This window comes from Palaemon carinicauda, chromosome 13 (genome assembly GCF_036898095.1).
Source record: "Palaemon carinicauda isolate YSFRI2023 chromosome 13, ASM3689809v2, whole genome shotgun sequence".
NCBI classification, from domain to species: Eukaryota; Metazoa; Arthropoda; class Malacostraca; order Decapoda; family Palaemonidae; genus Palaemon; species Palaemon carinicauda.
Genome location: NC_090737.1, coordinates 30,727,518 through 30,871,696, shown reverse-complemented (window position 1 = coordinate 30,871,696; position 144,179 = coordinate 30,727,518). Strand labels below are relative to the sequence as shown.

Genomic DNA, 144,179 nt, shown 5'->3' with positions numbered 1-144,179 from the left:
TTATGATTGACATTATTTCTTATATCAGAGCAAACCTGTCTACATCACCTATGACAAAAATATAACCAACTCCATCACTTCTCTTGCATGGTCAGCAAAATATGAACAGTTTGATATTCAGTAATAAAACATGGCCGAAATTCATCATAGGATTGAAATCAACTGAAATACTTAACTTATACGGCAGCGAAATTTAATCCTAAACTAGTCTCTAGTTACTTTGTATGCGTTTTGTAGGCCTAACCTAACAACGTTTCTAGTCGTTTCGTTTATCCGGACCCGGCAAAGCCAGACAGTCCGAGATCGATCGTAGAGCCCCGAACGGATGAGTCACTCTTTGGCTGATGAGTCGGTCTTCTCGTGGTTTGGCAAAATTTCCTCTGAAGTCAATGAATGGCATAACTTATTGGCCTAATGACTTTCAAATCTCGAACTTGTTAGCCTAATGACTTTCAATTCTCAACTTATACTCTTTCATAAATCGTACTTGTTCATTACTAATCATATAATTTATTTATTTCCTTCTTTTCTTTCCAAGCTGGGTTATTTTTCCCTGCTTTTCCAACTAGGGTTGTAGCTTACCTTGTAGTAGTAGTAGTAGTAGTAGTGAGAGAGAGAGAGAGAGAGAGAGAGAGAGAGAGAGAGAGAGAGAGAGAGAGGGGTGGGGAGGATAGTATGAGCGTCTAGTGATACAATGTCCTTCAAATGAATAAAATCTAAATCTAATAATAAAATATTTGGTGAAGAATCCCTATATGCGACTAGTTATATCATCGAAAATATCCTTTATCACAAATACCTTTCTTAATATTCTGAAGAGATCATAATAGTCTAGACGACTATACAGTAAGTACTGTAGATTCAGTATAATCTATTCAAGAATTGCTAATAATGTGTTTTACTTATTCCGGTCTTATCCTGTTAAATATATGATTTAATCACTGTAAGAGTTATGATAGTGTCGGTAATATTCAACACTTCTCAGACGGGGGTGCCTAAGAAAAAGTCTAGGGGCATTTCACTAATATTTTCGCTGCCTAGTATTATTGTATCTAAATTCTAAAGTACTTTTATTATTGTTATTTATCAATAATGTTATATTAACAGTAATTATTTTTATGAACTAAACTTAATGATAACTTACGAAGTAAGCTTTGAAAGAAAGTGGCTGTAATGGTAAGGGTAAAAGAGACTCTAGCTATGGTAAGCAGCTCTTCTAGGAGAAGGACACTTCAAAATCAGACCATTGTTCTCTAGTGTTGGGTAGTGCCATAGCCTCTAACCTAAGACAGTGGAAGACCATGGTAAAGAGTTTTCTTGCATGAGGGTATACTCGGGTACACTATTTTCTTCCTCTTGTTTTGTTTTTAAGATATTTTATTTTCCATTGTTTCCTTTCCTCACTGGGCTATTTTCCCTGTTGGGGCCCCTGGGCTTATAGCATCCTGCTTTTCCAACTAGGGTTGTGGCTTAGCAAGTAGTAGTAATAATAATAAAAATAATAATAATAATAATTATAAAGAACATTCCAAATAAACCAATGGCAATCCTAAATTAACTTTGCCATATGAAATATATTATTTCAAAAAATAATCACCGATTATAGTGTCACTTTCATGAAACCCTACTACAGCACTGAAGCGGCAGTCCGACAATGTGTTACCCTGACGGAATCTGGTTGTTACCGCTCCAGCAAAGTGCTGAAGTGCGGTTCTAAAGATGCTCGCAAAAGTATTCTATCCGTCCCAGATTAATTTTTCCTTCTAGCTGTCCAGTTTTCCAATAATGCTCTACAGTGATGAATGATCTCCAAGACGGAGCACTAGATCACATATTCCAAAATCTTAAAAATTCTTAAACTGAAGTTGTCTAAATCAAAATATCTCGATGATGTTTGAAATCTGTGACCATGAAAAAGGATGTTACCTTTTTTTTCGAGTTAGATCCAGATACAGATGATAGATAACATTAAACTAAAGATATCAGTAGTGATACAGATTTGAATTGCAGGGTGATAACAAAAGAAGTAAACTATACCAGCTGTTTGACAGGTTAAATGGGTGTACTATCGTTAAACTACACAATTCTATGATTAACAACCAGAGTAGGCCTATAGTCTCTTATGTAAACACATTGCAGAATCTCTCTCTCTCTCTCTCTCTCTCTCTCTCTCTCTCTCTCTCAGGATGTGCTTACGCTTCCTGTGTTTACTTAAGAGTCGAGATTTCAAAAGAATTACTCAACTGTTGCTAGTTTCCGCCAGTTCTCGGGCACACTATTCTATGTAATTTCTCTCTTTCTTGTTTTGTTAGCTTAGCTAGTAATAATAATAATAAGTGTTCACACTTGAATTTTGTTACTATTAATTCTAATACATTACGACTAATGCGTGAATAACGAAATGTATTGTTCCGTCTGTATTCTTATTGTGATTTTAGAATTTTACGTTATGTTAGTTGAGCCTAAACGGGTATATTTAAGATTATCTACTGTATTTAGAAAATTTGCTCGTGTAATATACGTTACGCGTGAGCAGTATGAAATGCTACACATACTTTTTATTATAATCGTTGTTGTTGTTGTTATTACTTGCTAAGCTACAACCCTAGTTGAACAAAATAAAGGAATAAGAATTTTCAGTGTATAAGTTCAGTCCTCAAATGAAAGACTCCGTCGATAGTTAATGAATGAAATTCTTGCATCGTTTCTAAAGGGCGGACAGCATATCAAGTTCAGAGCTGGGAAACGTTTTACCTGCTGCGCTCTCTCTCTCTCTCTCTCTCTCTCTCTCTCTCTCTCTCTCTCTCTCTCTCTCTCTCTCTCTCTCTCTCTCTCTCTCTCTCATACAATTTGTAATATATATATATATATATATATATATATATATATATATATATATATATATATATATATATATATATATATATATATATACACTCACTTATATCTTCATATGTACAATACTATATACGTAGTCACAAGTCTAAAATATCAAGGAAGACTGCACAGTATTATCATAATACACAACTATATGATATTTGCCTATAGATAATGATTCAGGAGCAGAGTGCCTTGGGGTAAGCACCTGCAGTCTGGACTGAGCAGTGAGTAGGCAAAGGGAGTTCAGTGACCTCGCACACCTGCAACATCCGGATCTTTGCGCGCACACGAGTGCAATTTTGCACATTTTTTTTCTTATGATTATAATGAATGTGTATTTTTTCCCCCAATGATTGACTTGAAATTTAAAATATTCGACATTTTGAATTATAGTTCTGTGTGGTGGCAGTTTGACGACTTTCACTCTTCTGCGGTTATAAGTAACAGCATTATGTATTCATGTAACTTTCTTCTCTATACTGTAGGTAATACGGAGTGTCCTATTGCCCTTTATTGTTTTCGCTTGACATGATCGTAGTTTTTAGCTTTCTACTTTAAATACTTTCCCAATCTATTTTAAAATTTATTTCAGTGTTTTTCCAGTTCTTTCGTAACCACACACACACACATTATATATATATATATATATATATATATATATATATATATATATATATATATATATATATATATAATAACAACATATGCAGAAGTTTCTAGTCCACGGCAGGCCAGTTTTCATCACCATGCTGGCCAATGCAAATTGGTGATGGTGAGAAGAATTTGTCTTATTCTCTCACAGCAAACCAACATAGTATCGTTGGCCCTGACTAGTACAGCGTTATTGATCATGGCGATACAGAAACCGTTTCACCATGTTAAGGTATCCCATCTTCTGTTCTATCGACACTTCATTTTCATGGATTTAAAATACAGATTTTTTTAAAACTTGAGTTCGAACTTCCAAATATTACTGTTATGGAAAGTGAGAGATGCGGTTGCCATCCTGGTGGGTTTCCTTTTTCGCCTAATAATATTAACATGTAGAAGGAACGAAGCCGTAGTAGTAGTGGTGGTAGTATGATTGTGGGAGGGGGGGGGGGGGGGTTGGTCATGTGATCCCATTTATAGTATCCCTCTCCCCCCCATCCGCAAAACCGTTGGCTAGATTGCTTCGAGATGTCTTACTCCTTGTCTGACTTGTCAGTAAATTTTGTACCCGGTTATTTGAGATATTTTTCGGATATGATGATACGAAGATGCAAAAGATTAACAACTTGGCGTTTGCGCATCTATCATCATCATCATCTCCGACGCCTATTGACGCAAAGGGCCTCGGTTGGATTTCGCCAATCGTCTCTTTGAGCTTTTAAATCAATACTTCTCCATTCATCATCTCCTACTTCACGTTTCCTGGGTCTTCCAACTCTTCTAGTACATTTGTGGAGCCTAGTTGAAAGTTTGCTCATCTATAGATAGTTATATATTTTGATTTATCGGGCGCCTTTGGTTTCTTGACTCTACCAGTTTCTACTATTCTAAACTTCGTTACTCTGTATTTTATAGAGCAGTGACCCCACTCAAATCATCGACAAACCCAAGTCTCACGTTTATCAAGTACTGTCAACACCCTTGATATCTAGTCACTTTTACGGTTATTTTAGTCTTGCCTTATTATTATTATTATTATTATTATTATTATTATTATTATTATTATTATTATTATTATTATTATTATTATTATTTACTTGCTAAGCTACAACCCTAGTTGGAAGAGCAGGATGCTTAAGCCTAAGGGCTCCAATAGGGAAACTGGCAAAATCTTTTACGTAATCAATAGACACAAGAATGGTAACCTAGTGTATAGCGAATTTTGTTATGCTTTTATTTAGATTTCCGTCATCACATCGGAAAAGAAGTTTAAGAATATTGTTTTTACATTAACTTCGTGTCTTGTAAACCTCTGTACGCCATGGTCTTCCACCGTCATGCGTTAGAGTTCTCTTGCTTGAGGGTACACTCGGGCACACTAATTATCTAATTTCCCTTCTTGTTTTGTTGAAGTTTTTATAGTTTATATATATGAAATATTTATTTTAATGTTGTTACTGTTCTTGAAATATTTTAATTTTCCCTGTTTCCTTTCCTCACTGGGCTATTTTCCCTGTTGGGGCCACTGGGCTTATAGCATCATGCTTTTCCAACTAGAGTTGCAGCTTAGCAAGTAATAATAATAATAATAATAATAATAATAATAATAATAATAATAATAATGGATTAAAAACTTTGATCGTGAATGTGTTTGTTACGGCAGCCTTATTCCCAGAAGCTCCTTAATACGTAGAACAGCTAGCGATATTTTATCAAATGATTAAGTGGCTTGGAAGGCCATATAAAACCTAAAAATCTGTTTAATGACGTCAGGGAACTTTATGATTAATACTCCAATAAGATAGCACTTGAGTAATTAGGTGAAATATAAAGGTGACAGTGAGTAGGTGATGGCTAACTGAAAATTTTTCAAGAGAAAATTATTGAACTACGGATTACTAGTCGCCTAGTTTGTTTGTCGCTGTGGTAGACTAGTTTTAGTTTTCTATTCTTTGGTGACCAGAGCACGCTAGTAACAGACTCATAAATTCAGTTCACGTCCTTTTTTGACATCATTTAACGTCCTTGACTTGTTGGGATCACGGCGTGTGAAGGTAAGCCGAAAGGAAGGTTAGTGCAGTGGCTTTTATTGCGGTTATCATAGTTGGAAATTGTAAGCAATAGTCATAGCAAAATGGGATATGCACAACACGTTACTTGGATTTTAATTTTCGTAATCCTATTTCTTCTGAAAATCGGAAATAAGTGATTTTCCAGCCGTGTTTCTAGTTTTCAATAAGGTCAGTCTTCTAAAAGATTAAAAATTCTCTCTAGCCCAAAAGCTCCACACAGTTTAGTACCATGGGTGAACTTCACGTGGTGTACTGTTGGCATTACGTATTGATTGTTACAGCGTTCTTTCGGCACCTAGCTGCAATTTTATTATATCTTTATACTGAGGTTATATCTCTGTCCAGTCTTTTCTAACTTTTACCTAATTGTATAACAGATATACTCGTATTTGGCGCCATAAAGTGTAAGGTTAAAGTTATTTTGAACCTTTAAACCTTACCAAGATAAAAAATATTTTTAGTTTGTGCACACAGTCACTGATATACGTTACAATTATTGCAGATACAAAGATCTTGATTGTCTTACGGTAAAATTACTGCATTTTTTAATTTTTCCGTTTATTGGTGTCATGCCTAACTCCATAAAAAATAAAGTAAAATAATTATCGTTATTTACAGAACCATTATACATAATTATATGTTATGCAATGTTGTTGTAATTAAAAACATCCATTAACTCGCGTTTAGCATTCGACACCGTCGTCTTAAATGTTAGGTCGTTTACAAGACAGTAATGCTTAGGATAGTAATTAAAGCTCTTCGTGAAGTGGCATACTGTAATGCAGTTGAAATCAAACACGCACGCGCGCTCGAACACACACACACACACACACACACACATACTTTCCTTTTAGGTGATTTAAGTAAAGAGTGCAAAGTACTGGCAAACGTCCACTGGTCAAACAATGCCAAGCTTGGCTCGACGCCAGAGGGCACACGGAGTGGAAAAATGGGAGGGAAGCTCTCTCTCTCTCTCTCTCTCTCTCTCTCTCTCTCTCTCTCTCTCTCTCTCTCTCTCTCTCTCAACATTTAAGGTAGAATAAACTTTGGAGATTCAACTCTGGTCGGTAGAATACTGAAGCTTGTTCCGTTCGCTGCCTTTCGACTGTAGTTACACAAGTCTTGTCTCCCCGGCAACCAACGAGTTCCGCTCTACGCCCCTCTGTAGTTTGGATAACTCTCCTTTAAGGTTATGGGACCCTAACACACTTTCTTTGGGAAAGCTACAACCTTACCCATTCTCTCTCTCTCTCTCTCTCTCTCTCTCTCTCTCTCTCTCTCTCTCTCTCTCTCTCTCTCTCTCTCTCTCTCGTGGTTAGTGTTATGTATTTCCTTACAAAGGAAAATAGTACGAGGATTTTGCCTGTTTCAACTTTTAATTAACTGTCCAGAAAGAAAGATTATATATTATATATATATATATATAATATATATATATATATATATATATATATATATATATAAAATATCTAATTTTTTCTACTGACTTAAAATTGAAGTAGGGTATGATTAAATTAATTTTGTGGTCGTGGTATATATTCCTGATACTGTGTAACACTCCCGTGCATGTCATTTTAGTTTTATATATTAAATTAATTTATAATCTTTTAAATTCTTCAATTTTTTATATTGTAAAATTGCTTCTGTTCCGATTCTGTTCCGAGATTTGATTAGTTCTTAAGCTTCTCGTTCATTGCTAATTGCCTGCTACTACTGTTTGTCTTCTGGCCTTTTTTTTTTTTTTTATTATAGTGGCAAGCTATTCACTCACAGCTAATTTGTCACCTTTGTTCTCCTTGTCTTGTGCTCAATCTCATTGACCGGGAAATAGTAGTACCAAAAAGTACTATTGCTATCGATTGGGAATTACATGGTAAACACCGTCATGCTGTTGTCAAGTTGCCATGGATTTGTTTAGTTAGCTACTGCTAACAGACTATTATCGTGGGTTGGAATAATTTCTGATTGTCGTTTCCTTGTTTATAGTTATAATGATGGAGATGGTTTGGCCATGCTCTTCGCACTTCCCGGGAAAGATTAGTTCACCAAACAAACGTTCAGTGGGCTCCACAAGGCACTAGAGGCCTACATGGATGAGGACTATGAAGCGCGAAGTAGATGTATTATTATTATTATTACTTGCTAAGCTACAACCCTAGTTGGAAAAGCAGGATGTTATAAGCCCAGGGGCCCCAACAGGGAAAATAGCCCAGTGAGGAAAGGAAACTAAGGAAAAATAAAATATTTTAAGAACAGTAACATTAAAAGATATCTATATAAACTATAAAAACACTTAAAAACATGAAGATAAATTAGATAGAATAGTGTGACCGAATGTACCCTCAAGCAAGAGAACTATAACCCAAGATAGTGGAAGGCCATGGTACAGAGGCTATGGCACTACCCAAGATTAGAGAACAATGGTTTGATTATGGAAAAGTATTTAATTGAAAGCTCAAAATAAAGAAGACTGGCGAAATCTGACAGAAGCCCTTTGCGTCAATAGGCGTAGATGATGATGATAATGATGATTTAAGTCATTGATATTTTTTTTATTAAAGAAAGTTTAAGGAAATACTGTTATGAATAACAAAGAATGGTAGGGAAAACCAAAGGACAAAATAGTTTTAACTGCAGAAGGGAAATTAGAGGCAACTTTAAGTGATCTAATTACTTTTAATAGTAAAACTTTTCCATGAAATTTGTGGCCTTTGCTTTCCTCCCAGGAGAATGAATGATTTTTATTATCCTCCAAGGTGCAACGCTAATTGGCAAAATAAGTTTAACAATGAAAACAACACAGTGCGGAAAAGGGAATAAATTGTAAGCCCCAATGAAAGAATATAAACATATTTGGATGGAAAATTATGTAAAGTTTGGACACGAATAACAGCTATTATCGTACATAACACCTTTAAATGTACACCCCGATAGATTAATGGTATTTCAGTTTAAAAACCGTTTTGCCTCATCAGTTCAATTAAAAGTAAGAGGGTTTTTTTTTCAGAAAAAGAGAACATGGCCAATTGTATGGTGAGATTGAGATGCACTTTAAGTTTGGCATAATGCCAACAGGAATGGAATATAATTTATAAACCATTGTTACCCAATATTAGAAGACCCGCTTTCTTCTGAGTCTTGATCACAAGGTAGAATTTTCTGACCATTTATAGGAGGAATTTAATCATGCACGCGCTTGAGAATTAGATTATTTTTACAACCTCTACTCCCTAGCTTACTGAAAGCAGCAAGCTGTTATGCCACCTTACATTACTTCAGTCTGTAATGTAGGAAGTCTTGCTTAACAAGCAGCTCTTAAAGCTTCCGCATCGGCCATTTCTTGTTCTCTAGTTTGAAGGAAGCCATTGTGTCCAGTAAACACTGGATACTTGACACATTTGTTGACTTCGTTAGCAGTGGAGCTGGTTTGTCAGGTGCATAGCAAGCTATTCAAGGAGGTGTTGAGCTGCAGAGCTTTTATTCAATTGTAAAACTGTCATTTACTTATTGCATTCAGGAAACAAAGTGAGCCGACCAACACATTTTAATTTGTAGTGTGGTAGTAACCAGTGTTCATATTTAATCCTGCTTTAGCAATTTTATTTAAAATCTTCATCGCCATTATAAGAACCAGACTATTTTACAAGAATCTTTTTTCAAGTTTAAGGTTCATTCATGCATATTGTTTAGATTTAGATAGGTTTTCAAAGATAAGTATGAGCGGAGTTTGGACTACGGAAAAAAATGAATAAGAGGCTTATTTGCAAAGGAAGAAATAGACTATACTTGGCTCTTAAAAAAAAAAAAAAAAAAAAAAAAAAAAAAAAAAACACGCCTGCGCCCGCCTGAGAAGCCCCTTCGTGAAATGTTGTTCGATAAGTTTGTGCCGTTGTGATAGCACGCATCGCGCGACACTTGCAATAAAATGTTCTTGATAAGAACCAGCAAAAGAAGAAACTGATTGGCAAGCAATTAAGCAAAGAAAGTACCCTATTCAAACCACACCTTTCTGTTGTAATGTCTGCCTGTGTGTGGTTGGGGAGAAATGTGGTACGCAGTGATTTTTTTTTTTTTTAATGCGTTTACTTTTTTCCACTTGACGAAATAACTGAACCCCCTAATGCTTCTGATGTTAATTATTGACACTTCCTCTTTAAATGTGACCCAATTAGCTAGGACCTAAAGGGTATAGACCCATCAACGTCTTGAGAGTTGTGAGGGCATTTTTTTCCGGGTAGTAGTATAAAGTGGGTTTGAAAAGTATTTACATGGAGAATTTTCAAAAGGATTTAAGCCGTTGCGAGCTTAAAAACCCAACAAGGATTGTAGCTTGCTTATAATATTATTAATAATAAAACTAATTGGAATCACAACCAGCTTATTTTAGACATTTTGTCTTATTATTGGTCTAGCTGTACCCCGTTCTTCCAGGACCTAAAGAATTTTGGAAATTTGTTCATAGTAGTCCATGCAACTTTACACCTTAATTGACTAACTTAAAGGACTTGCTGATGGCGTAAGTTTCCATTTCTGGAAATTATATAGTCTCGGGAAATTCACAATCTAAAAATTATTGGCTTAAAAGTGATAATGTTATTAATTGGGCTATGTAATTTATATAATATAAATGGACGATCGATCTGTTGATTAAAAGCGATGTGACGTAATCACCTCAGGTGGGCTTGCAACGACCCGCGAAGATAGGTCTAGAAACCCGTAGGCAGAAAATTTAACATTATATGAATTATATTAAACTAATAAAATACATTGAATATCCTTCATGAAATGAATAAAATCCTTGAATAACCATCACAGAATAAAGATAAGTGTTAAAATGCCTCTATCAAAGTATGGATTAAAGTTCTAGAAGCAGTGCGGATGGAGTCTTGGAGATGTAAACACGGTTACCATGGTAACGGACGCTACTGAATGAACACAAGGACATGCTATGTAGTAGTTAATATAGTGTGCCACGTGATCATAAATGTTTAAGATACGACGTGATCATAAATGTTTAAGATACGACGTGATCATAAATGTTTAAGATACGACGTGATCATAAATGTTTAAGATACGACGTGATCATAAATGTTTAAGATACGACGTGATCATAAATGTTTAAGATACGACGTGATCATAAATGTTTAAGATACGACGTGATCATAAATGTTTAAGATACGACGTGATCATAAATGTTTAAGATACGTAATGTAAAGGTCAACTTTTTAGAGTTTCCTCATTAGTCAAAGAGTTTGTTGAATTTATAAAATAATCTTGAATTATCACTAACAATTTTTTTCTACCTCCTCCACAGGCAAAATGGTTACCGAAGGCAAAATAACCAGTTTGGTCATAGAAGACAACGCTAGTGTCCTACACCAGCGGTTGGGACAGTTGAACCAGCTTCGTAAAAGCCGCCATTTCTGCGATGTTGTTCTGCAGGTATTTGCCACTTCTATTTTTTGTTTAATTTAACTGTGAGATTTTGAGAAAACTTTGCAAATGTATTTTATTGAAACCGTGGCTTTTATATTTCGTAGTGTTCTTTTAAGCATCAAAATGACCTGACTAAATAATTTTCAACCCCCCCCTTTTTTTTTATTAATTTTCTTGCCAAACATACTTTTACTCCTTTTCATCGTAAATTATTTTATATTGAAACGTTCGCTCGATATCTTTTCGTACTGGCAACCTACCTTTCCTTTTGTAAGCCTTTGTCAGCGACAACTTAGATCTTGTTTGTTCTACTAACGAGTTGCGGTTTCCTTCTTGTTTTTCTATCTTTAATTTGGCTACTCAGTCTACCATAAAGTTTCTTTGTTAGTAATTTGAAAGATTCTCTCTCTCTCTCTCTCTCTCTCTCTCTCTCTCTCTCTCTCTCTCTCTCTCTCTCTCTCTCTCCCGTGTGAAATTAATTTATAATTTAAAGCTAAAGTATTAAAAGTTACTTTATAGTTATATGATTTAACGATATCACTTGATTAAGACTAATAGAGATTCTTGGTCTATACTTCGTCTGAAATGACTTAATTTAATTCGCTTCCTATTTTAAGTTTTCTAATTACTGAACTTCGTTTTTAAAACAATGGGTTAGTATCATTGTGCTAAAGAACATGTAATACATTTTTTTTTCTTTTTGTAGACACATTTTGGGGTGTCCGATTGCTTACCACATTAGGCTATAGTAAGATTTTTTTGTGAACTTCAACTCACAGTAATAATTAATTTTATTAGAAATGCCAGATCTTCATAAATACACATCTGAAAGATCAGGTTACGTAGGTGAGGCTAATAGCAATTACTTTAATTACAGCTCACGGTAAGATAATTGCACGAAATTACAAAGTTAAACCAGTTTAACTTAGCAAGCGTTTCTCCTCGTACGTCATTTTCATCCTACCTAATCGAAGATTGCAACGTCAGAAATTATCTTTAAGTCTCTTCAAGTCTTATCACTATAACAAAGGTCACTTCAAGGTGAAATTGGATCTTTTCGGTTTGAGTGCCTATCGAATTTAAATGTTTTTTTTTTATTCCAAAGTAGGTATTTTGATGTGGAAAACCCTAAAATGATAACCATTTTGTGGAGAAATTATTTATTAACACTTAAATTGGCTTATATCAATCAATATCTTACTGAAATGCTGCGATTTCTCTGTGCGCTTTCTTGATTTTCAGGGCACTACTGAACCTAAGAAAACCCACCTAACCTAGCATAGGGGCCCTGTATCCCTACCTAGGCCTACCAGGGGGGGGGGCCTCCGCCCCCCCTGCGACCCCCCCTTAAGGCCACAGTGATTTTCGGGACACTTCCGAACCTAATACAACCACCTAACCTAGGGCTCTGTACCCCTACCTAGGCCTAGCCCCTGCGACCCCCCCCCCCTTACAGCCACTACCTATCACATCCATCAATAAATAATTTCTCCACAAAATGGTTATAATTTTGGGGTTTTCCACATCAAAATACATACATTGGAATAAAAAAAAACATTAAAATTCGATAGGCACTCAAACCGAAAAGACCCGTGAAATTAGGCAGATATTGAAACACTAAATCCTCGAAAATACTGAAAGTAATAATACTAACATATTGAAAAACTGAATACAACTTGATTCTGTCAAGAGCTGCATGACGCAGTTTTCTCTCCGGAGAATAAGGCTTAAATGAATCCCGGAATTATTTGCTTGTGGCATTTCAATGACATTTTCATATTCGCTGCTGAGCATAGGGATGAAAAGGGCTAATCTTAAACAGAATTAGGAAAGCGGATCACAATCTGGTCTTTTAACCTAATCTAAACTCGCCGTTGTATTTTTTTTTTTTACTACAATCAGCAACTAGGCCTAATAGTTTTAAATAAGGGATTTTGACGTAGGAAAATATTTTTGGGTGAGATAGCCATGCTAGGCCTAGTAGGTTTAAATATTCCTTTATAATCGGTCTAATACGAAATGTGTAGCTCCTATTAAATTACAAATTCAATTAAATTTATTATTCCTTGATACTCTGCCTAACGTTAACAACATATGTACGTGTTTTTACTTGCGTAACCAGCAACTTTGCCTAGCAGTTAAGTATTCCTTTATAAACGCCCTATTGCTTACATCATATGAAGCTCCCATTAAATTACAAATTCAATAAAGTTAGATATTCGTTTATAATAGGCTTAATATAAATATGTAGCATCTGTTAATTTACAAATACAATTAAATATTCCTTTATAATCGGCATAATGTTTACAACAATGGACCTGTTTTTTTCCTAGCGTAACCATAAACTTGGCCTAGCAGTTTAAATATTCCTTTATAATCGCCCTATTGCTCACATCATATGGAGCTATTAAATTACAAACAATTAAAAGCTACTCTTACAGGAGTACTTACTTTGATTTCTGCTTCGTTTAGCGTCATCCGGCTACAGGTAGTGAACCACCAACTCGTAACAACCATCCACTAGCACACCTAATCACAAACTAAAGTCTTTTCGACGAAACAGAAGTTTAAGAACATCAGCAAACAAAACATAAACAAACTATGCATTCGAGTTTCAAATTATGGCAACGAAGATGTTACAGTATTATTATTATTATTATTATTATTATTATTATTATTATTATTATTATTATTATTATTATCACCTGCTGAGCCACAACCCTAGTTGGAAAAACAGAATGCTATAAGCCCAGGGGCTCCGATAGGGAAAATAGCCCAGTGAGGAAAGAAAATACGGAAATTTGAAATATTTTACGAAGAGTTACAACATTAAAATAAATCTCTCCTATATAAACTATATAAACTTAAACAAAAACAAAAGATAAATTAGATAGGACAGTGTGCTCGAGCAAGCAAGAGAACTCTAACCCAAGACAGGGGAAGACCATGGCACAGAGGATATGACACTACACAAGACTAGAGAACAGTGGTTTGATTTTGGAGTGTCCTTCTCCTAGAAGAGCTGCTTGCCATAGCTAGAGTCTCTTCTATCCTTAGTAAGAGGAAAGTGCCCACTGAACCATTACAGTGCAGTAACCGCTTGGGTGAAGAAGATAATGTTGTGAGGTGTAAGAGGACATAGGAGAATATTTAAAGAATAGGCCAGACTATTCGGTTTATATGTAGGCAAAAGGAAAATGAACCGTGATCAGAGAGGAGGAGCCAATGTAGTACTGACTGGCCAGTCAAAAGACGCCATAACACTCTACTGGTAGTATCTCAACGGTTGGCTGGTGCCCCGGCCATCCTACTACCTATAACATTCAAACAATATATTTACATAACAATAGGTTTGAATTTTATACACAGTTTTAGTAAATTACGATAGACAGTCTGTGACTAAAATGATAAAAATTCACAAAATTCTGGCAGACACAAAGGTAACTTTATCTCGAAAACTATAAACAATGGGTAAAGGATAACCAATTTTAGTACGTGAACGTTAAACATTACTACGTTAAGATCATTAATGATTTTGGTATTACTCCTTTGATACTGAAGATTTAAAATATTCATCGCTACGAAGTCATAGATGGGAAAATTTTTTTTAATGTTCTAAATGTGAAAATTGATGGTCCGTAAAACTATAATAATACTATTACTCAAAGAAAGAGAATCTAATATTTCAAGAGCGTGATATTTAAAAGTAGCTTGGTTTATGTTAGTTACATAACTAGAGAGAGAGAGAGAGAGAGAGAGAGAGAGAGAGAGAGAGAGAGAGAGAGAGAGAGAGAGAGAGAGAGAGAGAGAGAGCAATTTCAAGGGATATGCTCATTGAGATTGACACGTGCAGTTTTTAAATTTTACCTCTTGTTTTTTTTTTTTTATTTCTGTGTCCTTTGCGCTGGTAAATGTCTCGTTTGTTATTTATATATTTCAAGCACACTTTTCGGTCAGACTCCCAAAAAACAATTCATACCACCCTTGTCCAAATGTCAATTCTAATAGTGGTGACGTCAGGAGCGAATTTGCTTTCATCACCAAAAGTCTTGAATCTCTTTCATCTGACTTTTATATCCATGTCCTACACTGAACACACACACACGTAGGAGAGAGAGAGAGAGAGAGAGAGAGAGAGAGAGAGAGAGAGAGAGAGAGAGAGAGAGAGAGAGAGAGAGAGAGAGAGAGAGAGAGAGCTGGTAATTTTGTTAGTTGAAAATATCTGGAACCTCCTTCCCATGACGTCATTGTTTAATACTTCGGGCGTCAGCGAGTTGGCGATTCTTATCCCTCGCTCTATTATGCTTTTGTAATAGTAAATAAAATGGTTGAATACTAACTTACATGTTATATAATTTGTTCGTCACCATAGTATACTTTCTTATGTCAAATTGTATGATGTTGAAATGCCAATACTTTCGAATCCACAAAGAAGCCTTTTAGTGTCACTGAAGAAGTTTACATTTACATCCCCTTTTCCCTATTTGGTCTGACAAGTTGAACTCGTGTCTGTGAAAATAGGATTGTTGAAGTGGGGAGAATTCACCCTTCCCCAAAGAAACTCTAGGTTCTGAGACTGTGTGGATCTGGAAAATTATATCCAGATTATGAATAAATTTCTTAATCTACATGCCCCTTGTATTTACAGTTGTAGATGGGACTGAGCGTTAATCACGGTAAAATAAATTAAGATTTATCAATAAACATAACTTATGATTAATGATGATAAACATGATGTGATAGACCTCTCTAAGCCTGGATCAGCATCACTCCTCAATATAAGTTTACATGTTGGCACCTCGCACTAATTCATGACTACAGAAAGGCTGAAAGACAGAAAGACACTATTAACCAATTAAAATTAGATAATTTACTAATACGCGACTTTTACTTTCCACCCACTGCACATTTAATACATTTTAAGCAAAATGTTTTCCACCGGTTTCAGTTACTGTCAATGTATTCTTTCTATATATTCGTCGAATTCGAATTTTACTTCCTTGGTGATGGAACGTCCTTGAATCTTTAAGTATCGATCCGTGAGCAAACATTATTCCACGCGAAAAGGTTAAATGTCACTGGAGCAGATGCTTAGGAAGCCAACATAGTGCAGGAACACACACACACACACACACACACACACACACACACACACACACACACACACACACACACACTATCCTCGAGGAATTTACATGTTCCACCAGAATATTTTTTTTCCAATGTTTGCCTTTTCACGTTATGCATTTAAATTTTATAACCTAGATGAGTTTGACAAATTTAAATTTTATAACCTAGATGAGTTTGACAAATTTAAATTTTATAACCTAGATGAGTTTGACAAATTTAAATTTTATAACCTAGATGAGTTTGACAAATTTAAATTTTATAACCTAGATGAGTTTGACAAATTTAAATTTTATAACCTAGATGAGTTTGAGAAACATTGCATTTCAAATCTTCAGGAATTCTATATAATAACTTTATTCTTCAAATCTAAAGAAATTCCATAAAATATTTCCTTTATCCTAAAAATCTAAAACTATCCTCCTCGTTAATTGTGAAACATGTTCGCCTTGCATTTGCATGACAACAGATTGATCCCAGTCTAGAATCTGAATTTCAATTATTTACCAGGGATTACTGCCTGTGGTGGTCACTACAGGTGGTGTTTCTTGGCTGAAGTTCTGGCACTGAATCCAGACTTCTTTTGATTTTTGGCCTCATATTTGCAGCAGAATATTTTTTGACGTAAAATAGTTTGCGTAAATATTTAGATGGATGCCTCCTGATGCACTTTGGCACCCAATTGCCTCCCAATACTTCAAAATTCAATGTAATCAAACTAATATAGCTTAGTAACTTCATGATCCTTACTCAGATGTATTTTGTGTAATTTGGTATTTTTTCAAAACCAATGTAAAGAGTTTTTGCTTGAAAGTTTTGATTATAAGTGCACCTCCTCTCTTTTCGTTTCAGGTTGGAAGTTCAGAAATCCATGCGCATCGATCAGTGCTTGCTTGCGCATCACCTTACTTCTTTGAGCTATTCACAGCGGAAGATGACCGGAAAACTGCTAGGGAAGGAAGGGTATGTGTAGCTTTCTCATTGAAAGTCATCTTAATGGTATATTTATCTGAAAGTTTTTCCCCATTTCTAAGGTAATCTTATTATTGTAAAAAAAATGGTTTTATGGGATTACATGATCATTTTTATTGTAGAAGTACAAAAACGTATTATTAAAAATTGGAATTGGTCATTCTATTTTCAGTTGTTGTACAAGCTGAATGGTGGTTTTGAACGGGACTCTGTTGAATGTCTCGTTCACTACGCATACACGGGATGTCTTGATGTGCCAGATCATTTGGTGAAATCCGTTTTTATAGCTGCTAACAGATTGAAGGTAAATATTCTATACTAAAACTGTTTTGTCCTTAAATCTTTATAATGTTGATTCATGTAAAAATATTCCTAAAATCTTGAATATTTCCAAAACTATCTTTTAAATTTAATGTTTTGGCTGGTCATCTGTCCTTAACTTTACAGAGCCTCAATAATGCACTGTATTAATCTATATTTGCTTTGGAATTAATATTTATATTTGTTTTGATCTCGGCCACTGAAAATTCACTATTATGTAAGACTAATTGAAAATTTTAATTGTTTAATTTGCAGATGGAAACTGTCTCTATCTCCTGTGGCGAGTACCTGGTAGCCCATATGACACCCGAGACTTGTTTAGGCATTAGGGCCATCAAAGGCATTGCCTCAAATGCTAAGCTAGCAGAACGCATTGATGAATTCATCCAACGTCAGGTAAGTGCTCTCTTTTGCGACGGTTTGATCCAGCTATGAATCTTTCATAGCAGAACTGATAAATAGGAAATTTGGCATATGAAGCGATTGTAAGTCAGTATTGTATTTCTCATGAATAAAACCAATGGCGTAGAGTCCCTTGCATAAGACAGAGATGCGTCCCAGGCGTGGGTTTTTGAGTTGAAAAGTTCTTTGGTCTTAAAATTTCATAAGTTATCCAGCTACTGTAGTTACCCTTTACACCCCCTACATAAAAGTATTTAAAGAAGTTTGTAGATTTTAATGTTTTTCACTTATTTCAGAATGTTTTTTAAATTATTGCATACTTTTTCTTATCTAGGAGTCTTATTTACAGTACTGTACTGTACTGTACTTTGGATGATTTGCAAGATTTTTAATTTCAATTTATAATTACTGCAGTAGCAGTTATGTCTTGTGAAGAAGATTTCCTCTTAATTTTTTTTTTCATCTATTTTCTCTTATCCAGAGTGACTTGGTACTGGTTACCAGAGATGCCTTGGGTGTACCAAAGCTGCAGGTATCTGTCATCCACATGACCCAGGACGAGGCTAGCATTACAGGGCGGGCTCTTTGCAACCTTGTTCTTGAGTGGCTCAAGAAACAGGTTATTGAGGAGGACTTTCAGCTGGAATTATTGAAAGAGAAGGTAACACTAAAAGGATGTTTTATTAAAAGATTTTGTTTTTTTGTTTTTTTTAATTTGCATATGTTGCTGGATGAATTGTTGAGAATGATTTTGGAGAATATCTCTTTAGTACAGCATCTAGCCAGTAATACTATAGCATCATGTTAGCCTTTTATTAGAAGGGAAACATATCACTGCTTTCGTAATCATTGAGAATACCTCTGTTCAAGTGAGCAGTAAATTATGTACTTGGTTGTTTGCTGATAGCTGTGGGTTGCAGATAGGGAGGAGAGAGGATAAGATAGCGAGAAGTAAAAACTGATGTGTTAGTCATAACACTTATAGACAGTACCATCAAAAGTAGAGGGCCACAACAAGGTAACCTTTTTTACATGTGGATGAAACCCTTCAAAAGATTTTCTTTCACCTTTATATGTATTTATTTAACAACAGAAGCACATGCTGTACCTGAACATGGACAACTCACTCCATGATTGCACAGATATTCAGTCTGGTGACCTCAACGATTCCGATATGGTTCAAGACTACAAAAAGATGTCTAGAAAACTCTCTCAAACAAACATTAAAGTAAGTTGCATGTTCATGTAGTAGCGATATGAATATAACATTTATTTGGTGAATATATTTTCTGTGTCAAATATATGAACAACTATTACAATTAAAAAGCAAACATTTATGTACAGTTTGTATGAAATATAGTATTCAACTGTTCCTCTAAATATCGAGAGAGAAACTTATAAAAATGCCTTTGGTTTTGCACAGGTACGTAGGAAGTCTACCACACCACAGCCAGTGAAACCTCGATTGATGTTATATTCTCGAAGCATATCTGACAAAGATGATGCAGAGCAAGATACAGAATGGAAACTTATTGCATATTCTCAAGTATCAGGTAAGAAATCATTGAAATATTCTTATTTAATTAACATTTTCCACAAGTAAAAAAAACTTATAACTGTTAGAAGAATTATTGTAGAATCTTAATCCTTGAAAGATTAATTTTTTTTCGGTTATGTAATGAGCTACTTATTAGGATATGCATTAAATACACACAATAAGCAGCCCTGAAATTCGGTGAAAGTAAAAAAGAAAACTTATGATATAGATAATAATTTTTGGTTACAAATAGCTAGAACTTTTTAGTTCACAAGTTATAAATATAAATAAGACATTAAGCAGATGTTAGTTCATTCACAACGATTATTTCACTATTGGTCCAGTTATTAATATAATGCTAACATTTCTCGTACCAGATGGTGCTTGGGTGGCTGTTGTTACGCTGAGAGGTTCTGTGGCTGTTTTGTCTGTGCAGCAGAAAATGGGAAACGCATCACCAACATCTACTCCATTGTCTTCTCGCCCAGCTTCGGTTGAGAAAGTGGATTTCTACACTGTCATCCCTCATATGGCCTCCCCTAAATGTGCCACTGGAACTGGGAATCTCAACGGACGGTTGTTGGTTTGTGGGGGTTACGACAGAGGTGAATGCTTACGAACCGTAGAGACTTACTCCCCGGAAACAAATATTTGGACAGCGATGCCTGCGATGCGTCAGGGTCGTGGCCGTTTTGATTTGACTGTCCTTGAGGGCAAGGCATATGCTGTTGGTGGCTGTGATGGATCAAAGGAACTTAGTAATGTAGAAGTCCTTGAGGAAAGTTCCACCAAGTGGGCTAGTGTCGCTCCTCTTCCGCTGGCTCGTTCTAACACTGGTGAGACTATTGCATGTTTTAAGTTCATTTCTACTGATGTTTCTTCTGCTGTTTTGCAGGAAAACCTGAAAAGGATGCAGGAATCCTAAGGAGATTGCACTAAAGTGCAAAACAGGTCTTGTCTGTACAAAAGGAGTAGTGCTAAAAAGGCAAGTGGCTGTATCCTTGCTGAATCAGTATTAGTACAACAGTAACCTTGTGAGGCTCAGATGCTTTCCTTTCTCATCTAGGCAACCTGGATTGAATGACAGTTTGGCATTAATAGTCCTCTTCCTCTTTCTTTCCAACAGGACAGTCAAGTATCATGGAGTCTCAACTTGCTAAATATGGGCAGGAAACGGGCACAGAATCATTTTTTGTCCTGGCTATGATCATCTGTCATTTGAACAAACTACAGGCAGATTTATTGGCCAATTTTGCAGATGTTCATGTGCCCATTTCTTGACCTATCTCGAAGCAAGTTTAAGGTAGCACTGTTAGTGGGGGACGCAGATCTACACAACACTTGGAGAGTAACCTTTTGGCTCTTTATAATATGATACAGGTAAGTAATCATGATGAGGTGTTGTTTTGCTCACCAAGCACTCATAAAGGGACGTCATTGCATAATCTTGCTAATGCTCTCATATTTCATGATATTCCAATATGTTTTCCAGATAGGAGACATAATTTGTGACGCGCTCACAACTGGATGCCTGGAAGCGAAGCCAGAGGAGTTGGTCTCTTATTTTTCCGTAGTTCCAGTTTTGGGTTAATGCTTGTTGGAATATCCCAGGATTTATTTTCCCATCTCAAACACCAACTCGAGTTAAAGTGTCCAGATTTAAATGGCAGGAGCCCAATTCAGTTTTGGATTTTGTATGTACAGTGGCTTTTCATGTGTACTTTTCTATAGGTGCAGTGTAAGAGTTGGCTTTTGAAGGTGATATGTTTTTACCTGTGATTTCCCCCTTTCTATGGAGTAGGACCCTTTCTCACTTGTCAAATATTAACGCTGCTTTCAGGAATTTCAGTGACATAAGATAAATTCAATGAAGAAACTTTGTTTCAGGGAAAAATCTTTTTTATTGCATTGTTCATTTCTAATGGTATTTTCTTTTCATTAGTTTACACCTTACAGACAGGATTCTGGTAACTGTGTGGATGGGTCCTATTCAAATAAAAGTAGAAATTAGTTTCCGAATACAGTACGGCAATGTCGTTTCAAAGATTCTTAATTTCCTTTTCATGAAAGCACTGATGTATGGTGAATATTCAAAGCATGGGATCAATAGTTTTATCTTTTTGTATATTGCAATAACATCTACATAAATCTTATAATTAACCTTAATACAGCAATATATTTGGAATTAGGATGTGCAATATAGAACAAGATTTAAATCAATATACATAACTGAAATTTAATGAAAAAAAGTAATTTAGTTATGAATGGTAAAGTACTTGACCATGCCAAGAAAATTTATTTATTTTTTCATTTAATTCTCTCTAGATATGATTTGCACTTGCCATATCTGTTAAATATCTCAATTTGGTTATCATGATTTCAAACCAGTAATTTTGACCATTTTTTTTTTCTATAGCGATGAAGTTGTTTTGCATTTAATAAAATGGAAACTACCAGATTGTAATTTCAGAATACAGTAGCTAACTTTTTACTATTGATAATTCCTAAATGTTAATAATTTTTTCTTTTCTAAATAGTAATTTATTATAATTTAACTTTCTTTTTTTTTCTTTTGTTTAGTTATTTGTGCTGTTCCCATGCTTTTAATATCAAAATTTTACATGTTAAAGTTTACTGTATTCGGAATCTTCTTTCATGCCATGAGTGACTTTGGTTAAAACGGATGGACAATCTCTCCGTGGATTGTTTTCATTTAGCAAGTTGCTAATGTATTTGTCATTTTATTTATTTTAGGAGTTTGCAGTGTTGACGGAAAGGTATTCTGCATCGGTGGTTGGAATGGTCAATATGGCATCAAACAGTGTGATGTCTATGACCCAAATCTCAATCAGTGGACTACTATTGCTCCTTTGCATGTTGGTAAGTCTCTTAAATTTGCAACCCACAATGTGTTACATTCCATATCTTTAATGAACAAGATTTATTTTTATTTCATATTTGCATTATTTTTACTTTCAATTCCCCTTTTCAGGTCGCTATCAGGCAGGAGTAGCTTCACTAGCTGGTAAAGTTTATGCGATTGGAGGTTGTGATTCTTGGAACTGTCTCAATTCGGTGGAAGTTTACGACCCAGAAACAGATATGTGGAGATTCGTTGCTCCTATGTCGACACCAAGAAGAGGCTGTGGAGCTGAAGTGTTTAAAGGTATGGAAGCTTGTTTTATTTTGTTACAGTTACCTATCTATCTAGGTGCCATGTATTTTGACATGAGCTGTCAATTTCCTCCACCTCGTCCTGTCTGTAGCTCTGTATAAATTGTCCAGCTGTTACATTCTCATTTAAATCCTCCAGTAAGCTGTCCAGAAAAATTTTTCCTATGCTGGCCTCTTGCTCTTCTCACCTCTTTTCTGTAAGGTGGAAAGGTTTGATCTTTTCTCTTCCCTGTCCAAGAAATTCCATCTATCGCCTCCTTATTACTTTCAGAAATGATCTCTCTTGATTCAATACTTCATTTGTTACACTATGAAATTTATATACAGAACAAGGATTTGAAGTTTTCCCTTGCAATAAGTGGATAGGCTAAATTCTTCGTTGAATTGAGGATTACGGGATGTTTTCAACAGGTAAACTGTATGTAGTTGGAGGATCTGATGGTACCCAGAGTCTGTGCTCTACTGAAATTTATGATCCAGAGACAAATGCTTGGATGCCTGGTCCACCTATGACTACCTGCAGAGCTAATGTTGGAGTTGCTGTTGTCAAAAACAAATTGTATGCTGCAGGTGGCTTCTCAGGTAAGCAACAGATAAGACTTTCATTATTTTTTATCCAATATCCTTTTAATTATAAAGAATGTTTTGTGGTAATTTTCAAATGATGGTGATTATGAATTGAGGCTCTTTGCGTCAATAGGCGTAGATGATGATGATGATGATGACGATGACGATTTATTATAAATAAATGGTATTGTTGCTGATGGGACAAAGTACTGTACAGAACTTGTACTGTGCATACTGCTTGCTGCTGCGTGAGCCAGTGTAAAATAGTAGTGTACCTTCATATCTTTAGAAATGTGCATAGGTATAAATAAAGATTTATTGTTGAAAAACTACAATCATATCACTTACAGTTGCTGAATGCAATTTGATAGCTATTTGTAACCTAAGACTTTAAATGCTTTTGCTCATTTTAGATCATTTAATAAGGGAACCATTTCACTATATTATAAGATGTGACATTTAGTAATATTTGATATATATTACAAAAGTTTGTTACCCATCAACAAGGAAATTGCAGATTACTGTAACAAAAGCTCTTAATGATGATCGTTTAATTCTTTTAGCATGTGTTAAAAGATATACAGTATATGATGATTTTAAAAGTGATAAATTCAGATAGTTTTTAATCTTTATTGGTTACTTTAAAGTGTCAGTTACATAAATTAAGTAAAGTTTGATATATCCTCCTCATAATCATCATAATCTCCCATGCCTATTGACGCAAAGGGGCTCTGTTAGATTTCGCCTGGGTCTTCCATCTCTTCTAGTGCCTTTTGGAGCCCAGTTAAGATAATAAAGACCACAACCCAATGGTGGTAGAGCAGATTGTAATGTTTTAAACATACATTGCAACCAACTCACTTCAGACACCAAAGGAGTACAAAACCACCACCTTGTTCCATATAGGAGTGGTCTTAATTGAGCTGGTTATATCAGCCTATGTGGGTTTTGTAAATAAGGTAGAGAACCATGGTGCAGATAAAGAAGTAGCCTAATTGATAACGTAGTAGCTCGTTGGTTTACCTCAACTCGAGCCAATCTGAAATTCTGGCTGATACAGAGGAATTGGTTTTGGGTGATACTATTCTGCATTCTCTCTTGTGGGGACAAATTTTTTTTTATTAAATATTGAGGAGCACGTGGTCCGTTGCAGGATTAGAATTAAAATTCTTAGAATAAACACAAAGAACTTAATAAATTTACAGTATCTACTCTAGTTTTAAGTATATTTAGTGGACAAATTTCACAATGTTTTGAAGGAGACATGTTAACTGTTACTTGCTTTTTGTACCGTACTAATGTTTCGTGCAATTTTTTTTCCAATGATTCTTACTGTAAAGTTTAATACTGTAATTTTTCTGGCTCTTGCCGTTAAAAATTATTAATTTCACTTATGGTATAGCTAATTGAATGAATTTTAATATATGTAGGGATATTTCTAGATATATTTCAGAATTTGCATGGAAAATATCTATACATTTTCATGTGGAAAGGTCATTTTTTTTATACTTTGCAATTGAAGTTTTAATTTACGCTTTTTAGATTTTATAACGGGGAAATAGGACAAAGGTAACTTCTGTTGCTACCAATTTTGAGAATTCATTTTATATTTTTCAGGTAAAAACTTCTTGAATAGTGCAGAATACTTGGATCCCAACACAGATGAATGGACCAATTTCACCCCTAAACCTGAACTTCTGAAGTCTATCCAAAGTAAAGAAGAAAGTATCGAGGAGAACGAGGTTAACACAAGTAATGGGTTAAATCACTGTGACTCTGAAGATGTGTTTGAGAAAGACGCCATTACCACCCACCTGAAAATGGAGAATGGATGCAATGGAATTGCAAATGGCATTCACACAATAGCTGCTAATGGTCAGAGTTTGTAAAATGTCTTGCCCACATTTTTTGGGGACAGGCACAGGTTTTTTTTTTCCTCTGGTGTTTCCTGAAAAATGGTTGCAAATTTTTTTTTGGCAAAAAATGCAATCAAAGATACTATTTTCTGATTTGTGTAAGGTCTCTTGGCAAAAGAATTATATCTTGCTTTTCGACCATACTGGAAAGCTGCCCTTCCCAGATACATGTGCCTTCTTGTACCTCTTAATCTGAGGCTGACACCCACCCCCCATTTCTTAACAGACCATAAGCTATAGGCTATCTGTTAGCAAAGAAAAATATTTAAATCTTCAAATTTGTTCATCTCGGAGAATGTTATGGGCTAACTCGTAATTTCTGGTAATTTTCTTGACTGTGGTAATGGAGATTCCATTAGACCTATATTTTATATCGCACTAGATTTATTTTTTAATTGTTTTAACTTTCATGGCTGTGGAAAACCTTTGTTAAACAATGTATGGATTGTCTAGAACTTCTGAGATCTTATCTTGTGCCTCTTTTATTATATAGTTAAGATCATTTGGGAGAGAAAATTTAAGACTGACGTTTATGGTATTGTTTCCAAAGTGGTTCATGGGATCAATTAGACACTTAAGCTCTTTGCATATGATCTTTTTTTTAGTTAGCTTTTAATGGCAACTAACTGTACCCAAAATTTAAAGTGCCAAACTGGATTTATGGGTCAATCTTGCATCACTGTCACAATATTTTCAAAGTAGATATTATACTATGAGTAAGTTATACTACTGAGTACTGTACATAGAAATATAAAGAGTTCCAGCAAGTGCTTTAGAGTTTCAATTTTCAAGAGGGATAGTATGTACAGTAGAATAAATACCATTGAAATGAGAAGTGTGGAAAAGCTGTTGCAAGTTTGCTCAACTAATGTAACTACAAAGGACCACAAGATCTGTCTGACAATATGTGATATGTCATAGTTACTACTTGACCTTGTATAGAGTTTATTGCTGCAGTCGGTCAATAACTTTGCTTATTAAAGAGAAACCTAAGAATATCTGAAATTTTGTAAGAGAATGGCTTCAGAGTTATTATCTCTTGACTGAAAGACATATCACAGATTCCTTAATTTTCAACATACCAACGTAAGCCTGTCAATTCCCTTCTCCGTCCAACTATTCCTGCTGTGCTTTTTATAACTTTTTTCTCCATGCAAGTTGCTCATAGATAACTTTTTGTGCACTTCTCACTGTATTTACTTGTGTATAAGAAAAAAGTGTAGCTTTTCTGTATGTCACTGAGGTGTACATACTTACATATAGTATAAAGTACTCTATATGGGACAGTGTTTACTCATATGTGTATGTGCAAATTGGTGTTAATGCATATTTGTAAAATAATACACAAGGAAGCTCCTTTCACATTAAAGGCAGGATTTAATAATAAAAAAAAAGGTCAAAATACAAAACTCATCATACCCAGCGTATAGTCGTAAACTGCAAAGAGAACTTTTTAGTGTTAATTTTATTAAGTAAACAGACTAATTAATGATTGATATCAATGCAAAGGGTAGTGTTTGTTAAGCAAAAGTTTTAATCTTAGTCTGTAGAATTACATGGGAAACTTTAATTTATTAATAGCAATAATTTGTTCTGTCTCTTTATCAAATATGTCAACTGGTTTTTATGCAGTTGTCATTTTTTTTTAATGGCATGACTTTTTCCCACAGCAATGGAAGATGAAGTGGATCTTTTCTAGCCTCAATATTATCAGCCTTTCATTTGGTGCGAATATTTGTCATAGGTTTCTGTCTCTGAAACAGAATCACATGTAGCATCATTGTTGAAGTTTGTCTTATAGGGAAAGTCTTTTAAATTGTTTAAGTAAGGAGATGTACAAGTTTTATTATCCATTGATATATGTCTAAACTTAAGAGACTCCTAATGGGTTAACTGTGGGTAAATCAAATAATCTTGTGACCTTTCAACAGTTATAAGCCTTATAATACATTTTTTTAATGGCTGGAGTATATAGGCAAATGCTTGTCAAACTATCCAATATACTGTACAATCAATTGCTGTTAATTATTCAGTTAATTTTCTTAATTATTGGATCTGCTAAATAAAAACCCAGTTTGTCATAGTTGTAAAACTGGTTTATATACTGTATGGGAGCCTACATGAATAGCTATATTTTCAATTAAATACTGTAGTATTAACTGAGGTACAGTAGTTATGCTCAGCTTAGATGCTCTGGTAATTATTGTATAGGTAAACTTTGTATGTAAAAGAAAATGCCAACTAACCTAATGCTATTACATAAGGTTGCACCCAAGAAGTCACCAATGTTGCAGAATATAACGTGTGATATATAATGTATACTTACAAGTAAGAGCCTCACAAGTTTCGTATAAAGCTTTGTTCTTACTATTAGCTTACAATGTCAGAAAGAGAGAGATTACCAAAGTGTAAATAGTTTATATAGAGGTTTTTAATGGCTACGACATTTAAGTGAAAGAGACTTTTAAGCATCGTAGGGTCAAAGCCTTTTAATTTGCTAAGCACTGTTTTGAGTGCAAAGTTATATCATGGAAGATATAGAATTTTTCCAATAATGTCAAGACACAATTACCTAGCGCTTGCCGGTTGGGTAGCACTTCAGAATAAGCATCGCATTTTAACGGTGGCTTTCTTCATCATATACCTCACTTTTTTAATATTGACGGGAAATAAAGTATAAAATATACCATATGACACTTGAGGCTTAACAGTAAAACAAATGAAAAAGATTAGCAAAAGCTGTGATAGGACAAACTATGAATTAATTTGATGAAAATTATTCTATGTTTAATCCATGAAATGAGGTACGTATTACCTCCAAGTATTAACTATTTGCCCAACCATTTTTTTTTTTGCCGCTTGACTTCCAAACCATATCTGCATAATTCACATCCTAATGCAACAAAATTGCTTTTGTTTAGGCTATTATTGAAGTGCTACAAACTGTTATCTGGTGAAGTTGAAAGTTGTAACACAGGCAGACTACTATATTGTACCTTCTTGTATTATGTAAATTTCAAAGCAAAATTTGTTGCAAGATTAGCTTTTAATTGCTATGAAATTCTGTATTTGACATTCTAATATGCATCAGGAGGTGTATTATGAATTTTTCCTGAAGATCAAGTGGGTTTTTGTATTTTGCATTTGAACTGAACAAGTTACACTTGAAATCAGCATTTACACAAATATACCAATAAATATTTTAAAAAGTTGGGTGAATAACTTTAATTTTTTTTTTTATGGTAAGTGAAGACAAATCGTTGAAATTTGGGAATGCTGGTCACCCAAAAAGATTATTTTTTCTATTAAAACAGCAATATAATCTGTACTGGTTATATTGCTCTATTCTCTCTAACCTAAATGGATGTTTGGTATATCAACCAGTTGTAAATTTGTCTGAATAATACCAGCACACAATAACTTTGTTTTTCTTCCCTTATTACAATTGACCTTTTTAATTATGCTAAATGATTTTGATTTTAAAATCACATGGCCTGGCACTGGGATGGCAAGGTATGCCACCTAGTTTTACTGTTCTAGGCTGGACAGCAAGATGGAAGAAAATGGGAAGCTAAGTAGAAAGCAAAAATGCAGTTGTAGTTAAGGCTTAAAGATCTTGCTAAAGGATAATTGTATTTATAGCACAAATTACATAATTATTGTAAATGGCTATAGAAACTTAAGTCTCTTGCACAACCTACAGCTGATATTTAAACATTTTAAGAAGTACTGTCAAGCAAGTGAACTCTAGGAAACCTATTGGAAGAGCATAAAGAGTTAGACGCTTATGACTGTAACATAGTGCAGTGATAAATCACAAGCTCAAACTTAATACAAATTAAACACCGAATGGCTCTGCTGAGCACCCTAAGCCATAGAAAGGCTATCCATCTATTCTCAACAATATAGTTTTCAACTTAAAATATGGCAGGAAAAGTGTTCACTTTCTGGTTTGTTCAAATATAAATTGCAAGAGGTACTGAAATAAAGCTAAGAGCTTCTGGAATGAACCTGTTTAGAAAAAAAAAAAATCCATCAAACAACCGATTACTCAATTGCACATTACCAAGAAATAACCGGAGATGATACAAAAACTATAGGTAATAGTTTACAACACAACGCTCTCCATTTACTCCAAAATAATGCAATCCTACAGTTCTCATCTTCTTGCACAGTAATTAGGTGGTTATTTAAATTCTGGGAAAGCAATAATTAGCCAGATATGTTGAAGGGGGAAGGGGTTATAAAAAGAAAATAACTGTTTCCTCACTAAACGACTCAGAACTGACATGTCAACAAAGTCAACCAAACAGAATTCATGATGCCAGCGTACATTTGATATACTGTATACTGTATTCAAAATATGCTTAGTTAAAAATGGATTAATTGCTCAAAAGTGTCCATAAAATATGCAATTTACAAATAGCGACACTTTTGAGTAATCACTCAATTTTGGATTAAGTATATTTTGAATATACAGTATAGCAAATGTACGCTGGCATCACGAACTTCTGTTTATGTACGCTGGCATCACGAATCCTGTTTCGTTGACTTTGTTGACATGTCAGTTCCAAGTCGTTTGGTAAGGAAACCGAGCTATTTCTTTTTATAACCCCTTCCCCTTTCCTCAACATATCTTGCTAATTATTGCTTTCCCAGAATTTAAATAACCATCTAATTACTGTGCAAGAAGATGAAAACTGCAGGATTGCATTATTTTGGAGTAAATGAGAGCGTGATTGAGTTGAGTCCCTGGTTAGGCTGGAGGAATGTAGAGAGTAGAGGTCCCCTTTTTTGTTTTGTTTCATTTGTTGATGTCGGCTACCCCCCAAAATTGGGGGAAGTGCCTTTGGTATATGTATGTATGTATGTATCCAGATTCTAACTCCCGGAGCGAATATCCCTTAAAGATTTTTTAAAAAGGGACATCGCATAATATCAGAGGACGTATTCTTGACACGTCGCATAGCTATCTACACCCCTAATAGCATTTTCGCTTCGAGGGGAAAGTGGCAAGAATATAGGAGAGCCGTTATTAAGGCAACGCTCTTACTGTACTGTAAACAGGCGCCACCCCGCCACCGCGTGGCACCATCTAGCCATTCTTTGTAGCTTTGAAGGTGTTACAGATACAGTACATTAGGGAGGGATTCATTATCCTTTTGACAAAAAGAGGGCGGGTCCATCAGGACGACATAGCTACCTCACCCAAAAATAGATTTTCAGTTTTTTGGGCTCAGGCCATGTCGTCCTGATGGAAGTTTACCAGAGCATTAATGTATCTGTGGATTTTCAATAGTGCCGTTCATCTCGAGATAAATTTTCCTTTGGTCTTCTGGACCTAGAGACACTTGATGTTACCGTTATACATCATTCAACTGATCATGGCATATGTCAGTGCTTCCTGCCCCCTACAGGGAAGAGCCTGGGTAGACTTTAGGAAAAAAACCCGAGGATTGTGAGTTCAAGGAATAGACTAGCAAACAGTTTGTATGTTAGTGTCGTCATATACATAAAGCATAGTTTGTACTTAGATGGTATTGATCTGAGTAGGTTACTGAAACCTCCCGAGTCTGGTTGTTAATAGAGACAGACAAGTTTATATACATGTAGGAAACCTTAATTCAGTAAGATAAACAGTTTAGTACAATCAGTCCTTACCTGGTTGCTTGGAACAGTAATAACCTTAGTTCCCAATGTTTTTCTAAATATCAATAGGATCAAAAGACGCTCTGACTTTTATTCATAGTTTAGAATATTTGGGGCGAAATGAGACGCAAAGATTCCTACTATTGTTTATTACAAATAGAAAATAGAAATCATGGTTGTAACAATCAATTACATTTTATGCTGAATGAATCTGCATAAAAGCATAATTAGAAATAACAGAAATACAATAAGCTTCACCTGAAAAGGGAACACAAGCCACTCTATGGGAAATATGTAAAAATTTCACTATGTATTCTGTTGTTACAAAGAACACTATGCATATAAGTATGCATGGCACATGTGTTAGACTATTATGCTTAATGTCACCTGTGTAGTTAGAACAGTCTATAGTGTCGTCACTAGACACATCACTCAACATGATATACCTTAAGAGTCTATCATGTACACCCTTCACTAAAAGTCCCAAATAGTGCACTGTTCTTTGCCGAAGTCAGGCGGCAGGTTTTAGAACACTACCTGCTGCCACCACAATTGCTCCAGTAATTGCTTCGCGTAGTGTTTGAAGAAGACTCTGGATGACTTCCATCCAGTATAAGCGCGAAGGCTTTCAAACGACATACAGGAGTCTGAAAGAAATTTAGAGACGAGGCAACTTTCCTCGGATCATGACCAGCGGGTGTACTGTCTGGATCCGCTCTGCGAATAAAATAGGTGATTTTTGCCCTTATCTGTTTCAAGGATAACAATGAACCTGATGTTTCTCCCCTGAAAAGCTGACCACCCTTAAAGTCTGAAGTTCTACGAAGAAAGACCTTTAGGCATTCCACTGGACAGAGGGATACTTCTTCCTTCAGAGGGCATATTCTTCAGGGACCCCATCTGTTAGTGGGCAACTCGTTCTTGGCGAGAAATGTTGGGTCTGGAAAGAGGTTCAGTTCTCCGCAGTTTGTGAACTGAATGTGGCCATCATCCCTCGAGAGGGCCACTATTTCACTGACTCTGGCTCCCGAGGCTAGTGCAAATAAGAATATCACCTTTTGAGTCAAGTCCTTTAAAGAACAATCTTCATTGTTCAGAGTTGATGCTAAGTGAAGAACCTTGTCTAGAGACCATGAAATGGGCTTTAGAGGGGCTGCGGGCCGAAGTTTAGCGCAGGCTTTTGGAGTCTTGTTGAAGATTTCGTTAGAGAAGTTTACCTGGCAGGCGTAAAGCACTGGTCTGGTTAGGGCAGATTTGCACGTAGTCATCGTATTGGCTGCTAGACCTTGTTCATGGAGATGGATGAAGAAAGACAAACAAAAATCCGTAGCAATCTCCTTAGGTTTCTTTGCCTTGACAAAGGCGACCCATTTTTTTCCAGGAAGACTCATATTGTCTTCTTGTTGACTTTGACTTTTATTCTTCTAAGAAGTCAATACTGTCCCTTGAAATCCCAAACCTTTTCTTAACTGTTAAGGTGAGAAAATCATGAGATGAAGGTTCCGGGACTTCTGTGATGAAGCTGAGACAGTCAATTTCTGCACTTGCTGAGTCAGAACTGGATCCGGCAATAGGATCAGCTTCAGATATAGTTCCGTTACTAGGGGGAACCAAACGCTGTTGGGCTACTTGTGGGCCACTATCGCTGCTGTCCCGTGAAAGGATCTCAGTTTGTCGAGGACTTTCAGCAGAAGGTTGGTTGGAGGGAACAAGTAGATCTTGGACCATCTGTTCCAATCTATAGACATCGCATCCGTCGCTTCCGCTAGAGGATCTTCGTACGGGGCTACATACCGGGGTAGCTTCTTGTTGTCGCTCGTTGCGAAGAGGTCTATCTGCAGTCCTGGGACTTTGCGTAAGATGAAGGAGAATGATCTTGCGTCTAGGGACCATTCTGACTCTACTCGGTTGAACTTGGAAAGAGCGTCCGCCGTCACATTGCGGAATCCTTAAAGGTGGACTGCTGACAAGCCCCATCTCTTCTTCTCCGCTAGTCGGAGGATGGCCAGTATTACTTGATTTAATTGAGGCGATCTCGAGCCCTGTCGATTTAGGCATCTCATTACAACCTCGCTGTCTAGAACCAGTCGGATGTGGATCGAACAGCGAAGTTTCAGTTTCATCAGTGAGAAAAACTGCCATGGCTTCCAGAAAGTTGATGTGGAAGGTTTTGAAGAGGGAAGACCAGGTTCCTTGGACTTTCCGATGATGAGAGTGGCCTCCCCACCCTTCCTTTGGGGCATCCGTGTGAATGGTGGCTGACGGTGGAGGTGGTTGCCAAGGTACCTTCTTCTTTAGGTTCTTGACCTCCGACCATGGCTTGAGTAGGGAAAGCAGATGATTTGGTATAGGTCTCTTTAGATCTCTTCGAGCGTTTGATGCGTATTTTCTCCAAACTCCTGATGCATCTTTTAATTGTGCTCTCAACATTGGGTCTGTCACTGAGGCAAACTGGAGGGACCCCAACACACTCTCCTGCTACCTTCTTGATATCCAGGCAGATTGAAGGAGTCTCTTGACAGATCCCGCTATTTCTTTCCTCTTCTTAGATGGCATGGAAAGGCAGTGTGACTGTAAGTCCCAGTGGACACCCAGCCACTGGAACGTCTGAGCTGGAGAAAGACGAGACTTTTCCAAGTTGATCTTTAATCCTAGGTGTTCTAGGAACTGGATCACTTCCTTGGAGGCTTGCGTACACTCCTCCTTGGATGCTGCCCACACCAGCCAGTCGTCCAGGTAGGCTACCACCTGAATTCCTTTTAGGCGTAATTGATGAATGACTGCATTCGCAAGCTTGGTGAATAACCTTGGAGCTATGTTTAGACCAAAGGGCATGGCTCTGAAGACGTACTGTCTTTTCTGTAGTTAGAACCCTAGGTATGGGGAAACTTGACGGTTGATTGGGACGTGCCAGTACTCATCCGTCATGTCTATGGAGACTGTATATGCCTGTTTGGGCAAAAGGGTCCTTATGTGTTGAAGCGTCAGCATTCTGAACTGGTAGTTCACAATGAACTTGTTGAGTGGTGATAGGTCCAGAATGACTCTTGAGCTTTTCCGAGTCCTTCTTCGGAATACAAAATAGCCTTCCTTGGAATTTGATGGACTTCGCCCTTCTTATAACTCTCTTGTTTAAGAGTTCCTGAACATATTCTTCCAATATGGGGGTTGAGTGTTGGAAGAATTGAGGGAAGTTTGGTGGAGTTGTGTTCCAACTCCACCCTAGTCCATTCTTGACTAGGCTGTGGGTCCAGGGATCAAAGGTCCAGCGATCCCGAAAGAGGAGAAGTCTCCCTCCTACCGGTAGCATCTCACTTTGAGTGCTGGTTGGAGGATTTACCTCCTTGGCCACATCCACCTCTGTTGCGCCAGCTGGAAGGTGGTGGTTGGGTGTGCTACCGTCTGTTGCACCGTGGCCATGGGAAGCTGTTGTTGTTGCCTGGGACGAGAGGGCACTCTTGGTCCTTTCCTCTTCATTTATGGCTGGGGACCCTCTTCAGCGGAAGACTTTCTCTTGGAGGACAAGCCCCACTTGGAGAGGAGATTCCTATTCTCTGTTGCGGCTTTGTCCCCGACCTCTTTGACCACTTCGCTTGGGAAGAGGTCTTTTCCCCAGATGTTGGAGGCTATCAGCTTCCTTGGTTCGTGCCTCACCGCAGCCGAGGCGAACACGAACTCCCTGCAAGACCATTTAATGAAATTGAACAGGTCTTTGGTGACCGTCGCCAAATGAGCCTTGGTGAAGACCATGTACATGTCTGGGGTTTCTGAAATGCTTGCCATTGTCTCTAGCCCCGTCTGCAGAGACATAGAGGCGGCAAGACGTTCTTTTGTCTCCTGCTCCCTGTGCAGGAGAAAGTCCGACAATTTCGGGAGGTCTTCACCGAACTGTCGCCCGGCAATGTCTGCCTTCAGCTTCCCGACTGTGAAGGTGTTGTGAACATCTTTCCAGTCCGCATCATCCGATGGGAAGGCGAGGGAAAATGGGTCTACCCTCCTCGAGTGAAGGACAAGGATTCCCTGCCTCAACCGCCTTTAAAGCTGCCTTAAACCATTTGTCCATAAAGGGAAAGGCACGAGAGAGATCAGCAATAAAGGAAAGGTGCTTTTTGCTTGGAGCTAGTAAAGGCCCTCTCCTTCAAGGTGTTGGTAAATAAGGCCTGGGCCTTGGGGAGGTCAAGAACGATGACCTCTTTCGGCTCTGTTTCCTCTTTGGACGAAGGTTCCGTCCTCAGGCGGACATAGCAATCCGGATAGGCTACATCATCTACTGGGACAGTGCCCAGTTTCTCGGAGAGGAAGATCTTCCCCCCGGACATCGGCATATGCTCCGCATACCTCCAAGGATTGACATCAGAGAAGGCAGGAAGATCCTTGATGTTTAGCTTCTTCGGGGCTAAACGCGTTGCCACGAGCTGGTGCATCTCCGTCCGAAGAGAAGCCTCCTTCTCAGACGATTTCTTTTGTATGTCCTAAAACATGGACAAAAGGGAGTGCAACGTACTCGTGATCGAGTCTAACTGGGGGTAGAAGAAGAAGTCGAAGGCACCGGCTCGGCCACCGTAGCTGAAGACACCAAAATCGTTTCAGCTTTCTCTGTTTCGCCTTCAGGGGGTACGTCATCCTCCTGTTCCAATTCTTATACCAGGAGATTATGTTCAGTCTCCTCTGAGACAACCAACATGTTGTCCTCTAGTTGGATGCCCTTCAAGGCGTCCGATACAACAGATTCTATCGGAATCTGGACGAGGGGAATCTCAGGTTGAGCATGGGGAACGATTGCATCCGAAGATGCCCTAGGGAACAGACAGTCCCTCATCCTCTCATTAAGAAGGTATGGGCCAGAGGTGTTCTTCTGAAAACCCGACCCATTTTTGCAGCGTCTCTCTTGCTGCATCCCTTGACTCTGTAGACTTTTGATCATCAAAAGCCTCCTTTACCAGTTTGTCACAAACGGTACATACCTGTGGGTCCCAATACTTAAGAGATCCCTTCGTGAATGCGCAGCGAGCATAGGCCCTGCACATGTCATGGCTGCAGAAGTTCCTACTGCGGACCCTGCAAAAGTTGTTCCCGCACTCGGGATGCTCCTGTAAAGAAAGTAAAGCATACTATAAGTATTCGGTGTAATTCTCAGATTTCATCATACATATTTTAAATATTATTTAGCTTAGGATAGGGTAAGCTAGAAAGAGGAAAAGACACCTACTTGTGTCTCCTGTCTAGCCCATTGCTATGACCTCCTTCAATATTGAATACTAAATTCTTAACGAATTTATGGGAAGATAATATCCTTGGATATAAAGTGTCTTCTTAACACTGTCTTTTAGATTCAATATTGGGGGTTTGGTAATGGTTGTTAACCATTAAAAAGCAGAGAGAATCGCTCTCTTAAATGTGATGGTCTCACAATAGGCTGCCCATGAAGCACCTTGTAGGTTGGAAAAATGTTATTTTTATTAGTAAAATAAATTTTTGAATATACTTACCCGATAATCATGTAGCTGTCAACTCCGTTGCCCGACAGAATTCTATGGAGGGATACGCCAGCTATCACAATACTAGAAGGGGGTGTACTTACCAGCGCCACCTGTGGCCAGGTACTCAAGTACTTCTTGTTGACACCTCCTCAATTATTCCTCGGTCCACTGGTTCTCTATGGGGAGGAAGGGAGGGTCGATTAAATCATGATTATCGGGTAAGTATATTCAAAAATTTATTTTACTAATAAAAATAAAATTTTTCAATATTAAACTTACCCGATAATCATGTAGCTGATTCACACCCAGGGGGGTGGGTGAAAACCAGTGTACAAGATTAAAGGATAGCTAAGTATCCCGTATTTCATATAATCAGTTATCCACAATAACAATGAAATAATAAGTACCTGGTAAGGAAGTCGACTTGAACCGTTACTCTGCCTTTAATAAGATCGTCTTCCTTACTGAGCGCAGCGTTCCTCTTGGGAGGCTGAATCAACTCAAAGGTGCTAAAATATACAGGGCTGCAACCCATACTAAAGGACCTCATCACAACCTTTAACCTCGGCGCTTCTCAAGAAAGAATTGACCACCCGCCAAATCAACAAGGATGTGGAAGGCTTCTTAGCCGACCGTACAACCCATAAAAAGTATTCAAGAGAAAGGTTAAAAGGTTATGGGATTATGGGAATGTAGTGGCTGAGCCCTCGCCTACTACTGCATTCGTTGCTACGAATGGTCCCAGGGTGTAGCAGTACTCGTAAAGAGACTAGACATCTTTGAGATAGAATGATGCGAACACTGACTTGCTTCTCCAATAGGTTGCATCCATAACACTCTGCAGAGAATGGCTCTGTTTGAAGGCCACTGAAGTAGCCACAGCTCCCACTTCATGTGTCCTTACCTTCAGCAAAGCAAGGTCTTCTTCCTTCAGATGAGAATGTGTTTCTCTAATCAGAAGCCTGAATAGTAAGAAACTGAGTTCTTAGAACTTGGAAAAGAAGGTTTCTTGATAGCACACTATAAGGCTTCTGATTGTCCTTGTAAAGGTTAAGACCTTTTTAGATAGTACCTAAGAGCTCTAACTGGGCAAAGTACTCTCTTCAGATCATTCCCCACCAAGTTGGACAGGCTTGGGATCTCGAACGACTTAGGCCAAGGACGTGAAGGAAGCTCGTTTAGCAAAAACCGAGCTGCAAGGAACATGTAGCCGTTTCAGATGTGAAAACAATGATCCTGCTGAAGGCGTGGATCTCACTTACTCTTTTAGCTGTTGTCAAGCACACGAGGAAAAGAGTTTTTAATGTGAGGTCCTAAAAAGAGGCTGATTGGAGAGGTTCAAATCTTGATGACATAAGGAACCTTAGGACCACGTCTAGATTCCAGCCTGGAGTGGACAACCGACGTTCCTTTGAGGTCTCAAAAGACCTAGGGAGGTCCTGTAGATCTTTGTTGGTGGAAAGATCCAAGCCTCTGTGGCGGAAAACCGCTGCCAACATACTTCTGTAACCCTTGATCGTAGGAGCTGAAAGGGATCTTACTTTCCTTAGATATAACAGGAAGTCAGCAATCTGGGTTACAGTGGTACTGGTTGAGGAAACTGCATTGGTCTTGTACCAGCTACGGAAGACTTCCCCTATAGACTGATAGATTCTGAGAGTGGATGTTCTCCTTGCTTTGGCAATCGCTCTGGCTGCCTCCTTCGAAAAGCCCCTAGCTCTTGAGAGTCTTTCGAAAGTCTGAAGGCAGTCAGACGAAGAGCGTGGAGGATTGGGTGTACCTTCTTTACGTGAGGTAGACTTAGAAGGTTCACTCTTAGAGGAAGAGTCCTGGGAATGTCGACCAGCCATTGCAGTACCTCTAAGAACCATTCTCTCGCGGGCCAGAGCGGAGCCAACCAACGTCAGCCGTGTCCCTTTGTGAGAGGAGAACTTCCGAAGTACCCTGTTGACAATCTTGAACGGCGGGAATGCATACAGGTCGAGATGGAACCAATCCAGCAGAAAAGCATCCACGTGAACTGCTGCTGGGTCTGGAATCGGAGAACAATACAACAGGAGTCTCTAGGTTATCGAGGTAGTGAACAGATCTATGGTTGGCTGACCCCACAGGGCCCAAAGTCTGCTGCAAACATTCTTGAGAAGGGTCCACTCTGTGGGGATGACCTGACCCTTCCGTCTGAGGTGATCTGCCATGACATTCATACCGACCTGAATGAACCTCGTTACCAGTTAGCTTTCGATCTTTAGACCAGATGAGTAGGTCCCTTGCGATCTAGAACAACTTCCACGAAAGAGTCCCACCCTGCTTGAAGATGTAAGCCAGGGCCGTGGTGTTGTCAGAGTCCACCTCCACCACTTTGTTAAGCTGGAGGGACTTGAAGTTTATCAAGGCCAGAATAACCGCCAACAACTCCTTGCAATTGATGTGAAGTGTCCTTTGCTCCTGATTCCATGTTCCCGAGCATTCTTGTCCGTCCAAAGTCGCACCCCAGCCCGTGTCTGATGCGTCCGAGAGGAGACGGCGGTCGTGTTTCTGAACAGCCAAAGGTAGACTTCCTTGAGAAGAAAGCTGTTCTTACACCACGCGAGAGAAGACCTCCTCTCTTCGGAAACAGGAACTGAGACCGTCTCTAGCGTCATGTCCTTTATCCAGTGAGCAGCTAGATGATACTGAAGGGAAGGGAGGTGGAGTCTCCCTAACACGATGAACAGGGCCAGCGATGAAAGTGTCCCTGTTAGACTCATCCACTACCTGACTGAGCATCGGTTCCTTCTCAGCATGCTCTGGATGCATTTTAGGGCTTGGAAGATCCTTGGGGCCGCCGGAAAAGTCCGAAAAGCTCGACTCTGAAGATCCATACCCAAGGAGACAATGGTCTGGGATGGAACGAGCTGAGACTCCTCAAAATTGACCAGGAGGCCCAGTTCCTTGGTCAGATCCATAGTCCATTTGAAAATCTCCAGACAGCGACGACTTGTGGGAGCTCTTAAAAGCCAGTCGTCTGACAGAGCCGGACACAAGATCGTGGTACTGCTGCACAGTCTGTGAACTGTCAATCATGGGCAAGCGAGGAAGTACAGTGACAACCCGAATCTGTCTAGACTGTCTGGGTCGTACAGACAACTCCTTATCGGGTTGCTGAGGTTGCCGCACTGCGTCACAACAAGTCACTTCTGTTGGTTGTTGAACGTCTTCCCCGTGACACATTGACTCCGTAAACAAAAAATCCTCTAACAAGGACTAAGCTTGGACTGCATGTCTTGCAACACAGCTCAAGGTCTATGGGAGAAGGTGTGGTAACAGACGGGATTAGCGACTGAAGTGGAACCATTACCTTCCCTGGAAGCATGTTATGCTTAAATAAAAGTCCATAGGAGGCTATGCAGCTAAAGGCTCCCTCCAAATGACAGAGTCCTCAAGGGAATATCAGAAGGAGGGAGAAAAGAACTTTCTCATCTACAGGGACCATATCCTAGAAAAGCTAAGTTCTCTCAGTGAGGGTTCACTGGTGCAAAAGCAGCAGACTAGAAGGCAACGTTATGAAACTGCTTGACAGTCTAGTGAGTTGGCAACAACCAAAGATGTGTGACTGAGAAGCATGCGGTAAGGTATGCAGAGCATGTTGTATGCAGAGTATGCTGTATGCAGAGCATGCTGTATGTAGAGCATGTTGTATGCAGAGCATGCTGAATGCAGAGCATGCTGTATGCAGAGCATGTTGTATGCAGAGCATGCTGAATGCAGAGCATGCTGTATGCAGAGCATGTTGTATGCAGAGCATGCTGTATGCAGAGCATGCTGTATGTAGAGCATGTTGTATGCAGAGCATGCTGAATGCAGAGCATGCTGTATGCAGAGCATGTAGTATGCAGAGCATGCTGTAAGCAGAGCATGCTGTATGTAGAGCATGCTGTAAGGTAGGCAGAGCGTGTGCATGGCGTTTAACATTTCTCAGAAATTCCATGACCAGTGCTAGAGTGCTTTATGCATGCTTGCATGGGGTTTTAATATCAACATAATATTTACCTTACATTCATAACTCATGATTCATATTTTTGCCATATTTTGCGATATTGTTAAAAATATATTGCAAGGAATACAAATATATTTTCATAAGTAATACAAATAACCTCCATTATCATAAGGTTTGAAAATGGAGGTAAGGTATGCTGAACAGCAGAGTCAGAACGAGCTGGAACAACAATAGTTGTGGTTTCCTCTTCAAGACTCTGTTGAGGGAACACCTGAGGCTCAGTCTGCAAAGGCTGATCAAAGGAAGTAGCAGAAGGTAGGCGCATGGGTGGAGGAGGCTGACTCCTAGCATGAGTGGTTGAACCCAAGGGTTGCGCTTGCTGAGCGGTGGGCGGAAGCGGAGTAGCAAGTTCCTGTTCCTGTGGTGTGAGCGGAGCGCGATGAGGTAGAGGCTGCGCAGAACAAGGTAAATGTCTCGCAAGCTGAGGCTCCTGAGGCGCAAGGCTAAGGTGTAGTGGTGCTTGCCTTGTGGAGGGTTGAGCTCGCTGCAGCGAGAGCTGAGGAGACTGACTCATGGACAGGAGAGGTTGTTGTACCTCAACCGAGAGTTGCATCACTGGTGGAGCAGCAAGTGGAGGCGGAGGAAGAGAGGTATAATCCTCCTGATCCCATTGTAAAGGTTGCCTTAAGGAAGGCGGAGGCTGAACACCACTGGGAACAGCAAACTCAGAACGTGGCTCAACATCGTACGCCTGGCAGGTGGTACTGCGATCAGGCGGAGCGAGCGCAGGCGGAGCAAGCGCAGGCGGAGGGAGTGTAGGCGGAGGCGGAGGTGCAACACTCTCAGCCCGACACTCACGCATCAAGACCGAAAGTTGTGACTGCATGGATTGCAGTAGAGTCAACTTGGGGTCGGCAGACACTAAGGTCTGCTGAGGTAAAGCCTTAACAGCAGAGATCTGTTGCGGCAGAACCTTACTCCTCTTAGGCGGAGTGCATTCAACAGATGACTGAGGAGAGTCAGAGCTAACCCAATGACTGCATCCGGGTTGTTGAACTCTAACTTCGTACGTCTGGCATAGGTCTGGACTTTACGTTTAAGAGGTCTTGAGACCTGAGACCAGCGTTTTCTCCCCTAAATTTCTTCTGCAGACGAGCAAAATAAGGGCTCAATCGTCTGCGGGTGGGAGTGACGGTCTCGGTAAGACACGCCCACAACCACCGAGGATACTTCTGTGCGCCGATCAAGGCCTGCTGAACCCTTTTGTCCTTCGACATTGCTTCTCCCCTGGGCTTGGGAGCTTGCAAGAGGTCCCGGACTGGGAGGACGACTGGCGCGCACAGAAGTACCCTCACGCACAACACTGACACAATTTGCGCTAATCACTTATCACTTTGATTTTCTGTTTGCACTTATTTCACTGAACTCGAAACTTTAAGTGGTTTGTACCTGAAACACGCAATTCTATCCTTTCTCAAAAGTTAGTAATTGCGAAAACAGAATTACAATGTAACAGAAAAATCTAATGAAAGATAGATAATTCAGTGGCTGGAAAGAGACTAAACACTAGATCACTCTAGAAACGTTTACCTTCTTCCCCTAAAGAGACTAGGGAGAAGAGCAAAAACGATAACAACGTTACTCGCTTGAATGAAACGTTTATCCTCCTCTTTCTCCCTCCGTCTCTATCTCTCTCTCTCTCTCTCTCTCTCTCTTGACTTAGAATCTGAGAGAAGAGCCCAATCATATATATCGTTAAAACATATTATTGTTAAAGGAAAAAACTGAAATATTTCCCAAAATGAAAAGTTCCTTTATTAGGATTAAAACCATTAAGTTAAGAAAGAATGAACAAAACGCTAGACACGGTTACTCTTACTGCAACGTGAAACCGTGAAAATTCTTTCTCTATCGTAACGATAGAGCGCAAGTTGAACGTTCTGAACGTCAACAACTGCAGAGACAAAACAAAACGTTAGTTCAACTTTGAAAACAGTACGAGACTATCAAAGAAATTCTTTCAAAGACATTAAAATAGCATAATATGTTAACAGGTAAAACCAAAATGACGGGCTCAATGTTAATTAACTTCGGTACTAAGAAAAGACCGCCTACTATTAGGAAGGTCGAATATAAACAAATATAAAAATTAATTTTAATAAGTTTATAATAAAAGGAAGTTAATCGAAGAGGCCTATAAGAGGCGGAGAGATATAAAATAAATCTATAACTTTTGTTAAGCAAAATTAAGAAAGAGAGTCTATACTCTCTTAGACACCAACACTTCCGTCTAAGGGAAGGGTCGGCCATTTAAAGGTGAAAGAGAGTTCATACTCTCTTCGTCACCATAATTAAAAAATTAATTCCAAAAGCTAACTAAGCTAATATAGAAGTTTCCAGTAAAGCGACAGCCGAAATCAAAGAGAAATACTTTACCAAAGTCGTGAAAATACTCCAAGAACATAAGCGTATCCCCGAACGTCTTGCCGGAAGCACGACAGAGGAATAATTGAGGAGGTGTCAACAAGAAGTACTTGAGTACCTGGCCACAGGTGGCGCTGGTAAGTACACCCCCTTCTAGTATTGTGATAGCTGGCGTATCCCTCCATAGAATTCTGTCGGGCAACGGAGTTGACAGCTACATGATTATCGGGTAAGTTTAATATTGAAAAAATAGTATGGGCTAAAGCACTGACTGCCGGCGGCATGCCGCCAGTACTGTCGTATGTTCTGGGCTATTGAAGGTAAGCACTGCCTTCAGGATGATGGGCGGCAGGTCGCCTGCAGTTGCTCTGCCGTCGGCAGCCAAAGGATCCCTCTATCAAGTAGGACCTGTCAGCAGCCGGCGGCTAAATGTCTAGACTTTGGGTGGCCGGCCGCCAGCAGACAATATAGTTGCCGGCGGCCGGTCAGAGTATGCCTATTGCCGTTGGGTCGTCGATCAGCGGCGCCCATGGCAAGTGGCGGCAGAGCTAACTGCCGGCACACAGGCGTCCAACATGGCTCATAGCTGCCGGCAGTCGGCCCAGGGTGAGGAAAGGTAAAGAAAAAGAAAGGATGGAGGAAGACAAATGCTCAGCCTTGCCGGCCTACATCCGGAATGAGGGTTCAAATGGAAGGGGGAATTATATTCGGGCTTCCATCCAACCATATCCCATCCATATTGGAGCATGGATATGGAAGGCAGTCCAACGGAGGACTGAAGAACACTCTAAGAAAGATGAGGGTTCCTGCCGGCAGCAGGCAGGGAACTTCAGGCCAATTCTTCAGACTACCCATAGGGTCGAATGTAGAATGACGGCCAGGGTGTGTGATGGCTACGCCAACACAAAAGGGACAGCAGGAGAGGGGCAAGGGTCCTATAGGTGAGGTAATACCCGAAGGCACTACCGACCTGAGCGATTCTGATCCCATAGTAGACGACCTCATAGTTGGGGAATTCAATTCCCCAGGTTGGGTTAGTCTAAGCGAGAAGGCGGCACACAGGACGCAATCTCAAAAGGGAACAGAATCTTGTACTAGAGATCTTAGGCAGTGGACAGTGGAAGAAATCAATTCTTCGGCCTAAGATCTACCAGCACAGGCCTGTCTGCTAGGTTATGGGAGGAGGAATTGTCATATAAGACCTCCAGGGTATGGACTAGGGAGGTCTAGTCTCCTGTAAAGGCAACCTAACCTGACTTGGGAAATCATTTCAACAAGACGGGCAGTTGCCAAACACAGACATTCTACTCTGATGTCCCGTTCTAAGCACAAAACTGACTCAGTGGTTAAGAGAAAGAAATGGAACACCCCAGTAAAGATTTGCCAGAACTCAGTTCAGGGCAAAGCTAACCGAGGATAGCCTAGGCTAGTCAGAGGGAAGAGGAATTGCTCTTAAATCCCACCAGGAGATTGGTATAGGCTTAAAAGGTATAGGAGGTGTCAGTCTCTCCTTAAAAGACAATACAAGAGCTATTGGGGACATGTATGAAAGTATACTAAAGCCCCTAGGCTAGTAGCCTAGGTGCAGTGAGAATCGTTCACCGAAACTCTCTCGTATACTATCTTCGAAGAGGAAAATTTTATGCAGTAATATCTTAAATGTATAAAATATTGCCTGAGCTTCAATAAAACTTTACCAAGAAGGTTATATCATGCATGAAGTGTGAAGGTGCCTAGGCTAGGAAGCCTAGCACTCGTGAGGCTCGGTCATAATTAGCCAAATCCACGACAACAAGGGCATAATATAAAAATCCCTAGCTAAATTGCTAAATAGCTAAAGTTAAAAAGCAAGCGATGTCGGGAAAGTCTTTCTGGCTAACTAAATGTACAAGAAAGAACGACCGCATCCATTACGCCATCCGGCTGGCAACAGCTCTTGTTAAGTTAATTACAATCTCAATCGAAGAGTAAAACTGGCAAGAGCTTACATTTACACAATTCAAAGATATTACTTAACTTTCCAGAAGCAGATGAGGCTGGTGAAGACATCATAGCAACGAAATAAGTCCAAAATAGCAAGAGATAACACGGGATAAACACCGGTCAGCAAAGCTACAAGGGAAAGAATGGCTAGATGGCGCCACGCGGTGGCGGAGTGGCTCCTGTTTACAGTACAGTAAGAGCGTTGCCTTAATAACGGCTCTCCTATATTCTTGCCACTTTCCCCTTGAAGTGAAAACGCTATTAGGGGTGTAGATAGCTATGCGATGTGTCAAGAATACGTCCTCTGATATTATGCGATATCCCTTTTTAAAAAATCTTTAAGGGATATTCACTCCAGGAGTTAGAATTCTGGATACCTTTGGTAAATTCTCTGGGATATATCACTGTAGTCAAATATAACCTAGGAAGCTACTAACGAAGGAACTTCCATCAGGACGATATGGCCTGAGCCCAAAAATACATTTTAAATCACCCGGTAGATAAGATTTTCTCAGGCCTAGCCTACTAGTGACTGTTGACATTATGCAACTAGGAAATTTTATGCTCAACACGTCCATTACAAAGAAAACTTGTTTAATGATGATTTTGCTTTACTGATGGAGTTGTTACTCCTTAACCTTGTCGCTAATGGGGGAGTACTTGTATCCGTGTAGGAGCAAGGGAAAATTAAAAATTTTTACGGGTGTCAGTTAAACCGGGCTTCTGGAGAGGAAGCAATATGAACATCATGGGAGGTTCATAGAATAAATCAAAATCTCAAAAAGTCCTACGAATATTTGCAACTCAATGCTAGCATCAAATCACAGGTCAAAAAAATTCTTATCATTTTGATAAAAAAAATATTGTACTTATAACCTAATAAACAATCATGATACTTAAAAACTGCAATGGCAAATTCTTATATTTTCAATAAAAGAAACAAAATACTGTACTAAAATAATATCTGTATTTCACAATTCTCACATGCCTTCTGTTAACTATATGTCTTAAGCTTACATATACTATATTTCCCAATCTATATAAGTACGATGGTCAGCTTACAACCATATTTTCTTATTGAAATTGCTGTTTCCATATGACTAATCTAATCAACTAGGGTAACATCATCATCTTTACTTCTACTAAACAAGCTTAAAACATTTCTTCACTTGTCCAGCACTCTTTTTCAGTTCCCTAGAGCATTATTTCATGGTCATTAACTTTTTACTTTTTAGCACTAGAGAAGTTACCATCTTCTCTAGTCCTTTTCAATCCTTTTCGTTTATTTACTGATATGCTGGATTCTGCAATTGCAAGCAAATCAGCTGATGTACTATTGTCATATGTGACATGCTTACGTAAATCTTCTTTTGTTTTTTTCACAGATTTACCTTTATTTTCTGTTGCACTAAAGACATCTGTTGAAAAATTAAATGCACTAATTTCCCCATCACTTTGCTTTTTTTTTTCTTTTTACTTTCTTTCGATAACAACTCTATCAACTTTTATAGCTCTTTTGGTTGATTTATTAGCTTTCTCTGATATTATAGATTTCACTGCTGCTCCAAAATTGCCCAATTCATTTATACCTCTATCCCCATCTTCAACACTTGAATGTTTTTTCTTTTCCAGCATTAAATCCTTTTTCTTTTCAACATTACAGTTATCATCATAGCTTGCCCATCTTACCACTGTTGCCTTCATGTTTCCAGAAGTATTGAATTCCACTTCCCTCTCTATATTATTTACAGTATTCTTAATAGCCTTTTCATTTAAAGCTGTTGTTTCAGATTGATGTAATAACCTTTTCTTTCTCTTCACAATTTTCACTTTTCCCCCTTCTCCCCCTTCTTTCAACACATTTCTACTTATACAGTTATCAGTATTGTTGACAGATTCTTCACTTACAGCTATAGCCTTTGACTGACCTGAGAGCTTTTTTTTTTCTTCCCCATTTTCCCATCTTTTATGACTTTTCTGACTATACCATTAACAGTATTTTCAACTGGCGTCTGACTTTCAACTATAGTCTCAATCTGATCTAAAACTTTTTTTTTTTCCTTCCCAACTTTATCTTTCTTCCCTTCTTTCAATACAGTTCTACATATATCATTAACAGTACCTTTAGCAGACTCTTCACTTATAGCTATAGCCTTAGGCTGATCTAAATCTTCTTCTTTTTCTTCCCTTCTTTCAATACTATTCCATCTATATCATTAACAGTCCCTTTAGCAGATTCTCCGCTTATAGTAATAGACTGAGTCTGATCTAAAAGCTTTTTCTTTTTCTTCCCTTCTTTCAATACTATTCCATCTATATCATTAACAGTCCCTTCAGCAGATTCTCCGCTTATAGTAATAGACTGAGTCTGATCTAAAAGCTTTTTCTTTTTCTTCCCTTCTTTCAATACTATTCTATCTATATCATTAACAGTCCCTTCAGCAGATTCTCCGCTTATAGTAATAGACTGAGTCTGATCTAAAAGCTTTTTCTTTTTCTTCCCTTCTTTCAATACTATTCCATCTATATCATTAACAGTCCCTTCAGCAGATTCTCCACTTATAGTAATAGACTGAGTCTGATCTAAAAGCTTTTTCTTTTTCTTCCCTTCTTTCAATACTATTCTATCTATATCATTAACAGTCCCTTCAGCAGATTCTCCGCTTATAGTAATAGACTGAGTCTGATCTAAAAGCTTTTTCTTTTTCTTCCTTTCTTTCAATACTATTCCATCTATATCATTAACAGTCCCTTCAGCAGATTCTCCGCTTATAGTAATAGACTGAGTCTGATCTAAAAGCTTTTTCTTTTTCTTCCTTTCTTTCAATACTATTCCATCTATATCATTAACAGTCCCTTCAGCAGATTCTCCGCTTATAGTAATAGACTGAGTCTGATCTAAAAGCTTTTTCTTTTTCTTCCTTTCTTTCAATACTATTCCATCTATATCATTAACAGTCCCTTCAGCAGATTCTCCGTTTATAGTAATAGACTGAGTCTGATCTAAAAGCTTTCTCTTTTTCTTCCCTTCTTTCAATACTATTCCATCTATATCATTAACAGTCCCTTCAGCAGATTCTCCGTTTATAGTAATAGACTGAGTCTGATCTAAAAGCTTTTTCTTTTTCTTCCCTTCTTTCAATACTATTCTATCTATATCATTAACAGTCCCTTCAGCAGATTCTCCGCTTATAGTAATAGACTGAGTCTGATCTAAAAGCTTTTTCTTTTTCTTCCTTTCTTTCAATACTATTCCATCTATATCATTAACAGTCCCTTCAGCAGATTCTCCGCTTGTAGTAATAGACCGAGTCTGATCTAAAAGCTTTTTCTTTTTCTTCCTTTCTTTCAATACTATTCCATCTATATCATTAACAGTCCCTTCAGCAGATTCTCCACTTATAGTAATAGACTGAGTCTGATCTAAAAGCTTTTTCTTTTTCTTCCCTTCTTTCAATACTATTCTATCTATATCATTAACAGTCCCTTCAGCAGATTCTCCGCTTATAATAATAGACTGAGTCTGATCTAAAAGCTTTCTCTTTTTCTTCCCTTCTTTCAATACTATTCCATCTATATCATTAACAGTCCCTTCAGCAGATTCTCCACTTATAGTAATAGACTGAGTCTGATCTAAAAGCTTTTTCCTTTTCTTCCCTTCTTTCAATACTATTCTATCTATATCATTAACAGTCCCTTCAGCAGATTCTCCGCTTATAGTAATAGACTGAGTCTGATCTAAAAGCTTTTTCTTTTTCTTCCTTTCTTTCAATACTATTCCATCTATATCATTAACAGTCCCTTCAGCAGATTCTCCGCTTGTAGTAATAGACTGAGTCTGATCTAAAAGCTTTTTCTTTTTCTTCCCTTCTTTCAATACTATTCCATCTATATCATTAACAGTCCCTTCAGCAGATTCTCCGCTTGTAGTAATAGACTGAGTCTGATCTAAAAGCTTTTTCTTTTTCTTCCCTTCTTTCAATACTATTCTATCTATATCATTAACAGTCCCTTCAGCAGATTCTCCGCTTGTAGTAATAGACTGAGTCTGATCTAAAAGCTTTTTCTTTTTCTTCCCTTCTTTCAATACTATTCTATCTATATCATTAACAGTCCCTTCAGCAGATTCTCCGCTTATAGTAATAGACTGAGTCTGATCTAAAATCTTTCTCTTTTTCTTCCCTTCTTTCAATACTATTCCATCTATATCATTAACAGTCCCTTCAGCAGATTCTCCACTTATAGTAATAGACGGAGTATGATCTATAAGCTTTTTCTTTTTCTTCACAATTTTCCCCTGATTCCCATCTTTCAATATAATTCTACCTATATCACTTACAGCTAAAGTCCCACACTGATCTAAAAGCTTTTTCTTTTTCTTCACAACTTTATCTTTCTTCCCTTCTTTCAACACTCTTCTGTCTATATCATTAGCAGTATTCTCAACTGGCTTTTCATCTATAGCTATAGACTCAGACAGATCTAAAATCTTTTTCTTCTTCCCAATTTTCCTTTTTTTCCCATCTTTCAACTCACTTCTTTCTACATCATTAACAGTATTCTTAGCGGACCCTTCACCTAAAGTTAACGTCTCAGACTGATCCAAAAGTATTTTCTTTTTCTTTACATTTTTCCCTTTTATCCCAACTGCCTTCTTAGAAATTTTGCTTACAATAACCCTTTTCTTCTTTTGCTTAATTTTCTTTACTTTATTTTCAGTTGTCACTGATTCAACAACTTCCCCAAGATCATCCGATTTCATCAAGGAATCAACACCACTTGATATTGAAGACATGTCTATGCCCTTTGTGTTCATATTGGACTTAAAGCTACTTAATATACACTCAGTTGCATCTTTATCTTTAATGTCAGAAAAAATGTCAAGAAGACTTAAAATCTCTTTTTCCTTCTCAAAATCTCTAATTTTTTGCTTTCCTTGAAGTTCAGAACAACTCATACTGTTTTTGGAATTATTAATTTCTGGTACAGATACAGTTTCACTAACAGATAATGATGCCTTGTCCTTCACTATGATAACTGAATCTTGTAATTCATTATTCAAAGAATGATCAAAGTCACCATTTTCAGTCTTAAAATTGAACATGCCAATCATATCTTCTGAATCCTTAAAAATATCCAGTATCCCCAACTCGATCTCTCCTGAAGTGCTGCTTCTGAAAAAATAAAATTTTAATGTTTTAAGTTACCTTTCAATGAAAATAGGGTAGGAAAAGTATATGCCTCTAGATTATAACTTACTTCTGTCAATATAATCAAATTCTATCAAAGCCCTAGAGGCCACAACTTAGTATTCTCTGATTCTTACTAGCATTTGGTAGTTTTAAGATGACAAAATACACAATAAAATATTTCTGCATTTTTAATAATAATCTAAAGTAGAATAAACTTCATACTAGATTAACCCAGTCCAATCACAAGAAATAACATACTAGTAAACAATCCCATGTAATGTTAACACTTTTGAAAGTCAACATACTATCATGAAATGCATGATTTGCCTTGTTAACAACAGAATCAAAGTGACACCAGAGTAAAAAAAATGCTATCAGCATGACCCTTCTTGGTGATAAAATACAAGAATTAAGAGCGGCTAGTTTGAAATCCATAAAGAACTAGCTTTTCTTTGATGCTAAGCTGATGCGAAGCTTTATGCTCAGAAGCATAAGGCAAATAAATATTGGGTAAATATTGAAATAATAATTCTTCATATGAAAAATTCCCTTACTTAAGCTGTTTATTGTACAGTATATCAATTTCATCTTAGTTTACAAAATCCTTGCCTGAGATATTGTCATCAAATGATTGAACCCAGCTTCTAAGTAAAAATTCTCAAGTCTTGTAAGGCTGGTATGAATTATTTGTTTTTATATAATCCCATCAATGCCATTGATATCATGTCATAAAAAATTGCAGAAACATCCCAATGCCTTGTCTAACAATTTGCATCTACCATTTTCAAAGGAAAAACTTATCAACTGAGATGTGCAGCACTGTTTCAGAACAAGTATTGAAAACATATAGCATAGTTACCTCAAATTACTTACACAGGACAAAGAAAGAGAATGGGATGTCTTAACATAAGGGAGACAGAGAAACATCTTCTATTGTCACTTTTACCAAAAAATTAAATTAAGCACTTACAATAAATAAGGGATGATGCCCTATCATTTCATAGTAGCCAAGTGCTGTAACCATTCAATCTGCTTCAATCCTGATACAGTATCATTACACTTTGCTGGGTGCCTGACAGAAAATTATTTCTTGTACTCAACGTGACAATCCGTAGCTCAATCTTGGGTGCCTTGGGGCTAGGTTACAAATTGTGAACCTAACAATAGGTCAATAAGAATGTTGATTTTGTACTTCACCAAGACCTTTAGCATCATTGGGGCTGGCATGTGTTCATGAAAAGAAGCTCAAGAAAAATTTTGCAAGATGCCTCCTAAGCAACTACTACTGTTGCTTCTTCCTTTCAAGGAGTGTTTGATAAAGAGAAAAGGAGGGGAAATGAGGAGTTGGTAGAGGGAAAAAAATGAGAGCAAACTCACTCTTCTCCCTTTGCCAACAGCTCTTCTTGCTACCAGTAGTAGTTCAGCAGTTCCTACTGATCAGGAAAAGTTTGTTAATACGAATACAAGGAAATAACCCCAGTCAAACAGCCTTCGCAGGTATTCATATTTTGCTTGGGCATGAGATCTAACATTTCTCAGATTGTAATAAGAGCAAGGAGTAGTCTCAATCTCATTCTGGAAATGACTCCAAAGAGGTCATTTTAAATGCAGCAGCTTTCAACACTCAGATGGATACTTGTCTGAATACCTGTGAAATGAAGGCCTCCATGCACTACAAATCCCTCAAATGAATGAAGTCTTCCTCTCTGAAGACTGAGTATGGGGTAAAATTTCCAACTGAACGTGGCCTGACAAGTACCAGTTCGACTGAGGAGTAAAGACTTTTGCATCGAGCCTGCAAAAACTTATGAACCAATGGGAGAGGACTGAAGAAGCTTGTACAAGACTTATAGCAGAAAAATTCAGGATTTTTCCAACTCTGTCAAATATCAAGAAATGGAACATAGAAAATAGGTAAGGAATGGATTTGGATGGAAGAGGGAGGAAATGTGTAAGGCAAAGCATCTCCCTTCCATCATCAGGGGGTATATCTCTGCATTACTCCCCACTCTTCCTTCTGACACCCCTCTACAACTAAGCCTAGGAGGTGCAAGAACAGATTGAGTAGTGATGATTGCTGGGATTTGGAGAAGGTCAGGACCTCCCTAAAAATAGAGCCAGTAGTGTGGCTGTGGTCTCCCTCAAAAGACCAGGATTCTTGAGTCCTTTAATCTTAGATAGTGCCATAGCTTCTATACAGTACTGTGGTCTTCAACTATCTTGGGTTAAGATTTCTCAGGCTTAATGGTACACACAAGCATGCTATTCTATAAGCATTCTATTCCTCTTGGTATTTTTAAAGTGTGTTGGGCAGGCTTCATGCCTGGTAGTTTATCATGAGGTTGCATTTTCCTTATCTGTTTCTTTACCTTCCTCATGGTATTCCATTTTCAAAAGTCTTGTTAGGGTCCTTCACTCAGTTGAAGAGGCTATCCTGGAGGGTAATGATCCTTGCTTGGTGTTGACTCTACCATGTTGACCAATTTTATCCTACATTTTGTCTTTTTGTCTATCAGTTGCTATATATAGTTGTGTACATGTTCTTTTCTCATTACTGTATAGGTAATTTTGTTTTTTATGATGAGATTTTATTTTCATTACTTTTTAATTCTTATTCTGTCTGGAGAAAACTCAGGAATGTCCTAGACTTAACTAGTGTTATCAAGTGTATTGCAATATTCATGAAAAATGTTATTTTCATTAGTAAAATAAATTTTTGAATATACTTACCCGATAATCATGTAGCTGTCAACTCTGTTGCCGACAGAAATCTACGGTCGGGATACGCCAGCGATCGCTATCCAGGTGGGGGTGAACACCACAGCGCCATCTGTGGTCAGGTACTCCAGTACTTCTTGTCAACACCACCTCAATTTTTTCCTCGGTCCACTGGTTCTCTATGGGGAGGAAGGGTGGGTCAATTAAATCATGATTATCGGGTAAGTATATTCAAAAATTTATTTTACTAATGAAAATAACATTTTTCAATATTAATCTTACCCGATAATCATGTAGCTGATTCACACCCAGGGTGGTGGGTGGAGACAAGCATACATGTTAACAAAGAAGCTAAGTATCCCGTATTTTATTTTATTAGTTATTCAAAAATAACATAAAATAAATAAGTACCTGGTAAGGAAGACGACTTGAACCATTACTCTGCCTTTATTAAGTACGTCTTCCTTACTGAGCGTAGCGGTCCTCTTAGGATGCTGAACGACTCTTAGGTGCTGAAGTATAAAGGGCTGCAACCCATACTAAAGGACCTCATCACAACCTTTAACCTCGGCGCTTCTCAAGAAAGAATTGACCACCCGCCAAATCAACAAGGATGTGGAAGGCTTCTTAGCCGACCGTACAACCCATAAAAAGTATTCAAGAGAAAGGTTAAAAAGGTTATGGGATTATGGGAATGTAGTGGCTGAGCCCCCGCCTACTACTGCATTCGTTGCTACGAATGGTCCCAGGGTGTAGCAGTTCCCGTAAAGAGACTGGACATCTTTGAGATAGAATGATGCGAACACTGACTTGCTTCTCCAATAGGTTGCATCCATAACACTCTGCAGAGAACGGTTCTGTTTGAGGGCCACTGAAGTAGCCACAGCTCTCACTTCATGTGTCCTTACCTTCAGCAAAGCAAGGTCTTCTTCCTTCAGATGAGAATGTGCTTCCCTAATCAGGAGCCTGAATAGGTAAGAAACCGAGTTCTTAGACCTTGGAAGAGAAGGCTTCTTGATAGCACACCATAAGGCTTCTGATTGTCCTCGTAAAGGTTATGACCTTTTTAGATAGTACCTAAGAGCTCTAACTGGGCAAAGTACTCTCTCCAGTTCGTCCCCCACCAAGTTGGACAGGTTTGGGATCTCGAACGACTTAGGCCAAGGACGTGAAGGAAGCTCGTTTTAGCAAAAAACCGAGCTGCAAGGAACATGTAGCCGTTTCAGATGTGAAAACTATGTTCCTGCTGAAGGCGTGGATCTCACTTACTCTTTTAGCTGTTGTCAAGCACACGAGGAAAAGAGTTTTTAATGTGAGGTCCTTAAAAGAGGCTGATTGGAGAGGTTCAAATCTCGATGACATAAGGAACCTTAGGACCACGTCTAGATTCCAGCCTGGAGTGGACGACCGACGTTCCTTTGAGGTCTCAAAAGACCTAAGGAGGTCCTGTAGATCTTTGTTGGTGGAAAGACCCAAGCCTCTGTGGCGGAAAACCGCTGCCAACATACTTCTGTAACCCTTAATCGTAGGAGCTGAAAGGGATCTTACGTTCCTTAGATGTAACAGGAAGTCAGCAATCTGGGTTACAGTGGTACTGGATGAGGGAACTGCATTGGCCTTGTACCAGCTTCGGAAGACTTCCCCTTAGACTGATAGACTCTGAGAGTGGATGTCCTCCTTGCTCTGGCAATCGCTCTGGCTGCCTCCTTCGAAAAGCCCCTAGCTCTTGAGTCTTTCGAAAGTCTGAAGGCAGTCAGACGAAGAGCGTGGAGGTTTGGATGTACCTTCTTTACGTGAGGTAGACGTAGAAGGTCCACTCCTAGAGGAAGAGTCCTGGGAATGTCGATCAGCCATTGCAGTACCTCTATGAACCATTCTCTCGCGGGCCAGAGCGGAGCCAACCAACGTCAGCCGTGTCCCTTTGCGAGAGGCGAACTTCTGAAGTACCCTGTTGGCAATCTTGAACGGCGGGAATGCATACAGGTCGAGATGGGACCAATCCAGCAGAAAAGCATCCACGTGAACTGCTGCTGGGTCTGGAATCGGAGAACAATACAACGGGAGTCTCTAGGTTATCGAGGTAGCGAACAGATCTATGGTTGGCTGACCCCACAGGGCCCAAAGTCTGCTGCAAACATTCTTGTGAAGGGTCCACTCTGTGGGGATGACCTGACCCTTCCGGCTAAGGCGATCTGCCATGACATTCATATCGCCCTGAATGAACCTCGTTACCAGCGTGAGCTTTCGATCTTTTAACCAGATGAGGAGGTCCCTTGCGATCTAGAACAACTTCCACGAATGAGTCCCTCCCTGCTTGGAGATGTAAGCCAAGGCTGTGGTGTTGTCAGAGTCCACCTCCACCACCTTGTTAAGCTGGAGGGACTTGAAGTTTATCAAGGCCAGATGAACCGCCAACAGCTCCTTGCAATAGATGTGAAGTGTCCTTAGCTCCTGATTCCATGTTCCCAAGCATTCCTGTCCGTCCAAAATCGCACCCCAGCCCGTGTCTGAAGCGTCAGAGAAGAGACGGCGGTCGGGTTTCTGAACAGCCAAAGGTAGACTTCCTTGAGAAGAAAGCTGTTCTTTCACCACGTGAGAGAAGACCTCCTCTCTTCGGAAACAGGAACTGAGATCGTCTCTAGCGTCATGTCCTTTATCCAGTGAGCCGCTAGATGATACTGAAGGGGGCGGAGGTGGCGTCCCCCTAACTCGATGAACAGGGCCAGCGATGAAAGTGTCCCTGTTAGACTCATCCACTACCTGACTGAGCATCGGTTCCTTCTCAGCATGCTCTGGATGCAATCTAGGGCTTAATAGATCCTTGGGGCCGACGGAAAAGCCCGAAAAGCTCGACTCTGAAGATCCATACCCAGGTAGACAATGGTCTGGGATGGGACGAGCTGGGACTCCTCAAAATTGACCAGGAGGCCCAGTTCCTAGGTCAGATCCATAGTCCATCTGAGAATCTCCAGACAGCGACGACTTGTGGGAGCTCTTAAAAGCTAGTCGTCTGACGGAGCCGGACACAAGATCATGGTACTGCTGCACAGTCTGTGAACTGTCAACCATGGGGAAGCGAGGAAGTACCGCGACAACCCGAAGCTGTCTAGACTGTCTGGGTCGTACAGACAACTCCTTATCGGGTTGCTGAGGTTGCCGCACTGCGTCACAACAAGTCACTTCTGCTGGTTGTTGAACGTCTTCCCAGTGACACACTGACTCCGTAAACAAAAAATCCTCTAACAAGGACTAAGCTTGGACTACATGTCTTGCAACAAAGCTCAAGGTCTATGGGAGCAGGTGTGGTAACAGACGGGGTTAGCGACTGAAGTGGAACCATTACCCTCGCTGGAAGCATGTTATGCTTAAATAAAAGTCCATAGGAGGCTAAGCAGCTAAAGGCTCCTCTCCAAATGACAGAGTCCTCAAGGGAATATCAGAAGGAGGGAGAATAGCACTTTCTCATCTACAGGAACCATATCCGAGAAAAGCTAAGTTCTCTCAGTGAGGGTTTCACTGGTGCAAAAGCAGCAGACTAGAAGGCAACATTATGAAACTGCTTGACAGTCTAGTGAGTTGGCAACAACCAAAGATGTGTGACTGAGGAGCATGCGGTAAGGTATGCAGAGCATGCTGTATGTAGAGCATGCTGTAAGGTAAGCAGAGCATGTTGCATGGCGTGCGGCTTATGCTGCATGGGATGAGGCTCATGCTGCATGGTATGAGGCTCATGCTGCATGGGATGAGGCTCATGCTGCAAGGGATGAGGCTCATGCCGCATGCGTTGAGGAGGATGCCGCATAGTATGAGGCTCCTGCCTCATGGGTTGAGGCGGTTGCCGCATAGCATGAGGCTCCTGCCTCATGGTTTGAGGAGGATGCCGCATAGCATGAGGCTCCTCATAGCATGAGACTCCTGCCTCATGGGTTGAGGAGGATGCCGCATAGTATGAGGCTCCTGCCTCATGGGTTGAGGAGGATGCCGCATAGCATGAGGCTCCTGCCTCATGGTTTGAGGAGGATGCCGCATAGCATGAGGCTCCTGTGAGGTTCCTGCCTCAAGAGTTGCGTCTGCCTCAAGGGTTGAGGAGGTAGCTGCGCAGAGAGAGGCTCATGCTGTGAAGAATGCGGTTGCTGCATGCGTTGAGGCAGCTGCCTCATAGCATGAGGTTCCTGCCTCAAGAGTTGCGTCTGCCTCAAGAGTTGAGGCTCTTGCCTCAAGAGTTGAGGTTCTTGCCTCAAGAGTTGAGGTTCTTGCCTCAAGAGTTGAGGCTCTTGCCTCAAGAGTTGAGGTTCTTGCCTCAAGAGTTGAGGTTCTTGCCTCAAGAGTTGAGGCTCTTGCCTCAAGAGTTGAGGTTCTTGCCTCAAGAGTTGAGGCTCTTGCCTCAAGAGTTGAGGTTCTTGCCTCAAGAGTTGAGGTGGCTGCCGCAAGAGTTGAGGTTCTTGCCTCAAGAGTTGAGGTGCTTGCCTCGAGAGTTGAGGTTCTCGCCTCAAGAGTTGAGGTTCTTGCCTCAAGAGTTGAGGTGGCTGCCGCAAGAGTTGAGGTTGCTGCCTCAAGGATGGTGGATGCAAAGCATAAGGCTCCTGCCTCAAGTGTTGAGGAGGTTGCCGCATAGCAAGAGGCTCCTGCCTCAAGGAAAGTGGAGGTTGCTGCACAGCGCTGGTATCTGGCAACTCCCAAAGCGGCAGCTCACGCATGGAGGCAGGTTGAGGAACCTCAACATCATACGTCTGGCAGGGTGGACTGCGCAGAGGTGGAGGAGCGCTCGCAGGAGGAGGTGTGCTAACCTTCTCTGCCTGAAACTCCTGCATCAACACCGCAAGCTGAGACTGCATTGTCTGCAGCATAGACCACTAGAGTTAAAGAAAGACAACAACAAACGGAGCTACTGTCCGTTGAGACTGAGGGTCTAAAACAGCTGGTGCGGCAACAGACAGAGTTACTGCCTGTTGCGATACCACCTTGCCTCTCTGGGAGGTGTGTAGTTGTCGTACTGCAGCAAGTCCGAACTGACCCAGTGCTAATGGCACCACCTAGGAGTTGGACTTGCGCGGAAGGGACCGACTTGCACTTAAAATCTGCAAGATTTGGTCCATGGTTTCTGCGAGAAACCTCTTCCGCAGACGAGGAATAAAAGGGCTCTCTCGTCTTTGTGTGGGTGGGGTGATCACGTCGGCAACGTGTGTAGATACACCCGAAACCACGGAGGGAAACGTCTGTTCGTCGATCAAGGCCTGCTGAACCCATAAGTCCTTCGACATTACTTCTCCCCTGGGCTTGGGAGCTTGTAAGAGGTCCCAGACTAGGCGAACAACTGGCACGAACAGACGAACCCTCGAACGCAACACTGTAACACTTTGCGCTTATCACTTTATCACTTTTGATTTTCTGTTTGCACTTATTTCACTGAACTCGAAACTTTAAGTGGTTTGTACCTGAAACACGCAATTCTATCCTTCATTAAAAGTTAGTAATTGCGAAAACAGTATTACAATGTAACAGAAAAACATAATGAAAGATAAATAATTCAGTGGCTGGAAAAGAGACTAAACACTAGATCAAATAAACTACGTTTAAAATCTCTCACCGCATAAAGCTTGAGAACAAGAATAAAACTCTAGAAACGTTTACCTTCTTCCCCTAAAGAGACTAGGGAGAAGAGCAAAAACGATAACAACGTTACCCGCTTGAACGAAACGTTTATCCTCCTCTCTCTCCCTCCGTCTCTATCTCTCTCTCTCTCTCTCTCTCTTGACTTAGAACCTGAGAGAAGAGCCCAATTATATATATCGTTAAAACATATTATTGTTAAAGGAAAAAAACTGAAAGATTTCCCAAATAAAAAGTTCCTTTATTAGAATTAAAACCATTTAAGCTAAGAAAGAATGAACAAAACGCTAGAATCGGTTTACTCTTACTGCAACGTGACACCGTGAATGCTCTCTCTCTATCGTAACGATAGAGCGCAAGTTGAACGTTCTGAACGTCAACAACTGCAGAGACAAAACAAAACGTTAGTTCAACTTTGAAAACAGTACGAGACTATCAAAGAAATTCTTTCAAAAACATTAAAATAGCATAATATGTTAACAGGTAAAAACAAAATGACGGGCTCAATGTAAATTAACTTCGGTTCCAAGAAAAGACCGCCTACTATTAGGAAAGGTCGAATATAAACAAATATAAAAATTAATTTTAATAAGTTTATAATAAAAGGAAGTTAATCGAAGAGGCCTATAAAAGGCGGAGAGATATAAAATAAATCTATAACTTTTGTTAAGCAAAATTAAGAAAGAGAGTCTATACTCTCTTCGACACCAACACTTCCGTCTAAGGGAAGGGTCGGCCATTTAAAAGTGAAAGAGAGTTCATACTCTCTTCGTCACCATAAATAATCAAATTAATTCCAAAAGCTAGTTAAGCTAATGATAAAACTTCCTGAATAGCGAAAGCTAAACTCTAGAGCAAATACATCACCAAATCGTGAGCCATAACTCCAGAATCAACAGCGTATCCATGTAGGTCTAGCCGGAGGCACGACAGAGGAAAAATTGAGATGGTGTTGACAAGAAGTACTGGAGTACCTGACCACAGATGGCGCTGTGGTGTTCACCCCCACCTGTATAGCAATCGCTGGCGTATCCCGACCGTAGATTTCTGTCGGCAACAGAGTTGACAGCTACATGATTATCGGGTAAGATTAATATTGAAAAACATAGCAATAATAGAAATCTTACAGATGCCTCAAGATAGTACTATATTCTATTACTAGTATTGAAAAGGTATTTGTGGAATAAATTATGAAATCTTACCTACTAGAAGTTGATCATAGCCAATAACAACATTGGACGAAAGTAATAATGCTTCTATAAATAATACTAAAGGGCGAAATCAATAACAACATTTGATGAAACAAATAATGCATCTATAAATAATATTTAAGGGAAAATGGCTTGATATAAATCTTGTTTAATAAAGAAACAAATATCACCTGGTACCTAATACCTGCAGTACTGAGTGCTATGATACTATTAATACAAGAAGTTTGGACACTGCATTTTGGCATAAACAATTGTCACCAAGTTTCTAGGCTCTCGATTCCAAAAGTGCTATTCAACATATTAGATATACTATATTTAGAATATCGCGCATAATTACGTACCTTGTTTTATCAACTTCCTTTTCATATCTAAAGAGATTTTTCAACTCTTGCACTAAAGATGTATTTTCACTCAAAGCAAATCTTGCAGTACCTTTCAAGCACTGGACAACTGGCATAACTTCTTCATAAAATAATGCTAGCTTTTGAGCAAAGATAAGAGTGAGCACCCTGTAAAAACAAGGAATAGAATTGTACAATACATAAAAGAAAAAGAAAAATAGACATTATATCTCAAACTACTGCAATTAACCCTTGTATCATAAAAAAATTTAATGGTGGTAATGAAACATAAACCTAAAATCTAACTGATACCTAATACTGTTATTCATTATACATTGGGGCAGCTAAAAATTGTAAAATAGGCAAAATCAACTCATAAGAACCCCAATGCTTTGAATTATTTTTTTTATAACATTTAAATCACAACCTTAAAAGCAAATGAGTTAGTAAAAGAAAAAAAGTCATAAATCCAAAGAATAAAAAGAACAAATGCTCATTGGATTGGGCATTATATATATTTCAACTTTATGCTAAATATGTTATACGCTCTACCATAAATTACTCGCCAAACATGTGTCAAAATATTTTTGCCCTACAATTACCTTGGCAAACTGGGCTAACACTTTCACCTGAAATTTCCTTTTGCAGTGCCGTGCATATACTTTTGTTTCTACTCAATGCATTGGCAACCTGAGACAATTAAATTCTTAATATTCACTTACCTTATTCGAGCTGCAGCTGCTAAAATTGGCATGGCGATCCAGTAGTCATGACCTGTCCTGATTTTTCCAATAAGAATTTTTCCTATTTCTTTGCACAGTTTTTCAACTGTGAGCAACAGCTTGAACACCCCAAGTATTTTGATCAACAAATATTCAAACAACTGGCGTGTAGGTAAACGAACAGCACTGTTGAAATCAAAGTAAAAGGATTAAAAATCAAAGAAAAAGGATTAAAGTGACAGACAAAGAGATTATAGACTATGCATGGATAAAATCATCTATCCTTCTTTGTTTATAGATTTTCAAGGCAATTCAAAATACCAACTGCTAGATCAATGTTTTATAGTTTTGTCCACTGTACTACAGTAACAATTACTTTGGCATCACAAGACATACAAAACCTTTACAAGAAATACAGTATGTGCTATGCAGTTCACATGTAAACTGCAAAGAACCACTGTGTTTACTAAATAAACATTTCTGGTACAGCTGCATTCTTGATATGCAACTCTCAAATAGCACAGGTAGTATAGGTAGTAGGTTGGCCAAGGCACCAGCCACTCCTTGCGATACTACCGCTAGAGTTATTGGGTTCTTTGACTGGCCAGATAGATTTACACTGGATCCCTTTACAGTTACGCCTCATTTTTTCTTTGCTACTTCATTGGTTATATATGACAGATCTATTTTAAAGTTGTTACTGTACTGATCTTAAGACATTTTATATTGTTATTCAATACTTCTTATAGTCTATTTAGTTTATTTATTTCCTTATTTCTTTTCCTCATTGGGCTATTTTGCCCTTGGAGTCTCGGCCTTATAGCACCCTGCTTTTCCACCTAGGGTTATAGCTTAGCATGTAATACTAATGATAATAAACTGGAAAATTACGACAACGCCAAACATTCTTATATTTATTTCCATCGCCAATAAACAACAATGTTTCAAACATCTGTGTTCATAGTTATGTTTCTAGGTAAAAGAAAGTACAAAAATATAGAGCAAGCTGTACATAAATATTGTAAACAAGTAAAACTGAGAATGGGAAAAGACATGTTCAGGCAATTTTCAACGGGAAACTTGAAATTTCTTGGTTAGGTTGTGGCTTTTTAGATTTTATAAAAATTGACTCAGATATTCTTATTTCATTTTCATATGAGCCTCTGTAAAATATTGAGAAGTTATCCAATGAGAACGAACACTTACAATCCATGTCACAAGGATCTCGTATGCTGGACTGAAAAGGTTTGACAAGGCTCTGCCTGTTCGGCTGCTAATTCCCTTGTGATCTTGGTAGCGTTCTAGAAAAAATGCATTTTTTCGTGGAGCCAATATAAGCTAATTGGCAATCTGGACAGTTAAACAAGTATACTACAATAGACTCAAAGGTCTTTTAAATCTTTTCTTTATGATTAGCAAAACTTTTTATTTTAAAATGATTATAGAATATTATATTCGGCCAATATTGTGGAAGATATTTGCTTGGGATTTCATTTATTTTGGTTTTAAAATATTTGCTTGTTTCATCATTAAAATATGGTATTTTGACAAAGAGTTCAAGTTTTTTTGGACCAAACTGTTTAGGCCGAGAACAAATTATATTGTTAAAAAATTTTCTAAGATTGCAATAAAAGGATTTTGACGAAGGAAAAATCTATTTCTGGGGAGAGACCTGTGATGCCCGGTGAAAAGTCCTTCTTTGTACTTTTTCTGATATAAATCTTCCAAATATACCAGAGAAAATTAAAAGCATGGAATGCAGAGGTTACAACCCTCGCGCGAGCACCTTGTTGGTGTCGTATATCTAACAAGGGCGTTTGTAAAACACTATTCACAGGCTGTCTTCCATTTAGATAATCCCTTCATCAAAGGGGGAGGGCCGTGACAGGCCCTAGAGAATACAGTTGGGTTACCCTACCGACACCTACCACTCGCGCTCACCAGGTCATCCTTCTGATTTGGAACTTGCAAACAAGTTGAGTTTTTTGGGCACAGTGTTTTTTCGAAGAGTTTCTCGTTATTTCAACATGACTGACGTTAAAAGATATTTCTTTATGAAAATCAAAGATATCCCAATAAGTGAAAAAAACTATATTGTAAGTGTGGACATACCTTCTTTATATACAAATGTACCAGATCAAGAAGCTATTAATATAATCCCGAATGTCATATATGAATATAACAAAAACTTCAGAGGTTTGAATAAAAATTATTTAAAAATGCTTTTAGATTTAACCGTTAATAACACCTAGTTTGTATTTAATGAAAATTACTAAATACAGAAGGAGGGTTTAGCAATGGGCTCACCTTTATCTGCAATCTAGCAAATATATTTCTCTGCTATCATGAAGGAAAACAGTTAAATAATTGCCCTTCTGATTTTAAACCAATTTACTACAAAAGATACATAGATGATACATTTGTAACATTAAAAAAGAAGGAAGATGCAGATTTTTTTTAAATTGTATGAATACGCAACATCAGAAAATAAAATTTCTCATAGAAAAAGAACAGGATAATCAAATTTCTTTAGATATTTTAATAAAAAAAAATCAAATAACGGATTTTGAGCAAAGCGAAAAATCTATTTTTGGGTGATATGGCCATGTTGTCCTGATGGAAGGTTCCTTTAGGCAGCTTTCTAAGGGATATTTAGCTATAATGATACTCCCAGAGAATTAACGATAGGTCTCCAGAATTCTAACTCAGGGGACGTAGCTTTTGATATGACACATGGCAATCTTCACCCCGAATAGATTTTACCCTATGAGGGGGAAGAGTGGCGAAAAGAAGGGGACCCGTTATTGAGGTACCCAGTGGATCCCCTCCCTATTCTACTACGGCGTCTTATTCCTTGTTGCATACCACCCAAAAATAGATTTTGCGCTTTGCTCAAAATCGGTTTTTTGGGCTCAGCCATGTCGTCCTGATGGAAGTTTACCAGAGAATTACTTGAAAGTACTATATCTGTGAGTTTGTATAAGTGCCTTTACTTTGAACGAGTTCCTTATATGGTCTCCTAGACCTTATGACATTACCATTATTTATCATACCCGATAATTTTGGAACTAACTTAGGGCTTCCTGCCCCCTGCAGGGAAATTGTCGACTTCGACTATAAGGCTTCAAAGTTTGTATTTCTGTTGGAAAAATAGGGAAACTTCTTGAGATTACCAGGTTGTTCTTTTAAAAAATTTACTGACAAGATTTTATTTTAGGAAAATAAAAGGCTCTGGACAATTTTATTCGTACTTCTAAGGGCGAAGAAGACGCAGATACATCATTTAGTTTTTTATTTTCATAGACAAAATATAAAAATTTGCAATGTATCACTGGAAAGAATCTATCCTGCATATTTGAACATCTTGGTATATATATATTGTATAACCTGTAAGGGAAGAATATACTGTACATTTATTAGTTCATTGGTAACTGCCACTCAATTTTGTGGAATTGAATTTATAACACTACCTGCCGCTACCACAAAGTGTTTTATGTCGTGCACTTGCTTCGCATAATGTTTATAGAAGACTCTGGATGATTTCCAACCCGTATATGAGCGGAGTCTATCAAAGTCCATGTGTTGAAAGAAGTACAACGAGGAAGCAACTTTTCTAGGATCGTGACCTGTGGGTGTACCGTCAGGATCCGCTCTGCGAATAAAGTAGGTGAGTTTTGCCCTTAGTTGTTTTAGGGATAGGTTCGATCCTGAGGTTTCGCCTCGGAAGAGCTGTCCCTCCTTGTAGTCTGAAGTTCTTCGAAGACAGACCTCAAGAAACTCTACAGGACATAGAGAGACAACTTCTTTCAGAGAGCAGATTCTCCAAGGACCCCACATTTTGGTGGACAGCTCGTTTTTGGCGAGAAAGGTAGGATCGGGAAAAAGGTTCAGTTCTCCCTCTTCTGTGAACTGAATATGGCCTTCGTTCCTGGATAAGACCACTATTTCACTAACTCTAGCCCGAGGCTATAGCAAACAGGAATATCACTTTTTGTGTTAGATCCTTTAAGGTACAATCCTCATTGGTCAAATTCGAAGCATAGTGCAAGACTTTGTCCAAAGACCATGATACGGGCTTCGGAGGGGTTACTGGTTTGAGTCTAGCGCATGCTTTCGGAATCTTATTGAAGATTTCACTTGAAAGGTCCACCTGAAAGGCACAAAGAAGAGGTCTAGTCAAAGCTGACTTCCACGCAGTAATTGTGGTGGAAGCTAGGCCTTGTTCATGAAGGTAGATGAAGAAGGAGAGGCAGAAATCTACTGAAATTTCTGTCGGTTTCATTGTTTTCACGAAGGAAACCCATTTCTTCCAAGACGATTCATATTGTCTTCTAGTTGACTTTGACTTGTATTCTTTTATAAAGTCGATGTTGTCTTTTGAGATCGCGAACCTTTTCTTGGCCACTAAGGCGAGAAAATCACGAGATGTAGGTTATTGATTCTCAAGCATGAAGCGTAGACAGTCGACTTCTGAACCAGTTGGGATAGAACTGGGTTCAGTGGAGGGAACAGCTTCAGTTTCAGTTTTAGAACTAGAGGGAACCAATTGCTTCTGGGCCATTTGGGGGCCACTACTGCTGCTGTTCCTCTGAAGGATCTAAGCTTGTTGAGGACCTTCAGCAGGAAGTTGGTTGGTGGGAACAGATAGATGTGATTCCATCTGTTCCAATCGAGAGACATGGCGTCTATCGCTTCTGCCCGAGGATCCTCGTAAGGGGCTACATATCGAGGTAGTTTCTTGTTGTTGCTCGTTGCGAAGAGGTCAATCTGCAGTTCCGTGAGTTTTTCCAAGATGAAGGAGAATGAGTCAGCGTCTAGGGGTCATTCTGTCTCTATCGGCTTTCGCATGGATAGAGCATCTGCCGTCACATTGCAGAACCCTTGCAGGTGAACTGCTGATAAGTGCCATCTCTTCTTCCTTGCCAGGCGGAAGATGGCTAACATCACGTGATTGATGTGAGGTGATCTCAAGCCTTGTCAGTTCAGACATTTCACTATTACCTCGCTGTCCAAGACCAGTCTGATGTGGGCTGATCTGCGAGGGGATAGTTTCTTCAACGTTAGGAAGACTGCCATAGCTTCCAGGATGTTGATGTGAAAGGTTTTGAACTGGTGCGAACATTTCCCCTGCACTTTTCTTTGATGGGAATGGCCTCCCCATCCTTCCGGTGAGGCATCTGTGTGAATTACCACTGAAGGTTAAGGTGGTTGTAAGGGAATTGTTATTGTCAGGCTCTTGACTGTTGACCATGGCCCTAGGAGCATCCACAGTAGGGTCGGTGTCAATCTTTGTTGATCTCTTCGAGCGTTTGATGCGTATCTTCTCCAGACTCCTGATGCATCTTTTAGTTGTGCTTTTAGCACTGGGTCTGTCACTGCTGCGAACTGGAGAGAGCCCAGTACTCTTTCCTGTTGGCGTCTTGAAATTTTCTTGAGCTTCAGTAGTCTATTGACAGATCCCGCTATCTCTCTCCTCTTCTTCGGTGAAATGGAGAGACAATGTGACTGCAAGTTCCAATGGATTCCTAACCATTGAAACTCCTGAGCTGGAGAAAGGCGAGACTTCTTGTGGTTGATCTTGAAGCCTAGGTGTTCTAGGAACTGAATCACCTTTGTGGCTGCCTGCAGACAAGCTGTCTTGGATGCTGCCCACACCCGCCAGTCATCCAGGTATGCTGCTACCTGAATGCCTTCTAAGCGCAGCTGTTGGACGACTGTATCCGCAAATTTTGTGAATATCCTTGGGGCTATGTTTAGCCCGAAGGGCATGGCTGTGAAGGCATATTTTGGCTTCTGTAGCCTGAATCCTAGGTAGGAGGAGAGGGGGCGGCTGACTGGTAGGTGCCAATAAGCATCCGCCAGGTCTATCGAGACTGTGTACACCCCTTTCGGTAACAGGGTCCTTATGTGTTGCAGGGTAAGCATCCGGAACTTGTTGTTCTCGATGAACTTGTTGAGTAGAAACAAGTCTAGAATGACTCTGAGTTTGTCCGAGTCCTTCTTGGGAACACAAAACAGCCTTCCCTGGAATTTGATGAATTTAGTTTTCCTTATTACCTTTTTGTTGAAGAGTTTTGAGGTATATTCTTCCAATAAGTGGGTGGAGTGTTGGAAGAATTGAGGAAAAGGGGGTGGAATTTTGTTCCATTTCCAACCGAGTCCATTCTTGATTAGGCTGTGGGCCCAGGGATCGAAGGTCCAACGATCCGGAAAGTGGAAGAGTCTTCCTCCTACCTGGAGCATATCATTGCTGAGATGTTCCAGAGGATTTACTTCCTTGACCACGTCCTCCTCTACCCCTTGAGGGGTTCCTTGAGGAACCTCTTCTTGAGCCTCTACCTCTGCGGCAAAAGGTAGTTGTGTGCCTCTCAAAGCCTGGATTGAACACCGGCGATTGAGCTACCAGCCGCTGGGGCACCATCTGGAAGGTGGTTTGCGGTTGAGCTACCATTTGGGGCACTGTGGTCATGGTCATGGTTGGATGCTGTGCAGGCCTTCGTGGCTTCTTTGTCTTCCTGTTTTTCGGTTGGGGACCAGCATCTGAGGATGATTTCCTCTTGGAAGACATGACCCACTTCTGGAGAAGGTTCCTATTCTCCGTGGCGGCTTTTGCGATGACCTGAACCACTTCTTTTGGGATGAGGTCCTTGCCCCAGATACATGAAGTGATCAGCTTCCTGGGCTCGTGTTTGACCGTTGCTGCGGCAAACACATGATCTCTACAGGCCCTCCTGGACCTGACGAAAGCATACATGTCCTTGACTAGGGTACCCATGTGAGTCTTGGCTAGGATCATGTACATATCTGGGGTATTGGAAAGTCCTGTACACATTTCCATACAGTTCTGAAGAGACAAAGAAGCAGCTAGTCTCTCTTTTGTCTCCTGTTTCCTTCTCAAAAGATGCTCTGGCAGTTTTGGAAGGTTCTCATTGAACTGTTGACCTGCTATCTCCGGATCCAGTTTAGAGACTGAGAAGGTTAGATGAACCTCGTTCCATTCCTTCTTGCAGGTAGGCATGGCTAGAGATAATGGTCTGCATTCCTCTAGCACTGGGCACGGTTTGCCCGCGTCAACTGCTTTCAACACACAGTTGAGAGCTTTGACCGAAAAGGGGAAAGCTCTGGAGGAAGGAGTAATGAAGGTAGGATGCTTCTTGCTCAAAGCTGAAACCTTGGAGTTGGTGTAACCGGCTTTCTTTAGGGTCTTGGACAAGAGAGCCTGTGCCTTGTCATGCTCAAAGATCATGACCTCCTTTGGTTCCGTCTCCTCACGAGATGCTGATTCATCCCGGAGTCTCACATAACAATCTGGGTATGCCGATAGGTTAGGCCAGAATTGGATATCTTCAATGGGTTTGGCCTTCAACTTCTCAGAGATGTACAGCTTCCCATCCATCACGGGCATATGCTCCGTATACCTCCAGGGGTTGGTTTCGGAGTATTGAGGTAAGTCAGAGACCTTAATAGGCTTATGAGAGCCTTTGAAAGCGCCCGGGCGTTTCACTTCTCTTACATCCATCTTCGTTTCTTTCAGATCTTGCCTAATCTCCTGTTGTTCCTTGCAAAATGCTTCCATCATCTGCTGAAGTTGGCCTAGGAGTGCCTCTCTCCTGGCTATCAGCAGCTCAAGATGGGGAGTTGGGGCTGAAGAAGTTGACGGCACAGGTTGATATTCCGTCACAGAAAACTTAGGGTCTTCAGTTATCGTAGATACGGATCCTTCTTCCTCCGTGGGTGGTTGAGCCACCTCTTCTTCGGGATCTTGCAGAAGGTCCTTTTCGGTGTCGGAAGACACCTCCGACATCCGTTCCTGGTGCATGTCATTGCCTTCAAGTGCCTTATTAATGTCCGCCTCTATCGTCAACTGGATGAAGGGAGGATCGACCTGTATGTGGGGCACAACCGCGTCGGATTGGGCCTTAGGGAACAGAAGGCATCTCATAGCTTCATTAAAGGTTTAAAGGTCACTCATGAATGGCAGAGGCAAGGGACAGTGACATTGCCCTAGCACTCAGGACAATGCCCCAGAGACTGACCATATATTATATGATCAGCGCCCAAACCTCCTCTCCACCCAAGCTAGGACCAGGGAGGGCCAGGCAGTGGCTGCTGATGACTCAGCTGATAGACCTATAGGCTCCCCCAAACCCCCCAACCTTAGCTCACAAGGATGGTAAGGTTGCAGACACTAATGGCACTAACGAGTCTGAGCGGGACTCGAACCCCCGACTGGCAAACACCAAGCAGAGACGTTACCAATCAGACCACAGCAATCAGGTAAGGTCCCGGAGAGTTCTTTTGGAACCCTCTTACCCACCTCCGAAAAGTTTTTCTGGCTGTATCCCTTGACTCCGTAGTCTCAGGGATATCTTTACCAAATCCCTCGGTCATCAGAGCCGAGCAGACGGAGCAACCCTTCGGCTCCCAATGCCTCAGGGTTTCAGTTGCGATGGAGCAGGGGGCATGAGACCTGCACATCGTGTGCCCACAAAAGTCCTTACTCTTGTGGTTGCAGAACATGACTGCACACTTAACCTTAGGCTCCTCCTGTAAGGAAAGAAAGAATGAAATGAGTATAGGGTTATTTATATCATTGATATAAACACACATGCTTAACAATAGTATTACTTATTATTATTTATAATAGCTTAGGATAGTAAGCTAGAAAAGAAGTAGGGAAGAGACATATCTGTGTTTCCTCTCCAGGCAATTGCTGTGACCTCTTACAATATTAATATTTTTAATTTCCTTATTAGGGAAAATACAGAGTGGAATAACTCTCGTACGTAGAGCCGGAGTCGGTGAATATTTACACTAACTCCACCACTTGTAGAATATTAATACTGAATGGTAATAATTGGTGTCCTGATGATCTAGGATTCATCAGGATGTTGAAAGAATACCTCACCTCAACATTTTAATTGGTCTCAACAATAGACGGTGAAAGGATGCACAGAGTATGTTGGAAATTTATACTACTGTATCATTATATACTGTAGTTTTCTAACTGCTCTATTGTTATACTGCAGGAATACTGGCTACTGTATTGTCTTATACTGTACTTTTACAGCCCAGTAGTATATACCGGGTTAGGCTAGTACCTGACGGCACTAGCTGATAGGGAGAAAGAAAGAATGGGAAGATGGACTCCCGTATTATTATAGTTTAGTACAATAATTGGGAGTATAGGGACTACTGCCTTCTACAGCCTTCTTTCCAGAATGAGAATTCAAATGGAAGGGGAGGAATGCATTGATTCTAGCTTCCATCCAGCCACAAATTCTGTTGCCGGCTGTACTGCCAGTTACAAGGTTTGTGGGTAGAAGAATTCTCAACAGTATAATGGGTTTCCCACCGGCAGCCGTCAGGGCTGCCTCAACCTTTCCCGGCTTCTGTTAGGGAGTTGGTCGAGGCGGCAACCTAACCGCCGTTTGTAGGAACCCGGCCGGCAACCCAGTCTGCCCGCCAAGCGGGGATGATTGTAGAATACCGGTCAAAGGACATTTGTGATACCTAGGCCGGCACTAAAGGACAGAAGGGGGAGGGAAAGGGCAAGGGTCTTACATCTTACAGAGGGGAAAGGTGGCGGCAAGTATGCCTCCTACTTTCGGCTGTAAATCAAGGAAGCTTAGCTTCCTATACCGGCGGCGTCATGGGCGGCAGGGGAATAATGATTCCCTAGCCTGTGACCTTGCCGGATATAAGACATGTCTTCTAGTCCACAAGGGAGAAAGGTGGCAGCAATTATACTGCCCACTTTCGGTTGTAAATTAGGGAAGCCTAGCTTCCTTTACCAAGAACGCTGTAGCCGGCAGAGCAACTAATATTTCTCTGTCGATAACGTTGTCGGCTACAAGACAATACACCCTGAGTTACTGTCATATTTCAAGGCCGGGGTACTCTCCGGCAAAAAAGATCGACGGTAAAACACTATCCAAGTCAAGCCGGAGTTAACTATTCGTTGGCGATGACGGAAGATAGGGTTGTCGCCTGGGATGGCGGCACTCAGGAGGGAAGAAGGGTTTATCCTCTTTTCTCTAAAAGAGAAGCATATCGAATCATACCATAATTCTAGGGGATATATATATCCCCGTCCGAATTAACAGAAACGATACTAGAGGTTGAATGGGGGATTAACGTTACTAAAGTATAGTAAAACGGGTTAGGCTAGTCTAACTCGAGTGGGGATCTCGGCTACGAGTGATACCACTGAGGCCCTAGCGTATACGAGAAACGTTTTATTCGGAAGAGGAAATATTATATGTATAATGCTATCTTCACTAGTATAATTTTGCCTAGCTAGTTTGAAAATTCTTTATAGCTAAATACCGGGAACATCGCACAACTAACTAAATAAAGCATTTATGGCGTGCGACAGCGGTCTTCAAATGGCCGCCTCCGGGGATGGCTGTGCTCCACTTAACACACCTAAATTATGTTAATTTAACTGTAAGAAGGGAGCTAAAAATCATACACAGGAAAGATTAAATACTCAACTTTCCAGAGGATGAAGATGCTGGAGATTGCATGATAATATTCCTTGAAAACAGTAACACCACCGAGAGAAACGTGGGAGAGCACCGTGCTTAAATGCTACGTTCAAAGGAATAAGGCGCCGTAGTAGTACAGGGAGGGGATCCACCGGGTACCTTGATAACGACTCCTCTTCATTTCGCCACTCTTCCCCCTCAAAGAGTAAAATCTATTCGGGGTGAAGATTGCCATGTGTCGTAACAAAAAATACGTCCCCTGATATTATGCAATATCCTTAAAGTTATATTAAGGATACTTGCGCCAGGAGTTAGAATTCTGGAGATCTATGGTTAATTCTCTGGGAGTATCACTGTAGCTAAATATCCCTTGGAAAGCTGCCTAAAGGATCCTTCCATCAGGACGACATGGCTGAGCCCAAAAAACAGTATAGACACAAGTATCTACAGAAAACCCTCTCACACAGGTCTCGGGGTTAATTTTTTGAATAGATGCTATGATAATTTCAAGAGAAACACATTTACCACATTGTTCTACCGAGTATTTAGACTAACATCATCTTTTGAAAATTTTCATAAAGAAATGTGCTTTCTAGAATTCTTTTCCAACAATGGGTTCCACCCAAAATCTTTTATCACAACTTAGAACATTTCTTAATACAGTGATACCTCGGTACTCGACCATAATCCGTTCGAGATCCGTGTTCGACCTCCGATTTGTTCGAGTACCGAATTTTTTTTCCCCATAAGAAATAATGGTATATATTCTATTCCGTTCCCAAGCACTCGAACAGGCCCAAAATATTAATAAAACGTGTACCTAAACAACAATAATTATCTAAATGTGTATGAAATTGGTCAGAAAATCCTATAAAACAATTTTAAACCATTTACTGTACTAAAATAAAACAATTTTAAACCATTTTCTGTACTGTAGTGAACATACCTTTGAGCAGCGGTTCGATGGCATACAGGGATGGATGTGGAGAGGATGGAAGGGGGAGGTTACTGCTTGGAAGGAGAGTCCCCTTCCATGATGTGGCGGGGTAGTTCTCCTTCAGGAGTTGTTTCTCTCTCCAATGAAAGGGTGGGCAGATCTATTTCAGGGGTTTCTTCTCTTCTTTGTCTCTTCTTTGGAGGAGAAACAGGCTTTGATGTAGCAGCTTTCTTTTCTTTTGTGAAAAACTGGTCTATTGTTAATTGTTTCTTCCTCCTCTGCAGTATTCTTCGAAAATGATACATGACACTATCATTAAACATATGCACTGCCCGGTTTGCTACTGCAATTTCTGGGTGGTATTTTTCAGCAAAAGCCTGCACATCTGCCCACTTGGAACAAATTTCATTGATGAGAGAACTTGGAACATCCTCCCTTACCTCATCCTCTTCTGAAGATTCCTGCTCCACAATCAGATCCTGCTGCTGTTGTTGTTGCAGGTGCAACAATTCCTCCACAGTCAACTCGGTAGAATGGCTTTCTACAAGCTCATCAATATCATCCTTGTCGACCTCAAGCCCCAAACTCCTGCCCATGACAACAATTTCCTCAACGACATCAGTGTCATCAGAAATTACAGGGGTAGCAGTGCTTGGACCCGCCTCTGGTTGGAAACCTTCAAACTCCCTCTCTGTGACACATGATGGCCACAGCTTACGCCAGGCAGAGTTCAATGTCCTATAGGTCACACCTCGCCAAGCTTGGTCAATCATGTTAACAGAGTTGAGGATGCTGAAGTGTTCCTTCCAGAATTCCTTTAGGGTCAACTTCGTGTCACTGGTCACTTCAAAACACTTTCTGAAAAGGGCCTTGGTATAGAGTTTTTTGAAGTTTGAAATGACCTGTTGGTCCATGGGCTGGAGTATGGGAGTAGTATTGGGGGGCAAGAATTTGATTTTGATAAAGCTGTATTCTTCTTTCAAGTCATCCTCGAGACCTGGAGGATGTGCAGGAGCATTGTCCATAACCAGAAGACATTTCATTGGCAAGCTCTTTTCAATGAGGTAAGCCTTAACCTGGGGGGCAAACACTTCGTTTATCCACTCAGTAAAGAATTGTCTTGTGACCCAAGATTTAGTGTTCGAGCGCCACATAACTGGTAGTGCACTTTTACAAATATTATTTCGTTTGAACACCCGGGGGTTGTCCGAGTGGTACACTAACAAGGGTTTGATCTTGCAATCGCCACTTGCATTTGCACACAGCAACAATGTTAGCCTATCTTTCATTGGCTTGTGACCTGGCATCTTCGTCTCGTCCTTGGTAATGTACGTATTGGCTGGCATTTTCTTCCAAAATAACCCAGTCTCATCACAATTAAAGACTTGTTGTGCGATCAAATTTTGTTCATTTATGTACCGATCGAATTCCCCCACGTATTTATCGGCTGCAATTTGATCCGAACTAGCTGCCTCCCCATGCCTAGTAACACGATGAATACCTGTTCTATTACGAAACTTTTCAAACCAACCCCTGCTCGCTTTAAATGTAAATGAATCACTTTCACTGGTACTCGGACTTTTCTTCACTAATTCTTCATAGATATGCAACGCTTTTTCACAAATGAACGCTTCACTAACACTTTCCCCGGCCAACTGTTTTTCTTTAATAAATATTAAAAGCAACTTTTCCATCTCCTCAATCACTTGTGGCCTTTGCTTAGTTACCGCCGTAACTCCCGTTGCAACATTCGCCTTCTTAATCATTTCTTTATGCTTTAAAAACGTAGAAATGGTCGACTTCGCCATTCCGTATTCTACCGCTAAATCGGACACTCGTACACCATTCTCATATTTCGCTATAATTTCCTTCTTCAACTCGATCGTTGTTCGCACTGTTTTCCTCTTCTCCTTCCCCTTAACACTCATTACTTTCTTGGGACTCATTATGAAAGCTAAAAAAGCAATTAAAAGCACTGAAAATCACTAAATCACAACGAATGCTGATCGCGCGTTGTCTGAGTGACGCTCTCGAGAGAACTGATGCTTCCCGAACAAGCGAGAGTGGCCGAGATGGCGCGATCATCACAAAGCCCATGCGGTCGTCACGTGTTCGGCTGGTCGAGTACCGAATTTTTGGTCGAGCACCGCAGCAAAAATTTCTCGAAAATTTTGGTCGAACTCCGAATTGTTCGAGTATAGAGTCGTTCGACTACCGAGGTATCACTGTATATTTTTTCCTCGGTCAAAAAAGTTTGGTCCAAAAAAACTTGAACTCTTTGTCAGAATACCATATTTTAATGATGAAACAAAAAAAATATATTAAAACAAAAATAACTGAAATCCTGAGAAAATACTGTCACGGCCACCATTCTCCTTCCCCCCGCCTGCCTTCCCTGTACAACAAGCAGGTTGTTTGTTAATTGCTTGAGCACTTGTCACGTCTTTTAATTAGCAGTCGCAAGTGGGATTGCTTGCTCCCACCTCAACGTAAGCCAATCAGGATACGCCGTGACTGCTTCTGGCCTGTATATATACAGGGTCTGAGCTGGATCGGTAGTCACTGGCAGCTCATTACTGCTACCCACTGCTACAAGTCTGCCTCCCTCACCTGTATTGTGTATCGTCTTTCGTCTTTGTATCATTTTTGTGAACTTCTCTGCTGTTCGGCTTTTTCGGCTAAGTATTTTGTAACCTGTACCTCTTAATTCCCTTATCTCACCAGTGTGTTGTCCAGTGTTAGGGCAGTTATATTATCTTTATATTTGTGTGTATTATTTTGTGTGTATTATGTTTACTTTATATGTACTGTATATGTTTACTGTGCACTGAATTAAATTAATGTTATGTTACTGAAATATTATTTCAACTTCCCATTCCCAGCATACCACAGTTACATGCGTTTCCCTTGCTTATCTTCACTTTTAATTTTGTTATACCTTGGGTATTCGGTATGCAATTATATTTAACTTTTTTTTTTATTTTCACATTCTAACACCCAAGTTGTGACAAGTGGCGACCTTGCCAGGATGTAATTGCTAAGTTGGTGATCGTTGTCCTTTATTTGTTACTCCCTTGTGTCCTGTTAATTATTAATCACTTTCTTTTACAGTGACAGTGCTTTGATTTTGTTCAGTGCTTTAATATGTTTCTTGTATCTGATAAGTGAAGTGTTTTTTTTATTGTAAACCAAGACGAGTGTTGGTATGTGCAGTTTAAATTCTTACGGTAAAACTCGTTTGGTATTGCACTTTGTACCGCCACACCACATATGTTAGATCAAGTGCAGTAAGTAGCAGTCATAGAGTTTACTCAGTTTAAAGTGTTCACAGCCCTCACTAGTAAACTTTATCAGCGTTAGGGTTAGCTAATAAGTGCTTACTTTCGCTCTCCATTCCGTGTGTACGGATCATTATTGTTTGTGTATCTTTATATCCAGTATCATTTATCGTTCCAAGTATCGGAGTGTCCATTTTTTCCCCAAGCCTCTCATGTTTCTCCAGTATCATTAAAAATCTCATTCAAGTATCTTTACGCGGTATGTGATTGTCGGTGACTCAGACGCGAACACTCCATCTATGAATCCTTATCAAGTATCTTTTTCAAGTATCGTTTATACAAACTTGTGTTTGTCTCAGTCTCACACGAACAATAATCTTGGGCATAGGACTAAGGGTATAACGAGACATTAATGAGGGTCTGTCTAGTTATCGAAGGGCTGTTTCTGTTTTACGACCCGGCCGTCCTTGTCTATCGAGTGCTAGTTACAGCTAGTTCAATCATTTCATTTGATTTTTTCCCTGTATTCTTTTTATTGTTTACTATTAATAATTAATCATGCCGTTTAACCTAGATGACTTTGTTGCTAATCCATCTTCGGATAAGTTAGCAGGACCTCTCAGAAAAGATGATTGGAAGCAAATTGCCCATCATTATGGCATTGAAATTCACTATAAGCTAAATAAGACTATGATTAAGAATGTGGTGGTTGAAGAGTTAGTCAGCCAAGGGGTACTTGCGGCAGTCGCCATAGATACTTTAACCCCGGCGAGTTCGGTGTTACCTGACGCTCAGGCTGAACCAGCGGGTTACCGCTCGCCTCCCGTTCTGTCACCTGTTAGGCCTTATCAGCGATTTACTGAAGTCAATCCCTTAGAACTGGAGAAATTAAAATTAGACTATCGATTACAAATGCAAAGAGAATTGTTAGAAAGCGAAAAAGAAAGAGAAAAACTCAGATTAGAAGTAGAAAACGAAAGAGAAATCGAAATTCAAAGAGAAAGATTCAAACTAGAAAGAGAAAGGCTTGCATTAGAAAAGGAGAAGCTAGAAAGAGAGTTAGAGTTAAAATCTAAAGAGGTGGACATAACAGAAAAAAACAAAGAAAAGGTACTAGAATTACAGGAAAAACAGTTAAAATTAAATGTAGGTAACATGTCCTCCCTCCTTCCTGGTTTTTCTGAAGATGATGTTGATGGGTACTTTAAAACTTTCGAGATTATTGCTAACAAACAAGAATGGCCAAAGGATGAATGGCTTACCATCCTAACTCCAAAATTAACAGGAAAGGCTCTTAGGGTATATAACAGTTTAGATAGGCCTGAGGATTATGATTTTGTTAAGAAACAGGTCTTGTATGCCTATGCTCTTACTCCTGACGGCTACCGACTGAAATTCAGATCCTTAACCAAGTCCCATACCCAAACTTATGTTGAATTTGCCACTGATAAATTGAGACAGTGTAAAAAGTGGCTTGAGGCTATTAATGTAACAACATTTTCAGAACTAGTTAATGCTGTTGTCCTGGAGGAGTGGAAGAATAAGCTTCCCTTCCACTTGGTGAGATATGTGGAGGAAAGGGGTGAGAAGGAGCTGATCCGAGCAGCAGAGTTAGTGGATGCTCAGGCGTTGATGATAGACACGTGGGGGAGTGGAGCTCGTAGGCAGAGCCCCAGTGTGAGACCCCCCTCTGGTGAACACCTTGCAGGAGTGGGGCGAGGTTTAGGAGGCAACAGTTCACGTCCTGCTCCCCAGCCAGTAACTTGTAATTATTGTAAGAAACCCGGGCATATGATCCAAGAGTGTCGTCATCCTGGGTGTAAAGTGTCCAAAAGTTCTAACACCAAACACACAGTCACTTCTTCTAAGCCAATAGCAGCCTCAAATGTGCCTGGTCCTAATGTCTCTCTCTTTGACCCTTTTATCTCTCAAGGATTTGTGTCGATATGTAAGGGTGATCATAAGTACCCTATTGCTATACTTAGAGACACGGGTGCAGCCCAGTCCATTCTATTATCCAATGTCATTCCGAACATTTCTGATTCTTACACCGGTGAAAAAGTTTTACTGTCTGATCTAACTTGTCAAACGTCTTATCCCCTAGCAGAAATTTATCTTGAATGTGACCTTCTATCCTCCCCTGTTAAAGTAGCTATACGTCAAGACTCCTTGCCTGTACTCGGAATTCAGTTTCTACTAGGTAATGATCTCGCAGGTACCCTAACAGTTCCTCCAGTGAAGACAGTAGACCAACCTTTACCTGTTAGTCCTACACATGATCTGGATGAAAGACTTCCCCACCTTTTCCCTGCCTGTGCTGTCACCCGGTCTCAAAGTAAGGTCTTAACTGCTCCCTCCGCTAATTCTTCATCTTGAACTCCATCTTTACCTACTACTCCTCCATCCTTTGGGAAGGATGATCTGATAAACAGGGCCATGAACAAAGCAGAACTCATTCAGGCACAACAGCAGGATCACACTCTTTCTCATGTACTTCACACAGCTACCGACAAAGCAGATATAGACACCACTCCATGCTTTTATTTTGAAGATGGAGTTTTAATGAGAGCATACAGACCACCTACCCACAATAAGTTACAGTCCTGGTCAGAAACCCATCAAATAGTCCTTCCTACATCGGTTCGGAATAGTGTCATCAAATTAGCTCATGATGGTTTTGCAGGACATCTAGGTATCAGGAAGACTTATCTCAAAGTATTGGAACATTTTTACTGGCCGGGGATGCGTAAGGATATTTCCAGTTTCGTGCGGACCTGTCACATTTGCCAGGTAGCGGGTAAGCCTAATCAAAACATTCCCAAGGCTCCCCTCAAGACAATTTCTATCAAAGAAGAGCCTTTCAATAAAATAATCATTGATTGTGTCGGCCCCCTACCTAGGACAAAGAAAGGAAACGAATATCTTTTAACTGTAGTCGATGTGACCACCCGTTATCCTGAGGCATTCCCCCTTAAATCCATCACTGCCAAATCTGTAATTGCACCTTTGTTATCTATGTTCACCTCTAAAGGAATCCCCTGTCAGATCCAATCCGATCAAGGTACTAACTTTACAAGTGCTCTCTTTCAACAGGTCCTTACTGAACTGGGAATCAAACATGTTGTCTCCTCAGCCTACCATCCACAATCGCAGGGGTGTCTGGAAAGGTACCACCAGACCCTAAAATCCATGCTACGAAAATACTGCCTGGAGACTGGAGCAAGTTGGGACACTAACTTAGATTGGTTACTTTTTTCTATTCGGGAAGCCAATCACGAATCTATGGGTTTCTCACCTTTTGAGTTGTTATATGGGCGACCCATAAGGGGACCCTTAAAAATATTGAAAGATCAGTGGTTCATGCCCCAGTCAGACAGTCACACTAATGTAAATGCATATGTTAAAAATCTACAAAGTAAATTACAGGAAGTACGTAAGTTTTCTAAGTCCCACTTGTCCCGGCTCCAAGGCAGATATAAAGCACAGTATGACAAGAAAACGAAAAGTAGAACATTTAATCCAGGGGATTTGGTTTTGGCTTTTCTACCTATAACAGGGAGCCCAATGCAAAAGAGGTTTTTAGGGCCATATAAAATTAAAGAACGGCTGGGACCACTTAACTATGTTCTTGAAACCCCAGACCGACGTAAAAAACAACAGTTGGTACATGTTAATCTGATAAAGTCCTACCTTTCCAGACCACCAGAGGAGGGTACCAGCAGTTTGCCAGTGACTCTTGTAACCATTAATGATGATGTAGCTCCTGTGGCAGTGACTTTGTCCGAGGAAAACGAAGGCACCCAATCCATTGACTTTCCCTTGCCTACCAGTGCCTCATTGAATCAAGAACTATTGCTTCAGTCTGATGAGTATTTTTGTGGGCTTAACCCTTGTCAAAAACAGCAGATAATTCACTTGCTAAAACAATTTCCAACTATTACCTCAGAACATCCAGGCTCTTGCAATATTCTTAAACATGACATTCAATTAAAAGATCCAAACCAACCTCCCATTAGACAACGTCCTTATCATCTTAACCCTGTCAAGACTGAAATCCTCAAACAAGAAGTACAGTATCTTCTTGATCATAATCTAGCCGTACCTAGTCAGTCTCCCTGGGCTTCACCCTGTATCTTGGTTCCTAAACCTAATCAAACTTACCGGATGTGTACAGATTTCCGTAAATTAAACAACGTCACTGTCCGGGATGCCTACCCATTGCCACTCATTGAAACACTGCTAGATACAGTAGGAAATGCCTCTTTCATTTCTACAATAGACTTACTGAAGGGTTATTATCAGGTGCAGTTAACCCAAAGAGCCCAGGCCCTTTCTGCCTTTATTACCCCATTTGGGCTCTATGAATATCAGGTAATGGCTTTTGGACTTACTAATGCTCCTGCCACATTCCAGAGACTCATTAACTCCGTCATCCGAGACCTACCAGGAGTTCATGCCTACTTGGACGATGTGGTGGTGGTGGCGACCAACTGGAACGAGCACGTGGTGCGGTTGAGTGGACTGTTCCAACGGTTGGAGGACGCAGGACTCGTCATTAACCTCCAGAAGTCGGTGTTTGGTCGTGGCACCGTGACCTACTTGGGTCATGTAGTGGGAAGCGGTACTGTGCGCCCAAAAGAAGCCAACGTGGAGGCGATCCTTTCCTTCCCTACACCCACGACACGAAAGGAGGTGATGAGGTTCCTCGGGATGGCGGGGTATTACCGTCGATTCTGCAGCAACTTCTCGACTGTGGCTGCACCCCTCACCACTCTGACTAGCCCTGCTCAGCCTTTCAAGTGGACTCCAGCGTGCCAGACGTCTTTTACCCACATCAAGAACTTCTTGGCTTCTGAACCAGTACTTAAGGTACCTGATTATCTGCGGCCCTTCCACCTGCTGGTTGACGCGAGTGGAATTGGAGTTGGGGCAGTGCTGTTGCAACCAGATCCATCCTCCACCATTCTGCACCCTGTGGCTTTCTTCTCTGCCAAATTGAAGAGTCACCAGGTGGGTTACTCAACCATCGAGAAAGAAGCCTTGTCCCTGATTCTGGCCGTTAACAAGTTCAAATGCTACCTACAGTCTGCTTCATGTCCAATCAAAATATTCACTGACCACAACCCGTTAGCCTTCATCCAGAAATCCAAACTAACCAATCAGAAGATTCTTCGCTGGGCACTTACTCTTCAAGAATACCATCTCGAAATTCACCACATCAAGGGATCAGACAACATCATTGCGGACACCTTATCTCGTGCTCCAACAGGTTAACCTCCTTCATGTCCCACTTCGGAGGTCTTCGGTGGGGGGGTGTCACGGCCACCATTCTCCTTCCCCCCGCCTGCCTTCCCTGTACAACAAGCAGGTTGTTTGTTAATTGCTTGAGCACTTGTCACGTCTTTTAATTAGCAGTCGCAAGTGGGATTGCTTGCTCCCACCTCAACGTAAGCCAATCAGGATACGCCGTGACTGCTTCTGGCCTGTATATATACAGGGTCTGAGCTGGATCGGTAGTCACTGGCAGCTCATTACTGCTACCCACTGCTACAAGTCTGCCTCCCTCACCTGTATTGTGTATCGTCTTTCGTCTTTGTATCATTTTTGTGAACTTCTCTGCTGTTCGGCTTTTTCGGCTAAGTATTTTGTAACCTGTACCTCTTAATTCCCTTATCTCACCAGTGTGTTGTCCAGTGTTAGGGCAGTTATATTATCTTTATATTTGTGTGTATTATTTTGTGTGTATTATGTTTACTTTATATGTACTGTATATGTTTACTGTGCACTGAATTAAATTAATGTTATGTTACTGAAATATTATTTCAACTTCCCATTCCCAGCATACCACAGTTACATGCGTTTCCCTTGCTTATCTTCACTTTTAATTTTGTTATACCTTGGGTATTCGGTATGCAATTATATTTAACTTTTTTTTTTATTTTCACATTCTAACACCCAAGTTGTGACAATACCAGTCACAAACTAGGCCGAACATAATATTCTATAATCATTCTAAAATAAAAAGTTTCGTTAATTATAAAGAAAAGATACAAAAAACCTCTGAGTCTATGGTAGTGTACTTATTTAACTGTCCAGATTGCCAATTAGCTTATGTTGGCTCCACGAAAAAATGCATTTTTTCTAGAACGCTACCAAGATCACAAGGGAATTAGCAGCCGAACAGGCAGAGCCTTGTCAAACCTTTGCAGTCCACCATACGAGATCCTTGGGACATGGATTGTAAGTGTTCGTTCTCATTGGATAACTTCTTAATATTTTACAGAGGCTCATGAAAATGAAATAAGAACAGCAGAGTCGATTTTTATAAAATCTAAAAAGCCACAAGTTAATAAAGAAATTTCTAGTTTCCCGTTGAGAATTGCCTTAATAACGTCTTTTCCCATTCTAAATTTTACTTGTTTACAATATTTATGTACGGCTTGCTCTATATTGTTTTACTTTCTTTTACCCAGGAACATGATAATGAACACAGAGATGTTTGAAACGTTGTTGTATATTGGTGATGGAATTAAATATAAGAATGTTTGGAGTTGTTGTAATTCTCCAGTTCCTTATTAAACTGAGGTTCCTTTCCAACCGCTCAATAATAATAATAATAATAATAATAATAATAATAATAATAATAATAATAATAATAATAATAACTTAATAGTTGAAGTTTGCAGGTTAGAATGTGAAAAAATTATAATTTTAAGTATACAGTATGGTGCCACTGGTGCACTTTCAATGGACATTATTGGCTTATTTATAAATCATGAGACCCTCAACAAATTGGCTATACTTCTTAGGTAAATCTTTCAGACAATTCCTATGCACACAGCATAAGAATATAAATCTGTGATTTTGCTTGATAATAAAATCATAATCTTTACTACTTATTTGAATCATCTTTAAAATATTAGATAAGTTTAAGGCATGTTTCATATCATTTAGTCTTGGAGGAGATTTTTGGATTATAGGATTGTGCTTTCCTAAGATAGAATATCAATAAAAAATTTAATTCTACTAAATATATTACAAAATAGCACATTTTTGAAACTAATTTGTATTATTCCTAGCTATAAAAACTTAAAAGTCATTTAAAATGCTGGAGCAGCAGGTGGTTAACGGCAGGCGGCACTAGGACTAAGAGGGGTAGTTGAGGTATTAAATTTAATATATAGAACTTAAGGTTGTATAGCTAAGAAAAATACAAATTCATTATTGAAATGTTATTTTGATTATAAAATAAATTTTTGAATATACTTACCCGGTGATTATAATAGCTGTAACTCTGTTGCTCGACAGAAAAAACTCTAAGGAAAAAATTCGCCAGCGATCGCTATACAGGTAGGGGGTGTACTCAACAGCGCCATCTGTCGTCCAGATACCCAGTACTCATTGTAAACAAAGAACTCAATTTTCTCCTCGGTCCACTGCGTCTCTATTGGGGAGGAAGGGAGGGTCCTTTAATTTATAATCACCGGGTAAGTATATTCAAAAATTTATTTTATAATCAAAATAACATTTTTCAATATTTAACTTAGCCGGTGATTATAATAGCTGATTCACACCCAGGGGGGTGGGTAGAGACCAGCAAAATATGTTTACATCATTATGAGCTAAGAATTTTTATTTCATTTTAGAAGTTATCAAAATAACAAAAACAAAATAAATTGGTACCTGGTAAGGAAGTCGACTTGAACAATTACTCTGCCTTTTTAAGTACGTCTTCCTTACGGAGCCTCGCAATCCTCTTAGGATGCTGAGCGACCCCTAGGATCTGAAGTATCAAGGGTTGCAACCCATACAACAGGACCTCATCAAAACCTCTAATCTAGGCGCTTCTCAAGAAAAGACTCTGACCACCCGCCAAATCAACCAGGATGCGAAAGGCTTCTTAGCCTTCCGGACAACCCAAAAACAACAATAAAAACATTTCAAGAGAAAGATTAAAAAGGTTATGGAATTAGGGAATTGTAGTGGTTGAGCCCTCACCCACTACTGCACTCGCTGCTACGAATGGTCCCAGAGTGTAGCAGTCCTCATAAAGAGACTGGACATCCTTAAGATAAAAAGACGCGAACACTGACTTGCTTCTCCAATAGGTTGCGTCCATTATACTTCGCAGAGATCTATTTTGTTTAAAGGCCACGGAAGTTGCGACAGCTCTAACTTCGTGTGTCCTTACCTTCAGCAAAGCTTGGTCTTCCTCACTCAGATGTGAATGAGCTTCTCGTATTAACAGTCTGATAAAATAGGATAAAGCATTCTTTGACATAAGCAAAGATGGTTTCTTAACTGAACACCATAAAGCTTCTGACTGGCCTCGTAAAGGTTTAGTTCGTCTTAAATAGAACTTAAGAGCTCTCACAGGGCATAAGACTCTTTCTAGTTCATTTCCAACCATATTCGATAAGCTTGGAATATCGAACGATTTCGGCCAAGGACGAGAAGGTAGCTCGTTTTTGGCTAGAAAACCAAGTTGTAGAGAACATGTAGCCGTTTCAGATGAAAATCCGATGTTCTTGCTGAAGGCGTGAATCTCACTGACTCTTTTAGCTGTGGCTAAGCATACCAGGAAAAGAGTCTTTAAGGTGAGATCTTTAAGAGAGGCTGATTGTAGTGGCTCGAACCTGTCTGACATGAGGAATCTTAGTACCACGTCTAAATTCCAACCAGGTGTAACCAAATGACGCTCCTTCGTGGTCTCAAAAGACTTAAGGAGGTCCTGTAGATCTTTATTGTTGGAAAGATCTAAGCCTCTGTGACGGAAGACTGATGCCAACATGCTTCTGTAACCCTTGATAGTGGGAGCTGAAAGAGATCGTTCTTTCCTCAGGTATAAAAGGAAGTCAGCTATTTGAGTTACAGAGGTACTGGTCGAGGATACAGATACTGACTTGCACCAGTTTCGGAAGACTTCCCACTTCGATTGGTAGACTCTAAGGGTGGATGTCCTCCTTGCTCTAGCAATTGCCCTGGCTGCCTCCTTCGAAAAGCCTCTAGCTCTCGAGAGTCTTTCGATAGTCTGAAGGCAGTCAGACGAAGAGCGTGGAGGCCTTGGTGTACCTTCTTTACGTGTGGCTGACGTAGAAGGTTCACCCTTAGAGGAAGAGTTCTGGGAACGTCCACTAGCCATCGAAGTACCTCGGTGAACCATTCTCTCGCGGGCCAGAGGGGAGCAACTAACGTCAACCTTGTCCCTTCGTGAGAGGTGAACTTCTGCAGTACCTTGTTGACAATCTTGAACGGAGGGAATGCATATAGGTCTAGATGTGACCAATCTAGGAGAAAGGCATCTATATGAACTGCTGCTGGGTCCGGGATTGGTGAGCAATATATTGGGAGCCTCTTGGTCATCGAGGTTGCGAAGAGATCTATGGTTGGCTGGCCCCATGTGGCCCAAAGTCTCTTGCATACATCCTTGTGAAGGGTCCATTCTGTTGGAATGATTTGTCCCTTCCGACTGAGACAATCTGCCATGACATTCAAGTTGCCTTGGATGAACCTCGTTACTAGCGAAATGTTTTGACCTTTTGACCAGGTGAGGAGGTCCCTTGCGATCTCGTACAACGTCATAGAGTGGGTCCCTCCTTGCTTGGAGATGTACGCCAAAGCCGTGGTGTTGTCCGAGTTCACCTCCACCACTTTGCCTTGAAGGAGAGACTTGAAGCTTTTCAAGGCCAGATGAACTGCCAGTAGCTCCTTGCAGTTGATATGCATTGTCCTTTGACTCGAGTTCCATATTCCCGAGCATTCCCGACCGTCTAATGTCGCGCCCCAGCCTATGTCCGATGCGTCCGAGAAGAGAACGTGTTTGGGAGTCTGAACAGCCAGGGGCAGACCCTCTCTGAGGCTGATACTGTCCTTCCACCATGTCAGGCAAGACTTCATCTTCTCGGAAATGGGGATCGAGACCGCTTCTAGCGTCTTGTCCTTTTTCCAGTAAAAAGCTAGGTGATATTGAAGAGGACGGAGGTGTAGTCTTCCTAACGACACGAACTGTTCCAGGGATGATAGGGTCCCTATCAGACTCATCCACTGCCTGACTGAACATCGTACCTTCTTCAGCATGTTCTGGATGCATAACTGGGCTTGGCTTGTTCTGGGGGCCGACGGAAAAGCCCGAAAAGCTAGACTGTGAATCTCCATCCCTAAATACACAATAGTTTGGGATGGGACCACTTGAGACTTTTCCAAATTGACAAGGAGACCCAATTCCTTGGTCAGATCTAGAGTCCACTTTAGATCCTTCAGACAGCGACGACTGGAAGCTCTTAGAAGCCAGTCGTCCAAATAGAGGGAGGCTCGGATGTCCGCTAAATGAAGGAATTTGGCTGCATTCCTCATCAGCCTCGTAAACACAAGAGGAGCTGTGCTTAGGCCAAAGCACAGGGCTTGAAACTGGTAGACAACCTTTTCGTAAACAAATCTCAGAAAAGGTTGGGAGTCTGGGTGGATGGGGACGTGGAAGTATGCGTCCCTTAGGTCTAAAGAGACCATCCAGTCTTCCCTTCTGACCGCTGCTAGAACGGACTTTGTGGTCTCCATGGAGAACGTCTGCTTTATGACAAAGACATTCAGCGCACTGACGTCTAGCACCGGCCTCCACCCTCCTGTCTTCTTTGACACCAAGAAGAGACGGTTGTAGAAGCCCGGGGAATGATGGTCCAGGACTTTGACTACCGCTCCCTTTTCTAGTAAGAGAGACACTTCCTGTTTCAATGCTCGTCTCTTGTCTTCCTCTCTGTACCTGGGAGAGAGATCGATGGGAGACGTTGCTAGAGGGGGTTTTCGTACAAACGGGATCTTGTACCCCTCTCTGAGCAACTTCACAGATTGTGCATCTGCGCCTCTCTTCTCCCAGGTCTGCCAGAAGTTCTTGAGTCTGGCTCCCACTGCTGTCTGAAGAAGCTGGCAGTCAGACTCTGCCCTTAAAGGATTTGGTTCCTTTCTTCTTTCCACGTCTCCCTTCGGCACGAGCACCTCCTCTGCTGGAGGCTCTGCCACGAAAGGGCGTAATAAAACGTGACGCTGGAGTGTCCATCCTTGGTCTAGCTGACAAGGTAGGCAAAGGGGTGGCTTTGCGAGCAGAGGACGCAACCAGATCGTGAGTATCCTTCTGTATCAAAGAAGCAGCAATCTCCTTAATCAGGTCCTCTGGAAAGAGGCACTTGGAAAGAGGAGCAAACAGAAGTTCGGATCTCTGGCATGGTGTAACTCCAGCTGACAGGAAAGAGCAAAGGTTCTCACGCTTCTTGAGGACTCCGGACACAAAAGATGCAGCAAGCTCATTAGATCCGTCACGTACGGCCTTGTCCATGCAGGACATGATGAGCAAGGAAGTCTCCTTCTCTGTCGGAGAGATCTTTCTGCTTAGAGCTCCCAGACACCAGTCTAAAAAGTTGAAGACCTCGAAGGCTCTAAATATCCCTTTCAAAAGGTGGTCCAGGTCCGAAGATGACCAACATATCTTTGAGCGTCTCATGGCTAGCCGTCGGGGAGAGTCTACAAGACTTGAGAAGTCGCCCTGGGCAGAGGCAGGAACTCCCAAGCCGAGAACTTCTCCCGTGGCATACCAGACGCTCGATCTAGAAGAGAGTCTAGCAGGGGGAAACGTAAAGGCTGTCTTCCCTAGACTCTTTTTGGACTGCATCCATTCTCCTATCACTCGTAAAGCTCTCTTGGACGAGCGTGCGAGGACGAGTCTAGTAAAGGCAGGCGTGGATGACGGCATACCTAAAACAAACTCTGACGGAGGAGAGCGCGGAGCCACAGATACAAACTGGTCCGGAAACATCTCTTTGAACAGAGCCAAAACTTTCCTAAAGTCCAAAGAGGGTTGCGTAGACAGGGTCGTCCAGTTCTGAATGTGGTTCATCTCCGTGTGCAGCACCATCATCATCAGAAAGTCCCTCATCCGAATATTGAGGAGGAAGCGGCAATGGAGTAGGCAACGGCTGGTTAGCTGAGTCCGGTCGCACGGGTGCATGCGTGACTGAGCCGGACGCAACGTCATGGAACTGTTGCCCAGTCTGTGAGCTGGCAACAACCATAGCAGCGCGGGGACGCACAGCGTCTACTCCAGACTGTCTAGCCTGATGTGGGTGAGCAGTGGCAACCACACTGGGTTGCGGAGGTTGACGCACCGCGTCAAACAAAACAACTCTGACGGTTGTTGTACCTCACGAACGTCAACGGAAGGCTCCGTGCGTCGCTGAACGTCAACATGCGGCTGGCAGGGCACACTGGAACGCATGGGTGGCGGAACTCTCTCAACTGGAGTGCGCAAGAAGGTTGCCTCAGCGTCCACAGGACGCACAACCGAGCGTGTTGGTGGTTGTAGGCAAGAGGCTGCACTAGCTGGTGCGGCAGCAACCTTCTCCGCACGCAAGTCCTGCATCAAGAGACGTTAATTGGGACTGCATGTCTTGCAGCAAAGACCACTTAGGGTCTGCAGGAGCAGGTGCGGCGACAGACGGTGTAACAGTCTGAGGCGGTACCGCTTTGCCTCTCTTAGGAGGTGAGCAGTCATCAGAAGACTGCAGCGAGTCCGAACTGACCCAGTGGCTACAGCTGGGCCGTTGGACTTGTGCGGAAGGGACCGACTTGCGCTTTAATGGTCGTGAGACCTTGGTCCATTGTTTCTTGCGAGAAACACCTTCCGAAGACGAGGAATAAATGGGCTCTCTCGTCTTTGTGCGGCAGGGGCGATCTTGGGAAGATGCGCCCGATACCACGGAGGGAACGTCTGTTCGCTGATTAAAGCCTCTCGAACCCTTTGGTCGTACGACATTGCTTCTCCCCTGGACTTGGGAGCTTGCAAGAGGTCCCGGACTAGGAGGACGACAGGCACGAACAGACGAACCCTCAAGCGCAACACTATCCACAACACTATCACTCACTTTAACACTTCCCACTGCACTTTTACACTTCAGCTCCTTCACATCCGCCATGAGCTGGTTACGGTCACTAGCCAGGGACTCAACTCTCTCACCCAGAGCTTGGATGGCACGCATCATATCAGCCATCGAAGGTTCCTGAGTGCCAGAAGGGGGATTAGGAGTAACCACTACAGGGGAAGGAATAGGTTGTGGGTCATGAGGAGAGGAAATGTCAATAGAACGAGAGGAACTTCTCCTAACTCTATCTCTCTCTAGCCTACGTGTATACTTTTGGAATTCGATAAAATCGAATTCCGAAAGCCCAACGCACTCCTCACATCGATCTTCCAATTGACAGGTTTTATCCCGACAATTGGAACAAACAGTGTGAGGGTCGATAGAGGCCTTCGGAATACGCCTTGAACAGTCCCTAGCATTACACTTCCTAAATTTTGGGACTTGTGAAGGGTCAGCCATATTGAATTGGTCAAAGGGGAATTCAAAAACTATCAAAAGTCATCAACAAATAATCCGTAATCAAAAAAAGAATGCAAGGATTTTTGAAGAGAAAGCCTGCACAGCGAAAGCTCAAAACTAGAATAGTGTACTTCACCAAATAGTTGTGAAAACAAATCCAGTTAGCAACAGCGAATAAGTAGGTCTTGCCGGTAGCACGACAGAGAAAATTGAGTTCTTTGTTTACAATGAGTACTGGGTATCTGGACGACAGATGGCGCTGTTGAGTACACCCCCTACCTGTATAGCGATCGCTGGCGAATTTTTTCCTTAGAGTTTTTTCTGTCGAGCAACAGAGTTGCAGCTATTATAATCACCGGCTAAGTTAAATATTGAAAATTTGTTATTTGCTCATATGCGTAGACAAACCTTTCGTCCTTTAAAATAGGGAGACTCACTGAAGGCGACTTCAACCACCTCCTGTTACCTAATCGTAAGAGGATGTAGAAGCAAATAGGGCGTTTACACTTCGCTCGCCAATGAAGCATCTGATGACTTAATCTTTAAAGTCAAAACTAACTTCGGGAATGAAGAAGGTGGGCATGCATATGAACATTAGGCGACTATAAAAATTTCAAATTTTATCACCAGAATTCTGTTTATTTCTGCAAACCTCCTCTCATGTTTATATTGCTGATTCCTACACTCAGATGGAGATGAGTCTTGAAGTAAGGTGATAAGAAATTTAAGTTTTTAAAAAAGTACTCAGGTCACCTCTTAGTATAGTACCTAGGTACCGAATCGTTACAACAAAAAATTAAACATAATGCTAATTAAATTCAGCAAATAACAAATTAAAAGGAAACCAAACTTTCATTAAACTACATCCCCAGCACCTACTATCGAGAGCCTCAGGTCACTTGTGAAACTCCAGTTGACAACACACGAGACTATCAAGACCTGTGGCCACTGGGGTCACGACAACGGTAACCAGTGCTGCCTCCACTTTACTGGCTTGGCCGAATGTTATCGGTCTACCACTCCCAGTGACGAGAGGATTGAGCGATTGGTGGACTCCAGCCCCCTTCAGGGTTCCCTACATCACATCCACCTGTTGTAAGTTTCTGGGAGTCTACAGAACTTTTTGAACCTCTTGTCCCCACACTTGCTGCTCCAACTATTAGCCTGCTTGAGACACATATCAATGGAGTGGGAGTCAGTTCCTGGCTTACCAGAATCAGTACAGAAGACCTGAAGTGGCCCCTGCAGCTACTGTTGAGTTAGATGCCCAAGGCCAAGGTCGAGAGGAAACCAGACCAACCGGTTCAGTCAGTAACACAGGAGTCATCCATCGAGAAAGATCCTGACAGTGATTCATCTGGCGATCACTCCAGATCATGCTCTAGCGTCAGCACTGAAGAAGCCAGAAACTTATGGTTAGCCTGCCATCTGTGCCAGGTCAAGGGTATCAACTTGAGAAATAGCACCAAGCCTGGAGTTTTCCAATTAGAAAATGGCCCCCGCTTCTCCCAGTTCCTGAGGGATTTTGAGACATATTGCTCAGCAGATAACCTAAGGGAAGCTCCAGTCGGTGAACAACTGAACTGGAAAGGTTCCTGGCTGAGGAGATTAAACAGGCTTTTTCAGTTTATGGGGGGTCTGAAACTTCCTACAAGATGACGAAGGGTCTCTTCCAGGGTCTGAGAGACTGGATACCGGAATGAGACCTCGTTTCAGCAATGCCACCGGGAAGGAAGGCGAACTACTGAAGATTTACGCTGTGCTATTGGCATATCTGTACCAGTTTCTTTAGACTCAAAGTAGCGTACACTGGAAGGAGCTGAGGTGGAAGTTCCCTCTTCAGAACTGTTCCAAGTGAACTGGAAAATTGGCTGAATCATTCCCCGGCCACCACCAATGTCTCTACCTGTCATCAGACCACTTGGTAGTATGTCCTGCACCTGCTGAGGTCATTGTGCATCCAATGACACTTTTAAGACTGGCCAGTAATAACCTGTCCTAATCTTCTACAAACTTCTTAAGAATGAAGCAAAAACATAGGGTTAACCTGGCACAATTGACAACTGCCCCACTCATAGTTATTTAGTTATTCCAGTGACCTTGTCTGATGTTTCATCTTGTGTTTGATGCTCTCATTGACTCAGGAGCTGAGATCAATCTCCTGTCATCGAGTGTGGTACTGAAATAGCTGCAGATGGTGCCCAACACTATCAGATTCCAGGGCTTAGGGCAAACAGGACCTAAGACCTAAGGCACTGTACTAATGACTCCCATGGAATGACATTCGTCCTGAGTGTGTTCCATGTAGTGCCTTCAGGAACTATGGTTAAGTACCTGGTACTGAGTTACTAGTTTTTAGGGCAAATGTGGTGGTAGTTGACAGGTTCAAGAATCAGCTAACTGTTGGCAGTAATACAAGAAAGCCACTTTGGGAATATTACGTGCCAGTACATGAACCCTGTTGCCAACAAGTGCTTTACTCCTTTGAGGTTCACACACTTGATTCAACTAGGATTGCCAGTACAGTATTGAGCCTGTACTTGCTTCTGTAACTGCAGCTTTTCCTTAGGGGCTTAACATGTCTTTTAGTTGGCCTGCTTGTCTGCCCAACTGTTTGCTGGAGATGTACTATGATGGCAACATCATAACTCCTAGTCTTTCAAGTAAAGTTACAGTGATACCTGGCATCCTAGAACTGATAGATGGCAAAGCCTTAGTTTTAGTTAAGGGTTTACCCGAAGGAAATACCAAGATCAAGAAGGGTGACCTCTTGGAGAAGGTATTCACCATGGTAGTGGTGGATGCTCCTCTATCCTGCCTGATGGAGCACGAGTGTAACCTGACACCTAAACTACGCATATTGAAAAAGATAGACAGCCTGTCCATCTCAGATGAACTGGTTTCTTCTAAGAAGGAGCAGTTCTATCCGATACTTACTGCCCTCTTGCGACAAACAGTACTGGTGATAAAGTCGGAGAGTGAGCAAACACACCATTATGCATCCTACTGTATGATGAGACACCTATCTATCAGAGGGTCCAACAGTTTGCAAAACCTGCTGCCGACCCCATTAAGGAATGATGCAAGGAATTGTATGAACTGGGTATTATTGAACCCAGCATTTCTTGGTCTTTGTCCATTGTTCCAGTCTGCAAGAAGGACAAAAGTATACATTTGTGTGTGGACTACCATAGACTGAATTAGGTGATGGTCTCTGATTGATTTATTGAATGATTTGAGGTTTTCTGACATCCTGACATCTAAGGTCATTGACGCCAATATCGTTTATTGTAAATAAAAAATAAAAGAATATTAAATTAAAACCATAAAAGCAAAGATGTCATTTCAAAAGTTAAATATCTTTCAGAAGACCTGCTTCTGAAATAAAGCTAAAAATAACACTAGCATGGTAAGACACATCCTGTCCCAGAATCTTGCCAAGGATGAACCTGCCATCCCCAACTCGAGCCTCAAACAGATATCTATTTTTCTCACTACTATAGGAGGGACATTTGGTTAACAAATGCCTCTCTGTCGATAGTACCAAACAGTCGTCGCAATATCGTTGATGTTGGCCAGCTAGCAAAAACTCATGTGTTACCTGAGTGTGACCAATGCCGACAAAGAGTAGTCTACCTCTTTTGGGGCATCCCGTTATACCTCCAAGGGGATATAACATTACTAATTTCTCTAGTTTTAGTTTCAAGTAAACTATCCCGATGCAGTTGCCCATTATTATGAATAAAATTCTTAATTGTAGGTAAAAAATTATTACTGGGAATGGGATACCTTCTTGGTAGCACTCAGCTGCAGCACTCTTTGCCAGCGAATCCGCCTTCTCATTCCCAGACACACCTACGTGTGCCGGATCCTAGCAGAATCGAACTATTATACCTTTCATGCCAATAATTAAAAGCCACTCTAAAATCTTTAAAACTATAATATTATTGGAATTAAAAACTTCTAAAGATTGTACGACACTTTTTGCATTGCTAAAAAAATGGTAAAATTGCCCTCATCTTTTAACGCTATTTTCTCAACAGAGGTTAGTATGCCATATAGTTCGGCAGTAAATATAGAAGATGCTAGAGGAAGTGCACCTCTACAAATAAAAGCACTACTTTATACTCCAAATCCAGTACCAGCATAAGATTTAGAGCCATCAGTATATGTACAGTATAAGTTGATTCCCTGTGTTCTTCAACATGTTCCATAAAGAGCAACCTGGCTTCTAAGTCAGTCATGTTCTTTTTTATACCAATAACATATTTACAAAAAGATATATCCGGTAATTTTCATGGAGGAGTTGATGATATTCTACATGGGAGCACTTTATTTCTACCTATATCTAGACCGTCTAATGATGTTTTTACCCGGAAACCATAAGGTTGAGGAGATTTTGGGTGCAACTTAAAATATCTATAATGCCTTACAAGGTTTGCAGTCTGACAAGCTAAAGATTTAGGGAGTCTTTGCAACCTAAACCAACACCGAACAATAGAAGACATCCGGTAAAGGTCTAAAGGTAACTCTCCAATCTCATTTTCACCTGGTACGCCATACTTCCCAATAACACCTACCTCTCCAGCGCCCAATCTAGCATTTAAGTCACCCATGACAAGTAAAGAGAAAAAATGGTGTATTTGCTTCCTATATCAATCTGTACAACCTTTGCCTGCAGAGGTGTAAAAAATAGATAAAGATATTTGGGAAACACCTTGACGAACGTATATAAGACTTCCGCCATGGCTCCCTACTCTTTGATCATATGGTGTCCTGTAGCTAATATATTCGCAAGGACAAGGAGTATTATGATCAAGTTTGGTCTTCTGTAGACATATAACTATAGGAGAAAGCTCATGAATGTGGAGCTCAAGTTCTTCATATTTGGCCCTTAAACCCTGACTATGGAGGAAAAAACTATGGTTTATGTTTGGAAGACACCTTGGATGAAACCTTCTCATTAGCAATCTTTGATCTAACAATATTTCCCTGTGATTTTATTAGAGAGGGTCTTGATAGACAGGGTTTTGCATTTGTGTTTTTATTTTTGACCTTTTGATCTAATTGTTGTGGGGGATGGTGGACCTCAACTTGAATTTCTGAATTATGATATTTTCATAATAAAATAAATTTTTGAATATACTTACCCGCTGGTTATATAAAAGAGCTGAAGTCCCTGACGCCAGGGCAGAAAATTCAAATCTCGCGCTATCGAAGATACGCCAGGTGTACCAACCGCACCCTAGCGGTAGAACAGGTGGAACTACACACCAACTCCAGTTCTTCCATGCCTCATAGCCATACCATAGGTAGTCTCTAGAGGGGAGGAGGGAGGGTGTTAAATTTATATAACCAGCGGGTAAGTATATTCAAAAATTTATTTTATTATGAAAATATCATTTTTAAATATAAAACTTACCTGCTGGTTATATAAAAGAGCTGATTGACACCCCTTGGTGGCGGGTCAGAGACAGCTACATACAGAAAATTCACTTAAGGGTTACATACAATAAACTTAAGCAGTTCTCACCTGATAAGGAAGCTGACAGCAATGATACTCTGCCTCATTTCGTCCGCTATCCTTAAGAGATCCAGTAATCCACTCGGGCTGAAAATCTCTAGGAGCTGTCAAATGGTACAAACACCTATAACATGACAGGACCTCAACCAATACCCTTGTTCCGGGTGCACTCAAGGAACAAAATGACCACCTAGCCAAATCAAAGATTGCGGAAGACTGACGCCCAATCTCCACAAACAACCATAAAAAACGAGTTCCAAGAGATAGAAAAGGGGTATTAGGAAAAAAGGGAACGTAGTGGTAGATCATTCACCTACTATCGCATTAGCAGCAATAAAAGGACCCAACGTAAAAAGGTCCTCATAGCGAGTCTGAACATTCTTCAAATAATGGGATGCAAAAACAGACTTACTTCTCCAAAATGTTGTATCCATCAGACTTTGCAGAGAACGGTTCTGTTTAAAGGCCACTGAAGTCGCTACCGCTCTGACTTCATGTGTCTTGACTTTGAGGAGCCTCTGATCCGACTCATCACACTGAGCATGAGCTTCTCGAATCAACAATCTAACGAAAAAAGACAAGGCATTCTTGGACATGGGCATCGAGGGTTTCCGAACTGCACACCACAGAGCGTCTGAGTTACCTCTCAGATTCTTAGTTCTGTCCACATAACAACGTAGAGCTCTAACTGGACAGAGAACCCTTTCCAATTCATCGCCAGCCAAATCCGAAAGGTTAGAAATCTCGAAGGATTTGGGCCATGGTCGAGAAGGGTTTTCGTTCTTGGCCAGAAACCCCAGTTGCAAAGAACAAATGGCTTTCCCATTCCGAAAACCAATGTTCTTGCTTAAAGCGTGAACTTCACTAACTCTTTTCGCAGTGGCGAGGGTAACTAGAAAAAGGGTTTTCAAGGTTAAGTCCTTAAATGAAGCCGAGTGTAAAGGCTCAAATCTGTCACTCATGAGAAATTTAAGGACAACATCCAAATTCCAGGCGATGGGAGCCGTTTGAATCATCTTGGTCGTATCAAAAGACCTAAGTAAATCTCGTAGATCCTTATTATCAGAAAGGTCTAGGTTCCTGTGTCGAAAAACCGTCGCCAACATACTCCTGTAACCTTTAATAGTTGATGACGAGAAGTTATGCTTAGTTTTAAGGTCCAAGAAAAAATCTGCTATTTGGGAAAGCGATGTACTGGAAGAGGAAATCGCGTTAGTTCTACACCATTCCCTGAACAACTCCCACTTGGACTGATACACCTTGATGGTTGAAGACCTTCTTGCCCTTGCAATTGCCTTGGCTGCCTTCTTCGAAAATCCTCTAGCTCTAGCGAGTTTTTCGATAGTCTGAAGGCAGTCAGACGTAGAGCTCGGAGGTTTTGATGATTTCGGGCCAAGTGAGGTTGTCTGAGAAGATCGGGTCTCATGGGAAGGCTTCTCGGGACATCCACCATCCATTCCAGTACCTCTGGAAACCAGCTCCTTGACGGCCAGAACGGAGCTATCAGTGTCATTCTGGTCTCCTCGTGTGAAACGAACTTCTGAATCACTTTGTAAAGGATCTTGAACGGAGGAAAGGCATAAACCTCCATGTGTGACCAGTTCATCAGAAAAGCGTCTATGTGAAAAGCTTCGGGATCTGGAACCGGAGAGCAATAACACTCTAGTCGTTTGGTCTTCGCGGTGGCAAAGAGATCCACGAGAGGTCGACCCCATAACCGCCACAGACTCTTGCAGATGTCCGGGTGCAGAATCCATTCCGTGGAGAGAACCTGACCTTTCCTGCTGAGTCTGTCTGCGCTCACATTGTTGACTCCCTGGATGAACCGCGTCAAAAGAGTCACCTTCCTTTCCTCCGCCCAGATGAGGAGCAGTCTTGCAATCTCGAACAGAGGCCAAGAGTGGGTCCCGCCTTGTTTCGCAATATAGGCCAGAGCTGTCGTGCTGTCCGAATTGACTTGGACTACCTTGCCCCTGATCTGCTTTTCGAAGCCGATGAGAGCCAGATGAATAGCTAAAAGCTCTTTTTGATTGATGTGGAGAGAGGTTTGCTCTACCGTCCAAGTCCCCGAAAGTTCCTGCTTCTCTAGAGTGGCTCCCCACCCCGAGTTGGAGGCGTCGCAACACAACACGAGGTTTGGGTTCCTCTGAAGTAAAGACAAGCCTTCTTTCAGTCTGGGCTCGTTGTTCCACCATTGAAGATGAGACTTGATGGAAGTCGAGATGGGAATGCAATCCCTGTCGAGGCTGTCCCCTTTCTTCCAATGGCGGTTGAGATGAAACTGAAGAGGACGCAAGAACAACTTCCCCAGGGTCACGAACTTCTCTAACGACGAGAGAGTCCCCAGCAGGCTCATCCAATCTCTGACGGAGCAAAGATCTCTCTTCAGGAACGTTTGTACTTTTAGGAGGGCTGCTTGGATTCTCACCGACGACGGAAAAGCCCGAAAACTCCGACTGTGAATCTCCATCCCCAAATAAAGAATCTCCTGGGATGGAATGAGTTGTGATTTTTTCGAGCTCACCAGGAGACCCAGTTCTCTGGAGAGATCCAAAGTCATCTTGAGGTCCTTCAAACAACAATCGGCTGAGGAGGCTCTTATCAGCCAATCGTCCAGATACAGAGAGGCCCTGATTCCCCTCGAATGCAGCATGCTTGCCACGTTCAGCATGATCTTGGTGAACAATAGAGGAGCCGTGCAAAGTCCGAAACAAAGAGCCCTGAACTGGAAGACCTTGTTTCCGTCCATGAACCTCAGATAACGTCTGCAGCTGGGATGAATCGGAAGGTGGAAATAGGCATCCTGAAGATCTAAAGAGACCATCCAATCGTCCTTCCTCACAGCTGCCAGAACTGTTTTCTGAGTCTCCATGGTGAACGTCGAGTTTTTGACGTAACCATTGAGCACACTTACGTCCAGAACCGGTCTCCACCCCCCGGAACTCTTGGGTACTAGAAAAAGGCGGTTGTAAAACCCCGGAGACGTAACATCTTGCACTTCCTCTATTGCTCGTTTCTCTAATAAAAGAGACATCTGTAGAAGCATGGCTTGTTTCTTGGGACCCTCTCTGTATTTGGGCGAAAGATCCACTGGATCTGTGACTAAAGGAGGATTGGTCAGGAAGGGGATCTTGTAGCCTTCCTTTAACACCTGGACGGACCAGGGGTCCGCTCCATTCCTCTCCCAAGCCTCCCAAAAGTGAGTCAACCTGGCCCCCACTGCTGTCTGAAGGAGAGGGCAGTCAGACTTTACCTCGGCCGGACTTGCCCCCTCTGCCTCTAGGTTTCCTTCCTTCTGGTTTAAAAGAGCCTCTCCCAGAGGGCTTCCCACGAAAGGACTGAGGACGAAACCCAGAAGAAGATTCCTTAGGTTTTCGAGAGGAGAAAGACGGAGGCAAAACTTTCCTAGTCGAATGAGTAACTAAGTCATGTGTGGCCTTCTGAGTGAGAGCAGTAGCCACCTCGCCCACTAAATCCTGAGGAAATAAAGAATTAGACAAAGGTGCGAAAAGAAGGCCTGTCTTCTGATAGGGAGACACTCCTGCGGAGAGGAAGGAGCACATCGTGGCCCTTTTCTTGAGAATTCCAGCTGTAAACAAGGCAGCAAGTTCGTTGGAGCCATCTCTCACACCTTTGTCCAAGCAGGACATCAAATGAACCAAACCACTAGTGTCCGTTTCCGTCATATCAGAGACCCTCTTACTCAAAGCCCCCAAAGCCCAGTCCAAAAAATTAAAAACTTCGAAGGCCCTGAAAAGACCTTTAAGCAAATGGTCGAACTCTGGAATGGACCACCAAATCTTCGTCTTCCTTAAGGCAAGACGACGAGAAGCATCTACCAAACTTGAAAAATCCCCTTGGGCAGACGAAGGAAAACTCAAGCCCAACACTTCACCAGTCTCATACCACACACTAGATTTAGAGGCTAACCTAGCGGGAGGAAAGGCAAAGGCCGTCTTGCCAAAAGCTTTCTTGGAGTCCAACCAAGAACCCATTAACTTCAAGGCCCGCTTAGAAGATCGAGAAAGAACCATCTTGGTGTAAACTGGAACCTTAGTAGCTTTACCTAAGATGAATTCAGAAGGCGGAGAACGAGGGGCCACAGGGGTAAAAGAATCCGGGAAAATTCCAGTCAAAATAAGCATAAACTTGCGAAGGTCCACAGCATGCTGATAATGCTTCTCCTCCTCATTCTCAGAGACTTCCTCAATAGGATTATCCTCATCCGACTTTTCCTCTGGTTCGTCTTCTGGCAGTGCAGCCACAGCTGCAGCCTGAACTGAAGGAACAACGTCTGGATGGGACTGCCTGTCAAGGCCAACATCTGAGTCAATTTGGTGGGGAGAAGTAGAAGTAGATTGATGCGAAACACGGACATGTAGACGATCATCCTCAACCAACAACTGCTTAGACCGCTTAGAATTCAACTGTTGTTGAACAGAAGAACGCTTGAAATCAGAAGGTAACTGTTGAAGATCGTCGCGAGGTCGCGTAAAGTCCGAGGACTGTTGCTGCGAGCGGTCAAAGGAGTCAGGATGTCGCCGCTGTAAACCAATGTTTTGACGCGCCGCGTCCAAAAGTTGTTGCCGCGGGCGATCCACTACTTCAAATTGTTGCCGCGTCTCGTCCACTTGTCGACGCCGACGCTCTTCCCCGCGACCAGAAAACGCAAACTGGTCAACCAAAACTCTCTGACGCGACTCATCAAAATCAACCTGGCGTTGAACACTGTGAATGGGAGACCGTCTAAGTGATAACTCGTCAAGGCCATATACCATCGAACGTTTGTGCGATAACTGGTCTGACATCGAACGCCCAGACACAACGCCAACACTTGGTTGATAAGAATCCATCAACGAAGAGAGTTGTTCCTTCATAGACAAAAGCGCAGTCCATTTCGGATCAACAGAACTCCTAGAAGGAAGATTCGCACTAATGTCACCACGCATTTCAGGGGAAGAAAGCCAATCCGATGGAAGAGGAGGTGCATGAATAGTTACAAGGTCCGAATCGGAAGGAATCATATCCGCACGAACACGGTGATCTGAACGTTTGGCCGGAGTGCAAGCGCTGGGAGAACGGAAACGTTCCGGTGAACCCCACGAACTACATCCTGGCCGCACAGGCGATTCCCGACGCTGTGTGTTTTGACGCGCCGCGTCCAAATCAACATGGGAGCGTTTAAGCGGTCTCGACGCTCGCCGCCAGATCTCACTCCCCGACCCTTCATCGGAAGACGGGGATAACGTATGAACCTCACCTTTCCTACGATGAGGGTGAACGACCTGAGCTACGGCAACAGGAACGTTCGAGGGGACGTCTGCACGATTGATGATGCTTCTCGTTCCCTTAAGCCGTTCGACATTACTTCTCCCATGGGTTCGAGAGCTCGAAAGAGGTCTAAGGCTAGGTGAACGACAAGATCGTGCCGACGCACCCTCCGCAACACTAAACACATTATCAACACTTGTCACAACACCGAGAGTCACGATTCTTCGGTACCACATCAGACACTCGAGTCGACGCACCTTCCGCAACACTAACCACATTATCAACACTTGTCACAACACCGAGAGAGTTACGATTCTTCGGTACCACATCAGACACTGAAACACTTTCCACAGTTCCGATAGGATCACGGTTTTTCAATACCTTTAACTCTGAAAAGATAGTATTTCTATCGGCTGCTAAGGACTCAACTTTCTCACCAAGAGACAAAATAGCAGTAAACATGTCCTTCATAGTAGGTTCCTGATCTACCACCACAGGGGAAGGAACAGGATTAGGAACAGGTAAATTAGGTAAGGTTCTATCCACAGATCGGGAAGAACTACGCCTAAGTCTATCTCTCTCTAATCTCCTAACATAACGATCGTAAGTACCAAAATCATCATTAGTTAAGGAAAGACACTCATTACACCTATCATCTAATGAACAAAATTTACCCCTACATTTTACACAAATAGAATGAGGATCAATAGATCCATTAGGAAGTCGTGTACGACAACCCTCACTAACACACCTACGCTGAGCAGGGGAGGAGTCGGCCATTTTAAAGTTAACGTGAGAGACCGACAAGTAAAAAGTAAGGGAAAAAACAATAAAGAAAATCTCAAACAAAAAGATTTCAAGATAAGAACCAAGGAAAATTAATCAACGATAGCTTAAACTCAAAAAAGAACGTTGTACATCACCAAACAACTTCCCAAGAGAGTAAAAACACGAGAGCGAACTTCTGTATGTCAGTCAGCTATGACGGCAGAGAGAAGAACTGGAGTTGGTGTGTAGTTCCACCTGTTCTACCGCTAGGGTGCGGTTGGTACACCTGGCGTATCTTCGATAGCGCGAGATTTGAATTTTCTGCCCTGGCGTCAGGGACTTCAGCTCTTTTATATAACCAGCGGGTAAGTTTTATATTTAAAAATTTAAACTGTCTTCTGGCTGATCAGACACATCAACAGACAAAACATATTTATTTGATGTCATAACTCTTGTGTTTCTTATGGAAGGGGGTGAGAGAAAGATTTCTCTCTCTCTTACGGTTAATAAGTGGTGAGCTACCAGGTCTTTGCACCTTCCCCGCTACAGGTACACTTGGCAGCTTGGTTTCGAGTGGAACTTCCATCAAATCAGGGAAGGACATGCCTGAGAGAGGTTAGTATGCAGTACTTTATTATTATATATTGTATTTCTTTTGTTAGAGCTACTGGCACTACTAGGTGTGTTTGATGACTGCTTTGGTGAATTTCCTTTAGATTTCAATGCCTTTGCATAACTGTTGTCAATTCAGTAGTCTTTTGGCATGCCCTATACTTATGTGTTCTCCACTAGATTTGTTGAGGGAAGCTTCTTCCAACTTATTAGCTTGCAGCTCCTATCGGTGGATTTATGATTTGAGCTGCAGTTCAAACACCTAGCCTTAAGTAAACACTCTCCATGGTAAGGTTTGGAGCAAATGCTACTCATTTTTTCTTTTCTACAAACTTTTGAAGGGTGTCCGAATTTAACAGTTGAAACACTGTAGTGGCTTCTGTTTGAAAGGTCGAACTCTAACCCTTTCTATCTCAATAACAATATGGAAGGGTACATTAGCATCCTGGAAAGTAGGATAATCATCGATGTTCCAGGAACCTTATGAACCCTCCATACTATTAGTGGACACATGGCCAGTATCTCCTCTTCCATAAATTCATACAGGTCTTCATTGAAAACTACTCCCCATGCATAACTAAAATTTAAGTGGGGTTGACATCTAATCTAATATTGTCATTACTTTTTTTTAGGTTAAATAATTTGTCAGACTGTGTAGATGATTTGGCATGGATGATGAAATTATTTTTTCCAAAGCGTGATATATCACCTGGAGCACTGGTTCCTACTTTTTTTCTGTATAAATTTACAAATTTTGAAATAATTCCCTGTACTCCCTTTAGGCTCTGCAACAAGCCAAATTAGTGGTTTTGGCTTTCTTAGGGAGGGTTTGTCTACATCATCTTTTTCACACCAGTCGGAAGGCCTGCATACGTCCAAGGCTGTTGGTACCTTATCACACAAAGCATGGTTAACATTAAAATTATTAATTTTAACATTCATAATATTACTTATGGCATTATATACTTCATCATGACTATTGATGAAGCTTCATTCTTATCTGCAATATCATTCCATAAGTCTTAAATGTTTATATAGCTCATTTTAATTAGTATCTATTGTGATTTGGGTAACAAGAAGGATTCGCAGTTTCCTTATGTCACCCAAATTACCTATTTGATGAGCATCCGTAGAATGGTCCTTTTCAGTTTCCAGGTCGTCAACAGAGGGTTTTGTTTGTATCGAAGAAACAAGCCGGGTTATCCACCTCTTATCGGAGGATGTCAGTCCTATCCCATGTGGCCCAACACGAGAAGAGGCTTCAGCAGGGACCAGTCATCTATTAGGTGGGCATACATTGGTCAGTGGGGGAAGTTAGCCGCTCCCATCAGCGACTCCAATGCCTGGCGTCACCCATTACCCGCAAATATGGGCAACTTAAAACTGGATCACTGGAGCCCGACTCTTAACAGACTAAGTCTGCACCCAATGGAGTCTGCCAGAGGGTGATGGCGGCTAAATTTGTACAGGTTGAGATGGTATGCCATCCATGACACCCTGCGCCAAATCCAAAGAAGCAGTCAAACCAAAGTCGTCAACAAGTTCATGCCCAAGAGGAAGAGATGGGAGAATTAAAGGAATAACCAAAACAAAGAGAGAAAGTGTTGACTAATTTAGCTGGATCAACAATTGGGCACAAAGGTCCAGTGGGTAAGCAGCTGCTAATCCCTAAGCCCCCCATCCTTGTCAAGGCTTCAGCATCTGGGGGGTAAACTCCTAAGACTCAAGTATTTCACAAACCTTGAACTTGTTTGTGGATACTACTAGTTAACTTTAGAGGAGGTCAGTAACAATTAAATGGCTTTCTCTATAGCCTTTTGACACAGGGAGTTCAGACATTTATCATTTGAACTCAAGAATGAACCTGCAGTGTTCCAGAGAGAAATGCAGAGTATCCTGCCCGAGTTCCCAAAGGCCAAGGTAATTATCTACAGTGATGACATCTTGATCCTTGGGGCTTCTTTCAAGGAACACCTAACCTGGTAGAACATGTTTTGGCTACTCTCCAGGAGCACGGGCTCAAGATAAAATCGTTATCTGCAAAGACTGAAGGATGGAAAACTCAAGGTACCATAAAACTGAAACTGGCTTTGGAGATGGACTGTGCCTTTGAGCATCTGAAGGAACTAAGCATGGAAGACACCATTCTGTTATATCCTGACTACTCCTCTGATGCTAAACCCTGGACCTGTTTATTCTCTTCAAGTGCTGGTGCTTACCTGTGCCAAGAATCCTAGGGGCATCCATGGGAGTGTTGGGTAATAGCCTACGACTCTATGACCGTCCTTGACTGGGAGACCCATTATTCCACCAAATAACATGACTTCGCCACTCTACGATGTTAAGTGAAAACCTTCAGGGCTTTCCTCTATGGCCAGTTCATAATCCAACCTGATCACTAACACAGATGCATCTTCAACATAAAGGTGGTAGACAGTTGTCAAGTACAGATACTGAAGGACTTGTCTGAATTTAACCTTGTAATATACTGTCCAGATGATGACAATGCTGCAGCAAACTAGTTATCCCGCTTGCCTGCATCTACTGACTACATAACTTTCTGAATCTGTAACTTCCAGTTTGCCTAATAGACTAACACTAAAAGGAAGTCCAAGGTGATCCAGGTTCTCTTATAGATTCCTTAGAGATAGTTCTGAACTGCTGGAATGAAGGGTCAGGTGTTACACTCAGCTCTCAGCTCATGGGAGCCAAGCTCCGGGAGGCCTTAGTTAAACAGTTTCTGAAAGATGCCAGTCAACTAGGTTTCAAACTGGACAAGACTAGCAAGGAACCAGATCAAGGCTATGCAGCTGCCAGGTACTGTTCTAGCTTTGGAGTTGCTATAGGCAACCTCTAAGCTATTGAACCTGGAAATCTGGGTCCATTAGGTCACACTTGCCAGAAGTTTATTGCGACCCATCAGTGTGTGCATAAATGTCTTGCAGAAATGCATTCTATCCCTCTGCTAGAGCTCCATAATTATGTTTCTCCAACTAACGTGATTCTGGGGTATAAGACGAAAGTGAAAGCTTGTGTGCCTGATGCTGAGACTTAGCCACTGATGATCTTAAGGTACTAGAGCATTATCCCATAATCCAGTACAGTACATGACTGAGAAAACATCTCGTCTTTCCAGTTGTGAACATTCATCTCAAAACTTGGCGGTTGATCTAGTAACATTACTGGGCACCCTGTATTGTGCTCTTGTTGATACAGAAGCACAGGTTTGCCTTTTCAGTGAGATTGTGCTGAGCCAGCTTGGCATGGAGTACCAGGTACTATCTGGAGAACAGTTAGAAGGGTTGACTAGTGCTTGCACCAATATTTGAGACTACATCCCGTTAGATTTACAGTTTTTTTCTGAGTGGAAACTCCCACCATTTAAGCATGCGGTGGTAGCTACCCAAGACATTAGATTTTGTCTCATTCTTGTCAGTAATATGCTGAATGCAGCCTACCTAATCCTGGATTCACCATGAGAACAGTTAGGTGAGCCCGCCAGATGAATAATTTTCACTAGTATTATTAGTAGTACTTGGTAAGCTATGACCCTAGCTGGAAAAACAGAATGCTATAAGCCCAAGGGGTCCAACAGGGGAAATAGCCAAGTGAGGAAAGGAAATAAGAAAATAAATAAACTACAAGAGAAACAAATAAAAATTAAAATAAAATATTTCTAAGAACAGTAATAATATTAAAATAAATCTTTCATATATAAACTATAAATACTTTTAAAAAACAAGAGGAAGAGAAATAAGATACAATAGTGTGCCCGAGTGTATCCCCAAGCAAGAGAATTCTACCCCATTGACAGTGGAAGAACATGGTACAGAGGTTATGGCACTACCCAAGACTATAGAACAACGGTTTGATTTTGGAGTGTCCTTCCAGAAGAGCTGCTTACCATAGCCAAAGTCTCTTCTACCCTTACCAAGAGGAAAGTAGCCACTGAATAATTACAATCCAGTAGTTAACCCCTTGAGCAAAGAGGAATTGTTTGGTAATCTCAAGATCTGGGCACAAAGGTACGGTTGAAAGTATAGTGCAAATCTGATAAATCCCCATTAGGCAGACAATTTACAAAAAAGGGAGACAAGTTACACTCTGAGTTATAGTTTATCTGATTTGAAGCGGGAATACAAAACTTCAAAGGGAAGGCCTGCTAACAATCCTCCTTCCACAAAGGCACACATCACACAGGGTTTCATAGGATGTATCTTCAAAGGACTATAATTTACTCCACCAACTGCTTACCTTTTGGTGTACTTACAGTTACAAGCAAAAATGCTCAGAAAAATAGAATAAAAACCAACATTTATCACAAATAAACGAAAGAAAAGGATCCAGGAGTCTAAAGAGGAATGCATAGAAGGTGTGTGCCCCTCGCGGATAAATAGAAAACTGGCTATTCTGTGACTCATGCTTCCAAACACCTTGTTAACAATTCAATGACCATTCCAGCACTGCTGAAGAAATAAACTTATTTTCAAGGATGAAATGTCTATATACACATAGGAACTGAACCCTATTTCATAATAGAATTATCAATTCCACTTACCCATGTTTTATACCAGATGGAACCATTTCGCTAAGCATTGTTAGATAGTGATAAATCTTTACTTCATTTATCCTTTTAACACACTTCTTTATCTGGTGAAAAAAAAATCATTAATTTTAATTTTTGACCATGATACAAAAAAATTTTACTATTAAAAACACTTTATGAGAAAGGCAAGCTCTAGATTCCATATTGTTGGCAAATATTGAATAGTGAGTGTTACGGAATATCAACACCAAAAAAAAATAGATAAGTAATTTTCAACAGGTGAAATTTCAATACCTTACCTTTAAGGCAAGATTATGGTACTTCTCTTTTCGAGTTGTCTGATAATAGGGTAAAAGTCCAATAAAAATTTTAAACTCCCTCATGAGAGTGATATTTGCACTGCTGAGATATGTACCAAGGGAGGAGAAACTCGCTTCCAGGATTGGTAGACAATAATCTAGAAGAAGAAAGGAAAAACATACCTTTATCATGATCTAAAACAGCATAAAAGTACAGTACCATGAAACATACCCAGCTCCAAAAGAAGGAAGAAATTGGCTTTAAAAGTCATTTTTTTAAATATCTAAGGTTCCAAACTGTTATTCAAACGTTGACATAAAAATCAAATAAAAAAAATGCTAATAATTTTGACATAACTTAAAAATGGATTTCAAAACAGATTTAAAAGAAATTCGTATTTTTCCGAGTTATACAAACACGAGTCCTTTAAAATCACAAATTTCAAAAGTACAGTACCGTAATTTGTATTTTTCCTAGCTGTAGAAACCCGAATACTCTAATAGGGGTATGATTGCAGAGTAGCTGAAAACTTGGCTGTTAAAACTTATAATGAGGTGTCAGCAGTTACTGGTGAGTAGCAGGGCAACCCTTGCTCCCTGCCAGCTCACCGAGAAGCCACTTTGACCTTCATCTAGAACATTTTGGGATAGACGAGATAGGAAACCTTCCTCCTTTATAAGGAGACTTATTCTTTGCTGCGTGCTGTTGAGGAATTGCGTGATGTTATGCGGTTGTGAGTTGAAGAGTGGTGCCGATTTGACGAGTAGTCACGTGCTGGAATGCAGTCTTGCACTGGAACCTGGTCATGAGCTGGAAGGCTGTGCTGTTTAGTTGTCGATAAATCCGCAAGCCCATGCTTGTGCGATGGCGAACGTTGTCCGTTGTCAGCAGGAATTCTTTGGTCACAAAATGTTATTTTCATAATAAAATAAATTTTTGAATATACTTACCCGGTGATTATATAAGCTGCAGCTCTGCTGCCCGACAGAAAAACTCTACGCTCAAAATCCGCCAGCGATCGCTATGCAGGTAGGGGGTGTACTTCAACAGCGCCATCTGTTGTGCAGGTACTCAGTACTCAATGTAAACACAGAACTCAATTTTCTCCTCGGTCCACTGGGTCTCTATTGGGGAGGAAGGGAGGGTCCTTTAATATATAATCACCGGGTAAGTATATTCAAAAATTTATTTTATTATAAAAATAACATTTTTCAATATTAAACTTAGCCGGTGATTATATAAGCTGATTCACACCCAGGGGGGTGGGTAGAGACCAGCATTAATTGTTTACATTATTATGAGCTAAGGATTTTGTATTTCATTTTAGAAGTTATTCAAAATAACAAACATAAAATAAATAAGTACCTGGTAAGGAAGTCGACTTGAACAATTACTCTGCCTTTTTAAGTACGTCTTCCTTACTGAGCCTCGCGATCCTCTTAGGATGCTGAGCGACTCCTAGGAGCTGAAGTATCAAGGGTTGCAACCCATACTACAGGACCTCATCAAAACCTCTAATCTAGGCGCTTCTCAAGAAAAGAATTTGACCACCCGCCAAATCAACCAGGATGCGAAAGGCTTCTTAGCCTTCCGGACAACCCAAAAACAACAATAAAAAACATTTCAAGAGAAAGATTAAAAAAGGTTATGGAATTAGGGGAATGTAGTGGTTGAGCCCTCACCCACTACTGCACTCGCTGCTACGAATGGTCCCAGGGTGTAGCAGTTCTCGTAAAGAGACTGGACATCTTTAAGATAAAAAGACGCGAACACTGACTTGCTTCTCCAATAGGTTGCGTCCATTACACTCTGCAGAGATCTATTTTGTTTAAAGGCCACTGAAGTTGCGACAGCTCTAACTTCATGTGTCTTTACCTTCAGCAAAGCATGGTCTTCTTCATTCAGATGGGAATGAGCTTCTCGTATCAACAGTCTGATATAATAGGAAACTGCATTCTTTGACATAGGCAAAGAGGGTTTCTTAATAGAACACCATAAAGCTTCTGACTGTCCTCGTAAAGATTTAGTTCGTCTTAAATAGAACTTAAGAGCTCTAACAGGGCATAAGACTCTTTCTAGTTCATTTCCAACCATAGTTGAAAGGCTTGGAATATCGAACGATTTCGGCCAAGGGCGAGAAGGTAGCTCGTTTTTGGCTAGAAAACCAAGCTGTAAGGAACATGTAGCCGTTTCAGATGAAAATCCGATGTTCCTGCTGAAGGCGTGAATCTCACTGACTCTTTTAGCTGTGGCTAAGCAAACCAGGAAAAGTGTCTTTAAAGTGAGATCTTTAAAGGAGGCTGATTGTAGTGGCTCGAACCTTTCTGACATCAGGAATCTTAGTACCACGTCTAAATTCCATCCAGGTGTAGCCAAACGACGCTCCTTCGTGGTCTCAAAAGACTTAAGGAGGTCCTGTAGATCTTTGTTGTTGGAAAGATCTAAGCCTCTGTGACGGAAGACTGTTGCCAACATGCTTCTGTAACCTTTGATAGTGGGAGCTGAAAGAGATCTTTCTTTCCTCAGGTATAATAGGAAGTCAGCTATTTGGGTTACAGAGGTACTGGTCGAGGATACTGATACCGACTTGCACCAGTTTCGGAAGACTTCCCACTTCGACTGGTAGACTCTAAGAGTGGATGTCCTCCTTGCTCTAGCAATCGCCCTGGCTGCCTCCTTCGAAAAGCCTCTAGCTCTAGAGAGTCTTTCGATAGTCTGAAGGCAGTCAGACGAAGAGCGTGGAGGCCTGGGTGTACCTTCTTTACGTGTGGCTGACGTAGAAGGTCTACTCTTAGAGGAAGAGTACTGGGAACGTCCACCAGCCATTGAAGTACCTCGGTGAACCATTCTCTCGCGGGCCAGAGGGGAGCAACTAACGTCAACCTTGTCCCTTCGTGAGAGGCGAACTTCTGCAGTACCTTGTTGACAATCTTGAACGGGGGGAATGCATAAAGGTCTAGATGGGACCAATCCAGTAGAAAGGCATCTATATGAACTGCTGCTGGGTCCGGGATTGGTGAGCAATATATTGGGAGCCTCTTGGTCATCGAGGTTGCGAAGAGATCTATGGTAGGTTGGCCCCATGTGGCCCATAGTCTCTTGCACACATCCTTGTGTAGGGTCCATTCTGTTGGGATGATTTGACCCTTCCGACTGAGGCAATCCGCCATGACATTCATATTGCCTTGGATAAACCTCGTTACTAGAGAAAGGTTTAGATCTCTTGACCAGGTGAGGAGGTCCCTTGCGATCTCGTACAACGTCATAGAATGGGTCCCTCCTTGCTTGGAGATGTACGCCAAGGCCGTGGTGTTGTCCGAGTTCACCTCCACCACTTTGCCTTGAAGGAGGGACTTGAAGCTTTTCAAGGCCAGATGAACTGCCAGTAGCTCCTTGCAGTTGATATGTAACGTTCTTTGATTCGAGTTCCACGTTCCCGAGCATTCCCGAACGTCCAATGTCGCACCCCAGCCCGTGTCCGATGCGTCCGAGAAGAGAACGTGGTTGGGGGTCTGAACTGCCAGGGGCAGACCTTCTCTGAGGTTGATACTGTCCTTCCACCAAGTCAGTGATGACTTCATCTTCTCGGAAATGGGGATCGAGACCGCTTCTAGCGTCTTGTCCTTTTTCCAGTATACAGCTAGGTGAAATTGCAGGGGACGGAGGTGTAGTCTCCCTAACGAAACGAACTGTTCCAGGGATGATAGCGTCCCTATCAGACTCATCCACTGTCTGACTGAACATCGTTTCTTCTTTAGCATGTTCTGGATGCATACCTGGGCTTGACTTGTTCTGGGGGCCGACGGAAAAGCCCGAAAAGCTTGACTGTGAATCTCCATCCCTAAATACACTATAGTTTGGGATGGGACCAGTTGGGACTTTTCCATATTGACCAGGAGACCCAATTCCTTGATCAGATCTAGAGTCCACTTTAGATTCTCCAGACAGCGACGACTGGAAGAAGCTCTTAGAAGCCAGTCGTCCAAATAGAGGGAGGCTCTGATATCCGCTAAATGTAGGAATTTGGCAATATTCCTCATCAGCCTCGTAAACACAAGAGGAGCCGTGCTTAGGCCAAAGCACAGGGCTTGAAATTGGTAGACAACCTTTTCGTAAACGAATCTCAGAAAAGGTTGGAATTCTGGGTGGATGGGGACGTGAAAGTATGCGTCCCTTAGGTCTAAAGAGACCATCCAGTCTTCCTTCCTGACCGCTGCTAGAACTGACTTTGTGGTCTCCATGGCGAACGTCTGCTTTGTAACAAAGACATTCAGCGCACTGACGTCCAGCACCGGCCTCCACCCTCCTGTCTTCTTTACCACCAAGAAGAGACGGTTGTAGAAGCCCGGGGATTGATGGTCCCGGACTTTGACTACCGCTCCCTTTTCTAGTAAGAGAGACACCTCCTGCTTCAAAGCTAGCCTCTTGTCTTCCTCTCTGTACCTGGGAGAGAGATCGATGGGAGACGTTGCTAGAGGGGGTTTGCGGACAAATGGGATCTTGTACCCTTCTCTGAGCAACTTCACAGATTATGCATCTGCGCCCCTTTTCTCCCAGGTCTGCCAGAAGTTCTTGAGTCTGGCTCCCACTGCTGTCTGAAGAAGGTGGCAGTCAGACTCTGCCTTTAAAGGACTTGGTACCTTTCTTCTTCCCACGTCTCCCTTCGGCACGAGCACCTCCTCTGCTGGAGGCTCTGCCACGAAAGGGCGGAATGAATCTGGACGCTGGAGTGTCCATCCTGGGTCTAGACACGGTAGGCAAAGGGGTGGCTTTGCGGGCAGAAGACGCAACCAGGTCATGGGTGTCTTTCTGAATCAAGGAGGCAGCAATCTCCTTTATCAAGTCCTCTGGGAAGAGACACTTTGAGAGAGGAGCAAAAAGAAGTTCCGATCTCTGACACGGTGTTACTCCAGCTGACAGGAAAGAGCAAAGGTTTTCCGGTTTCTTGAGGACCCCGGAAACGAACGAAGCCGCAAGCTCACTGGATCCGTCACGTATGGCCTTGTCCATGCAGGACATAATGAGCAAGGAAGCTTCCTTGTCAGAAGGTGAGATCTTCCTGCTCAAAGCTCCCAGACACCAGTCCAAAAAGTTAAAAACCTCGAAGGCTCTGAACACTCCTTTCAACAGATGGTCTAAGTCTGAAGGAGACCAACATATCTTAGAGCGTCTCATGGCTAGCCTGCGGGGAGAGTCTACTAGACTTGAGAAGTCGCCCTGGGCAGAGGCAGGAACTCCCAAGCCGAGAACTTCTCCCGTGGCATACCAGACGCTCCATCTGGAAGAGAGTCTCGCAGGGGGAAACGTAAATGCTGTCTTCCCAAGGTTCTTTTTGGACTGCATCCAATCTCCCAACACTCGTAAAGCTCTCTTGGACGAGCGGGCGAGGACGAGTTTCGTAAAGGCAGGCGCGGATGACTGCGTGCCTAAAGCAAACTCTGATGGAGGAGAGCGTGGGGCCGCAGATACAAACTGATCAGGATACATCTCCCTGAACAGTGCAAGAAATTTCCTAAAGTCCAAGGAGGGTTGCGTGGTCTTGGGTTCGTCGATGTCCGTATGTGGGTCGTCAATGTGTGCAGCGTCGTCATCATCAGAGAGTCCATCATCTGAAAACTGAGGAGGAAGCGGCAAAGGAGTAGGAATCGGCTGGTCAGCTGAGTCCGGCAGCACGGGTGCACGCGTGACTGAACCGGACGCAACGTCATGGAACTGTTGCCCAGTCTGTGAACTGGCAACAACCATAGCAGCGCGGGGACGCAAAGCGTCTACTCCAGACTGTCTAGTCTGCTGTGGGTGAGTAGAGGTAACCACACTGGGTTGCGGAGGTTGACGCACCGCGTCAAAACAAAACAACTTAGGCTGTTGTTGTAACTCGCGAACGTCAACGGAAGGTTCCGTGCGTCGCTGAACGTCAACATGCGGCTGGCAGGGTACACTGGAACGCATGGGTGGCGGGACTCTCACAGCTGGAGTGCGGGAGAAGGTAGCCTCAGCGTCCACTGGACGCACAACCGTGGGTGGTTGTAGGCTAGAGGTTGGTGCAGCGTCAACCTTCTCCGCACGAAAGTCCTGCATCAATGACGTTAACTGTGACTGCATGGTCTGCAGCAAAGACCACTTAGGGTCTACAGGAGCAGGTGCGGCAACAGACGGTGTTACTGCCTGATGCGGTACCGCTTTGCCTCTCTTAGGAGGTGAGCAGTCATCGGAAGACTGCAGCGAGTCCGAACTGACCCAGTGGCTACAACTGGGCCGTTGGACTTGCGCGGAAGGGACCGACTTGCGCTTAAGAGGCCGCGAGACCTTGGTCCATGGTTTCTTCCGAGAAACCTCTTCCGCAGACGAGGAATAAATGGGCTCTCTCGTCTTCGTGTGGGTGGGGCGATCTTGGTTAGATACGCCCGAAACCACGGAGGGAACGTCTGTTCGCTGATTAAAGCCTCTCGAACCCTTTGGTCGTACGACATTGCTTCTCCCCTGGGCTTGGGAGCTTGCAAGAGGTCCCGGACTGGGAGGACGACAGGCACGAACAGACGAACCCTCAAGCGCAACACTATCCACAACACTACCATTCACTTTGTCACTACCCACTGCACTCTTACACTTCAACTCCTTGACGTCTGCCATGAGTTGGTTACGGTCACTAGCCAATGACTCGACTCTCTCACCCAGAGCCTGGATGGCACGCATCATATCTGCCATCGAAGGTTGTTGACTGCTAGAAGGGGGATCAGGAGCAACCACTACAGGGGAAGGAATAGGTTGTGGGGCATGAGGAGAGGAAAATTCAACGAAGCGAGATGAACTTTTCCTGACTCTATCTCTCTCTAGCCTACGTGTATATTTCGAAAGCCCAACGCATTCCTCACGTCGATCTTCCAATTGACAGGTCTTATCCCGACAATTGGAACAAACGGTGTGAGGATCGATAGAGGCCTTCGGAAGACGCCTTGAACAGTCCCTAGCATTACATTTCCTGAACTTAGGGACTTGAGAAGGGTCAGCCATTTTGAAATAGTCAAAGGGGATTTCAAAATCTATCCAAAGTCGTCAACAAATAATCCAAAATCAACAAAAGAATGCAAGGATGTATTGAAGATGACGTCTGCAAAGCGAAAGCTCAAAACTAGAAATGTGTACTTCACCAAAATATGTGAAAACCAATCCAGTAAGCAACAGCGAATTTAGTAGGTCTTGCCGGTGGCACGACAGAGAGAAAATTGAGTTCTGTGTTTACATTGAGTACTGAGTACCTGCACGACAGATGGCGCTGTTGAAGTACACCCCCTACCTGCATAGCGATCGCTGGCGGATTTTGAGCGTAGAGTTTTTCTGTCGGGCAGCAGAGCTGCAGCTTATATAATCACCGGCTAAGTTTAATATTGAAAATCGTCTGCTCATGCGTTGTCGGCAATGATGCATCGCTAGCCAAGACTTCTGCGAGAGTGTGGCGCATGCTCCAGTGAGATTCTGAAGCAGGAACTGGGTGAGCCGAAGTGGATGGACGAGATGAGCTGGTCGAAAGAGTGAAGGATGAAGCTCACTGAATATGACGAACTCGCAGGCAAGGTATCGCAGCTACACCCAGCCTGCGACCTACCTCGTCGTCTCGTTCCAACGAACCACACTCCAAGGAGCTAGAGAAAGACATGCATGAGTCCAATAGCCTTCTCGTCACCCCGCGTTGCAAAGACTCCTCTGGGGAAGACTGAATCCACTAACGGAAAAGGTGTCCTTTGAGAGGAACAGTTGCATGCTTTGGACTTTGCACCCCCTCCACCAGCTGAGATAACTCAGAACAAGGGAGTGCACCGTCATCAGTACGCTGAGCTAGGTCAGCCACAAGTCACCTTCTCCAAGAAGACAGTGATGGTGAAGGTGAAGAGAGTGCCACAGATCAGGGAACTAGAGACTTCGCTGGTACAAGACCTTCAGAATCTGTAAGGGAAGGAACCGAGGTAAACCTCTGAGGAAACTGGTGTATGCTTTCTCTGTCCCTCTCGGGAAAGCCACAGCTGGAGTACATCATCTATGGAGAACAACTCCCCTGAGGCGAAGGGCAGTCCCACCAGTGCCACTTCTTTAGGGGAAGCGGCGGATTCCTCCAGTCCTAAGGGTTGTCCGGGAGTTAAAGGGTCACTCCTACTCGATCGTTCCCCCAGTGAGGCCGATCGAGCTGGAGCTTTGGGCAGAGATTGAGAAGCGGAAGAAGAAAGTCGAGGTTTCTTCACCTTCAAGGATGACCCCATAGGAGAGGAATCCCTCTTTGACTTCTTTCGCCTACCAACAAATCTCTCCCACTGGGAGGATGACCACTCTCGACATTCAGCGCAGCTATCTTCCTGGGTGGAAGGGCATCCTCTGCAGGCCAGGAACTGGGAGTGTAGGGCAATCTCGACTGAAGACATGAAGGTCAGTCTCGACTGAAGACAGGAAGGTCAGTCTCGACTGAAGACAGGAAGGTCGGTCTTGACTGAAGACATGAAGGTGTCCCCTCAGGTCTGGGACAAGGCCTCATGTCAGCCTGAAAACACACTCACACCTGAAAAGAAAAGATGAAGAAGAAATAAAAAAGATTACTTAATGGCCAGTCAGTGTTAAGCGGTTGAGAGAAACAACGTCCGCTCTCTACAAAGCCAAAAACAAAAGTGATGAGAAAACACAGGTGTGCGTGAGCAAAGTAGTCAGTACTACCCGCCATCCTCCCACTAACTGGCGGTGGGGTAGTTATACCTCGCTAAAAGTTTTATAGTTAGTCTTCCAACTTTGCTGAAAGTATATTCCCTAATAAAGAGTGAAAGGGTTTGTATTAGTGACAGAACAAACTTGGTCCTTTTAAGGAGCAAAGGTGTTGATTCTAATTCACTTTCAATCACTTGAATATCAAGGGATAGGGCTGTTACTGTAATAGACAAGCTGTCACAAAAGAACTATACCTTCAAAGGGTATATGTCTGTAAAGCAAAACTCAGTAAATTGATAGGTTTACATTACTTATCATCCTCGCCCTCATCAGGAGGATGGAAAAAAAGCATTTCTATCTTAAAATCAAGAGAATAGCTGCTCGGTATGGTATCTAACCTGCAACAAAGTCTGTTCCAGCAACATAAAAAATCCAACATCTGCATCCCAAAAGAAGGGGAAGGAGAAGAGAAAGAGAGCCAGACATTCTTACTCTCACCCAGATTGATGATTGCAACCATTATCTCAGATGACATGCTTCTTGTCCTGTGAGGGAGCTAAGTACTCTACTCACCTGCTGAGCAGCTACCAGAGGTCATGAGGATAAACAGTCGAGTGACTTATAGCTACATTTCCGTAGATGTGGACCATGAAGGTCGTCTAATGTTTCCAAACACTTGCCTTCAAGACCTGACCCACTGACAGTTTCTTCCAAAAGGCTAACGTTACACCAACTAATTTGACTTCAAAAGCGTGTGCCTATGTCAGTTATCCCACGTAGTTTGTCATCAGGTCCAGCACTATTTATGGTTTCCTGAAGCCAGGAAGAGATGGTGCTTCTAGTCCTTTTGCCTCTCCTCAAGACATACAGTACTTCATGCCAAACTTGTTGCCTTAGACTGAGCTGCCACCTCAAAAACAAAGAAAAGAGGTCCAAGGGCATCTGGGTAATGTCCTGAGGTACACTGATGTGAAGTTAGTCCAACACCTTCAGACCCAACCTCCACATAAACCGGAAGGCTAGTGATAGGGCTAGGATTGAGTTCTTCCTTGAGATAAAAGAGGGGCACAATGACCAAAGTCGCAGCTGTAAGCAAACAGTAACATCAAGCAAAAAGGAAAAGTATCTGGCCAATTCCTAACTTGTTCATGTTGGGCCTAATGGGAAGGATGCAATTCAAGTCCTCTTGAAGTAGCACTGCAGGGCTCTCACATGACACCAGGCATCTTCGTGTCAACTTACACAGAGTAGCAAGATCGATTAAGTCCCAAATTAGTGTTCAAGACTGATTGTTACTAGATCTTCGTCACACATTCTGAGAGATCACGGTGACAGAGCTTTCCTCCCTTAAAAGTTTGACATGAAGAAGAGCCTTAAACTCTCCTATCTTGCTAATGTAGAGAAGATAAAGTCTCATGGAAAACACTCCTATGATGCTCTCCTCAGGTTAAAAGGACAGTATTTACAGTGCCTGGCCATGGACCATCCCACACTGGGACCTAAGTCCCAGGATAGGCAAGACTACTCAAAGCTTCTGAGCATGGACCAGTCGGCAGGGAAGGAGGGATCAACACAATACTAAGGAGCCTCTTCTCTTTACGTATATACGGTAGAAAAAGCAGAGAAGAAAGATTCTTGAGGAAAAAATATTAAGATGCCCCTCTAGGTTAGCAGGAGTCAGAGTTGTGTGCAACAAGGAAGTCCGTGATCAGCTGAAAAGTGCTCTGCGAGAGAGACAAGTTCTCTATGAGCCCATCATAGAATATCTCACTCTCTTGGAACCTACCTGCGAGCTAGCAGAACAGGGTGCTAGTAGACTTGGATCCACCTGAAAGTGTCCCACAGAAAAGACCAGGGAGGTGAACAAACATTCCACTCTATTTGGACAGAGCGAGTACTCAATCTCTGAAGGGGCAGTTACCTGCTATTGGTATATGAGAAGTATATGCAATACAGGGCTTACAGTCTGGCTGACCGAGTACAGGGAAACGGTCACCAGGTGAGCTTCATCACTCCCTCCCTAAGGAGAATCATAACTTCAAGGGCAGCAACCATTAAGCCAACTGCCAAGATACCAGTCTTAGGATAATAGCCAATACACCATCTTTTACAGGGAAGGCAGCATCCTAAGGCCAGGACATTCCTCCTATGTCATGACAAGAATGATGAAGGTAGGAGCAATGCCACCCTCACCTGACCTACTGATCCACCTGACCAAACCTGAAAATAACAATCAGCGGGTGTGATATGTCCCTCCCTTCCGAAGGAGGAGAGCGACTGCTAGAAGTCACAAAGAACTTCATGTGAGTGGCCTACATGAATGCTACAGCTTCTTCGATCTGAAAAGTGTCTGATAAAAAAAGTAAGTAGGAGGAGTTGGTGAAGGAGGAAGAAGAGAGAGCAAAGTCACAACCATCCTTCCAAATCATTATTTCTTGCTACTGTGAGTGGTTCAGCAGTTTCTTCTGATCAGGTGCGCTACCTCTCTATGTTTGCTGATACAGGTACTGTACAATATAAGGAAATATGACAAATTCATAGATAATTTGTATTTTTCCTAACTATTTATTAGGGGTTATACTTTTGGCGGAGCTGAAATGACGAGCCATTAAAATTTGGCAAGGGATAACTACCCACACCGCTAGTTAGCAGGGGGGTAGCTTGCTACCACTCCCACTTACACACCTGTGATTTAGCTCACTTTGCTTGGAGGTAGGACTTCAAGGGGGATAGGGCTGGCGGGCAAGTTTGTATAAATAGCTAAGGTTTGTATAGTCAGGAAAAATACAAATTATCTACAAATTTGTCATTTTTTCCGTAACTGGAATACAAACCACGCTATTTATTAGGGGTGACTCACCCATTAGGAAGCGTGGACGTCCCTGCCAATCTGGCTTTTGGCTTTACCCGGGGGCTCCTTATCCGAGTATATTAGTACTAAAAAATAAGGAGTCCCTGCTCTCGCTAAAACCTTGCTATATAAGGTCCGCGGCCTATGCAAGCTGTGTGTTGAGACATGCAGAAGTGTGACAGTCTAGGTAAAGTTATTTCGAGTCTATTGTAGGAAAAAATTGATGTAACCAAGACTTTCCAAATACCACCTCGCCAGGATATGGGGAGGCAACAGTATTAGCTTAATACTAAGTACGTACACAAGGGAGCATGGTTTACCAGCAGTGGTTTGAGATCAGCTTATGCAGAGAACCCAGGATGCTGCTTTCCCCACGAGAGGGTAGGATGAAGAAAAGAATAAGAGCCAGTCAAATCTTTTCATTAATGCAGACTAAAACCGGGTAACAGTGCCCTCAACCTTCTGCTACTTGTCCAATAAGGAGCTTGAGGTATACAACCAGCTGTTGTGCAGCCACCAGCGGACCAATAGAGATCGTATCGAGTTCCTGTGGGTCACGTCTTGCAGGAGAAAGGTTGTGAAAGTCACCTGGAGCATTCACATCCTTTCTTGTAATACCTGCATCACAGAGTAATCTGCTAAGAAGGACCAAATGCCCCTGACATCGTGAGTCGTCATGTTGAGATGATGTTTTGGTGATCCTTCTTTAGTCTCTCCCAGTGCTGATGACAAGAGAAGAGACCCGCATGGGCTGTTGCCGTTCTCTTAAGGTAGAGTCTCATACCTTACCCTGGGTACAGTAACAGATGATCTGGATCGTCTGTTACCGAGTGGATACTTGTGTAGGATCTGTCACCTCTAGAGACTGTGTCTGGCGACATACTCGGGGACGAAACTGAACATTACCTATTGCCCTTCTCATTAATAAGCGATGTCGAAAGAGAGACCATGAAGTTCCTTGACTCGTATGGCTGCTGTCAGAGTGTGTAGAAACATTGTCTTCTTAAACCAGGTGAAAATTTGTTGCCTGGTGAAGTGGAACATAAGGAGGTCTCTTTAGAGACCGGAGAATTTGAACCATATTCTGAGAGGAAGGTCTCAATTCCGACTGGAGAAAGGCAAGTTGTAAGTCCGTATGAGTTAGGAAAGGTCTAGCGATGAGAGGATGTCCCTTCCTTTCAGTTTGAAGGTGAAGGATCAAGGTTGAGTGATCATCTTCACCTCTTGAAACTGAATAGGGGGTCTTTTCCTCTTGCATATACTCGAGAATTCCGCAATTGCTGGAATAAGGTATCGAGTGGAGAGAGACACTTTCACATGACACCAACCACACAAGACGTTATACTGCCTGGTGGACTGATGATGAGGAATTCCTCAAATATCTAGACAACCTTTATAACTTAGTGCGAAAAGCCTCTGTGGGAGAGGAGGTACTGGGTAGTCTCCAGGCGTACAATCATAGCAATATAGCTTGTGGTAGGTGTCGAAGTGGGTTGTGTGATGTGGAGAGGGTTCTCTTGGAGACTCTATCAAGAGCTGCAAAAGGTTTGGAAACCATTCTGCGTAATGCCATAGCGGAGCTATGAGAGTCCTTGAGAGGCTGACCGATGTTCTAGCCTTCTTGAGTGCCCTTCTCCAGACAAAACAGAGACGAGACGTAAACGTCATCGTTGTACCCACAGTTGTTGGCCTGTTTTTTGCGAGAGAGCCTTGGGGTCTAGGGCTCAGGAGCAACGGCAGCCTGAGGTTCAGGAGCGTTGCGAACAGATCTCTAGTTGGAAGACCCCGTAAAGTCGGGACTTTGTCGGCTACAAGGTGATCCAAAGACCATTCGGTATACCTTATCTGAGATGCTGTGCACAGATTGTTGGCGAGCACATTCCTCTAGTCTAGAATGAAGCGGGCTGATAGTGGCACCGAACAGACTTTGGCCCATCTTAGTGTTTATACTGTTAGATGGGAAGAGGCTACGAGCAAGTTCCTTCTTGCCTGCCGATGTGAGCCTCTATGTGGCGTCTGGTATTGTCGCCCATCACATCACTGAGTGGTCTGTTAGGAACCGATGAGGCTGCTGAAGGACTGGAAAGTTGGCCTTCATCTCCTAAGAGATTTAAGTGAAGGTACTTTCGGACTCTATCCAGAGAGCTGAGGTCATGTGGTACAGCACTATGGTCCCTCCTCTCTTCTTTTGATGTGTTCTAAGCACAGCATCAAGTCCGAGGGGTGGGGAAGGATGAGAAGGTTATACCACTCTGTAGATTCTCGACTGACACCCATCCCTTGAGGTTCGTCCAAACTTCTGATCACATGGGGGTCAGAAAGTCTGGGGGATCGAGGGCCTGATTCCAATCAGATTCAAGTCACTCTAGGATGGGAGTTCTTCTCGTTTTGAGAAAGTTTTGTAGAGATTGGTGTCTAGAATCATTTCCAGATACACCAGTCTTCTGGGAGGGAAGTAGGGAAGACTTCCACAGGTTTACTTTGATCACTGGATCTTGGTAAAAAGACTTCAGAAGTTCCAGTGCTAATACAAGGTTGCCACTGAGTCTGCTAAGGTTAGTCAGTCGTCCCAAAACGGAGGAGACAGAAGCCGATCCTATGAGACCAGGATGGGTGTAGTAGAAAGACCGAAGCACAGAGCCCTGAACTGGTGTTTCTTGTTTGTCTAGAGTGAATCTTCCAACCTTCCTAGATGGATGGTTTGGGCCTGGAAATATGTGACCTTTAGGTCAAGTGTGGAAATGAAGACCTGAGGTCTTAGCCCTTGTTCGAACTCCAACGTTGTGTGGACATCGACCCAAAGGGACAGCTCCTTGCGGATCCTTTTGCATGGAAAATTGTTGACGCTGGGGTCTTGACTCGTGGCGTAAAGGATCAGACGCGATACCCTGTGTAAGGATTCTTCCCTGAGAGAATTCCTTTAACTAACAAAAGGAAGGCAACGTTTAACCCTACCATGTGCCCTGATGGGATTGATGCCATTCCTTAGAATTGAATCAATCTGGCGAATGTTAACGGTTGGGTATCGTGGTTACTGTGCAGTTGGAGAGTGCTCGCAAGTAGTCCCCTGTCGAGAAGCCATTGATGAGGGTTGTCGATCGTTTGCCGATCACTTTAGTATGATGGAAAACGGCCAGTAGAAAGAAGTATGTTGTATACCTTCTGATCTAGGGAACTACAGGCAGAGGTTGACTAGTAAGTCCGAGTCACAAACTGCTGGCGAATTGCCGATGATCGGTGAATCGGCGGTCTGTGAGCTGAGGATGGTAACTGACAGGCAGATGAAGGCTGTCTGGTCAGTCAGCCAAGGTAGGCTGGCAATAAATGAGTTGGTAATCTGCTTTGAGTGCCGTGAGAGACAGCAGAATGGTTTAATGATAGTTAGTTGATGATGGTAAGCCATTGATGATCAGCGATCGATCGCAGACCGGTGATCGGTGAGCTAGAGATCAGCAAGCTGACTATGGTCCCTCCTGGTTGGTCAAAGATCAGCAAGCTGATGATGGGCTGGTCAGAGATCAGCGAGCTGAGTTCAATGATCGAAGAAAGATGAGCTGCCCATCGGTGATCTAGTGATCAGCAAGCTGATGACTGGTTATTGACTAGCAATTGGTGATTGGAACGCTAGCAATCGGAGATCGTTAGTCATTGGAGGGACTAGAGGTCAAAGATCAGCGTTGAGCTAGCAATTGGCGATCTGGTGATCGACAACCTAGCGATCAGCAAACTGTGAACTAGCCATCAGCAAACAGTGATCTAGAGATCAGTCTGTTGATGCTTTTTTGCTTGCTGAAGGTGATCTGTCAAGGAAAAAGAAACTTCAGAAAAGACAGGGACCAAGGATTCCCCTTGGAAGATGGAATCTTCGTGATCTTGAATCCTTCAGTGAAGCGTTTGCGGGGAGAAGAATGGTGCAATGGTGACCTGTCCAAAAAGTTTTACAGTGAACCCTCGCTACTTCGTGGTTCGACCATCGCGGATTCACCACTTCGCGGATTTTTTTCATAACCCATGTATATACATATATCGCGGATTTTCCAGAAATATCGCAAATACCGCGAAGTGACCAATGGTGAGAGATTGGAGAAAGTAAGGAAAATCGAATCGTGATTGATTCTCAATATAAATGAAACTTTGAGGAGCAACAAAGATATCATTTGTTAGAGAGAGAGAGAGAGAGAGAGAGAGAGAGAGAGAGAGAGAGAGAGAGAGAGAGAGAGGGGGGGGGTTTAAATGTAATAAACAAAAAAAATTGATAGGTTATAACACATTGGTGCTTATGTAATATCAACTGTATACTGTAGACGGTTTGAATAAGTTAAGAAATGGTATAAATGATACTTTGTTAGTGTATTCGTACACACTCAAGAGCGGCAGCTAGATGACAGCTGATCTAATCACAGCCAAAAGTAAAAAAAAAAAGTCAACAATACTCAATTTTTAAAACAAACCCGAAATTTAAAAACAAAAGTACACGCTTTCTTAATGTGCAATTAACTATTTAAAGAGTGGCAATTTTCTAGAATAAAATGATATTTCCCAAAAAATATTGGTTTGCTGATGAAATCGGATGCCGTATTTTTAGCTATGATTGAAATGGATGTAGACTCGGCCTAATTATTTCGTTTCGTATTTAATTGACACTAAGAAAACTAATTTTAGCTTCTTCATCTAAATGTAAGTATTGTATAACACGAAGAGAGAGAGAGAGAGAGAGAGAGAGAGAGAGAGAGAGAGAGAGAGAGAGAGAGAGAGAGAGAGAGAGAGAGAGAGAATCAGCTGTTGTACTCAAATGGCGTGTTTTTGTTTCGTGAGAATTTCATCGCCACGACTTTAACAACAACATACTGTACTGAACTTTACAGTATTATACAGACTACTATAATATGATAAAGTAAAATATTTGTAATCTATTTTATATGAAATGGGGCTATTTTTTTTTTTTTTAAATTTACATTTACGTATGTAAAACAACTCTCTCTCTCTCTCTCTCTCTCTCTCTCTCTCTCTATCTCGTAGATTGTTTTCCTGCTTTGCTACGTATGTATGATTTTATATAGATACGGTAAATAATATTTGTAATAACATATTTTATTAAAGCTTTTACTGTAATATCATTATTTATCACTTTCATCATGCGCGTTAAATTCCTTAGTTTGTTTACTGAGCGTACTTTATGACGCCGTCGTTTCAGGCGGCGTCATAAAGAAAAATATTTCATTTGGAAGTCCTAAGGAAAATTAAGTAAAACATTAGTAATAACCAAATCAACATACTGTACTGAATAATCAATATAATCGATGCAGAAACTAACCTACACACAGATGTGTAAATGCGTTTGTTTCTTCATTATAATCAGAGATAAACGTAAACAAAACATTGGTTGCCATTTTTTATCATGCTTTTTGGCGTGTTTAGGAAACGCATGATATAAAGTCGCCCTTAATATTTGTGCCTGTTTTAGTTTAGGGTACGTTAGTACATGCATTAAGTGTTCTGTACATTAAAGGGTAGTTTGTTAACAGTACTACGTACTAGGGAAAGTTTTAAAAGTCTGAATATACATGTTAAATATATAGGTAAATATGCTGTCACTACTTCGCGGATTTTCACCTATCGCGGCCGGGTCTGGAACCTATCTACCGCGATAAACGAGGGTTCACTGTATTCCTTTTTTCTGCCTATTGCGCGAGTGTGCAGGAGAGTACTGGAGCAATGGCACACAGGATGATGCTGGTGCTCAGTTTCTGCTGACACAGTTTTCGGTGAATGCGCAGAAGAGCATTGGAGAGCAGGCAAGCGCTAGTGCGCTGGTGAGCGCTGGCTCTTTGGCAAGAGCTGGCACATTGGATCTGCGAGCACTGGCTATTTGGCAAGAGCTGGCGCATTGGACCTGAGACCGCAACTGCGCAGGAGGGCGCAAGAAAGCGCGGAAGAGTGCTGGTGAACAGGCAACCGCTGGCTCTTTATGAAGAGTTGGCGCATTGGCGAGCGCAAGTGAGCAGGAGGGTGCTGGATATGAAAGCGCAGGTGAGCGCTGGCACGCAGTAAGGCACTTTGTAGTTTTGTGCAGTCTCCCTAGAATGCCCCGAAGCGTGTGACTGGTTGCGCAAGGGCGGGTGCATTGGCGCGCAAGAGCGGAAGACTGTTGTTGCTAGCGCGCGCGGAAGCAATGGTGCTCATGATAATGCTGGTGCACATGAGCGCGGGGGCGTAGGAAAGCACTGACGCGCAGATGCAGGAACGATCCACAGAAGAGTCCAAGACCGAAGTCCAAGGACTAACTGTAGCGTAAGGTAGCGCTGGTAGGTCGGCAGGCCAGCTGGCAGGACGACCAGAAACTGGGATGAGGTCTTTGGAAGGGCAAACATCCATTGATGGCGACCGTGAAAGGTCCACGGAAGAGTCCAGGACTGAAGTCTAAGGACTAACTGCAGCGTAAGGTTGCGTTGGTAGGTCGGCAGTTCAGCTGGCAGGACGATCAGGAACTGGGATGTGCCCTTTGGAAGGGCGAACATCCACCGATGGCAACCGTGAAAGGTCCATGGAAGAGTCCAGGACCGAAGTCCACGGACTACGCTGCAGCGCAATGTTGCGCTGGTAGGATGATCGGAAACTGATGATGCCCATGAGGGCCGGTGGACCAGCAAGCTGACCTTTGCAGTAGCGATCCTCCGAAGAGGAGTCTCTATGAGTGGCCCCTCTAGTGAGAGAGATGATCACTTCAGGAGAGATCTGCTTAAGACTATGCTCAGCCCCCAAAGGAAGAGAGACTCAGCAAAGAGGGGAGTGTCATCTAGGAAAAGACAGCAACAGCAGTCGGAGTCTGTGAAGTGATTAAGATGCAAGCAGTTCTCCCTCGAAGATGAAGTGCTGATCAGGTGTTGCCACGGGCGTACTTCTGAGAGCAGGGATGACGCCCATGAGGGCCGGTGGATCAGCAAGCTGACCTTCAACCGTAGCGATCCTCCAAAGAGGAGTCTCTATGAGTGGCCTCTCTCACGAACGAGAGGTGAACACTTTGTAAGAGAGACTTGGCTAAGACTGTGCTCCGCCCCTGAAGGAAAAGAGACTCAGCAAGGGGGGAGAGTAGTCTGGGCGAAGGCAGCAACAGCAGTCGGAGAAGATGAATTTATTAAGATGTGGAAAGTTCAGCCTCAAAAGGGAGAAACAACCTCATTCTTGGGGAGGAAACTTTCCCTCGCAAGGGAAAGTTTTCCAACCCCTGGAGGTGAACCTCCTGGTTAGCGTTCTAAGATGATCTGAAGTGCAGGTCATGTTGTCATGGGCGTGCTTTTAAGAGAAGGGATGACGCCCATGACGACGTCCTCTGAGGGACGGCAGTGACAGCAGATTTCCCAGGCATGAACAGAATAGCTCTTCTTCGTCACCACTCTTAGTCGAACGAAGAAAACTGCATAGTTAATGGGGGAAAAAAAAAATAAAATAAATTATTTAACAGACAATTCCCTAGGGAGGAACTCCGAAGAGGATCACCGAGGGAACAACATAAAATAATATTGCGCCCTCCCTTCCCCAGTCGAGATCCACGGGAGAAGGAGGAGCGGAGAAACTGTAATAAAAATGACAAATTCGTAGATAATTTGTATTTTTTCTAACTATACAAACCTTAGCTATTTAAAGTGGGTAATTACTTTTGGCGTAGCTGAAAGGACGAGCCATTAAAATTTAACGAGGGTTTACTACCCAACCGCTAGTTAGCGGGGGGTAGGGAGGGAAGTTAGCTACCCTCCCCCCTCACACACCTGTGTTGTAAGCTCACTTTGCTTAGAGGTAGGACTTCATGGGGGACAGGGCTGGCAGGCAAGTTTGATTAAATAGCTAAGGTTTGTATAGTTAGGAAAAATACAAATTATCTACGAATTTGTCATTTGTTCCGTAACTGGAATACAAACCATGCTATTTAAAGTGGGTGACTTAACCCTTAGGAAGGGTGGAATAAGTCCCAGCCATATTGGCTTTTGGCTTTGCCCGGGGACTCATTATCTGAGTGTGTCAGCACTCAACAATAAAGAGTCCCTGCACCTCGCTCGCACCTTGCTATGCAAGGGCTGCGGCCTACGTAAGCTGTGTGTGAAGGAAAAAAGTGTGACTCGTCCTAGGAAGTTGACCTGAAGTTCTTTAGATGGAAACTTTAAGCTAGGACTCTCCCAATACCACCTCGTCAGCGTATGGGGACGCGACAGTATCAACTTAATACTAGGAACACAAGGGAACATGGTTTACCTGCAGTGTTTTGAGGTCAGCTGTGCAGAGAACCCAGGATGCTGCTTTCCCCAAGAGAGGGGAAGATGAAGAAAAGAATAAGGGCCAGACATACCTTTTCTTTCATGCAGACTAAAACCGGGTAACAATGCCCTCAACCCTCTGCTACTTGTCCATTAAAGAGCCTGAGGTTTAAACCAGCTCTTGCGCAGCCACCACAGGGCCGATAGAGAACGTATCGAGCCTCCTGTGGGTCACGTCTTGCAGGTAGTGGGCTGTGAAGGTCGTTTGACGCTCCCACACCCCTGCTTGTAGAACCTGCATCACTGAGAAGTTTTTCTTGAAGGCCAGGGAGATAGCTACTCCCCTGACATCATGAGCTCTAGGACGACGTGATGGAGAAGGGTCAGGATTCAGGGACAGATGGATTGCCTTTCGAATCCATGCTGAGATGGTGTTCTTGGTAACCCTCCTCTTCGATCTCCCAATGCTAACAAACAAAGCCTGCACTTGGGGACGAACTGCAGCTGTTCTCTTCAGGTATAGCCTCAGACTCCTTACTGGGCACAGTAGGAGATGGTCTGGGTCATCTGTTACGGAACGAAGACTCGAAATCCGGAAGGAGTCGAATCGAGGGTCCGGCACTCCCGGATTCTGAGTCTTAGCAATAAACTCAGGGACGAAGCTGAACGTTACCTCCCCCCTCCCCTTGAATGGGCGATGTCATACAAGAGACCATGAAGTTCGCTAACTCGCTTGGCTGACGCCAAAGCTAGTAGGAACACCGTCTTCCAAGTCAGGAGGCGATCTGAAGCCTGGCGTAATGGTTCGTAGGGAGGTCTCTTAAGAGACCTGAGAACTCGAACCACGTTCCATGGAGGAGGTCTCACTTCCGACTGAAGGCAGGTAAGTTCATAACTACATATGAGTAGGGAAAGTTCTAGCGAAGAGATGTCCACTCCTTTGAGCTTGAAGGCTAGACTTAAGGCTGAGCGATAGCCTTTCACTGCCGAGACTGAAAGGCGCATTTCTTCTCGCAAGTACACAAAGAACTCAGCTATTGCTGGAATAGTAGCATCGAGTGGAGAGATAACCCTTCCACGACACCAACCACAGAAAACTCTCCACTTCGCCTGGTAGACCCCTGCAGATGACTTTCGCAGGTGTCCAGACATCCTTTCCGCAACTTGTTGCGAAAATCCTCTCTCTGCAAGGAGATGCTGAAAGATGTTGGTGTGTGGTTGTTTGAGTAGCTCGTGTCGCAGAGGGAGTTCTCTCGGAGGCTCCATAAGGAGTTGCAGAAGGTCCGGGAACCATTCCGCGTGATGCCACAGCGGAGCTATGAGAGTCATCGAGAAGTTGACCGATAGTCTGGTCTTGTTGAGCACCCTCCTCATCAGACAGAACGGGGGAAAGCTGTATACGTCGATGTTGTCCCACCGTTGTTGGAAAGCATCTTGCCAGAGAGCCTTGGAGTCCGGGACTGGGGAGCAGTACAGGGGCAGTTTGAAGTTCAACGCTGTCGCGAACAGATCCACAATCGGGGAACCCCACAAAGTCAGGACTTTGTTGGCTACTTGACGATCCAAAGACCACTCGGTACTCACTATCTGAGACGCTCTGCTCAGACTGTCGGCGAGCACATTCCTTTTGCCCGGAATGAAGCAAGCCAAAAGTGGAATCGAGTGGACTTTGGTTCATCTCAGTATCTCTACTGCAAGATGGGATAGCTGTTCTGAAAAGGTACCTCCCTGCTTGTTTGATGTAAGCCACTACTGTGGTGTTGTCGCTCATCACCACCAGAGTGACCCGCCAGGTGCTGTTGGAACTGTTGAAGGGCCAGAAAAACGGCTTTCATTTCTAGCAGATTTATATGGAGGCACTTTTCTGATTCTGACCACAGGCCTGAGGTCCTGTAGTTCAGAACGTGGGCCCCCACCCTCTCTTTGAGGCATCCGAAAACAGCATCAAATCCGGGGGGAGGACGAGAAGATCCCCTCCCTTTCGTAGGTTCTCGTCTGCCACCCACCACTGAAGGTCCGTCCATTCCGCGAGACCCATAGGGATCAAGACGTCCGGGGAATCATGTCCTTGACTCCACCGGTACTTGAGTCGCCATTGCAGGGATCTCATTCTGAGACGACCGTTGGGAACTAGACGGACCAAGGATGAGAGATGGCCGAGGAGACATAACCACGATTGGGCTGGGAGTTTGTCTCGCCTGAGGAAAGGACTTGCGACCTTCCTCAGCCTTGCTATCCTGTCGTCTGATGGGAAGGCTTTGTGGAGATTGGTGTCCAATATCATGCCTAGGTGTACCAGTCTTTGGGTAGGAAGCAAAGAAGCCTTCTCGAGATTTACCATGATCCCTAGATCTTGGCAAATCCCCAGAAGTTTGTCTCGGTGTCGAAGAAGGGTTGACTCCGAGTCTGCTAAGATCAGCCAGTCGTCCAGATAACGGAGGAGACGGATGCCGATCTTGTGTGCCCACGAAGATATCAGGGTGAACACTCTGGTGAAAACCTGAGGTACTGTTGAGAGACCGAAACACAGCACCTTGAACTGGTAGATCTTGTTGTCTAGGCTGAATCTTAGGTACTTCCTTGAAGATGGATGGATTGGGATCTGGAAGTACGCGTCCTTCAGATCCATTGTGCACATGAAGTCTCGCGGTCTCACTGCGAGTCTGACCGTGTCTGCCATCTCCATGCTGAACGGGGTCTGCTTGACAAACCTGTTCAGAGCTGAGAGGTCGATGACTGGTCTTCAGCCTCCAGACGCCTTCTTTACAAGAAAGAGTCTACTGTAGAAGCCTGGGGACCCGTCGACGACCTCTTGGAGAGCGTCCTTCTTCAACATGGTCTCAACTTCTGCCCAAAGGGCTTGCCCTCTTGCCGATCCCATGGCAAGAGAGCTCAACGACACTGGATTCGCTGTTACGGGAGGTAGAGATGTTATGAACGGGACGTGATATCCTTGGCTGATCACGGAGATCTTCCAGGAATTGGCCCCGAGTTGCTGCCACCTGTCCGCACAACTTTGGAGGCATCCCCCCACTCGTGGACATGCGGGGGGACTGCCAATCCTAGCGTTTGCGGCCTCGGCCACTCCCCCTAGGATTTTTGCCTCCCCTGGAGGACTTCTTGCCTTTCCTGTCCTTGACGGGAAAGGGCTGTTTGGACACTGCTGTCTTTGCTGCTACTGCCGGCTTTGTCGTCTTTGCAGGGCGAGGTTGTTGAGGTGCTGGAGGCTTATAGGGCTTTGATGTTGAAGCCCTCTGGAGGAGGGAGTCCTGGTTGGACTTCCTCCACCTCTCAGCCGCCTGCTCTACATCTTTCGGCTCAAACAGACTACTCCCCAAAAGGGAGGAATGTCTGAGCTTACTGACCTCGGTGTTGGGGACCTTCGAGTTGAATCTTTCAGACACCGTATCACAGCGTTTCAGGATAGTGTTAGCCCACAAGTTCGAGACTTGGTGGGCCAGAAACTCGATGGTACGAGTGCCTGAGAAAAGGAAGGTCTCCAAGGCCTTCCTGGTACTCTCCTTAGACAAGTCTTCGGATCGTATCAGAATGCCAAGAGATCCTAGCCAGATATCCAGCCACGAAGTGGCCTGCATGGCACACTTCACTACCTTCTCCTGGCAGAGAATCTCTGAGGCCGAGAACGACACTGGCCCGTTGGAGAGTCTCTCGAGAGGGACTCCCCTGGAGAGCTCTTCCACCGAGTGGTGGAGGGGAAGAGCTAAACAGGACTCCTCCATGATTTCGAAGTACCTCCACTGGTGGACACGAGGAGGTGGGAGGAGTTTCTTTCCGGCGCTGGAACGGCTGGAGGAGGCTAGCTCAGAGAGCTGGCTCTCGACCTTATCTCTGGCACTCTTGACCCCCTGGGACCAGGGCAAAGCCGCGCTGGTTTTAGAGGGCTTTTGGGTACCAAAGACTTGGTCCAGAACCGTGTCCTTGCCCTCTCGAGGAGGAATCTCTGGATCAGAGAATCTGTTAAGGTTCCTCATCAGAATCAAAACTTGCCAGAAGGCATGCTCCAACTCCTGCGGCTCTCCTCCTGATGGACTAGCAGCAAGGTCTCCAGTCTCCAAAGGCTCTTCTTGGGGAGACTCGTGGATGTTCTCCACGGGCTTAGCTGGCCCTGGTTTGATCCTCAAAGAAGATTTCGGAACCGTCTTGGAGTCCTTCGACTCCCTCCTGGGAGGGATGCAGGATTCCAACAAAGATGGTGGGGGGCTCTTCTCCACTTCCACCCGAGGAGACTTCTCGGCGCGGGGTGGGGTTTCTCCCATTGGTGCGATGGGAGAACGCCTCACCTTACGAGAATCCCCTGAGGACGGAAAACCCTCGTCCACGGGGGATGGGGAGAAAGTCTGGGGAGGGGAGGGAGCCTTCCTTGACGACTTCCGAGGAGCCAGTTTCGCCCTTGGAGAAGTAACCACGTCGTCCACTCCTCTCTTCCTCTTCAGGGGGACCGAGATAGCCGCTGATTTGAGTCCTAGTTCAGAGAAAGCGGGCTTGAAAGCCTGCGCAACCGCTCTGATCAAGGGCCCAAAACCAGGGCAGCCGACTGACAGCAGCGCTGTCAGAGACACCCTCTGGAGGGAAGGGGATCGTAAGATCCCTAGGAGTGGAAACTACAACAGGGTCTGCCTGAAAGGAAGAAGCTGTAGAAGAAATGTTCCTAAACCTGTCCGGAGATTTCCCACCCTCCGTCGAGCGCGCTGTACTGCGCTTATGGGAGGGGGGGGGAATGCGATGAAGATGACCTGACTGCGCGTCGTACTGCAGGGTCCTGTGTGGGAACGCGCTGTGGATCGCGCTGGGCATCGCGCTCGCGCAATAGGCCATTGCCTAGCTCGGGGGGCGATTGCGCGAGCAATCGCCCCCCTAGCTAGGCAATGGCCTATTGCGCGAGCGGGCGCATGTGGGCGATGGCGAGGGCACGCGGGCGATGGCAAGGGCGAGCGGGGGAGTGAGGGCGCGCGGGCGAGCAATGGCGCGTAGGCAAGCGTTGGCGCGTAGGAGAGGGCGTGCGTTGGCGAGTGGGCGAACGATGGCGCGCAGAAGGAGCTCGTGGGCACGCAGGCGACAGGGCGCGTAGGCAACAGGGCGCGTGGGCGCATAGGAGAAGGGGCGCGTTGGTGCGCGTTACGGAGACCTCGGATGGAGTGCAGCCACAGGATCCTGAAGGGCCCATAAGGGCGAAGCCGTAGGGCGCGCGCGTGCAGGGGGAATATCCCTAGCGCACGGGCGCGCAGGAGGGCGCTCATCAGGAACAGAAGTTCTGGCAGTGGGCGCGCGATGGAGACTGCGGGCGATGGCGTGAAGGCGAGGGATGACGAGCAGGCGAGGGATGGCGAGCAGGCGAGGTCCGATGGCGCGTCGGCGAGCAGGGGAGGAAGAAGACTTCCCTTTGGAGCCCTGATCCGAAGATTGAGGGCGAGCAGGCGAGCGATGATGAGCAGGTAAGCGTTGGCGAGCAGGAGAGCGCTTGCGAGCAGGTGAGCGCTGGCGAGCAGAAGAGCGCTGGCGAGCAGGAGAGCGCTGGCGCACAGGAAATCGCTGACGATCAGGAGACCGAGGGCGTCCATGGCGTGCATCAGGCCGAGGGTGCGCAGAGGTCCGTTGGCGAGCAGGAGATCGTGGGCGCGTAGTCTCTGGAACTGCAGGGCGAACAGGAGATCGTGGGCGCGCAGGAGAGCGCTGGCGAGATGAGACTGTAACCGGAGGGAGCTTGCACGCAGTAGTGCGCTGGCGCGCAGGCGTACGTTGGCGTACAGGGAAATCTTGGCGCTTCAGGGACTTACACACAATGTGTGAAAGCCCTTTTACCACGAAGGGACCAGTACCCGTTGGAAAACGGGATGGGTGGGCGCTCACAGCGCGTCAGCAGCCAGGAAAGGTAAGGGCAGGTCAGCAGGTCTGGCAGACGAAGGAGATCGCGAACGATCTGCGGAGAGGTCCAGGTTCAAGGAAGTAGCAGGAACGGTAGCTGAAGGACGAGGTTCCTCTGCGGGGGACTGCGAGGATGATGATCCGAAGAGGCGGCTCCTAACACCCTTGTGAGGAGAAGGAAGACCTCGGCGACGAAGAGGAAGGCGAGCCTTACGTCGGATACGTCCTCTGGGAGCAGCAGGCAAACCAGCGGCAGTCCTCCGAAGAGTAGTCTCTGTCAGTGAACTCCCCCGGGGGAGAGAATCACCCGCAGGAGAGACCGTTGGACTTGGTTCCTCCCTCAAAGGATGTTCGGAGGGGGGAGCTAAGCCTTCAGCTACAACAGGAGCAGGGGTTTCAACACTCTCATTGGAAGCCTCTGCCACAACAGCCTCGACAATAGACAGAGAGTCAACCTCTGCAACCGCCGGTGACTGTTTGACAGCTGCTCCCAACCTGATCATGTCAAACAGGGCTTCCTTGGAAGACGAACCCTGAAGCCCCAAGGAAGCCCAAAGCTGCAAAAGATCATCATTATTAACATCAGGAGAAACAATTAAACCCTCCCCCGGGGGAGGAGGAGTGGGAGGCAACTCCCTCTCCCAAACCCCGAGATCGGACAACAGTACAGCCTACGCTACCACTCGACGGCCTCTCGCGAGAAGCCGACCGAGTGGGAGCTTCGGAGGAGGTTTGGGCTACGGAAGAAGAAACCTTTGAAGGAGAAATATCCCGTTTGGACTTCTTCCGGCGCCGAGAAAACCTCTCCCACTGGGAGGTAGGCCACTCCCTACATTCAATACATACGTTATCACTCTTACACCGTTGACCCCTACATTAAGGGCATAAGGTGTGTGGATCCGTGTTGATTGAAGACACGAAGGTCCCACAAGGGCGGTCAGGGCACTTCCGCATTGTAGAGGCCAACTTCACAACACTCTAGAAAAGAAAAAGCAAAAGCAATGATTAAATGGCTGTTGTGTAGGTGAGGGTGACAGCGGACACGTCCGACTAGCACCCGAGCCGTAAGGAAAGTGGGCTTACAACACAGGTGTGTGAGGGGGGAGGGTAGCTAACTACCCTCCCTAACCCCCGCTAACTAGCAGTGGCGTAGCAAACCCTCGTTAAATTTTAATGGCTCGTCCTTTCAGCTACGCCGAAAGTAATTACCCACTTTAAATAGCGTGGTTTGTATTCCAGTTACGGAACAAACCAGAATTACAATTATTTAAATCAGCTAAGAATATTCACTAATAGTGAGAACCACTGATCCTGCGAAGGGAAGTGTTCCCCACGGAGAAAAGCTGAAAAGTTAAAATTACAATTATAATTTCACTAAAAATAATTGAGATAAACAATCAGAAGTGCAACCTAACCCGGGAACGGGAAAGATGCTCTTCCCATTAGTACACTGTTGTTGAAAGGTGAACGACCTTGAGAAGAGAAAGACCGTAGTCAATCTCTGAGAGGATACATTCCCTTCGCTCAGTAATCATGTTTCCCATAGGAAAAGGGAAAAGGCGAAGACAATAGTTGAATGAGGAGGGTCCAGGCGATGACGATTCCCCTGCGGCAGCCGAGTCAACGGTTATATGCCGACGGGAAGACCGATGGACCAGAGGTGGAAATTTTAATGGCTCGTCATTTCAGCTCCACTGAAAGTATGACCCCTAATATGAGTCAAATAGCATTCCCAGGCATTTCTTCCTTTGCTTGGGTATGAGATCAGACTGTTGTCAATCCCAATCCTCTTAAGATCATCAAAGAAAAACTTCAGAGGTAATTCCAAGTGCCTTAAGATTCACACTTGTGCAAACACCTGAGGAATGAAAAGAGGTACTAGTTGAATGACTGAAGTCCTGCATCCATCCATTGAGTCATGCAAAAGCAAGAAGTCTTCCTCTCTAAAGGCTGAATATGGAGCAAATGTTCCAACTGAATCCAGTCTGAAAGTACCACTTTGCCTGAGGGGCATACAGACTTATACTCCATTCCCACAATGACTTATGAAGAGCCAACAGGAGACTGGATGTCATAAAAAACGTCCAGTGAAAAACTCCAGTATTGTTCACCTGTCAACCTACCTAGCAGGTAGGTTTGGAAGGGATTTAGATGGAAGATGTAGAGAATATATACAAAGTAAGGAATCCCTCAGCTGACAGCAGGAGGCATGCTTCTATGTGGAGTCCCCTTCCTTAGATGTCTAAATGCTCAAGTTAGGCTGAGCTTGGATGGGGCAAAAACAGGTGGACCAGGTTCCAAAACCTTATGAAAGATGCTGCTGCAAGTGGACATTGCTGTTATTATGAGACGACCTGGACCTTCCTCAAACCCAATCGAGATGGCCTCGTTACTCCTGAAAGGTTTTACCCGTCTCTATCAAAAGGCCAGAATTGAGACATTCCGCATAGTGAATGAATAAGTTCTGATACATGGGCATCCCTCTCACAAAGGTATCAAAGTCACCCTCCTTATTACAAACAAAAGGAATAAAATATATAACAGTCAAAAGAGAGCAGGGCAACACGACCTTTATACTCATTGCAGTCAAAGACAAAAGTGGCTATTCTGTGAGAGGTGGGAGGGTGGGTCTTCCCCCTTATGCAGCCTGTGATTAACCAACTATCTTGTTAACAATTCAATGGTCATTCCAGCTCTGTCAAACACATTAATATTTCAAAGGACAAAAGGCTTGTAATATAAGCTTAGGAACAAACAGCTATGAATTATAATATCTAATCCTCATTCGAACAAATAACACAAAGCTAAAAAATTATTAAAAATGATAAAACTTGGACTAAAACAGTTAATACTGTAATGTACATACGGATAACTTCCCCATCCTCTTCCCAGGAATAGAGCAGAGTTACATTTGGAGGCGAAGGAATATGTATTTTATTCCAATCTTCTAATTGACTTTCCATCTTCCATTAACCAACAACTGGCACTGAAAAACACAAAAAATACAGAATAAACTTCTACTTCAGAATATATTTCACCAATCAGATGGCAGGTAATTATTAAGATTAAAGTATACATACAAAGGTTTCAGAAGGAAGGATATAAGTATATACATTAAAAAGGTTTTAAGAAAAAAGGATACAGTACACAGAAAGGTTTCAGAGGTACTATACAGAATACAGAATAAAATACATTTTAAAAGTAATTTTTTTTAGCTATACAAATATAACCCTTTTAAAACTGGGAATCTACACTTTCCCGAGTGTGCTTGGGGGGGTGAGAAGTTTAACTTTAAAGGATGGTTTGCATAGCTATGAAAAATACAAATAACTTTTAAACTTACTTATTCCTACGTGTATACAACCTTTTGTTCTTTATAATTAAGAGACTTACTTATTGGTGGGTAGGAAGCCCCCCTAGAACCAAATTGGTTGGTTCTTGTTCTATACTGATAATGTCAATTTCCTTGGTGCCATAGGCGAGTGAAGACAAAAAATCTAGAAATCAGCTATCTGCCTATGATAGGGACGAGTAGGTTAATAGGACCTGGCCTGAATTTGGTAAGTACCAGGTTCGTGGTCAAAAGAGGAATCGTTCCCCTGAAGGGGAGAGCAGTCCCGACTGAAATACCAGCAGGCAAATGATGAGCAATCAATTGGTGTACATCTTACTATCCTCCCACACCCCCGTAAAGGGAGGATAAGGGAGACCTCTTCTTACAGGTCTAGTCTGACAAGAATGCAGTTCAGAAATGTATCTTACCCACATCAAGTCAGTTCTAGTAATAGTACAATGGCTTCATTCCAATTAGAGTGGATAGGGAAGATGAGAAAAAAAGGAAAAAGGGGGGAGCCAGTGGAACCTTTGTAGATCAGCGGCCCGGTCCTACCGTGTACATAGGAAGCGAGAATTTCTTTCCGTTTTCTAGTCATTCGTAAGATGATGTCATTGTTCTACAAAACTGTTTGTTGTTCTACAAAACATGTGCACAAGATCACCATTAACTTGAATGCCCCCACCTAACCTAACCTACCCCCTTACACTGCTGTGTTCTAAGACTCTTGATGGATGTTTCCATTAATCTATTTGAATTTTTCGAATTATGAGTCTGATTGGATAACAAAAAAGGTAAAATAAAACTTTTACCTTTAGCTAAAAACCATTAAAAACCGACTGGCAACTACTTCTGTTCTTATGTCAGCAATTTACAACTTAGTACATTAGCAATTTACAACTTATTACACAGGATGATCACGAGTTTATAACAATCACTGACTGTCATTAACAACATCGTGGACTCGTGGTTCGTATAGGTCTGGGAAGTTGTAGTAGTACTTCAAAAGAATTGCCTCTGGATAAACCTACTGTGATTATTCTTCTTCTTCAATTTCATGGTACGCACGAAATGAATAATAATAATAATAATAATAATAATAATAATAATAATAATAATAATAATAATAATAATAATAATAATAATAATAATAATAATAATAATAATAAAAGTGGACATGGGCACAGAGAAGAATGAAAAAAAGAATATGAAAAAACTATCAATGAGATAGATAAGAAATACGAAATAAATTTGGTAGAGTATAAATATTATATTGGCAAATCCATAAATGTGCAGGCTATATAAAATTAGGAGACAGAAGAAAATTTATTGGATAAAGGGCAGGTGAAATAATGTAAATAGTTTTATTGCTAAAAATAGAGATAATTTTAGTTACAAAATTCGTTGTTTATATAGTGTATGACTAGAAAGGCATACAAATATTTTGGTGAATTTGGTTTAAACTCTTGTATCAAGGAGTTTTGTACAGGATTGAGATTAATTGATTTTCAAACTAAACAAAAACGATTTAAAGCTATTATTATAATTAAGACTGACGGAGAAACGATGGAAAATGAAAGAGCGAAAGATAAGGAAAGAAAAAGTATTTTTCCCTAAAATTGCAATGAATTTTAATCAGAAATGCTATCATTATAAGCAAGAAAACAACAAAATTTATAAAAGATATCAAAATAAAGACCCTCATATATGCTCACAGTATCTATTTTCGACATTATTAATCCCAGGGTTAGCTGCTCAAGACAACTTTCTTCCTCTATGTCTAATTCTTTTATCTTCCCCCAATCCCACATCCTTCAGACCCTTCCTCACCACATCCATCCATCTGATCCCCTGATACCAAATACTCTTTCTCATTCTTCTTATATCTTGACTCTCCTTCATTTCTAGTAGTTCTGTTACAATCGATCCTAAGTTGTTAAATTCATAGTTCTGTGTTAGCACCGTATCATATTCCACTTGAATGTTTACTTCATATCCTTCTCAACTACTAATAATTAGTTCCTATGCCTATTGATGCAAAGGGCCTTGATCAGATTTCACAAGTCATCTTTATCTTAAACTTTTAATTCAATACTTCTCCATTCGTCATCTCCAACTCCTCGTTTCATAGTCCCCAGCCATGTAGGATAAGGTCTTCCAACTCTTTTAGTACGTTGTGGAGCTCAGTTGAATGTTTGGTGAACTAATCTCTCTTGGGGAGTAAGAAGAGCCTACCCAAACCATCTCCATCTATCCCTCACCATGAACTCATCCACATATGACATTCGAGTAATATTTCTTAGGTTTCATTCATAATCCTGTCCTGCCATTTAATTATCAACATTCTTCTGACAGCTTTGTTCTCAAATCTACTAAATCTGTCAGATATTGTTTCATTGTCATAACGCGACTCATGTCCATACTGTAACACAGACCTCATTAAACTGATATATAGCCTAATTTCTATATGTAATTTCAGGCAAATAGATTTCCAAATTTTACTCAGTCTACCCATTGTCTGATCTAATTCTTTAAATCTTTCATTAAACTCTCATTTTAAAGACCCTGTATTAGAGATCATAGTCACAAAATACTTAAATGATTCTACCTCATTAATCCTTACTTTTTCCAATGATATTTCATCTTCCATTGCATATTCCGTTGTCATCACTGTCTTTTCTTACGTGTATTTATCTTGAGACTAACCTCCTGTGATATTTCATGCATTTGGTAAGCAAGCATTACAAATCCTGTGGTGTTCTGCTAATAAGGACAGCATCATCAGCATACTCTAGGTCAGCTAATTTCCTATTACCAATCCAGTCCAATCCTTCTCCAACTGTTCTATGCATTACAAAATCCATGAGGAGGATAGACAACATAGGTGACAACACGTTCCCTTGGAATACTCTGGTGTTTACTGAAGATTGATTTGATAAGGCTCTACTAACATTAACTGATAGGACTCAGCTAACATCTGCCCCTCACTATGATCTCATCCTCATATGGCACTTGAGTAATCTCTCTTATAGTTTCATTTCCTATCCTGTCCTACCATTTAACTCTCAATATTCTTCTGAGGGCTTTGTTCTAAAATCTACAAAATCTGTTGTATATTGTTTCATTGTCGTACCACGACTCATGTCCATACAGTAACACTAATCTCACTAAACTAATATATAACCAGATTTTTATCTGCAATTTCAGGCAATTTGATTTAACCTAGCCATTGTCTGATTTGATTTTTCAATTCTTCATTAAACTCAAATTCTAAAGATCTTGTATTTGAGATCATAGTTCCTAAATATCAAAATGCTTCTGCCTCATTAATCCTTTCACCCTCTAATGATATTTGGAAGACCCAAACCTGCATGGCCGAGGACTATGAAGCGTAAAGTAGGAGAGGACGATTGGAGAAGTATTCATTTAAAAGCTCAAGATAGGGATGACTGGAAGAATCTAACTAAGCTCTTTGTGCCAATAAGCTTAGGAAATGATGATGATGATTGTATTTACTTATTTATTTATATATATATATATATATATATATATATATATATATATATATATATATATATATATATATATATATATATATATATATGTATGTATATATATATATATATATATATATATATATATATATATATATATATATATATATATATATATATGTATGTATATATATATATATATATATATATATATATATATATATATATACAGTATATACAGTATATATATATATATATATATATATATATATATATATATATATATAAATATATCTACATATATATATATATATATATATATATATATATATATATATATATATATATATATATATATATATATATATATATATGTATTATAATCCTGTGAGACATCAAAGAGGTGGAGCTGGGGGGAGCGTGTCTGCTCCCCGCACTCTAGTTTTGGGGTGTTTGAATGTGCGTGGATGTAGTACGATAGAGAGTAAAAGATGTGAGATTGGAAGTATGTTTAGGAATAGAAGGATGGGTATATTGGCTTTGTGAAGAGCAAGAAAAGGTGCGGCTTTATTGCTGAGTGAATGGATAACAGATAAAGTACTGTAGTGGAATGGACGGAGATATCATCTAGGTTAATGTGGGTAAGGGTTAGGTTGGGTAGGGAATGTTGGGCTTTTGTCAGTGCATATGGGCCAGGTTGTGAGAAAAGTGAAGAAGAGTGGAATGGGTTCTGGAATTAATTAACTAGGTGTTTAGAAGGACTGGGTAGAAGGAATTACTGTATGTAGTTGTCATGGGTGACTTAAATACTAGAGTGGGCGCTGGAAAGGTAGAAGGTGTCATTGGGAAGTATGGCGTACCAGGTGAAAATGAGTGGTGAGAGACTAGTAGATATGTGTGTTAAGCAAGAGATGGTGATAAGTTCTAGCTTTTTCAAAAAGAAAGATAAAAACAAGTATACATGCACGTGTTTAGGGGTATGGATAACGGTATGTCTGATCATTTTTTGGTGGAAGGAAAATTAGTTGTAGCAAAAGAGTGGGGGAAAAGAGTAGGTGGATGTAAAAGGGAGCTAGTCAGGGTTGAAGAGCTAATAAAACCGGGGGTAAAAAGTAAATATCAAGAAAGGTTGAAAATGGCATATGACGAAATGAAAGTAAGAGAAACTGGTAATTTAGGGGAGGAGTGGAAGTTAGTAAAAGAAAATTTTGTTGGGATTGCAAGTGATGTGTGTGGCAAGAAGTTTGTTGGAGGCAGCATGAGGAAGGGCAGTGAATGGTGGAATGAAGGAGTGAAGGTAAAAGTGGAAGAGAAAAAGAGGGCTTTTGAAGAATGGCTGCAGAGTAATAGTGTAGAGAAGTATACATACATATACCAAGGCACTTCCCCCAATTTTGGGGGGTAGCCAACATCAACAAATGAAACAAAAACAGAAAAGGGGACCTCTACTCTCTACGTTCCTCCCAGCCTAACAAAGGACTCAACCGAGTTCAGCTGGTACTGCTAGGGTGCCATAGCCCACCCTCCCCCGTTATCCACCACAGATGAAGCTTCATAATGCTGAATCCCCTACTGCTGCTACCTCCGCGGTCATCTAAAGCATCGGAGGAAGCATCAGGGCCTACCGAAACTGCGTCAAAATCGCTCGCCATTCATTCCTATTTCTAGCACGCTCTCTTGCCTCTCTCACATCTATCCTCCCATCACCCAGAGCTTCCTTCACTCCATCCATCCACCCAAACCATGGCCTTCCTCTTGTATTTCTCCCATCAACTCTTGCATTCATCACCTTCTTTAGCAGACTGCCACTTTCCATTCTCTCAACATGGCCAAACCACCTCAACACATTCATATCCACTCTAGCTGCTAACTCATTTCTTACACCCGTTCTCACTATTACCACTTCGTTCCTAACCCTATCTACTCGAGATACACCAGCCATACTCCTTAGACACTTCATCTCAAACACATTCAATTTCTGTCTCTCCATCACTTTCATTCCCCACAACTCCGATCCATACATCACATTTGGTACAATCACTTTCTCATATAAAACTCTCTTAACATTCATGTCCAACCCTCTATTTTTTACTACTCCCTTAACTGCCCCCAACACTTTGCAACCTTCATTCACTCTCTGACGTACATCTGCTTCCACTCCACCATTTGCTGCAACAACAGACCCCAAGTACTTAAACTGATCCACCTCCTCAAGTAACTCTCCATTCAACATGACATTCAACCTTGCACTTGCACCACCTTCCCTTCTCGTACATCTCATAACCTTACTCTTACCCACATTAACTCTTAACTTCCTTCTCTCACACACTCTTCCAAATTCTGTCACTAATCGGCCAAGCTTCTCTTGTGTGTCTGCAACCAGTACAGTATGATCCGCAAACAACAACTGATTTACCTCCCATTCATGGTCATTCTCGTCTACCAGTTTTAATCCTCGTCCAAGCACTCGAGCATTCACCTCTCTTACCACTCCATCAACATACAAGTTAAACAAACACGTTGACATCAAACATCCCTGTCTCAGCCCCACTCTCACCGGAAACCAATCACTCACTTCATTTCCTAACAGATGCTTTACTTCCTTTGTAGAAACTTTTCACTGCTTGCAACAACCTTCCACCAATTCCATATAACCTCATCACATTCCACATTGCTTTCCTATCAACTCTATCATACGCTTTCTCCAGATCCATAAACGCAACATACACCTCCTTACCTTTTGCTAAATATTTCTTGCATATCTGCCTTACTGTAAAAATCTGATTCATACAACCCCTACCTCTTCTAAAACCACCCTGTACTTCTAAGATTGCATTCTCTGTTTTATCCTTGATCCTATTAATCATTACTCTACCATACACTTTTCCAACTACGCTTAACAAACTAACACCTCTTGAATTACAACACTCATGCACATCTCCCTTACCCTTATATAGTGGTACAATGAGAGATATAGAGAGAAAAATGTGGAAGTAAAGCGCAAGGTAAGTGAGGCAAAGAGGGCAGCTGACCTGAGGTGGAGTCAGGGATTGGGTCATTCATATGAAGAGAATAAATAAGAAGAAGTTTTGGAAATAAGTGAAGAGAGTAAGGAAGGCTGGTTCAAGAATTGAGGAGACAGTGAAAGATGGAAATGGAAGGTTGTTAAAAGAAGAGGAGGCAAGGAAAAGGTGGGCAGAATATTTTGAATGTATACTGAATGTTGAGGATAATAGGGAGGCAGATATAATTGCTGTTGCAGGTGTTGAGGTGCCCGTGATGGGAGATGAGAATGAGAGAGAGATTACAAGAGAGGAAGTGAGGAGAGCACTAGATGAAACAAGAGTAGGAAAAGCATCTGGTATGGATGGTGTGAGAGCTGAGATGTTGAAGAAAGGGGGTGTGAGTGTACTTGAATGGTTGGTGAGATTGTTTAATATGTGTTTTGTGTTGTCAATGGTACCAGTAGATTGGGTTTATGCGTGTATTGTACTTGTACCACTATATAAGGGTAAGGGAGATGTGCATGAGTGTTGTAATTCAAGGGGTATTAGTTTGTTAAGTGTGGTGGGAAAAGTGTATGGTAGAATACTGACTAATAGGATTAAGGATAAAACAGAGAATGCAATCTTAGAAGTACAGGGGGGTTTTAGAAGAGGTAGGGGTTGTATGAATCAGATTTTTACAGTTAGGCAGATATGCAAGAAATATTTAGCAAAAGGTAAGGAGGTGTACGTTGCATTTATGGATCTGGAGAAAGCGTATGATAGAGTTGATAGGGAAGCAATGTGGAATGTGATGAGGTTATATGGAGTTGGTGGAAGGTTGTTGCAAGCAGTGAAAAGTTTCTACAAAGGTAGTAAAGCGTGTGTTAGGATAGGAAATGAAGTGAGCGATTGGTATCCGGTGAGAGTGGGGTTGAGACAGGGATGTGTGATGTCACTGTGGTTGTTTAACTTGTATGTTGATGGAGTGGTAAGAGAGGTGAATGCTCGAGTGCTTGGACGAGGATTGAAACTGGTAGACGAGAATGACCATGAATGGGAGGTAAATTAGTTGTTGTTTGCGGATGATACTGTACCGGTTGCAGACGCGGAAGCGAAGCTTGGCCGATTGGTGACAGAATTTGTAAGGGTGTGTGAGAGAAGGAAGTTGAGAGTTAATGTGGGTAAGAGTAAGGTTATGAGATGTACGAGAAGGGAAGGTGGTGTGAGGTTGAATGTCATGTTGAATGGAGAGTTACTTGAGGAGGTGGATCAGTTTAAATACTTGGGGTCTGTTGTCGCAGCAAATGGTGGAGTGGAAGCAGATGTACGTCAGGGAGTGAATGAAGGATGGAAAGTGTTGGGGGCAGTTAAGTGAGTAGTAAAAAATGACAAATTCGAAGATAATTTGTATTTTTCCTAACCATACAAACCTTAGCTATTTATATTGGGTTTACCTTTTAGCGCAGCTGAAATGACGAGCCAATAGTTTTAACGAGGATTAATTACCCCCGCGCTAGTTAGCGGGGGTAGGGGAAGGGTAGCTCGCTACCCCTCCCCCCCCACACACCGGTGACTTGCTTCACTTCACTTAGAGGTAGGACTTGACTTGGGGATCAGGGATGGCAGGCACATATGTGTAAATAGCTAAGGTTTGTATGGTTAGGAAAAATACAAATTATCTTCGAATTTATCATTTGTTCCGTAACCGAAATACAAACCACGCTATTTACATTGGGTGACTTACCCCTTAGGAAGGATGGAAAGTCCCCAGCCTTACTGACTTCGGCTTGCCCGGGGGCTCAATCCCTCAGTGAGCAGCACTAGAGAAAAGGAGCCCCTGTACCTCACAAGTTCCTAGCATCGCTAGCAACAAGTGGCCTACATAAGCAGTGTGTGGAGGAGAGTGTGACTCGTCCTATGAAGTTGACCATGAGACCTTCAGATAGGAATTCTAGGATAGGACGTTCCCAATACCACCTCGTCAGGGTATGGGAGACGCAACAGTATTAAGCTTAATACTAGGAGCACAAAGAAGCATGGGTTACCTGCAGAGGTCGAGGTCAGCTATGCAAGGACCAGGATGCTGCTTCCCCAAGAGAGGGGAGAATGAAGAAAGAAGTAAGGGTCAGACATACTCTTTCATTCACGCAGACTAAGACCGGGTAACAACGCCCTCAACCTACTGCTACTTGTCCAAAAAGGAGCCTGAGGTTAGACCAGCTGTTGTGCAGCCAACACAGGGCCAATAGAAAACGTATCGAGGCTCCTGTGGGTCACGTCTTGCAGGTAGTGGGCTGTGAAGGTCGTCTGACGCTTCCAGACCCCAGCTTGAAGTACCTGCGTCACAGAGAAGTTTCTCTTGAAGGCCAGGGATGTAGCAATACCCCTGACATCGTGTGCCCGAGGGCGACGTGAAGGAGGAGGGTCCGGATTCAAGGCATGGTGGATGACCCTTCGAATCCAAGCTGAGATGGTGTTCCTGGTGACCCTCCTCTTAGTCCTGCCTGTGCTCACAAACAAAGCTCGCACTTGAGGACGGACTGCAGCCGTTCTCTTCAAGTAGTGCCTCAGACACCTCACTGGACATAGTAGCAGCTGGTCTGGGTCGCTTGTTACAGAACGGAGACTCGCGATCCTGAAAGAGTCGAAGCGAGGATCCGGCACTCCAGGATTCTGAGTCTTGGCAACAAACTCAGGGACGAACCTGAACGTTACCTCCCCCCATCCCCTTGAATGGGCGATGTCGTACGAGAGACCATGAAGTTCACTAACCCGCTTGGCCGAAGCCAAAGCGAGTAGGAAAGCCGTCTTCCAAGACAGGTGGCGATCGGAGGCCTGGCGTAATGGTTCGAAGGGAAGTCTCTTAAGAGACCTGAGAACTCGAACCACGTTCCAAGGAGGAGGTCTCACTTCCGACTGGGGGCAGGTAAGCTCATAGCTACGTATGAGTAAAGAGAGTTCTAGCGATGAAGAAATATCCAAGCCCTTTAGCCTGAAGGCCAAGCTTAAGGCTGAGCGATAGCCTTTCATTGCCGAGACAGAAAGGCGCATTTCTTCCCGCAGATAAACGAGGAAGTCCGCTATTGCTAGAATAGTGGCATCGAGTGGAGAGATACCCCTCCCACGACACCAACCACAAAAGACTCTCCACTTTGCTTGGTAGACTCCCTCAGAGGACCTTCGCAGGTGCCGAGACATTCTCTCCGCAACCTGTTGCGAAAAGCCTCTCTCCGCGAGGAGACGCT

General features: G+C 42.2%; 2 protein-coding genes across 3 annotated transcripts in view; one reads left to right on the top strand and one right to left on the bottom strand.

The window, feature by feature from the left end:
* The window catches only part of LOC137652256 (influenza virus NS1A-binding protein homolog), a 29,288-nt gene extending 2,402 nt beyond the window's left edge, over nt 1–26,886 (top strand). The window contains exons 1-13 of one of the 2 annotated variants that reach the window (XM_068385524.1): nt 5,519–5,601; nt 10,918–11,045; nt 17,019–17,129; nt 17,311–17,442; nt 17,715–17,855; nt 18,343–18,522; nt 18,955–19,089; nt 19,285–19,414; nt 19,776–20,234; nt 22,153–22,278; nt 22,391–22,564; nt 22,984–23,154; nt 24,757–26,886. In XM_068385524.1, coding sequence (XP_068241625.1) covers nt 10,923–11,045; nt 17,019–17,129; nt 17,311–17,442; nt 17,715–17,855; nt 18,343–18,522; nt 18,955–19,089; nt 19,285–19,414; nt 19,776–20,234; nt 22,153–22,278; nt 22,391–22,564; nt 22,984–23,154; nt 24,757–25,028 — 2,154 coding nt within the window. In that variant the 5' untranslated portion in view covers nt 5,519–5,601; nt 10,918–10,922 and the 3' untranslated portion in view covers nt 25,029–26,886. Of the gene's footprint in view, nt 1–5,518; nt 5,602–10,917; nt 11,046–17,018; nt 17,130–17,310; nt 17,443–17,714; nt 17,856–18,342; nt 18,523–18,954; nt 19,090–19,284; nt 19,415–19,775; nt 20,235–22,152; nt 22,279–22,390; nt 22,565–22,983; nt 23,155–24,756 lie in introns of those variants that run through there. The other variant, XM_068385523.1, reaches the window with a different exon arrangement.
* Nucleotides 26,887–45,515: 18,629 nt separating this feature from the next.
* Nucleotides 45,516–135,431, bottom strand: LOC137651487 (repetitive organellar protein-like). The gene is made up of 8 exons (XM_068384711.1): nt 135,266–135,431; nt 133,986–134,105; nt 105,451–105,608; nt 105,164–105,255; nt 60,362–60,547; nt 59,640–59,807; nt 46,733–49,741; nt 45,516–46,548 (listed from the first exon to the last, which is right to left on the bottom strand). Exons 2-8 carry the CDS (start codon nt 134,080–134,082, stop codon nt 46,041–46,043), a joined length of 4,218 nt encoding a protein of 1,405 aa, XP_068240812.1. The 5' UTR covers nt 134,083–134,105; nt 135,266–135,431; the 3' UTR covers nt 45,516–46,040.
* Nucleotides 135,432–144,179: the final 8,748 nt, after the last annotated feature.

Coding starts and splice junctions, on each gene's coding strand:
- LOC137651487 (XM_068384711.1), bottom strand. CDS start 134,082: ATGGAAAGTCAATTAGAAGATTGGAATAAAATACATATTCCTTCGCCT. Junction 59,808..60,361: donor GCAGCTGCAGCTCGAATAAG/GTAAGTGAATAT, acceptor TTGTTTTTACAG/GGTGCTCACTCTTATCTTTG. Junction 49,742..59,639: donor AAGGAAGTTGATAAAACAAG/GTACGTAATTAT, acceptor TTATTTTTTCAG/AAGCAGCACTTCAGGAGAGA.